Source organism: Eschrichtius robustus, chromosome 13 (assembly GCF_028021215.1).
Source record: "Eschrichtius robustus isolate mEscRob2 chromosome 13, mEscRob2.pri, whole genome shotgun sequence".
Taxonomy (NCBI): Eukaryota; Metazoa; Chordata; class Mammalia; order Artiodactyla; family Eschrichtiidae; genus Eschrichtius; species Eschrichtius robustus.
The window spans coordinates 16,812,298-16,956,476 of NC_090836.1; positions in this window are offsets into that span (position 1 = coordinate 16,812,298).

A 144,179-nucleotide genomic window follows, 5' to 3' on the forward strand; every position below is an offset into this window, starting at 1 on the left:
ACAGACAAGCAAAAGCTAAGAGAATTCAGCACCACCAAACCGGCTCTACAAAAATGCTAAAGGAACTTCTCTAAGTGGGAAACACAAGAGAAGAAAAGGACCTACAAAAACAAACCCAAAACAATTAAGAAAATGGTAATAGGAACGTACATATTGATAATTACCTTAAACGTGAATGGATTAAATGCTCCAACCAAAAGACACAGGCTCGCTGAATGGATACAAAAACAAGGCCCATCTATATGCTGTCTACAAGAGACCCACTTCAGACCTAGGGACACATACAGACTTAAAGTGAGGGGATGGAAAAAGACATTCCATGCAAATGGAAATCAAAAGAAAGCTGGAGTAGCAATACTCATATCAGATAAAATAGACTTTAAAATAAAGAATGTTACAAGAGACAAGGAAGGACACTATGTAATGATCAAGGGATCAATCCAAGAAGAAGATATAACAATTATATATGTACACAACATAGCACCTCAATACATAAGGCAACTGCTAACAGCTATAAAAGAGGAAGTTGACAGTAAAACAGTAATAGTAGGAGACTTTAACACCTCACTTACACCAATGGACCGATCATCCAAACAGAAAATTAATAAGGAAACACAAGCTTTAAGTGAGACAATAGACCAGATAGAGTTAATTGATATTTATAGGACATTCCAGCCCAAAACAGCAGATTACACTTTCTTCTCAAGTGCACACGGAACATTCTCCAAGGATAGATCACATCTTGGGTCACAAATCAAGCCTCAGTAAATTTAAGAAAATTGAAACCATATCAAGCATCTTTTCTGACCACAACGCTATGAGATTAGAAATGAATTACAGGGAAAAAACCTTTAAAAACACAAACACATGGAGGCTGAACAATACACTACTTAATAACCAAGAGATCACTGAAGAAATCAAAGAGGAAATCAAAAAATACCTACAGACAAATTACAACGAAAACACGATGATCCAAAACCTATGGGATGCAACAAAAGCAGTTCTAAGAGGGAAGTTTATAGCAATACAAGCCTACCTCAAGAAACAAGAAAAATCTCAAATAATCTAACCTTACACCTAAAGGAACTAGAGAAAGAAGAACAAACAAAACCCAAAATTAGTAGAAGGAAAGAAATCATAAAGATCAGAGCAGAAATAAGTGAAATAGAAACAAATAAAACAGTAGCAAAGATCAATAAAACTAAAAGTTGGTTCTTAAAAAAATAATAATAATAGTAAGTTTTTAAAAGAATTAATTTGCTCAGGCTGGCGACTATGGATATCTCTAAGCCTATTATAATTATAATCTAATATACTTTTATCTTCTCATATGCAAGGAGCAAATTCACTACAAAATTCACATCGTGAAGGACATTTGGAATTTTAATTTTTTGATACATAATTTAAATGAGATTTAACATTTTTATTTCATACATTTAACTGCTTAAATTTTATCACAGTATTTTGCCCTTTACCCTATCCTGTTTAGTATTTTGGTATTATTTGACTTGGATAATGGAAAAGATGGCTGAGAGCTGGAAAGAATAGCTAATACTTCAAATGGCAAAATAAGGCTAAAAAAAAAGTCTTACTAGGCAGGAATCAACACTTTGTAATGTAACAAGAAAAAATATAAAGTCCAGCAGTTAGTCTAAAACTAACAGGAATATAATGGGGAAATCTTAACCTTATAGCAAAATGTCAAAAATACCTTTGGGTCTTAGTGGACTACAGTTTTAAGAATAGTCAAATGGTGCTAAAAATAAAGTTAAAACTAAGAGGACTGAACTCAGATCAAAGATGGTTTTATAAGAACCTTGGCTTTCTGGTGTTTGGATCATGTCTCCTGGCCTTTGTTAGGACGTGGGTGCCACGGGGCATTATCTGGGGACCATCAGGGTGGGATGGGGTGAGAGGAGGTGGAAGGGCTCCCGGGGTGGTTGACGTGAGCCTGCAGAGGTGAGGGAGGGATTGGTAAGACCTGGCCTCTGCAGGAGAGTTGGGGTCACCCCACATGCTCAGTCTGAAGAAGAGTTGCTTAATGGAGACCCCACTGTGTGCAGAGTTGAAGGCTGTGATTTAGAAGTGAAAATGAATTTATTGGTTGCTGTTCTGGAGAACCTAGAGGTGAAAAGAATAAGAACATTCATATCATTTCAGTAAAAGAAAGTTTCCCCAAATAAGAACCAACCAACATTGGGACTGTCTGCCTCACAGTGAGTGAGTCTCCTGGTCTCTGAAGTATGCAAGCAGGAGCTAAATCTTTAAGGAACAATACATAGTGGGTGCTTGGCTCTTCTGATCTGCCAAGTCCCAAACTTCTTTAGGTTCTCTCTGGGCACTTTGGGAAGCATATTTTGTTATTGTGTTCAATCACACATAACAGCATTCTGAAGTTAATCAGGATTCCATTTGGGAAAGGAGGAACAGAATTGTTATCTACTCAAGGCCAAAAAGTGTCTAACATATGATGGACGTTTCTAACTTGAGATTCCTCTATTTGGTCCTTTGTGCAATGCAGCTTTCTGGTGGTGATTGCTCTTGCTTGCAAATTTATAGTTTACAGAATTGGGTAGAAATTATGAAACGTAGAAAAAGAAAGAAAACCTCAAAATGTCAGGCTCTGCATGAATTTTAATGATTTATTAGCATATGTACAAAGCTTGAACGTTAACTATGGCAAATTGATAGGTTGATTTGAGGCAAATTTCCAAGAGGGGAAAAATACACTTTCTCTTTTTCCTTCAGTTAGATCCCGTTACATAGTGGAGATTCCAGAAAAAAAAAAGTGAGAGGGAGTGAGTCTGCATTGTCTATATGGAGGAAATAAGCTACCTGGGAACCAAGAACAGGAGATGGAGGGATGGCTCTCACATGGGGTTCATGAATGGTTTTGGGTCCTTTTGAGAAGGAGAAAGTAAAGTGAATTCCAGTACTCCTGGTAGTTGGTGGTGGTGGTGGGGTGTCGGAGCTGGGAGAAGAATCACCCTTGGAGCCTAAAAACATGAAGAAGGAGAGAAACAATGAAAACCCTACAACCAAGAGAATGTCAGGGAAAGGATCGTCTGAAGAGGGGTGGGTCAAGGCCTTTGTGGAGCAGATGGGGGCAGCTGAGGAAGTGGCAGTGGATAAAGCTTGCTTGGTAAGACTAGCTGTGGGAAAACCTGTGAGTGGCGGTGTCAGCAGATGGGGACCCTCAGGCCTAGCTGTACATTGTGGTGTTTCTGGTTACCGACATCAGAATTAAAGGAAACTTGTCTTTTTTTTTTTTTAACTGAAGTATATTTGATTTACAGTATTGTGTTAGTTTCGGGTGTACAGCAAAGTGATTCAGTTATATATATTTTTTTCTGATTCTTTTCTACTCTAGGTTATTACAAGATACTGAATATAGTTCCCTGTGCTATACAGTAGGTCCTTGTTGGTTATCTATTTTATATATATATATGGTATATATCTGTTAATCCCCAACTCTTAGTTTATTCCTCCCCCTTCCCCTTTGGTAATCATAAGTTTGTTTTCTATGTCTGTGAATCTGATTCTGTTTTGTAAATAAGTTCATTTGCATTATTTTTTAGATTCTGCGTATAAGTTATATAATATTTGTCTATCACTTAGTATGATAATCTCCAGGTTCATCTGTGTTGCTACAAATGGCAATATTTTATTCTTTTTTATGGCTGAGTAATATTCCATAGTAGATATATACCCCAGCTTCCTTATACACTCTGTCGATGGACATTTGGGTTGTTCCCATGTCTTGGCCATTGTAAATAGTGCTGCTTTGAACATAGGGGATGCGTGTATCTTTTCAAATTAGAGTTTTCATCTTTTCTGGATATATGTGCAGGAGTGAGATTGCTGGATCATATGGTAGCTCTATTTTTAATTTTAAAGTGAACTTCCATACTAGAAAACTTGTAAGTCTTAAGCTTCTTGAGGTTCTGTTGGGAAGCAGGTAACTCTAAGGCGAAAAGGAATAACAGGGGAGTCTCATGATTGGTTTACTAACAGCTTGCAGGTAGCTCCGTGTGTGTGTGTGTGTCTGTGTGGGGCCCTTTAAAACAGTTGCTTAAGGAGACCTGTAAATAAAAGAAAAAAACAAAACAAGCATTATAAAAACAAACATTGGGGAGGGCAAGTGTTCTCCCCCAATCTGTCCTTCAGGAAGTGTCCCCATCACCGATAGCATCTGGGAATCTCTATCAATGTCTCTTCCTTTCTCATGTCCAGTCCTTACCGCAAGCCTCTTTATCAAGCCCTTCTGCCATTCTCTGATTTAGGACAAGTCATCTCTTGACAGGATCATTGCCATACCTTCTAATTGACCCTCTTTAACTTACTCTCCACCCTGCAGCCAAAGTGATCTTTTAGAAAAGCAAAACAGATCATATCGTCCTCATTCTTTTTTTTTAATTGAAGTATAGTTGATTTACAATGTTGTGTTAGTTCCTGGTGTATAGCAAAGTGATTCAGTTACGTGTGTGTGTATATATATGTATATATATTCTTTTTCATATTCTTTTCTATTATGGTTTATTACAAGACATTGAACATAGTTCACTGTGCAATACAGTAGGACCTTGTTGTTATCTATTTTATATATAGTAGTGTGTATCTGCTAATCCCAAACTCCTAACTTATCCCTGCCCCCCTTTCCTCTTTGGTAACCAGAAGTTTGTTTTCTGTGTCTGTGAGTCTGTTTCTGTTTTGTAAATAAGTTCATTTGTACCACATTTCAGATTCCACATATAAGTGATACCATATGTTATTTGTCTTTGTCTGACTTTCTTGGTATGATAATCTCTTGGTCCATCCATGTTTCTGCAAATGGCATTATTTCATTCTTTTTTTGAAGGCTGAGTAATATTCCATTGTATATGTACATATACAATGTATATGTACATGTACATTGTATATGTACGTATGTACATATGTATATGTACCACATCTTTATCCATCTGTCATTGGACATTTAGGTTGCTTCCATGTCTTGGCTATTGTCAGTAGTGCTGCTAATATCTTCCTCTTTCCTTTTTTTTTAATTTTAATTTTTTCTAAGATTTTTTTTTGATGTGGAACATTTATAAAGTCTTTATTGAATTTGTTACAATACTGCTTCTTTTTTTTTGGCTGCATTGCGTCTTTGTTGCTGCGCATGGGCTTTCTCTAGTTGAAGCAAGCGGGGGCTACTCTTCGTTGCAGTGCACGGACTTCTCATTGCAGTGGCTTCTCTTGTTGTGGAGCAGGGGCTCTAGGCGCATGGGCTTCAGTAGTTGCAGTGCGTGGGCTCAGTAATTGTGGCTTGAGGGCTCTAGAGTGCAGGCTCAGTAGTTATGGCGCATGGGCTTAGTTGCTCCATGGCATGTGGGATCTTCCCGGACCAGGGCTCGAACCCATGTCCCCTGCACTGGCAGGCGGATTCTTAACCACTGTGCCACCAGGGAAGCCCCTTGCTTCAGTTTTATATTTTGATTTTTTGGCCGCGAGACAGGTGTGATCTTAGTTCCCCAACCAGGGATCGAACCCACACCCCCTGCATTAGAAGGCAGAGTCTTCATCACTGGACTGCCAGGGAAGTCCCAATATCTTCCTCATTCTTAATGTGCTTCAGTGGCTTCCATCTTGCCCTGAGGGCAGGGACTAAAGTCATGACCATGGCCCACAAGTCCTGATGTGGTCCAGCCTTTGTCTATTCCTTCCACTTCATTAGTGGTCCTCTCTTTTTCATTCTCTACTTCCTGTAATGTGTGGAATAACTGCTAAAGGAACAGCACAGGTGAAACTCAGCTAAAGGACATGGAGAGATTTGGTCAGAGTGAAGACCTTTATTGTACAAGTGTGGAAATACGAGGTGAAAGAGATTGTGAGAGAATCTATCTGGGGTTTAAATTAGAAAGAGAAGGGACCAGTAGTACAACTGCAGCCAAGAAACATGGGATTCTGTCAGGATCGGGCTTTTCAGTAAGGCCTGGTTTCAGGATCAGTTGCTCTAGCACCTAGGCTATAGGTTGAAAATTCTATGAGGTCCTACCTGTCCTCAAGGATCTTGGGATTTCTCTCTGACCTTGGAGATATTCTGCAGAGATAATGGATGACCAGAGGTAATGCCTGAAGTCCTTCATGAATTTCCATCAAAATTGAATATTTAGAAACCAAAGCTCCTCACAGTGACATTCAGGTAAGTGACAGCAGTGCCAGGAATTCAGTATTCTTTTTGGAGAGTTGTGGGTGAATAAGTTTAATTCATCTGAATTTGGAAAGTGTGTGTGTGTGTTGGGGGAGGTGGTGTGGGTTGAGGGTATCTGTCAAAGGGTAATTGGATGGATTTCTGTATTAACCAGAGACTGGGGGTTGAGCAAATGGGGAGATGCTGATCAAGGGCATAAAACCTTTCCATTATAAGATGAACAAGTTCTGGACCTAATGTCCAGCGTGGTGAGTATAGTTAACACTATTGTATTATACACTTGAATGTTGCTATGAGAGTACATCTTAAATGTTCTCACTGTAACAACAAAGACCACGTGGTAATTATGTAAGGTGAAGGATGTGTTAATTAACCTCATTGCAGTAAACGTGTTCACAATACATACGTGTATCAGATCGTCACGTTGTACACCTTAAACTTATGCAATGTTATATGTCAATTATATCTCAATAAAGCTGGCAAAAATAACATAAAAAATAACACTAAAAGTGTAATTTAAAAAAAATCCTTAAATCTCAGTGGTTAATACAATAGGAATATGTTTCTTGCTCACACAAAGTCCATATCAAAAGTTTGGATGGCTTTCTACGCATTGATTCAGCGACTCAGGCTTATTCTTTCCTATGGCTCTGCCATCCTCCTGCAGACCTGGGAGTCCTACAGTATCAGCCAGAAGATGAAGAAAGAGTGATGCAGAAGGCACACTTGCTATTTAACCACTTCGGTCCAGAAGTGATTCACTTTGGCTCACATGCCACTGGTGAGGACCAGTCCTGTGGCCTCATCTAAATACAGAGGGCCCTGGTTGGGTTAATGCTTTCCAGAAACAACTCAACACCATGGACGGAGACCATGCATCTTTGGTAGAGAGCTGGCCCCCTGCTACAGGCAGTGAATGAAAACTCATGTTTCACGTGTTGATTTCTATCCATTATCTTGCATTATTGTTTTTTCCCTCAGCAACTGTCACCAAATTTAATTATTGTTGTATTTGTTGAATGTATCTAAACACAGTTGAACTCTCTCTGGCCAGAGGGGAAAGGCTGGTAGGATTTCCCTTTATGACAGAGTTTGGTCCATATGGTTTTTATCTGCTGGATGGTTGAGCCTTCCATTTTTCTCATTGTGGTAATGATAGGGTGGTAGGAGATTGGTGAAATTCTCATTTGCTTGAGATCTGCCTGGTCCTCCCACTTCAACCCAAGTCCAATGACCTCACAACATCTTACAGTTATCACACGTAGTTCAGGGGCTTGGTGGAAGTATTGTTTACACATATGGGTTTGTGTATCTGAAGATTATAATCGGAAGTCATGCTGTTGAGTGTACAGTCTCGTTTTCTTTATAAATGGAATAAGACAAGTTTATTTCTGGAATCCACTTAAGCTGAGCAGGAACAGTGGTAACTACAATGTTTGAGGTTGAAGTAAGTTAAGAGTACATCAGGGGAAATGATCTATTCGACTGAGTAAAAACTGTCTTCCAATGCAGGAGGCCAGACCAGAGAAAGTGAGTGCAGTATTCCTCCAGGGACAATTAGGAGAGAACACTCCCTTGGTGGGTGCAGAGCCTGCTCGCTTATCCTCTGACATTCCTTGTTTCCTTTCTCCACTACATCCAATGAAGCAGATAAAAGCTATGAGAAAACTGCTTCTTCCTTCACCAGTGCCAAGAAGGACAAAGTCAAAGGGCCATTCGTCTGTCTGTCTTTCTCTGATGTTGCTTCTTCATGTCGAAGCTATTGGAAGGAGAGAGAGGCAATAAATCCTCTTAATAAAAGCAAATGAATTTTCTGTGGCTAAAGTTTGGGGGCAGGGAGCAGAGTATCTGCTATGAAAGAAATTGGAGAAATACTGATTCATCAGTTGAAATTTTTCCCAAATCCTATGTACCTGTCTAAGGTGGCCTTTTAGTGACTGGTGCAGGATACAGTAATGTTTTTTTCTGAGATATTTTCCTCAAATAAGAAATAGGTGGAAAGATCTTATCTGACCGTTAGTATCCACGTTTACATTTAGCCCAATCTCATGGAGGTTTTGATTTGCTATGAAGTATATGGGTGGGCAGAGCAGAAGATTATCCGTGAGATGTAGAAATAGCAAGATTAGGATGATTTTGTGTAAATTCAAAGGTTACATTTCTTCCTTTCAGTACAAGGTCTATCTGCTGAGGGATAGGCCATCAAAGAGTTGGATGAACTCTCTGAGGGTTTTCTTATCCTTCAGAACACAGACCTAGAACCAAGTAATGGAAATTAGTACTAGGCACACTTTTGTGAGTATTAATGACTAAAACCCCAAAACATTGACAGCTGTCTCAGATAGAATTGGCCATCTTGTATTTTGGAGTTTTCCCTTATACTCCACGATGGTCAGGGAACAAATATTTACATTGGGGTTTCAACTAGATGGCTTCTGAAGGGCTGAATATGCAAACTGACAGTGGCCAGACTATATATAAACACTGGACTCTGATCCACAGTCTGCAGCAAGCAGCCCAAGAAACCAATCCATTATCTACAGGGACCAGCCCAGGAAGGTGGCCCTGCTATCTAAAATAGACCACTGTCTCTAGCAATAATAGCTCCTGTAACAAGCGACCCCATACAGCTAGGACTTGATTAATAACTGAGAGCTTCCCTAATTTTTGTCCGCCTTGCAACTTAGGGCCAACCAGAGAAAGCCAACTGTGTACCCCTAACCAATCACATAGGATGCCCTGCTTTGAGTTAGCCCACCTACAACTTCCCCCTGCCAGCAGCCTTCAATCAGGGCATATCTGAAGCTGTGTCTTTTTTTGAAAAATATTATACAGCTTTCCCATTCCTCTGCATGCCTTTGAGTCTTCTGCAAAAAACAGAAGTGCTGGTAGCTGACTCCTCTGCTATAGCAAGCTCTGAATAAGTAGCCTTTGCTTTCTCTCGTTTGGGTGATATTAATTTATTTCCACATTTCTAGTGATTCTCTGATACTTAAGTAACAAGAATCCTAATGACAAATCAGTGCACTACTAGCCCTTCCCAGCTTCTCAGTATCACTGTTACATCACTGTCCTCAGGTTTTCTGGCTCATGGCACTGGGGGCGCTGGTGGTAGTGGAAAGAGCCCAGGCGTGAGTGGAAGGCTTGGGTTTGGCTCCTGGCTCAGACTCTTCCTGTGTGACTTTGACCAGGCCTCCAAAACTCTCTCCTCATCCCTAAAACGGGAGTAGCACTGCCTCACAGTGTTGCTTTTTGGATTGAAAAATATAATGTATGGAAGAGTAAAAGTTAACGTTTAAAGAGCTTTTCAAAACATTGTGTTTGTGGTTTTCAGTTTCACCTCACATATACTTAGATAGCACCGACCATGTGCCAGTCAGTATTCTAAGTGCTTGACAAATAATAACTCAGTCCTCGTAACGTCCCTGTGAAGTTTGTGTTAATATTATCCCCATTCTAAAGAGGAGGGAACTGAAGCTTGGAGATACTAAGAAATCTTCCCAAAGGGATGCTAGTGAGTGTTTTGTGACGAACTAAGGGTACAATTTTCTCTGTGTTCTTCTCAGACCTTGTTCATTCTGAGTTCTCAGATTATTCATGAAACGTATGACTTGCCTCTACCACTTTCTCTTTGCTTAGGCACAACTGTGGCCCAGGTTCTACCAGCCTTTCACTTAACAGTCACCACATTGTACATTGGGCTCCTTATTTATAGTTTCTTCTGTCATATGGCAATAAAAATAAGATCTTTTTTTTTTCCGTTATAGATAACTTATCAGACACTTCCCAACAGTTCCTAATTGCCCTTGTTAAAAAATTCCAAAACCTGTGAGCCCAGACCTTCTAACAATTGCAACTAACATGCATCACATGTTTGTTAAGTGCTAGGCTTTGTGCTAAGCGTATTGTATAGACGACTCATTTAATCCTCACTGAGTAGGTGCTGTTATGAGTCTCATGTTTCCGATGAGGATGCCGAAGCTGAGAGAGACCAGACTGTTGGCCGGTGGATTTAGGGTGAGTCTGTGAAGGCTCAGAGTCCAAGCTCCCCTCTTTTCTTTCCTTTCTCCCTCACTGCCATTTATTTGCTTTGTGTCAATTCTGTGTACAGCTACGTATTTTATTTCCCATTCCACTCTCTTCAGTCTGTTTAGGATGTGTCATGTCTGAGTCTTGAGTTTCTCCTTCTCAATCACTTTCCCTTCTTAATCAAATCCACAACCTCCAAAACACAGCTCTCATCTTAACCGCTTTGTGAAGAAATTCTTCCCAGGTAAATGCTGTGTGTATATGGTCAGTGTTGTTTTGATGCATTTCCCCCAGTCTTTTTATCATTTGATTTACATTGGGTCCTTAAGTTGGCACTCCCTGTCTTTTCTTTGTGTCTCCTCACACTTGTCTGTACTGGATAGAAAATAGTAACATTAGGAATACCTCTGCCAAGCATGGGGATTACAGGAGTTCTAAATTCTACGTTCTAAGTTCATACCCAATCCTGATAGTCAAGAACTAGGAGATCTTTGTATAACAGGTGTCTATGAAAACACTGTCATTAATCTCTGCTAATTCTTTTTCCTATGAGGGAGAAAAGCAGAATTAGTTGGCTTCCCTTTTAACTAGGTTCATCTTTATCTTACTCATTGCCTGCACTAACATTTTGGTAATCCACTAAGAAAAGAATACACCATTATAAGCCCCTTCTTTTTTTTTCAGCCTCTACTTTTTATCCTGCATTTGCCCTCCCATATATTCTAAATCACTATTTATATAAGCTGCAGAGTCCCATTCGTTTACACATGGCCTCTCCCTCACGTAAATATGTCGTCCATTTATGTGTAGTCCTAAGAAACACATAACTGCTTGCACAGATACATGGATACACACAGTCATTGGATGAAGGAGGAAGTGACCAATAAGATGAGAGGATGCAATGTTTAGTAAAGGGAAGAGAGGTAGAGTAGGTCCAAAGGGGCCTACTTCTATCCCTCCTTTTAGAATTGAGTCCACTCTTGGCCCCAATGTTTTGTTGTTTTGAAACATTCATTCTAGTCTATTTTGTATAGAAGTTCTACTTACACCTCTTTCTTTTATGAGAAGGTGATTTCATAGGTCTGTGCTGTCCAGTGTGGTAACCAATAGCCACACGTGGCCGTTGACAGTTGGAATGCGGCTAGTCCAAACTCAATGTACTGTAAGCCTAAAATACACCCCAGATTTTGAAGACTTGATAAGAAAAAAAGAATGGAAAATATATCAATAATTTTTATATTGGACACGTGTGGAAATGATAATTTTTATATACGTAGTTAAAATATAGTATTGAACTTAATTTTACCTTTTTCTTATTATTTTTTTACTATAGCTACCAGAAAAACTAAAAATACACATTTGCTTTCACGCATGGCTCTCCTTATCTTTCTATTGGAGAGTGCTGTCACAGATGGCAGTGATTGTGAAATTTTCCAACTTGCATAAAATTTTGCATGGTACTTTCAGGCAATTGATGGTAAATATTTGTTGCAATTGAGAAATTAGATGGGGAGCTTGGTGAAAGTAAATGAGTGAATGCATGATAAGTATCTCAAAGATTTTGGTTAAATCAGAGAGTTAAAATTTGCTGCCAGACACTCAAGAATCTAGGTATTATTAGAATGGAGGCAGGAGCGTTATTACAAACAAAGGGTTGGGTTGGTAAATGTGTTGGGTTGGTAGGAAAGTGTGACAGTGTTGGCATTCTTAAGATAGTCAACAAGTATTTACTGAGGACCTATTAGATGCCAAATCCTGTGTTATACATCCAAGCTTCAGTGATACAAAAATGACTCCAGCATTTTACTGTATCCACCATCCAGGAGCTAAGGCGAGGGTAGACAGGCATACAGCTGATTATCGTCCCATCAGGTTCCTAGTCGAGTAGGCCAGATTTGCTGCAATGCCATGTAGAGAATACAGGCGAAATTTTAGAAAATCCTTGGGCAGTCAAATGGCAGTTAGATGAAACTTTAATCATGTGAATGGGAGGTAAGAGCCCCACAAAGGTTGTCCTGAAGTTCTTACTGTTTTTTCTTTTTTTTAAATTTAATATTTATTTTTGGCTGCATTGGGTCTACGTTGCTGCGTGCAGGCTTTCTCTAGTTGCGGCGAGCGGGGGCTACTCTTCGTTGCAGTGGGCGGGCTTCTCATTGCGGTGGCTTCTCGTGCAGCATGGGCTCTAGGTGCACGGGCTTCAGTAGTTGTGGCATGTGGGCTCAGTAGTTGTGGCGCATGGGCTTAGTTGCTCCGCGGCATGTGGAATCTTCCCGGACCAGGGCTCGAACCCGTGTCCCCTGCATTGGCAGACAGACTCCCAACCACTGCGCCACCAGGGAAGTCCTTACTGTTTGTTTTTGTTTGGAAAAGTTCCATGGGTAACAGGCTTGAAACAGAAGGGCATTCTGGAACTATTATCTGTGAGAGTTTTTAACTAACTGTTTATCAACCTCACTTATGGCAACAGAAAATGTGTTAAGTGTCGATGACTAAGTGTGCATTTTAAGCATGGGTCGAACTTCTAACTGCCTAACAAGGGAAAACAAGTCCCTGTAGGATACGCCAGGCATTCCCTCTGTGTACTTTGTTCAGTTTTATTTGGTTTTGTTTGAGAGAAGAACCAATTTTCAAGTTAAAGCAGGTGCATCAACATGTTCTGAGTAATTGCTGTGCATGTAGTAATCAAACTTAACTGCGTCCTTGTTCTCTTTTCCAGCAGCAAAGGTGATATCCTCACTTGTGTGCCAGGTAACGCCTGTACCATTATCTTGTTCAGTTTTATGCCCTTCCTAAGTGCAACCTTTCATTTGGTGACATTTCCAAAGCAGTGTGTACGGAACTTGTTCATGTGATATTCATTAAAGTCACACGGCTAACATTTCTGCCCACTTCTTTTGTGAGAACTAGGTAGGAAAAACACTTTACCTTCTTTCAGAAGAGACATAAAACAGAGATCTGGACCACATTTGGGTATTGAAACACCTCTGTGGTCTCATGTAAGGGGTGGTTTATTGTCTACAGTGTCCTGGCAAATCTAACATTGCCTAGATTATGCTCACAGAGTTTTTCTTTGAATTCATAGTTCTGCATCCAGAACCATGATCCCATCTATAGAGTGATGATCTAGGTGAGTGAAATTCTTATTTACCTAACTGATTCACAGAGTTGCTATGACTACATTTCCAATTCAACAGAAACCTTTTTATTGCCTCCTATATACTTTTTCACTTTACTCTTATAATTCTCTGGAAAATTCTATAAAAGAGGGACTATTATTCCCGTTTAACAAATGAAGAAACTGAGACCCAGAGACATGAAATAATGGTCCATTGTTGCCCAGATAAGGTTGTGCATTTCTAATTGGATCTCAGGATTTTGCATACTAAAACGAATGCCTTTCTTTTATGCCATGTAACCACTCACTAACTGCAGGTGAAGGAGGGCTTGTTAGATAAATCTTGACTCACATCAACTTTGACATTTATTTTCTTCGTGACCTGAATATGTCATTTACTTTTCAGATCCATTAAAAGAGAGAAAACAAGTGTTTTTTTCAGTGAAGAATGCAACATTAGAAAATTCTCTATTTTTAAATAGGGAATATAATAACTAACATGTATCTCTGAAGAAATTCAGGAACAATAACAATACGGGATGTGACAGGGCAATATAAATTTTTCTTCAAGAAAACACACACACACACACACACACACACACAAACATGTACGTATCCTGCTCTTTTGAACCTGATAGAATCTTACATATCAGTTATTTTTTTTTAACTAAACAGTTAAGCATACAAAAGTAAATTATTCTGAAATTTCCCTAGAAAGCATGGAAAAGCTACCAAACTTCTACAAAATTCTCATTCACCAGAACAGCCCCAAATAGTTGACTTTTGCCTTTGGCACCTTTCTAGTTTCTATTTTAGTTGCCCTTGTTCTAGTTGGAATTTTTGTCTCAACCAACTGACATCTGTGTGTCTCGATGTTAGTAGACTTTTTTCTCATGCAAAAGTAATATACCACTCAGGTGTCATTAGTTAATAAGGTCTATAAGTAGAGGTTGAAGTTAAGTAAAATAATCACGGGACCAAAAATCTGGTAAAGTAATTGAATAAACACTTATTACATTTGAAAAAACATTTAGGCTCTGTGATGAGGACAGAAATACCATGGATCCTGCCCACAAGTAGGTCAAAGTGTTGTGAGAGGAGAAAGAAATGAAAACAAATACTATATAGTAAACATAAAAGACATAGCTGAGAGGAAGGAGTGATGAATTATAAAGGGAAGGTTGAAAGGGTTCATCAAAGACTTCACAGAAATGTCATCTAAACCACATTTGGAAAGATGATTTCAAGATGAGAATTCCAGAGGGGGGGAAATAATGTGACAGAAGCACTGAGATTGAATATAGCATTTGGGTGTAAATTTCTAATAACTGTTAGGTGACCTGATTCTAGGGAAGGAGCTCTTTTGGGGTAAAGGCTGGGCTTTTGTTTCTCTGCAAAGCCCCTCAGACTGTTTTTGATAACAAATGGGATGGTACAAAATATTTTGCAATATTTGATTGGAATTTTATATTGCTAAACATTATCAATATACATTTACTGAGTTCATGTAATAAATGGCATTCCAAAACAGGAATTAGACTTGATTAGACATTCTTTATGATGTTGCTGTTGATCTCACCAAAATATCTTTAGAAAAATCTCTTCAAGACAAAGTAAATTTATTAGAAATAACTGCAGTTAGAATGAATATCACCTTGAACAAGGCTTAGTAGTGTCTCTGGAAGGGGGAGTCAGAAGAGGAATATTTATAGGGCATTGGGGTCTGGGCTCACATTCTTTAAAGGAGAATCTTTTAAGATAGGGTACTGGTTAGGATTGGGCCAAGTCTGTGATATAAAAGACTATAAAAAAAATGATTACAAGAGAATGTCCAAACTCCCACTAAATCATAAGAAAATATATACTTTACTCAGCAAGTTACATAAAATTTATTTATATAACACAAATACAAGTAACTTGCAATTGTGTTTGGAAAATATCTTCCAATTTCTCATCATCAAGAACTAGTAAAATCTTTGGCCAGCTGGGCTAAGGGAATTATCAATGCTCTGGCCCATTTCAGGTTTTCTTCTTTTGTCATCCAGGTTTTGCTGATTGTATGTACCTTGCTGCTTTGCTTTAAAGTGGTCTGGCAGAGATAGTCACTTCCTTGAATCAGGGCACATATTACTATTTACAGACAATCTCAGGGTGTAATTGCTTAAAAATCAAATTTTCAATGCAGAATCTTAATCATCTATGTATAAGTGTATCCATTACTCAAAAATGGCCAAATTCCCTTCCTGGAGCCAGGGAGTGGGGTGGTGGTGATAGTTATTACCAGTCTGTTCTAGTTGATATCTCTAGTTCTGTTGTTTCTGTTCTGTCGTTGAGGAAATGGGATGAGTTTCATGCTATTGTATTAAAAATATTTAAACATCAACAGTATGGTATCTAATGTGTATTATTTATCCTTTAAAGGTAGTTAAATAGCATTTAAAACACCTGTTCAAGGGTATCCACTGCAATTAGGCTAGATTGGAAGGTTCTAATCCAGTGTTTCTCAACTTTGTCTGTAAGTTGGAATCACCTAGGGAGGTTTGAAAAATACTGTTGACTGGCTCTCATCCCTAGAAACTCTGATTTTATTGGCCTGGAGTGTGGCCTGGGCATTGGGATTTAAAAACTCTCCAGAGATGATTCTAGCATATAGCCATGTTTGAGAACCACTGCTCTAACCAGACTCTAAAACTCACAGGGTTGCTAAGCTACAACTATTTTTACCTGAGGTCAGCTGTAGAGTATTTATAGATTAGCATAAATGAAGTGATATCTTATTTTTCATTGAGGAAATGAGTGATATTCAAGACATGTCGATTGGCTAGAGATATGATATAGCCAACTCATCTGTGCTCAGACAGGACCTAAGAATCTCTACCTTTTGTTCAAACCCAAGTTTGTGTGCCCATCGCACAGTGAGGCCAGACAAACGGAAATGTCGGAGTTAGGAGTGGAGAAAGGTTTATTGCAGGGGCTGAGCAAGAGAATGGGGCAGCTCATGCTGAAAAGGCCCCCAGTGGGTTTCGGGGAAGCATTTTTAAAGGTAACATGAGGGAGGGGAGTTGCAGGGCATGTGATCAGCTCATGGGTAATCCTCTGACTGGTTGATGGTGAGGTAGCAGGGCAGTGTCACAAGGGTTAACTTTACCAATCCGTCTGCTCCAGCCAGTCTGAGGGTTACGTGTTCATGGTCATCATGTAGTTAACTTCCTCCATTTGGCGGGGGCTTTAATATCTGTAAAACAACTCAGGAATGTACACCAGATACTGTTATTTATGTACTTCAGGAAGGAACTAAAGATTCTTTGACTGCCAGATGGCTGATTTACTGTTTAAATTGTTACCAGTTCTCCTGGCCCAGCTGCTACTTTTGTCACTACATGGTCACATCCTTTCAATCATTAATTCTTGAGCAAGGCTTTTGTGACTCCGGGGAGGGCTAGAAGACTACAGCTTTTCCACAAACAAGAGGCAGGCAGGGGACATGGAAGAAGGGGTCCATTCTGGGAAGGCCCCATAGGGTCCTGCTCAGTTACATACCCATCAACCTCATGTCCCAAGATCTTTGGAGGGTTCTGTTACTTGATCCAACTAGAATATTAGCTGACTCCTTCCACTAGAGCATGTGATTCTAATTAAACCTCTGTGCAAAGTGTTTGTTGTCAAAGTGCCGAAGAGGAGAGAGCTGGGAATTTGAACACGTAGAACAGTTTGTATGATTGTGTTCATACTTGCCAGCTAATAAATATTAGTATGTGTTACCAAATTCAGTCTAAAACTTTCATTATAACACACCTCCCAGAGGTGAAATGACTGGGGAAAGACACCCCTAACCCTCATTTACCTCTAACCATTGAGATATGTACCAAAGAAATCCCTAATGGTTACAAACAAATTCATTTAGGGCAGTTTGCAATATGTATACACTTTTTTGATTGGAAGTAGTTTTCAGGTTAACTTCCATCTACAGTAGAATTCGTCATAAACAGTAGTGGGGTCATGATAAAGCTGGAACTTCTCTTGTAATGATATTGAGATCTACTTTGGCTGAGTTTTTATAATATGTCATTTGGACTCTATACTAATGTTACCCAACGACCTGATAATTACTGGGGAAAAAATGTCTTATAAATCTAATATGGAATCCTAGCCCTTCTATTTCTGTCCATATGATAAGTTTATTGAAATATCATCTACATAGAGTGAAATTCACAAATCTTAAATGTATAGTTCCATCAGTATCGAAAAAATGAATACATCTGTGTCACCCACATTTTTATCCAGATATGGACAATTTCCATTACCCTAGATAGTGGACGTGTGCCCCTTCCCATGAAATAACCTCCCCCCCCCCACCCACACACACACCAATCACTAATTAATTAGTTTTACCTAATCTAGTACTTTATTTAAATGTAATCATACAGCATGCACTCTTGTATCTGGCTCCTTTTCTTCAGCATAATGTTTTTGAGATGCATCCATGTTCCTTTTTATTGCTAAGAAGTATACCATAGAATAAATACCACAGTTTACCTGTTTTGCTGCTGATGGACACTGATCTGTTTCCAGTTTGGGGCTATTATGACTAACATTGCAATAAACATTCATATACAAGTCTTTCTGAAGGCATATGTTTTCATTTCTCTTGGATAAATATCTGTGCGTGGAATTGTCGCATCATAGGGTGAATGTGATTGGATCATTTCAACTTCCACCAGCAGTGTAGTAGAATACTACTAGCTAGCTCCACATCCTCATCAATATTTGTATTCAATCTTTTTTATTTTAGTTATTCCAGCGGGTGTGTAGTGGTTTGTCATTTCTCATTGTGGTTTTAATTTGCATTTCTCTGATGACTAATAATAGTGAACACTTTTTTTTTTTTTTTTTTGGTTGCTCTGGGTCTTAGTTGTGGCTCGTGGGCTCCTTAGTTGCAGCACACGGGCTCCTTAGTTGTGGCATGCATGTAGGATCTAGTTCCCTGACCAGGGATCGAACCCAGGCCCCCTGCATTGGGAATGCGGAGTCTTAACCACTGCACCACTAGGGAAGTCCCTTGAACACTTTTTAATGTGCTTATTAGACTTTAAAAAAATCTTTTAGGAATACCTTTTGCCTATTTTTAAATTGGGTTTCCTACCATTTTGTCATTGAATTTTAGAAGTTGTTTATATATTCTGAATTCAAATCTTTTGTCAATTATATGAGTTGTGAATATTATCTCCTAGTCTGTGGTTTGCCTATTTATTTTCTTAATAGAGGTGGGGTTTTTTTTGTTTGATGAAAACAAGTTTTTAATTTTGATAAGTAAGATTTATCAATTTTTCTTTCATCACTAATGCTTTCTCTCTCTTACCTAAGAAATATTTGCCTTTCTCAAGATTGAAAGACATCCTCTTATATTTCTTCTTCAAGTATTTTGAGTTTTTGTATTTGCATCTGTAAGCTATCTTGAAATAATTTTTGCATAGGCGACTTTCCTTTTCCTTTTGAGTTAGTTTAGTACTCTTATTAAAAATCATTTGACGGTATATTTGTGGGCTAGTCCTTATATTTTGATGAACATGAAAATATAGTAGTCATGAAATAAGACAAGAGTGTGCAATTAAGTAATAAATTGTGTGCTGTAGACCCTCAACAATAAGTTTTTTTTCTGTTAACATAGCAGCAGACAAACAGCCTGTCATGCTTTTTCAATTTCTTATTAAATTATCTAGGAAACATGAAAACACGTAAAATAGCAATAAAAGTAGAAAATAAAACAAAAGTAATATACCAAAATCTAAATATTTTATATTTATTGAAGTATCAATCAAAAGTTTGTCTTGTTAATATTTTTCCATTCATTGTATTGGGCACTTGGTGGATGTTTTCATTCTGGAAATCTATGTACATTGGTTATTGAAAAATTTTTTGTAGTATTTCTTTGATGATTTTCTCCCAACCAACATTTCATCTATTCTCTCTCTGGATGATCCCATTAGTTGTATGACATATCTCCTAGATTAATCCTCATTATTCTTATATTTTCTCTTCTATTACCTATCTAATTGGCTTTTTGCTTTACTTTATATTTCCAGGACATTATTACCTAAATCTTCTTTGATTTTTATATTGCAGAAATCCTACTTTAAAATTTCAAGAGGAAATACTTATTGCATCATTATTTATAACAGGCAAGATATGGAAGCAAACTAAGTGTCCATCAGTAGATGAATGGATAAAGAAGTATATACAATGGAATATTACTCAGCCATAAAAAAGAATGAAATCTTGCCATATGTGACAACATGAATGGACCTAGAGGGTATTATGCTAAGTGAAATAAGTCAGACAGAGAAAGACAAATACTGTGTGATTTCATTTACATGTGGAATCTAAAAAACAAAACAAGTGAACCATCATAGTAAAACAGACACAGAGTCATAGGTACAGAGAACAAAAAAGGTGCTTGCCGAAGGGAAGGGGGTTGGGGGATGAGGGAACTAGGTGAGGGAGATTAAGAGGTACAAACTTGCAGTTACAAAATAGATGAGTCATGGGTACAGTATAAGGAATATAGTCAATACTTATGTAATATCTTCGGTGACATCATAATAGACTTATTGTGGTGATCATTTTGTAATATATAGAAATATGGAATCACTATGTTGTGTACCAGGAACTAACATAGTGTTGTAGGTCAATTATTCTTTAAAAACAAAGTCAGAGAAAGAGAGATAAGATTTGTGGTTACCAGAGGTGGGGGGGTGGGGGAGGGGGAATTGGATGAAGGTGGTCCACACGTAGAAACTTCCAGCTCTAAGATAAATAAGTACTAGGGATGTAACGTACAACATGAGAAATATAATTAACACTGCTCTATGTTACATATGAAAATTATGAGAAGAGTAAATCCTGAGTTCTCATCACATGGAAAATTTTTTAATCTATTTCTTTAATTTTCTATATGAGATAAAGGATGTTCACTAAACTTGTTGTGGTAATCATTTTATGATGTATGTAGGTCAAATCATCATGCTGTACACCTTAAACTTATACAGTGCTGTAGGTCAATTATATCTCAATAAAACTGGAAGAATAAAATTTCAAGACCTCTTTCAAAATTTTCCTTTTTGAAAAAATCATGCTTCTTTCCTCTTTCATTGATACAGTAGCCTCTTTTCTTTTACACCTATGTCATGATTATTGTTACCTGCAATGTCTGTGAAATTCATTGTTTCCTACTAACTACTTTATTTTTTGTTTGTTCATTTTTCTTCTTATATTTTTTGTTGAATTCTTAACGATTCAGTAATCTTTGGCTGTCCATTTGTTTTGAGTGAGAAGCTAAAAAGCTGGTTGGAAGATCTTTGGGTAGGGGAAGCCTTGTCCACTAGTGGTCTTCATTCTTGGGTAGTCAAATGGCTGGTTAGCTTTGTCATTAGGAGACCATACATGTTAGTACTTGTAGGTCTTTATCTCTTTATTTTCTCTAGCAAAGTATCTTCAGTCTCCTGCCTGGAGACATCTGCTATTCTGGAGCCAGCTGGAAAGGGTTGGGGAAGTGACTCAGTGGTTCAGTTTTAAGACTTAATCGCTGTTTTTTGTATGGCCTCTCACACTGGCCCTTCTGCATGCTTGGAGCTTGGGGCTACTCTTGCTAAGTTGCCCACAGAGCAAACCTTTGGTCTCTTGCTAATCTTCTAGAAATTTTACATTTTTGGCTACAGATCTAACTGCCTCTTCTATAGATTTTAGAAAAGTGGCCCTGCTTTGTACCATTTGCTTATTCTTACTTCCTATGGAGTTTGATTTTTGAGCCATTCTGCACTGTCACCTATATTGTCATTCTGAGGTTCTGCAGGGACAATCACCTGACTTTTCATTGGTTTCCACCTTTTATGGTCACTTAGGTTTGACTCTTTTCTGAGTTGCTAAACCATTGACTTCATCTATTTCCATATTTATATAAATTGTTTTTCACACGTCTCATTTGCATTGGTGATGGAGTTGGTTTTATGTTTCATGTTCTCCTCACTATTTTGGGGTGATTCTTTGAGAGGTGAAAAATGTGAAAATGTTTTCACTCTCCATTTTGAAGCTACGCATCTAATTGATTTTTAAGAAAGAAAAAAAATCCTCTCAAACTAATATAATAACAAAAGAAAAAACACGTATACTCCATCTCTTTCTCTTTGTCGAAACGACAAAACCACTAAGATATTTGCATCGAATCTTACATGAAGGAAGAAGTCTGTAACCTATAAATGGAGATGAGTATAAATAGGACTTATTTGTTTCTGGTAAAGTCATTGAATGAGTGACACGTGGGGTGACATGAATGTATTAAAAGTCCTAATTCACAGTATAATATATTCTTATTCCTATTTATTTCTTGGGTTAGATATTTTTTATCCCTATTGCATTTTTACACTGTATCTCATATAGAAAAGCATTTATTATCACATTTACTTCTACAAAAATAAGTTAAAACTATTACTTTCTTAGGATATTAGGTGGCAATACATGTTCATTCTATTTGTACAATGCATACTGAGACAACCACTAGAGACAAAACCTAATGACTCACAAGATTAATTTTGTTTTCTAAAATGGATTCCTTGTTAAATCACATAGTAAAGTAATTCTTGAGCTACTTGAAATATGTTTCCAATCTATGGGTGCCTTAATATGTATTATCTTTCAAATATGCTATAAACCAGTTTAAATTTAAAAAGCTTATGCTAGCAACTAGATTTCACAATTTACGAAAGGAAAAGTCATTTCTCTTTTATTTTACTTGAAGAATTTATTTAAATGCTAGTGGGAAACTGGCTTAGGTAACTGCCTATGAGAATGATATGGAGGATAGTTTTATTGAGCCATCAGCCCTTTCCTTCTTATTCCATTGTTCATTAAGAGAGTTATCTGATTTCTTGAGAGCCAAGACCTGGCAATGTCTTCTGCAAATAACAACAGAAGCTGGTGTGGTGGGAGGGTAAGCCGATTGTCATTGGAAGCTTTTTGGAATGATGTTTAAGAGATGTAACAGTACTATTTTAATATTGCTGCAAACTTCTGCTATGCCATCAAGCTCTAATCAATCAAGATGGGAAGATAAGCTTAGCACAGTAGTATTAAAACCTAGCAAGGTCAGCACCCTACACAGCACTAGACTTTTCCCCCTTTTTTCTGACACATCTTAAAAAAATCAGAAGGTAAGAGGGGAGAACACCAGCATTTAAAAGGAGACATTGCAAATATGGCTGTGAAGATCCCATGCTCCAAAAAGCAATTAGGTCAAACCTAATTTTTCTTGCATGATGTAGGTTAAAAAAGAAGACTCCTGCCAAAGAATGATTGAACTCACCTTAACAAACATATGGGATGAATCATTAATACACTGTGCTGTATCTACAGCCATAAGCAAAAAACAAATTAAGAGTTTGGATGATTTAAAATGAAGAAAAGCCACAACTAGAGATAATTGCAATTAAGCTTAGTATGCTGGTAAAATTCACAACACATCATTTTAGACAATTTTTATAATAGATAAGAGTGATAAATTTATTTTAGAAAGTCAAAGGAAAGAAAAATTACTCAGTGATCATCATAGTGCAGTATAAGGACCTACTGAAACTTTCTTTTCGTTTAAGATGTTAGTATACCCAGCAGTTATTCAGCAGATTATGTGAAGTAACTGATTCAGTTTTATAAGATTTTTTTTTAATTTTTAATTTTGTTACTATGTTAAGAGAAATTCAATTAACTTCATGTTTTATAATAAACTTTATGAGGGTTTCATTTTTTTTGTTTTTGCATGTGACAATACTGTAAGAGTATGGAATGATCTGTGTGTGGGAGCCATTGTTGTGCTGATTTCTTAAAGGAATAAAAATATACGTTGACTTGAAATCAAGTTTTAATTAAAATACGGCAAATTCGTTTAATAGTTTCCCAACATAGTTTGCCCAGCCATTGAATTTTGGAGAATGAAAAATACACAGTAGCAAGGAATCAGTATTAGTTTACTATTATTTAACTGTGTTATTTTTCACTCTATGGAAGGCATTTTTAGAGACATAAAACCCAGTACATCTACCGGCATTGTCCATTACAGTATATGAGAAAGAGTAGCCTTCCCATCACCTCTGACACTGGAAACCATCAAGAGCAGTGGCTTAGAAGAGACTTATAGACAAAGACATTTAGAGTTACAAGAAAATTAAGAGACCATCTCTCAGACAATACTACCTAGCTCTTTTCCCTTTGAAATAATATAGTCTTTATTCATTTAAGTGATAAATAAAATACAATTAAATACTTTTTGATGCTAAAATTTACCCTTACCGCATGCATTCTAATAAAGAGATTCTAAGAAAGCATAACATGACTCTTTTAAGGTTATCAATTTTATCCCTAAGGGAGAAATATCCTTCTTCCTTTTAAAGGTTCACCCTTACACCTGTATTATCCTCTTCACCTGTTTCTTGATATTGCCTCCATTAATTAGCCTCTTTTTATCAGACCTACTCACGTTTACTTTCCTCTAATCAACTTTGAATTCTTGTCCTTGTCTTTTTATCTTCTTTCATTGTTAAAATTCTCAGAATGATCTACTGTTTTATTTCCACTCATTGGGAAAATCCTGCATTCTTGATTCTCTCTTCCAATATCCAGCAAAGTCTCCTAAAAGGTCCCATGTTCTATGCACCAAATCCAACTTTCTGCCCTTATCATATTCTGATGTTCTGTAGTACGCTGTGTTCCGCCATGACATTCACATCCCACCCATGGCAATTCCCAGCATGGCATTAACCTTTCATAACCTGCCTTCAAGCTCTTTTCTTGAACTACCCCTGCATCATTTCCAAGTCCTCCATTCTCCTGCGGTCCAGCCACTCACTCCTACACATGTACAGTCATACCTGCTACGTTATACTGTCCTCTATCTGGACTGCATTTTCTTATCTCTATCCCTTATATGACCCTGACATTTTATTCATCTTCTTCATCTTTCAACTCCCAATACCATTTCCTCCAGAAACCTAACCTTCTATCTTTCAATTCGAAATTAATGGGACTTTCTTGTGCACTTTCAGATATTGTATTTCATTGTAGCTCTTCATGCATTCATTTATTCGTTATGGTGGTTCAAAAAGACATATGATATCAAGAGCTCATACTCTAGTGAAAAAAAAAAAAAAAGATGCTCCAAAAATATTTTAAAATGCAGTTAAGTACTCTTGGAAGGGTATAAAGGAGCATAAAGGAGAGGCTGGCAAAATTGTCTGGGGGTCCTGAGTAGGGCTTCCTCAAAGAAGGAAGCATAAGTTGGAGTTTCCCTAGCAGAAACATGGAAGGGTTTTATAAGGATTCATTTCACCTGTTCAAAAAACATTTACCTGACACGTAGTGTGTGTCAGGCATTGTGCTGGACACTGAAGATTAAAAAAAAAAAAAAAAAACCAAAACAACAACAAAAAACAATGATGATAAAAACACGATTGTTCTTGTCTTTTTATTTTTTTATAAAGAAGACACAGAACACCATGAAAAAAATGTTTTTCTTTATCTCAGGACAACCACTGTCTACTGTGTGCCTTTCATGTACTAGAGTTACGTGTATTGGCATGTAGCAGTAGACACTCCAAACTATTCATTGAAAAGTTGAGAAAATGAATGAATACTTTTTACTCATAAACAGCTAACAGTCCAGTGGTGACCATAGCCATATATCTAAACAATAACTATTTTGTGGGGAAAGGAAAAGGGCTGATAATAGCATAAACACAAGTCTTAACCTAAGGACCTAAAAGTCCTAGCACTAAGGATCGGGTAACCCAGCCTTGGTAGAGCCAAAAAAGGCCAAAAGAGGTAGGAGGGGTTGAACAAAGTTCGAAAGAAAAAGTATAAAGGGTTCCTTTAGAAGCAAAGAATCATAAACACCATTCTGGGTTCTGGAAAAGGTTAATACCTCGGTATGGCTGGAGCATAGGGGGAATGTGTATGAAGATTTGCTGAAGACGCATTCTTAGTTGGCATTGCTGTTGCTCCTTTGATCATGGCGCCTGACTTCTGAGCATTTGTCTCTGTCCTCTTGCCTTGGAGCCCCAGATGCCAGTGGGTAAAGGTTTTAAGGATGGTTTGAGATTTGTATTTTTAAAAGATTGGTATGACTGTATTGTGGAGACTAGATTGTAGTCTGGAAAGGGAAAATTCAGGAAAACCAGTTAGGAGACTGTTTTGCACTACCTATGGGAGAGATGTATGTAGTGTAGCCTGGGGTGAAACCAATGCAAATTTATTTAGGCGATAAAATGAACAGGGTTGGTGTTGGGTAAGATGTGGGGGTGAGGGTGAGGGAAATGACAGAGAAGCCTCTTAGTTTTATGGCTTGTGGGCCTGAATGGATGGTACAGCATATAGGGGAAGGAAGAGGTCAGAGAAGACCTGATATTTTGTACTGGGCATGTTGTTTTGAGGTGTTTTCTGTACCCTCAGAAGTTTGTAGGTATCAAACTGCTTGATAATAGTGCATTATGCTCAAAGACTAGCTTATAGCAGGTGCTCATAATACAAGAATTCCCCTGTCAATGCTATTTTTTTGCAATGAGAGAGCACTTCTTAGCACTGGAGCTGAATTATGGTTACTCTACATTGGGACTTAAATATGTCTTATATAATTTAAAATACTTTAGTTTCATTATAAAAGATTGATATATTGAAGCGTCAATATAAAATATACTCTTTGACTTAGCTCTTATTTTCTATTTTTTTGAGTGATAAAAATAAGAAAATTAATTACAAAAACCTGCTATAATTAGGATTAATCCATGATTATGATTTCATGAAGCTTAATTAGTAAGGAAAAGAGAACCTTTTAGAAGTTGGGGTTCACTAATTAGGTATTTAATCTAGAGCTTTTTTTTTTTTTTTTTTTTTACCACTTTGAACCTCTTTCTCTATTCATAACACAAATAAGGGAGAAGCATAAATAATGTTGAATAAACAACAAGATATTGTGCCTTTAAGGCAGTAGACATTTCTCACTGTTATTGATTGCCTTTCTGTCAGGAATGCTAATCTTTTACAGATCCAGAGCCCACAGTTTCTGGTGACGCAGTTTGAAGATACACAAATAAACCCAAACTAAACCTGAGGAAATCAATTGCCCAGAGGTATCTCCTGGCTGGCGAACAGCAAGGACATTCTAATGTTTGTTGCCAGTGGTTAGTCACGGGACTCCTTTTATGGGTTGGTACCTGATGTCATGGCAGGAGTGCATTATTCTTATTCACTATGTGTTAAGGAGCCATAGGACACAGATATTACACAGAACAAATTTCGAGAACTAAGGAAGATGGATGAAGTGCTGGGTAAGAGAACGGTGACAAGGGCAAATTTGTCACATGATTATATCTGAGGAAACACTGTATATAATGACTATGTCGATTTCAGGAGCCACTGTTTAATAATGCCATTTACGTTCATCACATCTTTCATCCACCCTCCTGCAAAATGTTTCCTCATGCTGTGGAACAAGTCTCTCTGGTGCAATTATCTTTGTTCACTCATGTCACTAGGAAATGATTTTCTGCATGCCCTGTGGAGGTACATATATTGCCTTTTCTCGTCTGCTTTCCCTAGTATTCCAGTGCTACAGAACCCTGCTGCTGTTTACAAAAGGGAGAGATAGCTTTGACAAAGACAACCAGGATGATGAATGGAATTTAATTTATGCAACACTCATGTAGGGCGAGTCCTCTGGGTAAATCATCATGGTAGCACTTCCCCCTTCCCAGCCATGATATGTTCTGCTTGGCCGCCTCAGCTCCCTCTGAGAAGCTTGGCACTTAAGGTTATGTAAGCATCATGCTGATGTTCAAATATTCGTCACAAGAATGGCACATGAAAAGCAAAAGAAAACAAAAATGGAAGAAGGAGTCTGGGGTAAATATCTACCCAGATCAGCTAGGAGAAGCTGAAGCATTGAAACGGATTTGGAGACCTAATTTGGAATTAGGGATTTATCCCAGAGGGGATTAATAAAATGGATTTGAGCAATGTGTAGAGTGCTGGAGTGCTATTGATTGTCCTTTAGCCCGAATTGATTTCAGCTCCTCCCTCCTGCTACTCAATAAAGCCAAAGAAATTTATTTTATTTCATCTTAAAAAAATAAGTTTCTTCCCTTTATAAAACGTTAGCTAACTATTGTCACTTGACCTGTATTTTTCTTTCTTACTGACATATCCACTCATTCATATTCTAAATTGCTAACTATCTAGGAAGGTTTTGCCAGTGATAAGAATCAGAGCAGACAGCAAATGCCCAACTGTGAGTATTAAAGAATTATTGAATAATTTGGGCCTGTCTGCAGAGATGATTTAGGATAAAGAATCTGTTTTACTCATTTTCTAATAAGGAAAATATTCTAGCTATGAACTAAGCCCTTTCTAAACTAACAAATAAATAACAAGGGACTTTACACTGAAATGAAAAGTTTTAGTCCGTGTCATACTGTGTACATTCATTTCACTTATAATTCATGTCACCAAAGAATCATCAATTCAGTGAAGGATTAAAAATGCCAAGGTATGCTAATTTTCTTTAACTAACTGCTTGGGAAGTATAGATGAACATTGTCATAATGCAAAAAACTCCTTGGATATATCAACACTGATATTTTCATTGATAGAGAAGAGGGATAATGCTTAATAATTTTTTTTAAACTTTATTGGAGAATAATTGCTTTACAATGGTGTGTGAGTTTCTGCTTTATAACAAAGCAAATCAGCTATACATATACATATATCCCCATATCTTCTCCCTCTTGCGTCTCCCTCCCACTGTCCCTCTCCCACCCCTCTAGGTGGTCACAAAGCACCGAGCTGATCTCCCTGTGCTATGCGGCTGCTTCCCACTAGCTATCTATTTTACATTTGGTAGTATATATAAGTCCATGCCACTCTCTCACTTGGTCCCAGCTTACCCTTCCCCCTCCCCGTGTCCTCAAGTCCATTCTCTTCATCTGCATCTTTTATTCCTGTCCTGCCCCTAGCTTCTTCAGAACCATTTTTTTTTAAGATTCCATATATATGCATTAGCATATGGTATTTGTTTTGCTCTTTCTGACTTCACTCTGTATGACAGACTCTAGGTCCATCCACCTCACTACAAATAACTCAATTTCATTTCTTTTTATGGCTGAGTAATATTCCATTGTATATATGCACCACATCTTCTTTATCCGTCCATCTGTCGATGGACACTTAGGTTGCTTCCATGTCCTGGCTATTGTAAATAGAGCTGCAATGAACCTTGTGGTACATGACTCTTTTTGAATTATGGTTTTCTCAGGGTATATGCCCAGTAGTGGGATTGCTATGTCGTATGGCAGTTCTATTTTTAGTTTTTTAAGGAACCTCAATACTGTTCTCCATAGTGGCTGTATCAATTTACATTCCCACCAACAGTGCAAGAGGGTTCCCTTTTCTCCACACCCTCTCCAGCATTTACTGTTTGTAGATTTTCTGATGATGGCCATTCTGACTGGTGTGAGGTGATAACCTCATTGTAGTTTTGCTTTGCATTTCTCTGATGATTAGTGATGTTGAGCATTCTTTCATGTGTTTGTTGGCAATCTGTATATCTTCTTTGGAGAAATGTCTTTTTAGGTCTTCTGCCCATTTTTGGATTGGGTTGTTTGTTTTTTTTTTGATATTGAGCTGCATGAGCTGCTTGTAAATTTTGGAGATTAATCCTTTGTCAGTTGCTTCATTTGCAAATATTTTCTCCCATTCTGAGGGTTGTCTTTTCATCTTGTTTATGGTTTCCTTTGCTGTGCAAAAGCTTTTAAGTTTCATTAGGTCCCATTTGTTTATTTTTGTTTTTATTTCCATTTCTGTAGGAGGTGGGTCAAAAAGGATCTTGCTGTGATTTATGTCATAGAGTGTTCTGCCTATGTTTTCCTCTAAGAGTTTGATAGTCTCTGGCCTTATATTTAGGTCTTTAATCCATTTTGAGTTTATTTTTGTGTATGGTGTTAGGGAGTGTTCTAATTTCATTCTTTTCCATGTAGCTGTCCAGTTTTCCCAGCACCACTTATTGAAGAAGCTGTCTTTTCTCCATTGCATATTCTTGCCTCCTTTATCAAAGATAAAGTGACCATATGTGCGTGGGTTTATCTCTGGGCTTTCTATCCTGTTCCATTGATCTATATTTCTGTTTTTGTGCCCGAACCATCCTGTCTTGATTACTGTAGCTTTGTAGTATAGTTTGAAGTCTGGGAGCCTGATTCCTCCAGCTCCGTTTTCCTTTCTCAAGATTGCTTTGGCTGTTTGGGGTCTTTTGTGTTTCCATACAAAGTGTGAAATTTTTTGTTCTAGTTCTGTGAAAAATGCCATTGGTAGTTGGTAGGTATTGCATTGAATCTGTAGATTGCTCTGGACAGTGTAGTCATTTTCACAATGTTGATTCTTCCAATCCAAGAACATGGTATATCTCTCCATCTGTTTGTATCATCTTTAATTTCTTTCATCAGTGTCTTATAGTTTTCTGCATACAGGTCTTTTGTGTCCTTGGGTAAGTTTATTCCTAGGTATTTTATTCTTTTTGTTGCAGTGGTAAATGGGAGTGTTTCCTTAATTTCTTTTTCAGATTTTTCATCATTAGTGTATAGGAATGCAAGAGATTTCTGTGCATTAATTTTGTATCCTGCTACTTTACTAAATTCATTGAGTAGCTCTAGTAGTTTTCTGTTAGCATCTTTAGGCTTACTGTATATAGTATTATGTCATCTGCAAACAGTGACAGCTTTACTTCTTTTCTGATTTGGATTCCTTTTATTTCTTTTTCTTCTCTAATTGCTGTGGCTGAAACTTCCAAAACTATGTTGAATAATAGAGGTGAGAGTGGACAACCTTATCTTGTTCCTGATCTTAGTAGAAATTGTTTCTGTTTTTCACCATTGAGAATGATGTTGGCTGTGTGTTTGTCATATATAGCCTTTATTATGTTAAGTTCCCTGTCTGCCTACTTTCTGGAGGGTTATTATCATAAATGGGTGTTGAACTTTGTCAAAAGCTTTTTCTGCATCTATTGAGATGATCCTATGGCTTTTCTCCTTCAGTTTGTTAATATGGTGTATCACACTGATTGATTTGAGTATATTGAAGAATCCTTGCATTCCTGGGATAAACCCCACTTGATCATGATGTATGATCCTTTTAATGTGCTGTTGGATTCTGTTTGCTAGTATTTTATTGAGGATTTTTGCATCTATGTTCATCAGTGATATTCGCCTGTAGTTTTCTTTTTTGTGACGTCTTTGTCTGCTTTTGGTATCAGGGTGATGTTGGCCTTGTAGAATGAGTTTGGGAGTGTTCCTCCCTCTGCTATATTTTGGAAGAGTTTGAGAAGGATAGGTGTTAGCTCTTCTCTAAATGTTTGATAGAATTCGCCTGTGAAGCCATCTGATCCTGGGCTTTTGTTTGTTGGAAGAGGTTTATTCACAGTCTCAATTTCAGTGCTTGTGATTGGTCTGTTTATATTTTCTATTTCTTCCTGGTTCAGTCTCAGAAATTGTGCATTTCTAAGAATTTGTCCATTTCTTCCAGGTTGTCCATTTTATTGGCATAGAGTTGCTTGTAGTAATCTCTCATGATCCTTTGTATTTCTGCAGTGTCAGTTGTTACTTCCCCCCTTTCTTTTCTAATTCTATTGATTTGAGTCTTCTCCCTTTTTTTCTTCATGAGTCTGGCTAATGGTTTACCAATTTTGTTATCTTCTTAAAGAACCAGCTTTTAGTTTTATTGATCTTTGCTATTGTTTCCTTCATTTCTTTTTCATGTATACCTGATCTGATCTTTATGATTTCTTTCCTTCTGCTAACTTTGGGGTTTTTTGTTCTTCTTTCTCTCATTGCTTTATGTGTAAGGTTAGGTTGTTTATTTGAGATGTTTCTTGTTTGTTGAGGTAGGATTGTATTGCTATAAACTTCCTTCTTAGAACTGCTTTGGCTGCATCCCATAGGTTTTGGGTCATCATGTTTTCATTGTCATTTGTTTCTAGGTATTTTTTGATTTCCTCTTTGATTTCTTCAGTGATCTCTTGGTTATTTAGTAGTGTATTGTTTAGCCTCCATGTGTTTGTATTTTTTACAGATGTTTTCCTGTAATTGATATCTAGTCTCATAGTGTTGTAGTCAGAAAAGGTACTTGATACGATCTCAATTTTCTTAAATTTACCAAGGCTTGATTTGTGACCCAAGATATGATTTATCCTGGAGAATATTCCATGAGCATTTGAGAAGAAAGTGTATTCTGTTGTTTTTGGATGGAATGTCCTATAAATATCAATTAAGTGCATCTTGTTTAATGTATTAGTTGAAGCTTTTGTTTCCTTGTTTATTTTCATTTTGAATGATATGTCCATTGGTGAAAATGGGGTGTTAAAGTCCCCTACCATGATTGTGTTACTTTTGATTTTCCTTTTTATGGCTGTTAGCATTTGCCTATGTATTGAGGTGCTCCTATTTTGGGTGTGTAAATATTTACAATTGTTATGTCTTCTTCTTGGATTGATCCCTTGATCATTATGTAGTGTCCTTCCTTATCTCTTGTAATAGTCTTTATTTTAAAGTCTATTTTGTCCGATATGAGAATTGCTACTCCAGCTTTCTTTTGATTTCCATTTGCATGGAATATCTTTTTCCATCCCCTCACTTTCAGTCTGTATGTGTCTGTAGGTCTGAAGTGCATCTCTTGGAGACAGCATATATACGGGTCTTATTTTTGTATCCATTCAGCCAGTCTGTGTCTTTAGGTTGGAGCATTTAATCCATTTACATTTAAGGTAATCATCGATATGTATGTTCCTATTACTATTTTCTTAATCGTTTTGGGTTTGTTATTGTAGGTCTTTTCCTCCTCTCGTTTTTCCTGCCTAGAGAAGTTCCTTTAGCATTTGTTGTAAAGCTGGTTTGGTGGAGCTGAATTCTCTTAGCTTTTGCTTGTCTGTAAAGGTTTTAATTTCTCTGTCGAATCTGAATGAGATCCTTGCTGTGTAGAGTCATCTTTGTTGTAGGTTTTTTCGTTTCATTACTTTAAATATGTCCTGCCACTCCCTTCTGGCTTGAAGAGTTTCTGCTGGAAAATCAGCTGTTAACCTTATGGGGATTTCCTTCTATGTTATTTGTTGTTTTTCCCTTGCTGCTTTTGGTATTTTTTCTTTGTGTTTAATTTTTGAAAGTTTGATTAATATGTGTCTTGGTGTGTTTCTTCTTGGATTTTTCCTGTATGGTACTCTCTGTGCTTCCTGGGCTTGATTAACTCTTTCCTTTCCCTTATTAGGGAAGTTTTCAGCTATAACCTCTTCAAATATTTTCTCAGTCCCTTTCTTTTTCTCTTCTTCTTCTGGGACCCCTATATTTCGAATGTTGGTGTGTTTAATGTTGTCTCAGAGGTCTTTGAGACTGTCCTCAATTCTTTTCATTCTTTTGTCTTTATTGTGCTCTGCAGTAGTTATTTCCACTACTTTATGTTCCATGTCACTTCTCCGTTCTTCTGCCCCAGTTCTTCTGCTATTGATTCCTTCTAGAGAATTTTTAATTTCATTTATTGTGTTGTTCATCATTGTTTGTTTGCTCTTTAGTTCTTTTAGGTCCTTGTTAAATGTTTCTTGTATTTTCTCCATTCTACTTCCAAGATTTTGGATCATCCTTACTATCACTGCTCTGAATTATTTTTCTGGAAGACTGCCTATTTCCTCTTCATTTGTTTGGGCTGGTGGGTTTTTACCTTGCTCCTTCACCTGCTGTGTGTTTCTCTGTCTTTTCATTTTGTTTAACTTACTGTGTTTGGCGTCTCCTCTTGTCAGGGTGCAGGTTCATAGTTCCCATTGCTTTTGGTGTCTGCCCCCAGTGGCTAAGGTTGTTGCAGTGGGTTGTGCAGGCTTCCTGGTGGAGGGGACTGGTGCCTGTGTTCTGGTGGATGAGGCTGGATTTTGTCTTTCTGGTGGCCAAGACTGCATCTGGTGGTGTATTTTGGGATGTCTGTGACCTTATTATGATTTTAGGCAGCCTCTCTGCTAATGGATGGGGTTGTGTTCCTGTCCTGCTAGTTGTTTGGCATGGGGTGTCCAGCACTGTAGCTTGCTGGTCGTTGAGTGGAGCTGGGTCTTAGCGTTGAGATGGAGATCTCTGGGACAGCTTTCACCATTTGATATTATGTTGAGCCGGGACGTCTGTGGTGGACCAGTGTCCTGAACTTGGCTCTTCTACCTCAGAGGCACGGGCTTGACACCCGGCCAGAGCACCAAGACCCTGTTAGCCACACAGCTCAGAAGAAAAGGGAGAAAAAAAGACAGAATGAAAGAAAACAAAGTAAATAAAATAAAATAAAGTTATTAAAATAAAATATAAAAAATAATTTAAAAAATAAGAAAATTAGAAAGTAATACAAAAAAAAGAAAGAAAGAAAGAAGAGAGCAACCAAACCAAAAAACAAATCCACCAATGATAACAAGTGTAAAAACTGTACTAAAAAAACCCCCCAAAAACGGACAGACAGAACCCTAGGACAAATGGTAAAAGCAAAGCTATACAGACAAAATCATACAAAGAAGCATACATATACACACAAAAAGAGATAAAGGAAAAAAAAATATATCTACATATAAAAAAAGGAAGAGAGCAACCAAATCAATAAACAAATATACCAATGATAATAAACTCTAAGTAGTAAACTAAGATAAACAGAAAACCAGAAACAAATTAGAGGCAGAAAGCAAACCCCAAGTCTACAGTTGCTCCCCAAGTCCGCGGCCTCAATTTTGGGATGATTCATTGTCTATTCAGGTATTCCACAGATGCGGGTACATCAAGTTGATTGTGGAGATTTAATCTGCTGCTCCTGAGGCTGCTGGGAGAGATTTCCCTTTCTCTTCTTTGTTGGCACAGCTCCCGGGGTTCAGCTTTGGATTTGGCCCCACCTCGCATGTAGGTTGCCTGAGGACAACCTCAGGTAGGTTCCTGCCAGGACAGGACACGGTTAAAGCAGCAGCTGATTAGGGGGCTCTGGCTCACTCAGGCCGGGGGTGGGAGGGGCACGGAATGCGGGGCGAGCCTGCGGTGGCAGAGGCCGGCGTGACGTTGCAGCAGCCCGAGGCACGCCGTGCGTTCTCCCGGGGAAGTTGTCCCTGGATCTTGGGACCCTGGCAGTGGCGGGCTGCACAGCCTCCCGGGAGGGGCGGTGTGGAGAGTGACCTGTGCTTGCACACAGGCTTCTTGGTGGCGGCAGCAGCGGCCTTAGCGTCTCATGCCCGTCTCTGGGGTCCGCGCTGATAGCCATGGCTCGCGCCCATCTCTGGAGCTCATTCAGGAGGTGCTCTGAATCCCCTCTCCTCACGCACCCGGAAACAATGGTCTCTTGCTTCTGAGGCAGGTCCAGACTTTTTCCCGGACTCCCTCCCGGCTAGCTGTGGCGCACTAACCCCTTCAGGCTGTGTTCACGCCGCCAGCCCCAGTCCTCTCCCTGGGATCCGACCGAAGCCCGAGCCTCAGCTCCCAGCCCCCGCCCGCCCTGGCGGGTGAGCAGAGAAGCCTCTCAGGCTGGTGAGTGCTGGTCGGCACCGATCCTCTGTGCGGAAATCTCTCCGCTTTGCCCTCCACACCCCTGTTGCTGCGCTCTCCTCTGTGGCTCCGAATCTTCCTCTGCCTCACCCCCCGGCCACCCCCTGTCTCCACCAGGGAAGGAGCTTCCTAGTGTGTGGAAACCTTTCCTCCTTCACGGCTCCCTCCCAGAGGTGCAGGTCCTGTCCCTATTCTTTTGTCTCTGTTTTTTCTTTTTTCTTTTGCCCTACCCAGGTACGTGGGGGAGTTTCCTGCCTTTTGGGAAGTCTGAGGTCTTCTGCCAGTGTTCAGTAGGTGTTCTGTAGGAGTTGTTCCACATTTAGATGTATTTCTGATGTATTTGTGGAGAGGAAGGTGATCTCCACGTTTTACTCCTCTGCCTTCTTGAAGGTGTCTTGCTTAGTAAATTTTAAATTTGTTTGGGAACCAACTTCAAGTCTTAGTTTAACTTTTAATTTGGGTCAAGTTTATATTGTTGACTTGGAGTCATTTTGCCTGTTCACATAAAATGATATTTAGTCCACAGGGCAAGAGTGTATAAATATAATATATTTTCTCATGAGCTAAAATGACAATTATTCTCTCACTATACAAAACAATTTGACTGTTTTCAGTTCAGGTGAGATGAATGTTGGGTATCCTTTTATCTTTCTTTTAAGTCCCTCCTTATGAAGATGACAGTTTCAGGAGAAGTAGAAGAAAAGTTCACTGGAACAGATGAAAACAATGTGCAATTATCGTACCAGGCACTTTATGTCTTTATACAGATAAAGAATTGTGAGCAAAAAAGAGGGACAAAACATAAAGCTATTTTGCTGATATAAAGATAGAATTGGGTATACTCAGGGCTGAAATGGGGCAGGATGTCTCTCCATTGCTCCCACCCTAGTTCAGGCCACTCTTATCTCCTGTCTAGACTATATTCATTGATCTCTAATTGTTCTCCTTGCTTCTACTTTTGTCTTCCTCCCATCCGTTGTCTACTAAAAGCCAGTGATTTTTTTTAAAGAGAACTTCAAATATCTGATCTAATGGTGTTATTCTCCGCCTCTCACTCCTTCAGTGACTGCCTAGGGTACTTAGAATCAAATCCAATCCCCTTCCCATCCCTCAAGCCCCCTCATTGTCTAAATGCTTCTCCAGTTTAAACTCTGGCTCCTGTCCTCTTACTGGCCTTCAGCTACACTAATCATCTTTCCCTTTTGGGAACACGCCATGCTCTTTTTCTCCTTAGGGCTTCATGCACATTTTGGTTCATTTGCCTGAACTGTTGTTCCCAAAGTCACCTTGTCTTCAAAATCACCTTCCCCCAAAAGCCTTCCATGACCATCATTTCTGAAGCAAATTCATGCCTTTATATTTTGTCCATCCTTCCACTGCCATTATTTTCTTTCATGGTACCCAGTAAGATTTTATAGCTCTTATTACAATTTTATAACAATTCTATTTATGTATGTTTGTTTCTTTTTCTTCCCACTAAACTGTATGATTTCTGAAACTCTCTTGCATCCTTGATGGTAGATATTGAGAAATGAGGGAAGGAGAAGGATAGGGAGAAGAAAGCGGTAGAGGAGAAGACATCAGAGAAGAGGAATTCAAAAAAACGTTTGTTGAGTAAATAGTTGGCTACACTTTTTGGTGATATGTACAATATACTTAGTTTTAAAAGTTTGATGATAGAATAAATCACAGATTTAAAGCTAGTTTTAAAAGCCACCGGATATATATTTTTGAATATCTTCTTAGAAATGCAAAGATCAAAAATTAAAACAAGTGAAAAAAAGATAATGACCTAAGGCACATTCAAACAAAGTTTGAAAGAATCCAACATTGTGGATGCTTATCTGTTGCAAATCTGCAAACTTCTCAGAGTTCAGTCATTACTCACAATTAGGCTGACAGCAGAGTTCCCAAACACTGACCACCATCTGGATCAACACTTTCAGTCACTCTCTGGAATTTCATTTACTGCTTCCAGGCATTTTGGTTGGTTGCTTACTCATTTCTGCAATTCCCATTTAAAATAAATTGTAGAATGTGATCGGCAGATTCTTTTAACGGAATTTTTTTCACCACAGACTAGGAGAAACTATTGTGCCATTTCTTATTCTTTTTTAAAGCTCATAAGATAAGTGCCCCATTGAATTTAACATTATCATGTAACTATTTTGGCAAACATGTATGCTGCATTCTCAGACTCACCACAAATAACTTTTGGTTTAATGCCAATTCAGTGGATTTTTCATGGTAAGAAAAGGAAAATGAAGCTTGCTGATAAACATGAAAGCAATTACCCCTTTAGTTTTGCCCACTAAAACTATTTATCATTGCAAAGCATCTAAAAAATATACCAGGTAACAATTCTGGGAATGTCTGATTTGGTACTAAGTCAAAGATACTAAGTAACTTGATAGTGTTTGAATTCTCAGATTATGATTCAAAAAACCTCTTATAGTTGATTTTTAGATTTTTCTTTTTTATAATACAAGAATCATGAGTCTTTTAGTCCCTTAAAAAGTTGGAAAAGATGACTTTTATGTATGTGTTGATAGTTGCTATTCTCTTGTCTCAGAAAGGAATGTCTATTCCAAAGAAACTTAGTTCATTATTTGCCCTCAAATGATTATTTTTAAGTTGATTGTGGTTAAATAATTTGCTCTCTAGCTGATTGATTAGGTTCTCAACCTGTGGTTTTTCTGATGCTCCCACTTCCTATATCCGCCCACTGATTTTCATGCTTGCCCCATAGCAATACTGAGTTTGAATATATTTCCCATTTTGGTAATACATTGTATTACACCCTTGTGCTACCAAGTTTCCACCTTCTTCAAACCTAATTGGCTGCTTGTCTTTTTCCATGAGAGTTAATAGTTAAACAACTGACATTCAAGAGCTTTAGTTTTCTTCATTGATTTGCCCTTTAGCTATACCGATCCACAACCCCTCAACTTTAGATCGATATAAGCAATTCCTTCTGCTTTTGTGAGGTGGCTGGCAACATGTGCTGAAAAGTCACACAACTGTGTGAATTGATGCCACTGCAAATTTATGGCTTCCAATCTCAGCTGGCCCTGCAACTCAGGTCGATAATCCTTTTAGCAATCTCTGGTCAGTTCCCATGTCCATTACCTCATCTAGCATTCCAAACTTTAACCACTCTTCTCACACCCTTTCTGGTCCCTTTAGCCATGAAAAATGGCCTTGCTTATTACTACTTAAAAAATATCAGGCCATAAACTTTTAGCTTTAAAATTTTTCTATGCCTCAGTGTAATTTCTATTTTGAGTGCCTGTTCCACTAAGGTGATAAACATTTAAATCTCTCAGCCAAACAGCAAGTCCCACTGCCCCACTTACTTTCTCCCTGGGTTGTGACTATGTTGTGTGTGTATGTTGGGGGTGGAGGGTGGTGATGAAAGGAATACAGGGCTTTATGCTCCTTGATGTCATCTGGTTGCAGAGGCATCTCCTGAGCTGTCTGTCCTCCACCAAGTTCTTGCTCAGTCACTGACACAGACTTTCACGGGAATGTTCGTTTCTTTGGAATCGGGATCATTCCACTACCACTGTGCAACTTTTAGACCCAGTTGGGAATGCTTTCTTTTTCTACCATGCAATAAACAGGAATGTCTGGGGGATTGCCTGAGGCTCCATCTGTTTAGACCTGCAATTCTCAGCCCTGGTTGAATGTAAAGATCACCTGAGGAGCTTTAAAGCTACCAATACCTGGGGCAGGGGTCTCAAAGTGTAGTCTAGAAGCAGCAGTATTCAGCCTTACCTAGAGACTGATTTGAAACTGAAATTCTTGGTACATCCCAGACCTACTGAATCAGGAACTTTGTGGATGGTATCCAGATAGGTAGATTTTTTTTTTTTTAAGATCTCTGAAAGTGATTTTGATACCTGTTAAAGTTTGAGAATCATGCCCTAGATAGGAGTTTGAGTGTTGGTACAGTTCCCAGGTGGTGCCAACATTTCGCCGGGGATGAGAACCACTGGCCTAGACATGCCAGGCAGCCAGTGCTTTTTTGGTTTTTTCCACCTCCATAAGACTCTCCTGGGAAGATGGGATATAAGATCTATCTGATTTTGAACCCACAAACTTATCTGGGGTTTTGCTCCCTCTCTGGACTAGCTCGGGAAAAAAGGGTCCAGGGCCCCTCTCTCTTTCTGGGTCCTACCAATGTCCAACTCTTCTTCTTCTGACTCTCTTCCTTCACCTCCATCTACATATTCCTTTTCCATCTTGGAGAGTGGGATGAGGAGAGGGAGGGAGTATCACCGTTACTCATGATGTTTATTTTTGTTTTGTTTTGCTTTTTTTAAATTTAGTTGTTTATTTTTGGCTGCACTGGGTCTTCATTGCTGCTCACGGGCTTTTTCTAGTTGTGGCGAACGGGGGCTACTCTTTGTGGTGGTGCGTGGGCTTCTCATTGCGGTGGCTTCTATTGTTGCGGAGCACGGGCTCCAGGTGCACGGGCTTCAGTAGCTGTGGCGTACGGGCTTAGTTACTCTGCGGCCTGTGGGATCTTCCCAGACCAGGGCTCGAACCCGTGTCCCCTGCATTGGCAGGCGGATTCTTAACCACTGCGCCACCCGGGAAGTCCCTACTCATGATGTTTTGTCAAATGAGCCACGAGTCTTCCTTTCTGTTCTCTTAAGGATTTAAGATTGTGACATTCAAAAGCCAGGCAGGAACTCCCCCTCCCTCATCCCCCCGCTTTCTGTTGTCACATCACAAACTCAGGAGTGCAGGTAAATTAGTTTTTAAATTTTTTCTATATTTCAGTTAAATATTTAGTTTGTGCTCCATTCCTTAAAGTGGCAGAAAGTTAATCTCGGTCAGTCAGTTCAAGAATCCCCCCCCATACTTTACCCTGGTATAGTTGTATATGAGTCTTTTAGAGGGGGGTGGGCTGGGGGGAGCTTATGTCATGCCAGGTTGTCACTAGGGTAGAGAGAGCAGCAAACCTGAAGGAGCTGTGTGAAAGGAGAATGAGGAATATTTCTTCAGGGATGTGCATGGGATGCTGAGATGGGACCAGATAAAGGCATCAGTGTCTCTGGATACCTGCAAGGCTGGTGAAAATGAAGGCTGTCTTCCCGCACATTTCTCCCCAATGTCCTGGAATTTATTAGAGTCCAGAATTTAGATGTAGGTCCCTGAAAAGGAGTGTATGGGGAGTCACTGAATGGAATATGAATCTTGGCAGTCTCTAGAGCTTGAATTAGAAATTCAGTTAATTATGAGAAAGATGAAGAAAATTACATTACCTGGGTTTGTGGGCTATTTGTTCGTGCTATACCTCTCTGCAATAGTCTTCATCACCTTAACTTTTAAAAAAATCAGCTCAATAATTTTGAAATAATTTCAAACTTATAGAAAAGTTGAAGTGTATTACAAAGACCTCCTATGTATCCCTCACAGAGATCCCCCAACTATTAACATTTAACACATTTGTTCCATCACCCCCTTTTAAAAAAATACCTCCATTACCATTAGTCTTTTTTGGAACTATTTGAAAGCAAATTGCAGACTTGATGCCCTATTACCCCTAAATGCTGCAGTGTGTTATTTCCCCAAACATGGACAACTCCTACATAACCTTTATGAAACTCTCCGGATCAGGAAATTGTTGATAAAATACTACCATCAAATCCACAGATGCCATTCACATTTCTCTAGTTGTTCAACAAAGTGTCTCTTCTGGGCCAGCATCCCATCCAGGAGTGTATGTTACATTAAATTATTATATCTCTTCAGTTTCCTCCAATTATACAGGTGTTCCTCCTTCCCCCATCTTTCCCACCCTTCACAGTTTTATATAATCGAGGCTCTGTGTTCTCTCTGTCACATGACACTCAACCTGGGTCTCCCCAGTGTTTCCTCCTGACCAGACTGAAGCTTTCTTGGTAGGAGTACCATAAAAATGTTGCTATGCTCTTACCAGTGCATCACATCTTGGGGCACACAGGGGTGATGTTTACTTTTCACCTGATCATGTTGGTGCTTGCCAGGTTTCTCCACTGTAAAGTCACCATTTCTCCCTGAGTATATTAATACTAATCGTAGTATTTTGTGGGGAAAATATCCTAAGATTATGCCCATATCCTATTGTCATCAAACCTTTATCTACCACCTTTAAGCCTCAATTGACAACCAGTACTTGTATCAAGCTCAATATCATGGTTGCTAAATGTTGATTTTCCCTTACAATCTACATTTATTTGTTGACATTCCAGCATAGAGAAGAAATTTCTCATTATTTATTTTTGAATTTGATCAGCATAGTTTCATGGATTCCTATTTTATTCATTGGTTTGTCATTTGTTACTATCATTATGAGTTTTGAGATTTGAATTTGCCCCAGATGCGGCCAGTAGGAACCCTATTCAAGGCTCTTGTGTCTTTTTGACGTGTACTCATTATTCTTTGAGTGCTTTCTTACTTTCTGGCCCCAAAATATGTTCCTGCCTTATCTTGTACTTTCCCTGCCCCAATCCTGGAATCAGCTATTTATCCAAGAAGTTCTGGTTCTAAGATCTGGGCTCTCAGTGTGTTCATTACTAGCAGGATGCCATCACTTCTCAGCTCTCTCAACATAGAAAGCTAGAAAATATAAGCATATTTATACTATTTCTATATCTATTTGAATATATATATAATATACATGTACATACATAAATATACATGAGGTCATATGGATACCTCTAATTTCCAGGCAGCATGTCAGAGTAGTACTCTTTATAGACTCTCTTCTTTACTATGTATGTAAGTATCAATACATTTGCCAGTGAGAAACCCAGCTCTCATTATTCTCAACAATTTACTTTGTCCAGTATAACCAGTTTACCATCCAGGCCTGCCACCTCCACCTCTAGGCATCCACTCCCTGTGCCCTGCCTCCTAAGATGTCAGCAGACCCACTGCCTCTGATTGAGATGGATCTGTCTTCTGCTTAGGCCCCACCCTTCTCCCATTTCACCCTTCCTCAGGTGCCTGTGCACTGGATGCCCTGCCACAAGTCTTTGTGTGTTTCCTGCTACCCTACATGATGTTGTCCAGTTGGCTTGTTGTGGAGAAGGGGAGGGAAGGGAAAGTGGTTAGGAAAAGGCTCAAATTCATTTCACTCATTTCCTTAAAAGCTGTTTCCTCCCCTTCCAGACCCGAGATTCTTGAAATGAGGACAGAAATTGGAATTCTGTCAACTTTGTATTCCCTATCCCTTATAAACTGCCTTGCGTGCAGTAGGCATCAGTAAATTGCTGATGAATTAGTAAACTGGTCTTTCCTCTGAATTCATACTCTTGGCTCACTTTGGACATTTCCATCATTTCCTTTCATGATAGTCATCTGGAAGACCTTGCTGATGACTGTCTACTTTCTAACGTTGAGCTGATGAGCATACCTTGGGTTTAGATGCCTGGCGCAGCAGGAGGACCATTATGGCAGAATGGAAGGATGAATGCTTCATGTGGACTCCAGACTCCTTTCATGTTTTCTTTGATGAGAAGTATGTTCACAGTCCTTTTGGGTCTCCTCCGATGTGGCATAAACAGCCAGCTTTAGGGTAAACCCATTCCTGATTCATTGATTTTGTTTATTTCAATGAAGGATTTGGGGTACTTCTACTAAGTCCTTAATTTAAAAAGCAATAGTCTTCTCAAATTTAATAATTTCTGCTATAGCTACAAACTGTACACATTATTGTTTTGTGTATATTAAATTGTTCTATATAATCAGTTAGTTGAATATTTATCTCTTCTACTAAATCATAAGTTTTTGAAGACAGAGACCAGACTGTTATTTATTTATTTTAATTAATTTTTATTGGAGTATAGTTGATTTACAATGTTGTGTTAGTTTCTGCTGTACAGCAAAGTGAACCAGTTATACATATATCCAGACTGTGTTCACTTTAAAGTGTACCACAATAACTGTTTTACCTTTGTGTAATTTTTAGACTAATGCTTGACAATGACTAGATGCCCAATAAATATTTATTGAAATAAATAAAATAAGTTATAGTCGTGTGTTCTAGAGCATGGCTGATTTTCATCTATCTCACTATGAAAACATAGGTGATGTTAAATAAAATTTAAGTCAACATTTAATAAAATAGCTGATTATCCAATTTGGATTACCCATACCCTTAGGACCCATTCTCTACTTTATTCTGATAAATTCTAGATATTTCTGTCCTAGTTAAGTGATAAATGAACTTGTTTGTTTCTTACCTCAAGTAGAGTCATACATTGGGGGAGATACCATGGATTATTGTCACAGTAATAAACTAATCTGCTGGCATGGAAAGTGGTGCTATGGGGAAAAAGCTCTAGCAACTGTGGCAGAGTAGATAGTAAAAAAAAAAAAATCCAGAATATTTAAATTCTCTTAAAATTTTATTTATTTGGCTTTAGTAAGAGAAAAGGAACTGTAGTTTTTATATTTAAACTACAGTTGATTGCAGAAACTCATAGCATAGATAGGATGGTATATTTGATGCATGTTCTTACTGCTTCTCTCCATGGCAGATACTACTAGTCTGTTACAGCATTTTTTTCTTTCTGATATTGGATTCTCTCTCTGAAGTTTTCTCAATATGATGTTCCAGAGAAATACTACCAGTCAATTAGAATTGATACTTGAGTTGAAACTTTTTGGTATGCCAGCCATAGAATTTTAGAGCTACACGTTGTCTCTGCCCCACCAGACTTGTATGTCTTCACCATCAGATCTAGAGTAAGTATCACTAAAAACCCTGTGTCTGGGCTTCCCTAGTGGTGCAGTGGTTAAGAATCTGCCTGCCAATGCAGGGGGCACGGGTTCGAGCCCTGGTCTGGGAAGATCCCACAAGCCGCGGAGCAACTAAGCCCGTGAGCCACGGCTACTGAGCCTGCGCGTCTGGAGCCTGTGCTCCGCAACAAGAGAGGTCGCGATAGTGAGAGGCCCGCGCACCGCGATGAAGAGTGGCCCCTGCTTGCCACAACCAGAGAAAGCCCTCGCACAGAAACGAAGACCCAACACAGCCAAAAATAAATAAATAAATTAAAAAAATTAAAAAAAAAACCCTGTGTCTACCACAGAACATCTCATTTTTTCTTATATTTTTAAGTCTGCACTAATGTTAGCTTCTCTAATTTCTGAAGGTTCCAGGTTTGGAAGTTTATAGATAGCACAGCTTTTGGTGTAAAAAAATTATCATTCTTTTTTAATCTTTCCCCATTCTCTCCTTTAATACCATTTGTGAAAACTTTACCATTCTGATTCAATATAAGGCTTTTCATATTTAATCATCATAAAGTTTGAGCTATGATAGAGCTTGACTAATGATATTCATAGTAAATCTTATTTTTAAATGTTTATCCTGACCATTGAGTTGATTATGCAGGTATAAATAAAAAGATGTCTAAACATGCTACGTGGTTTTGCTTTTTGCCTTGCCTTTTGCTAGCATCTGGGATCAATCAAACCAGCATGCAGCTGGGTAGAGGTAAAGTATGTTATGCATAACATTTCTTTTCTTTTCTTTTCTTTTTTTGCAGTACTGTATGGAAGTGACTCTTTCATTATTTATCATCCACATCCAACAGAAAACCAACTTCTCAGAAGTGATATGACTGACTCTTGGACCGTAATAAAAGTAGGTAATGTCACAAAGGATTTGTCCATTTAGGTCAGGCTGACCAATCGTTAGTTAAAATCAATCAGTTAAGTTGTATTACATGTTTTCTCAGTTGAGCTTTTAGAACTTTTCATATAGTAATGGTTATTCTTTCCCACTGCAGGCCAGTTGTAATCAATAGCCAGGACATTGTTCCACATAAGGGTGATGAAGTAAATATAGTGCCCTTCATCTGCTTTAATCAAGGTTCATGACATGACAGAGGAGACAGTTCCTCACAAGAACATCTGGCAGCCAGAGGGGTAATGTAGGTTGGCTTCAGATGGGAATGTTTGGAATTACTTAGTTGGAACAACACAGTGTGTCAGCATTAGCCCACATATAATCAGAACAGTTCCTGTGATGTGCAGGGAAACTGAATAGCTGAGACCCACATGCTAGTCTCCCTTTATGGCTAGAAGCCCAGAAATGCCAATGGGAACTGCACACGTTGACTGGAGGAGAAGATGTGACCTACCCCTTGTATTGGGGTTCCAAAGCCTCACTTGGTAGATCTGGCACAGTTTTTAAAAAGTTGTGTATTGATGGGAGTTTTTCTCTTTAAATCTAGGATAATGCCGATGTTCATTCATTTCTTGCTTTCATGGAAAAAACAACCAAACAAACAAACAAAAAACTAGTGACTATGGCTCTGATTAGTCCTTTCACCAAAACTAATTTGCCTCAATAAGATATTTTAATAATACTTCCTTTAATAGGTATTTTTTTAGCTAGCAGTGTGAGAGAAAAATGATGGCTTAGGATGACATGGGGGCCCTCTAAATACTCTGGATATTTATTTGCTTGTGCTTTCAGGTAGTAACAGAGGTCATCCTTAAGTTCGAGGCCTAGTTTACTCTTAACCCTACGTCAATCCTAGGAAATCTTTAAAAACAAAAAATGGTGAGGTAGAATAGGAGGAATTACATCATGGGTTTAAACTTTTAAAAAATCAAGAAAAGATGAGATTGATAAAGACAAAGATTGAGGCTTTTGGGACTGTACACCACAATAAAAGGCTTAGTGGGTCTTTTCTGGTTCATTCTCTGTCCTGAGCAAGATTCTCTTCTCTGCTTGTTTACTGTTTAGTTTTTTAGTTTTTTGTTTTTTTAGATTTTTTTTTTTTTTGGTCCATAAATTTTCCTTTGTTGCTGAGTCAGTGTTACTTTTCGCTATACGTAGTTGAAATCTGACTATAGGTCCTTACCAAGTAGAAATTTGCTTTTACATATCAAAATAAATCTGGAGATGGGCAGTTAGGGCTGGTACAATGGCTTGAAGTAACTGCACTCTTGAACCAAACTTGGATCCACTCTCCTGCGTGCAGCAAAGCCGATCTACTGACACTGGTTTCTGGTGAAGGAAAGTACAGTGTTTATTGCAGGGCACCAAGCAAGGAGAACAGGCAGCTCATGCTCAAAAGATTTGAATTCCCTGATGGCTTTTAAGGAAGGGGTTTCAAACAGTGTGAGGGAGGGGGCCGCAGACTGCCCCATCAGCTTGTGCTCAGTTCTTGGATTGGTTGGCATCAAGGTGAAGTTTTGTTTTGTTTTTTTTAAATGTATTTTTGGCCGTGTTAGGTCTTTGTTGCTGCATGTGGGCTTTCTCTAGTTGCGGTGAGCGGGGGCTACTCTTCATTGCAGTGCATGGGCTTCTCATCGCGGTGGCTTCTCTTGTTGTGGAGCATGGGCTCTAGGGCACGCGGGCTTCAGTAGTTGTGGCATGCAGGCTGGGTAGTTGTGGTTCATGGGCTCTAGAACGCAGGCTCAGTAGTTGTGGCGCATGGGCTTAGTTGCTCCACGGCATGTGGGATCTTCCCGGACCAGGACTCGAATCTGTGTCCCCTGCATTGGCAGGCAGATTCTTAACCATGGCACCACCAGGGAAGCCTGAGGTAAAGTTTTGAGCGTCGTCAACCTTCTGGTTTTGATCGGTCTGGGGCCTAAATGCTTGCAGTCAGCAGTTTTCATCTAGTGGGGGTCTGTTTCCTGTAAAAACAACTTAGGAATGTGTGTCAGACCTTTTTCTGTGTCTTTCAGGGAACTGGGAATTCGGTGATTCTGCCATGTGTTGGATTTAGAGTCTAAATTGTTATCAGTTTCCCAGCCCAACATGTATTCTTTGTTTCTACATCTTCACATTTCCTAATCATTAACTCTTGAGACAGCCTTTTGAGATTCAGGGGAGCCCTGGAAGACTAAAGCAACAGCCTTTTACTTCAAAGAACAGAGACACAGGGGCTTGTATATGGATTCAGAATCATTAAGGACCCAGATTTTTTTTTTTCTTCCCATGCTAAAAAGCCCATCCTTTGTGTGTGGCTTTATCCTGAAGTTCACAACACAATGGCTCCATCTCTAGGTATCACATTCATGTTTCAGGCAGAAAGAAGGAGCAAGGTTGAACAGAAAGGCATGTGTTCACTGTATATCACTTTTAAAGTATTTTTTTTTAAACGTTTCTTTAATTAATTAATTTATTTATATTTTTATTTTTGGCTGTGTTGGGTCTTCGTTTCTGTGCGAGGGCTTTCTCCAGTTGCGGCGAGCGGGGGCCACTCTTCATCGCGGTGTGCGGGCCTCTTTCTGTCGCGGCCTCTCTTGTTGCGGAGCACAGGATCCAGACGCGCACGCTCAGTAGTTGTGGCTCACGGGCTTAGTTGCTCCGCGGCATGTGGGATCTTCCCAGACCAGGGCTCGAACCCGTGTCCCCTGCATTGGCAGGCAGATTCCTAACCACTGCGCCACCAGGGAAGCCCGTATATCACTTTTTAATCAGGAAAACAACAGGTTTTACAGAAACTCCTCCCAGTAGATTTCCCCTTACATCTTTTTGGACATAACTGTGGTCCTTTGGCTTTAGCATCAAATCAGATTTTGAGGGAGATGAGCATTTTTAATTTGGCACATTGCCACTCCAAAGAAAATTGTAATTCTGTAGGTAGTGATGAAAAGGAATAGAGATAGTATGCAGGCAACTAGCAGCATCTGTCCCAGTTGTTAACTAAAGTCAGCTTCAGAACATTCTTGCTTTTTTTTCCCATCAGGAAAGTGGCATATATAATACCAAATTGCAGTGATCTCTTAGCTCAACTAAACTGTTCTTGATGCTTCCACAAGTTCTCTTTCTAAACCACAGATCTGGTTGGGTCACTCCCAATGCCTTCAAGGAGCAATCTGGATTCCTTTAACATAACATACATGATCTGGCTCTGCTTCCCTTCCCAACCTCTCTTCCCGCCACTTGCCTACACATGCTCTGTGCACAGGCCTTCTAAACCACATGTAGTACTGAAAAGCCCACATTTTCTTTCATGTCTCCATGTATTTGCATGGGCTGCTTCACTTGCTTGCATTATCTGTCCCCAGAGTGTTGTGAAATAAGTTGTTTTTTTTCCTTTTTTTGCAAGGCTCTGCACCATTGTGGACCTAGTTGGCTACTGCTTCCTCTGTCACCGTACAGTGTTTTGAACATGAATCTAGTATGCTTTCACTCTTTTAATGTTGTTTGTCAGCCCCACTATACTGTGAGTTGAAAAAGGGATCAAATCTTATTTACTCATGTCTTATTCATATGATTAATGCAGTGCCTGGCATAGAGTAAGCCGTTGATAATTGCTTCTTGGATGAGTGAATGAGTCAACTAATCAGCAGGGCACATCACTGTTTTAAGGGTCTCTGCCTGCATGTAAAACCTCACACTCTATAGTAAGACTAGAGTAAACCTGCATAAATGCTCTTCATGAATGTGTTCATGTTCATCTAACTGTTATGATATACCTTTGTGTGAACATATTGTATAAATACCATGTAATGCTTACAAGACCTATTCTTTAATGTTTTCTACAGCACATGTTTAAAGATCTTAGATATACTATTTAGGACCTGCAGTGGTCATGTAACAGGGAGAATGCCATCCAAGGCTGACATCACTAAGGCCTACAGAAATCCAAGGTCCACACATTGCTAGGTCCAAGAACTACATACGCATTTGCTTTTCTTGCACGAATTCTAAAATGAAGTAGCAGAAGTTGCATAGAAATTGTACAATTTACTCATCCACTTAGAGAAAGTCAAATGTTTATTAGGTTTTTATTAAGTAGTTTTTATTTATATACATTTTAAGATATTATTGTCAATTACATTTTGAAGGAACTGTGCCCAGAATTATTCAATCAAGTCTTCCATGTCAGATATTGCTTTGAAATATTTTTACCTTCAGTCTTCTGGTGAACAGCCTCCTGTGTATTTTTCTTTTTTATGTCCATTTTTATAATTTTCTTTAAAAATATTTATCTCTTGTGTGCAGTTGTTTGTGTTTAGTTCATGGAGTCATTTCTGTGCTTTCATTTAGGAAAGTGTATCTCTTGCATAAATTCACACGAGACTAATAATAAGTTCAAAGTCTCAGATTTTACCATAGGGTTCATGTTTGTGAAAACTTTCAGAGGAAAGAAACTACAAGCATTTGTTGTAGGGGAAGAAAATTCTGTACTTTTGATTCTTCTGTTTCCAGTGACAGTGAATGCGTGTGGCTCACAGAGACTTGGAGATATTTTCTCAGGAATAAAGTTTTGGTATGTTGTGTTTATTCAGTACTCAAGTACCTGTGAGTAGGATGATACAGTTGACCCTTGAATAACGTGGGTTTGCACTGCACGGGTCCACTTATACAGGGATATTTTTCAATAGTAAATATTATCGTACTACATGGTCCGTTGGTTGAATGGTTGGTTGAATCTGAGGATACAGAGGGCCAACTATGAGTTATATTCGGATTAACTCTCCACGTTGTTCAAGGGTCAGCTGTACTTCTCTCTTTGGCACTGAGCATAAACTTGACTTCAGAAGAGAATGTGGGATGGAAGACGAAGGCGTTCTCTTTCTTTTTCCACACATGTATATGTAGAACATGATATTGGAAAGAAAGAATTAAGCAAAATATTTTACATTACTGCAACATTGTCAGGTTTCAGAACTTTTTTTTTTTCTTCTTTTCATATTACAATTCAGGTCACTCTAGCCTAATTACCTTTCTCCAAACTTCTGTAGTACTTGGTCTGTATCATAAACCTCATCCTTTCTATGGATTGCTTTATATGGTTTTCTAGTTGTTTCCAATTTTGTCTTCTTGATGTTACTGAATGTCAAAGACAGAACAAGGCTGGTTTCAGAGTGGGCCTCTTATTTCTCGAACACATCCATTTGTGGAGATGAGATAGACATTACATAATGATTTTAATGTGTAACATTTCCATAGTGCTCACCTTCAGAACTTCAAAATGCTCTTTTTTGGGGGGCAGAAATAAAGATCGCAGATTGCATTTTCTTTAATAAACTTTATTATTAACCATATGTTATAGAGGAACAGAGATTGGAGCTATTTGCCTTTGATTGTACAGCTAGTGTTAGAAATGCAAGAAGCTTCACATTTCTTGACTTTCTAAGCTAAACCAAAGTAGTGTGAGCCTTGAGAGTTGCATGAGTCCTCCTGAGCAGGTCTCAGACAAGCTCTGGTGCCAGCTCATTGCCAAGATTGGTAAACATAGACACTCTTGCTGTGGTTGCTGCCAGACACGGTGAGATGAATGTGCTTGGTCAAAGCTTGAGGGTAGCTTGGTAATATTCCATTTGCAAACAGATTGCTGGTGCTTGACTTGACAAACACACACACACACACACACACACACACACACACACGCGAAGAAAAGTAAACAATGGCCAATTCTATTTCGTAAAATAATCCTCAAGTCAACAATCTACAAGGGAAATTTGGAAGGCATTTATTTTTCTGGCCTTCCTCTCATGATAGCCCACAAGAGGGATCCTGGCTTTCTGAAAAGCTCTGTGATTGAGGTTTTTTCCTAGTCATTTACAGAGCATATGGTTGTTGTATTCATGAAAATGCCAGTAATTAGCAACGCTATTCAAACACATTGGCAACTGTTAGCTTAACACATATCATGATTTCAAAGGTAGAAAAAAATAAACAACACTCAAAAATACTGTGCTTAACATTAAGAAATTATCAAACTAATAAGTAGAAAGTCCCACTAAACTGAGTAATCTTAAAATAATCATAAGAGTACAATTACAATGCTTTCTGAACATACACAATATAACCTTATTTATTACTTCTGGACTTTAAATCTCGAAGAGAATTTCCATAAGCATTTGCATTTGTTTTGATCCTTACAAACTTGGAGAAAGGTAGATTAAGTATTAATATCTCTAGGTATGAATGGAGAGAAACAATTTCTCAAGATCAAACAAGGGGGGTGGTTATTGTTTGATTGTTTGTTTCCTCTGAGACTTGCTCTGTTTCACCCATTCTGCCGTTCCTTAATTTTTTTTAAATCTCAGATGGGAGATTCCCCTTCTAGATGAAAATAGGCTTTCTGCCTATTTTTGCTGCCTCATTGTTTATATGTTTATTATTGAATGCCCCTTTTCTCTTTATATCTTAATTTCTTCATCTGCCACATGCAGATAATAATAGCACTTACCTCTTAAGGCTATCAGGTGAGGACGTGAAATAAAATACACTATATACTAGGACGCTCTGATTAATTTCCACATTTGCTTCACACTCGTCCACACCAGGCATGCATGGGACATGCAAGATGTGCACACACGTCTACATTCATACTCCAGTCCGATCAGTTGTGGTGCTGCTGAGGCTGGGTGGAGCCAAGCCTCAGTTTTTCCATGAGAATTGCAGCAATAGCACCTGTAGCAGGGGTTCTCAAACTTTTTGTTTCAGAACCCTTTTACAGTCTCTATTTCTTTTTTGGCCGTGCTGTGCAGCATGTGGGATCTTAGTTCCCCGACCAGGGATTGAACCCAGGACCCCTGCATTGGGAGTGTGGAGTCTTAACCACTGGACCACCAGGGAAGTCCCCCCTTTTACAGTCTTAAAAGTTATTGAAATTCCCCAGAGGTCCCTTGCTTTTTTGTGGGTTATATCTACTAATATTATATATTAAATATTAGAAATTAAAACAGAAAAATTTTGAATATGTATTTACATTTATTTATAAATAACAATAATAGACCTGTTACATGTTAACATAGACAACGTTTTTTCCTTTCTTTCTTGATGGAAGTATAGTTGATTTACAATGTTGTGTTAGTTTCAGGTGTACAACAGAGTGATTCAGTTATACATATTATTTATCTATTCTTTTTCAGATTCTTTTCTTTTATTGGTTATTACAAGATATTGAGTATAGTTCCCTGCGCTATACAGTAGGTCCTTGCTGGTTATCTATTTTATATATAGTAGTGTGTATCTGTTAATCCCAAACCTCTAATTTATCCTCCCCAAGCCCTTCCCCTTTGGTAACCGTAAGTTTGTTTTCTATGTCTGTGAGTCTGTTTCTGTTTTGTAAATAAGTTCACTTGTATCATTTTTTTTAGATTCCACATGTAAGTGGTATCATATGATAATTGTCTTTCTCTTTCTGGCTTACTTCACTTAGCATGATAATCCCTAGACAACTTTTTTTAAAAAGACAGCTATATTTTTTTTGCAACAAAAGAATTTAGTAAGAAAATTTGGCTGAGGCTTTCTGAAATCTGTTCTCTGTCCTCATAGGGAAGGAGCCCGAGAGGCCTTGCCTTGGCTGTGACACATTTAAACATGCATAGACAGACATACCTCTTACAAATCTGTCTCTGTGATTGGGCACAGACTGTACAATTATGCAAATAAAGCAGGTGGAAATTGTAAATGGTATTATACGATCTGTTTATTCACTCTGCTAATAAATCACAGGGAGGCCTTCCTTCCATATATTTGTGCTTTATTTGTGCTTTAATATCCTTTAACTCAATTTTAGATTATAGCGGTGATTCTCAATATAAAATAACTGAGAAATAGTGCTTCCATGAATCAATAACACTAAAAATGTGACAAGAATACAGAAATGGAGAGCATTTTAAGTTAGTTATATTTTATAGAAATATTTATGTATTATTTATATAATATATTTATATATATTTCAGTTATATATATATATATATATATATATATATATATATATATATATATATATATATATAGTATATATAGATACTGGTCTTCTCAATACATAATAATGGTGGCTTATATTTACTTACTGCATGCCAGGCACTGTTTTAAATACTTTCCATGTTCTAATCCATTTTAATCCTCATAATAGCCCAATGAATTAGGCACTATTACTACTGGTTCTATAACCTTGGATAATTTCTTCAATCTTTCTGTGGGTAATAAGAGTTGCCTACTTTGCAGGATAACACATGTAAAGAGTCTAGCAGATGTTCTAGCACAAACTAGATGCTTAAAAAATAGTAATTATTATTCCCTGTCTCTTCCCTATTTTTCAGTACAGAACTGTCCAGGCATTAAACTCTCATGAAAGCAGTGCTTCGATAGACTCACACTGAAAGGGAATAGAAAGGAGAAGAGAAAATAATATACAGGTTTTTTCCAATCTCTTTTTTTCTGCTTAGCTCTTGATTTCTTTTAGGTCTGTGTCCCTAGCCTTGTGCTTATTTTCCCAACTCTTAGTATAAACATAGCTCAACATCTGTGTTGCACAATCACGAGTACTTAAATAAAAAAAAAAAATCCCTGCATTTATTTCATTTATAGAGACCAGTCTTTCCTTTGAGAATATAATTGCTAACGTTTGGAATAATTCTTGAGAATTTCCGCAAAGCTGCTTGTATTTAAAATATTTTTCAAAAACATATGTGCATGTTTGCTTAAGCATATGCTGTATTTTTTTAATCAAAAGCTGTTGATTAATATTTACATAAATATAGCATGCAAAGAGATCAGTCATTTTTCTCTGCGGCAGATATGCCTGGAAAATATCACTTTGTTACCATTTGAGCATGTTAACTATTGGCAGTAGGATAGCAAAATCTATTTGTTTGACCTCTGTGGATTTAGATGCGTCTATTGGTGGGTAGAACTCGCCTCTATAGCTCTTAATTTAGACTGAGTTTATGTTGTCAAAAACAGCAAATCCCCAAAGAGTTTGGTATTTTGAGCTTTCTGAATGTTCAAAAATTGCATGCAATCCTATCATCCGTGCAGAAATTACATAGTAGAAATAGACAGGTAGGTAGGTAGATGGAATTAAATGAGGGATATTTGGGTTGATTTCAAGACCTGGTATCTCATATTTTTCAGGCTCAGAACTCACAGTCAATTTCACTAAGTGTCAAAGCCCTGTCTTTTTCCCTGAGGGCTCTGGCTGCAGTGCTGTTTGGAGCATATCATCACCAGGGGACTCTGTGTTTTAGTTCATTGATCTAATCTCTTATAAAATTGAATATACACAATGCTGCCAAACATGCAATGGCCTCTCAGGTGAGCACTGGTTTAAATTTCCAGCCTTTGTGCTGGCTACTCCCAGGGCTGTAGCCAAACACCGTCACTCATTCTTTCTCATTATATAGTGAGTTTTATGTCTCTGTAGCTTTGCATTTTCTGATTCTCATCAAGATGATACTTTCATAAAGTTCATCTCAAATGAAATATATTCTTTAAAGCTTTTCCTTCCTTATTCCCCTTTAACCTCCTAGATCTCTTTTGGTGGAACACACTCTTATGGCCACTTCTTATCTTTTGCCTTATTGTATACAGACATACCTTGGAGTGGCTTCAGTTCCAGACCATCACAGTAAACCGAATATCACAATTAAGTGAGTCACATGAATTTTCTGGTTTCCTGGTGCTTATGAAAGTTATGTTTACCCTATACTGTAGTCTATTAAGTGTACAATAGCATTATGTCTAAAAACAACAATGTATTTACCTTAATTAAAAAATACTCTATCGGGACTTCCCTGGATCAGGGAACTAAGATCCCGCATGCCACGCGGCACAGCCAAAAAAAGAAACTTTACTGATAAAAAATGCTAACCATCATTTGAGACTTCAGAGAGGCATAGCAGTAACATCAAAAATCACCGATCACAGGTCACCATAACAAATATGAAAAAGTTTAAAATATTGTGAGAATTATCAAAATGTGACACAGAGACACAAAGAACAAATGTTGTAAAAATGTAGTATCTGTGAAGTGCAATAAAATGCAGTCTGCCTGTAATTATTATCTTGTCTGATTTCTCCTACTAAATTTCAAGTCCTTCCAAAATATGAGCTCTGTGTCCTCCCATCTTTATATTAGCTACACGGTTCAATGCAAAGCTATTCATATAATAGAAACAAAAAAGATCTGCCTAATTCAATGTTGCCTAAACTTGTCAAATAATCATCATTCTGGTAAAAAATTCAGATTCTCAGGCACTGAGATTCTCAGATTCTCAGGCACAGGTAATTCTGATTCATTAGATTTAGATGGAGGCCCAAGAATCTACACTTTTAGAAGCTTTCCAAATGATTCTGATGATTAACTAAATTTTAAAAACATGGGATCAGTTGAATAACAATTAATATTTATGTCTCCTGATTACTATTTGAAAAGGAATATTTCTCAGAAAGGCCGGATTTTTAATGTGTTTATTTATTGAGGAAAACGTATTTAAGCAAGGTCTCTAATGGTAAATGGGATGTTATAATTTGTTAACATCTTCACTCTGAAGTCCTTTAAAACAAACATTGTTAGGTTTTATTTGTTTTTCTTGGTCTTTATGAGATGGCGTTTTGCCGTGATGGCATTTGACCAGTTTGTTGTCGGGATCTAAGCTGGGAAGGCAGAAATTAGAGGAAGAATGTTGGTACTTGAGAGAAAAGAGGATCAGCTACAAGGGGAAATGTCTGAAGACTGTTTCTTTAGAACCACACTTGCTCTGTGGAGCAATGTGTACCCTTGAGTGAACTCTGATTTGGCCAAGAGACCCATGGCCCTGCATCTCTCACTGACTTCCACAGGCAGTTTTAAGCCGCTGGCGAGTGCTCTGGAGGGTGAGCCCATGATATCCTGCCCTCGAAGTGATTACTGCCGGCTTTTCTCTTGATGCTGCAGCCAGCACCAAGAGGATGCTGGGAGCCGCACCTGCTGATCCGGTGCTGGCACTGGCTGCCTTGGCTAAAGGCACGAAGAGGAGGAATTTACTTCTTTTATGTACAAATAAAAATGTCCAATAATTTAGGGCAACCATGGGAATTTCCTTTTTAGAAAAATATTGCAAAAGAAAGTTCTAGGATTAATGAGTGTAAATGGTCTCCTGGCAGTAAATTTTCTGAGTATAACTTGTGTAATGTGTTTGGAACCAAATCTTTTGGGGGAAAAGAGATCATCTTAATTTAATTGGCGCTACTGGCAAGGATACTGTTAATGAAGCAGCTGTCTTTCTCTCTGCTTCCCTGAACATGTTAACTGCAAGCACATTTCTTTCCTTTGATCAGAAGTAGGATAGTTAATACATCTCCAGGAATTGGACTCCTCAATTTTCTAACAAAGTTTTAATGGATATTTTTGTCAGCAGACTTTTGTGTGTGTGTGTGTGTGTGTGTAAAAAGGGTCTCACTTGATGTGTGTGCCTTTATGTTCCTCTTCAGACTCCCAAGGAAGGCTAAATGGTTTGGACCCTATGGGGATTATCTCCTGATTTAAGCTTGTATTTGGATATCCACAATAATGCCCCCAGTAGTGATGAACTGGGGCGGGGGTAGGTAGAAAGGGCAGGGGCTTTAGAGCATGATGGAGCTGGGCTCATATCTTGTGTGACTTTGGGAAAGCTACTCCACCTCTCTGGGACAAAAGGAAGAAAATTGGGTCATTTGTAGAGATGTTGATGGACCTAGAGACTGTCATACAGAGTGAAGTAAGTCAGAAAGAGAAAAACAAATATCGTATATTAACGCATATATGTGGAATCTGAAAAAATTGGTATAGACTATCTTATTTACAAAGCAGAAATAGAGACAGATGTAGAGAACAAGCATATGGATACCAAGGGGGAAAGGGGGAGGGTAGGATGAATTGGGAGATTGGGATTGACATATATACACTATTGAGACTATGTATAAAATAGATAACTAATGAGAACCTACTGTATAGCACAGGGAACTCTACTCAGTGCTCTGTTGTGACCTAAATGGGAAGGAAATCCAAAAATGAGGGGATATATATATGTATTGCTGATTCACATTGCTAACACAATATTGTAAAGCAACTATACACCAATAAAAATTAAAAATAAATAAATAAGAAGACAGTACTTAATTCTTTGGGGTATTTTAAAAATTCAACGCTAAACCATTTGCAAAAAAGTCTTACATGTATTTTGTGCCAAATGACAGATAGGCCCTGTGCTCTGGAAGTCACAAACGTGGGGGAAGATCAAGGTGGAAAAATCCAGCCTAAGGTCTAGGGAAGGCACTTATATGCTCAGAGTTGCCAGGAATACCCAGCTCCACTTGATGTGAGCAGAAAGCAATCCTAGAGCACCCAGGGCCCTGCAGAAGGAAGGTATGGATTCACTTTGTTATAAAGCAGAAACTAACACACCATTGTAAAGCAGTTATACCCAATAAAGATGTTAAAAAAAAAAATTGAGAGAAAATAATCATCACTTTCAAATGAAACATTTGCAGTACTTAATTTAAGTCAAAAGTAAAAGTAATAGAGTGAAAATTTTAGAATAACAGAGTATATTATTTACTACATAGAGAATAAAATCATTAATGCTTTAAAGGTGAGTTTTAACTTTTCAACAGCTTTCAAATACTGAACCACTTCTGCCTTTGCCTATAAACAAATTATTTATTGTGCTTATTTTGCAATTTTTTGATGACTTGTATGCTTCTGGGCCACTGTTAGAGTATCTTTGTTTAGTGACACCTCTAAGATTTTATAAGGGTATCATGAATAGAGTTCTACCAATCCAGAAAACTTAGGTCTAAAATAACCACAGTTTGTCAATTAACAATGCAGCAGGCAATCTTTCATTATCTCAGCTATTTTACAATTCTGGAAGTTGTAGAAAACTGATAGCAATGTAAATGACTCGTCCATAGATATGCAAATTATATCCAATGTAATGAAACATTATTTCTCTCTGGGTTTTTTGCCAGTTTTGCATCTATTTCTAAGTTAATTCAGATCCCTGATGACCTATATTTGTGTCTACTCTTTGCATTCTCCTGTAAATGATTAGAACATCTTAGTGGTTTCCTAGTTAATTAATGAGTTAAATAAAATTTTTGACCCAGATTCAAAAACAAACAAAAAACAATGCAGCAGGACCGAGATTAGGGTGTGGAGAATGAGGCCAGGCCATGCACCTGCAGGGTTGGACGTTCTCTGTGGTAAGTAGAATAATGGCCCCCAAGGATGACCAAGACCCAATCAGTGGAACCTGTGAGTATATTACCTTAAGTGGCAAAAGGGACTTTGCAGGTATGATTAAGTAAAGGACCTTGATATGGGGAGACTGTTGGATTGATTGGATTGGATTTGGTGGGGCCGGTGTAATCAGAAGTGTCCTTAAAAGTGGAAGAGGGAGACCAGTCAGAGTGATGCATTGTGAAAAGGACTCAACCTGGCGGGCTTTGAAGGTGGATGAAGGAGATCTTGCTTGAAGGAATTAGGGCAGCCTCAAGAAGCTGGAAAAGGCAAGGAATCGAATTCTCAGCTAGAGCCTTGAGAAGGAACCTGGGCCTGCTGACATCTTTTTTTTTTTTCAGCCCAGTGAGATCCGTGTTAGACTTCTGGTCTACAGAACTGTAAGATAAGGTAATAAATTTGTATTGGGGGGGGTTTTTTTTTTTTTTTTTTTAAAGGCATGGAGTCTTACCACCATGGCATGCACAGGAGATACACCCAGTGGTTACTCATAGTGGTACAAGAGTATAGGTCCTAGAGCCAGGATTCAAATTCTGCCACTTACTGCTGTGTCTCCTTAAGCTAATTTCTTGACCTCTCTGTGCCTCTGTATTTTCATCTTATTTATTTATTTATTTATTTATTTATGGCTGTGTTGGGTCTTTGTTTCTGTGCGAGGGCTTTCTCTAGTTGTGGCAAGTGGGGGCCACTCTTCATCGCGGTGCGCAGGCCTCTCACTGTCGCGGCCTCTCTTGTTGCGGAGCACAGGCTCCAGACGCGCAGGCTCAGCAATTGTGGCTCCCGGGCCTAGTTGCTCCGCGGCATGTGGGATCTTCCCAGACCAGGGCTCGAACCCGTGTCCCCTGCATTGGCAGGCCGATTCTCAACCACTGCGCCACCAGGGAAGCCCCTGTATTGTTTTAAGCAACTAAATTTGAGGCAATATGCTACAGAAGCCACAGAATACATATTCACTGATTTTATTTAAAATTTTGATATTTTGCTTGTCATGGATTTTTTTATTAGTTTTGATTTAAAAGAACAGAACAAAACATTGCACTACAGTATTATTTATCTTGATTACTCAGGTTTCTGCACCCAAGGTGAGTGTCTCACTTGCCTCCCCCTATTCTTACTTCCTTATTTTTTGCCCCCAGGATATATCTTGTTTCAGCACAGTTAATATTGGTGCTGGTCTCTTGTAGAAAAATCATCAGCAAATTTGCCAATTGTCCTTTTTTGTCCAACCTGAAGAATGTCTTATAGTCTTATCTGAAGGTTTAACTTTGACAAACTATCATGAATGAATATTAGCGGTAGCATGGTAAAAGTATATGTGGAAGAACTGTTCTGTGGAATACCTTTATTATTCCTAGAGATCTTAAAACAATAATATGAGTGTGTTTCTGACGTTGAATTTTATAGCTCTATTTTATTACCTGTATGAAGGAACTTTTCAACGTAACTCAGTTTCAATGATTTACTTACTTTGTCCGAGAATAGTATCTTCTACTGCTTGGGCAACCCTAGGTTGAATTAGGGCTAAATTCCAGACTTGTGTCATAAACTGTCATCCTATAACTAGGGAAAGATCCAGCTCGCTTCATTTTCAGTTAGCATGAGAGTATATGATACCACCGTTAGACGCAAAAACTAATTTGCGTGGAGAAAAACAACCACAAAATAACAACAGCAACAGCCATAGCAATACCGTTTATGGAGTTAAGTATTGAATTTTCATGTAATCCTCAAAACAGCTCTGCAAAGTTTGTTCTGTTATCCCCATTTCTCACAAGCGGAAACTGAGGTTCAGAGAGATAATAAGTAAGAATAGCTAACACTAAAGTAGGGCCTGCCATATACACCGAGCACTTTTTTTTTTTTCAATGCAGCATAACTCCCTGTGGTTTTTATTTTTATTTTTAATTTTTAAAATTTATTTTAAATTTTTATTGAAGTATAGTTGATTTACAATGTTGTGTTAGTTTCAGGTGTACACATATCCACTCTTTTTTAGATTATTTTCCCATATAGGCCATGACAGAGTATTGAGTAGAGTTCCCCAAGGGTTTTACATATATTCATTCATTTAACCCACCACCATTCTAAGAGGCATTGTCTCATTTTGCAGACAAGGAAATTGATAAAGTCATGCTGGTGGTAAAGAAATGGAGGAATTGGAATTCAAACTCAGATCTCTCCAATTTAAAAATGCCGTGCTCTTTTTCCTATGCCAGTTCACCCTAGAACCTTAAACCGGATTTGCACTAATCTCACTGATCTCATAACGGCAGTTACCTCTTCCCCTTCTATGTGGAGATCATGTAGTCTGCCTTTTTGACAAATTCTAGGCACAGCTCTGGTCAGTTCCCTGGAAGGGGATTAGAGATTTGCCGTCCCACCTCCCGGGGCTCAGAGCATGGATGCAAACGCCACACCCTGAAGGTCTCCCTTGTTTGCTCCTAATCCTAGCAGTACATGTGGCAAAGGGGTAAATTGCTTTTCTCAGAGAGGATTTACAATCCTGACAGCATGGCTTAGGCAAATCTTTATTGCCCTAGTGCCTTGGGAAAGGTATTATCTGACCAGGGTGTGTAGCTGATAATGCTGTTACATCAGTCGAATCTGTCATTGTGTTAAAGTACAGTCCGTAGGATTTGTTTTACTCTGCTTAGCAACACTTAGGGATATCTTTAAAGGGACACTTCAAAGTGAAGGTCATTTTGAAAATTTAACTCAGAATCTTATGGTTTTCCTATGTGATTTCTTCTACAAGTTGCATTCAAATGTGAAAGGCTTTTTTTTTTTTTTTTAAATCTTAAAAAAGTAACTGATTAAATTTAGGTGCTTTATTTAATGACACTTTTTTTTTTTTTTAAAGAGTGAAATAGAAAGTCTTATTTATTTATTTATTTATTTATTTATGGCTGTGTTGGGTCTTCGTTTCTGTGCGAGGGCTTTCTCTAGTTGCGGCAAGCGGGGGCCACTCTCCATCGCGGTGCTCGGGCCTCTCACTGTCGCGGCCTCTCTTGTTGCGGAGCACAGGCTCCAGACGCGCAGGCTCAGTAATTGTGGCTCACGGGCCTAGTTGCTCCGCGGCATGTGGGATCTTCCCAGACCAGGGCTCGAACCCGTGTCCCCTGCATTGGCAGGCAGATTCTCAACGACTGCGCCACCAGGGAAGCCCCTAATGACACATTTTTAATCTTTCTATTCCTTTTTGATTGTAACCTTAAGTTTATTTTGTAATGTGCATTATAGGAATTAAAAGTCTGGGCAATTTATATTTTAAACTAATATAAAGCTAATAATGACTATAACTTTTTCTCCGAGGTCAAACTCTTTATAACATATATCCTAAGATGCATACTAATTTCATATACATCAAAATATTGATTCACTTGGATGGTTCTACTTTTACACATTTAATATTTATTAATGATGGACAGAGGGTATCAATTTTGTAACATAAAACCGTCGTAATGCAAAGAAGAGTGAAGAAAACAGTTGACCAGGAGTCCAAAGACCTGGTTTTGGTCTCATTCATCACTAGCTTTAAAATTGTACTTTTCTGGGTCTCAATTTACCCTTCTTTAAGATGCAGTTAATAAGATATAGCCTTCCTATTTTACAGGGTAGATTAAAGAATAAAATGAGATAATTTGAAGATGAAATGTAGCATATTCTTTGAGGTTTATTATTCTGGGGACTAAACATACTGATTTCATATTCACATTTGGTCACATCATAATTTGCATCATATATTGTGTTCTTGTATTTTTTAATGTATTGAACAAGTGACAATGAAATGAAGAGCATCTGATGTCAGGAAAAAGTTTGCTATTTTGAGAAGTGTACTGAACTGGCCTTTGGGGCCTTGACTTTGGCTCCATGCTCTATGACATCTAGTGCCTAGATTCTAACTCTGTCTTTGCTAGAGGTCATTTTACCTCTTAAGGCTTCAGTTTTCTCCTAAGTGAAAAAACATGGAGATTATACAAAATAATACCTAAAGTCCATTCTAGATCTATTCACTCTTTTCTGCTGCCTTAGATCTTAAGTTTTAATGTCAGTCTTGGTTATCGAGGAGCATATTAAAGAATGAATACATTATTATCTCTATAATTTTACTTAAAGATATAAAATCCATACTTCTGAATGCACTGTTTTGTAAGACTCATTCACGTAATTTAAATTTGGTATCACAAGCTTCATCAAATTCATGTTTAGTATTACTATTTAAAAATAGCTAACAATTGTTAAGCATTTCTTTAGAGTGAGACACTTTGATGAACACTTTTTGTACATTGAATTAGATAATCCTAAATATAATCCTAAGTAGTAAGTGTGATGATTACCTCTGCTTTAGAAATGAGGAGGTTGAACCTGAGAAGGGTAAATTAAATTGTCAGGGTCACACAACTGTTAAGGGCCATCTGTGGTTTGAATCCGGATCTTTGTTCTACATTATGTCTAAAGGAGAATAAATTCTGCCTTGTGAATTATCTCCTGATAGAGGCTTTCTTAGACTAATCAAATAGAAATTCTCTGTCTTAAGATATGAAGGACTGGACTTTCCTGGTGGTGCAGTGGTTGAGAATCTGCCTGCCAGTGTAGGGGACACGGGTTCGAGCCCTGGTCTGGGAAGATCCCACGTGCTGTGGAGCAATTGGGCCCGTGAGCCACAACTGCTGAGCCTGCACGTCTGGAGCCTGTGCTCCGCAACAAGAGAGGCCGCGATAGTGAGAGGCCCACGCACCGCAATGAAGAGTGGCCCCTGCTTGCCGCAACTAGAGAAAGCCCTCGCACAGAAACGAAGACCCAACACAGCCATAAATAAATAAGTAAATTAAAAAAATATATATATAGCAGATAGGATTTCATTCAGGCATACTCATCAAACAAAATTCTTCCAGAGTCTTTTTTCCTTTTTTATTTCAACAACCAGAAACTCTTATATCCTGCTTTCTCAAGAGTGCTTCTTTTGTATCAGGAACAAATCTATTTCTTTCCTCTTGAAAAGTTATTACTATTTTTATGCTGTGCATTAACTTTTCATTAAGTTTATCTTTTTATTCTGTTCCAGTGTTTCTTGTACATCCTGGTTTTAGCCAATAGTCCAGTATGAAATATATGACTAAGTATATAAGTAAAATCTATTTATCCCTACATTTATTGGCTTGGCCTAAGGATGACTAGAAATTAAGTAACTGGAAGGTTTTAAGTCAGTATCCAGACAAAACAAAACAAAGTCCACAATTTTAGGTGTGAATCCTCTTTGTAAGACTAGTTATCTTTGCCTTATGTGTAGTTTTCAGGTATTTCTTAACTTTCTGTTAAACTGTGTAGTAAATCTTATCTTAAATTATATGTTACTTTGCCAACTTAAAAAATGAATTAGAATTTTAAAAACTCAACAATGCATATTTCAGTTTTAGCAAATTTGTTTTATGATTTATAACAGAAAAAATATTTGGCATATATCTAGATCATCTTGGAAGATAATTTGTAACAATGAAATTGGCGTATGCAAGGGGACTTCTGAGAATGCTTATTAGCATAGCCCTGTTCAAACTTTAACACTTTTTGTTTGTAAATGGTTTATGGTCTTTTCATTATTTACAAATTTCTCCTCTTCCTTATTTCATATGTTTTGAAGTCACATTGTGTCACAAAGCAGGCGATTTTTTTTTTTTTTTTAAGGGAGAAAATCTAGCGGTTTAATAACATGGGAGAGACCCAGAATAACTGAGTAACTCCAGAAACAGTTTTCTTACAGTACTTATTAGTACCATTTAATTAGTGAACGAAGTTCTCAGTGGATATTTCAAGCTGATTTATGGTGCTTTCTTTCTTCCCCCTGCCTTTTCTTTTTTTTTGAGCAATCATGGAACAAAGTCCAGGGAGCTTCCTCTCATCATTCGTAAACATGGGCTTCCTTAAAATGTGTTGGAAAGAGCAAATAACTAGAACTCAAAAGACTTGGGGTCTAGGCTTTATTTCACTGTGCCCAAGTTGTGTGACTCTGCCTCTCCAAGACTCAGCTTCCTTTTCTGTAAAATGAGAACAACAATGCCTGGCCTGCTCTCTTAAGTTAAGCTCAAATGGAGAAGTTCTTTGGTAAAATATTTTATTACCAGAACTTCAAATTAAGGGAAGCATATTTTTCATGCTTGTCTGATCATCAAGGTAAATGTGCACAATAATTTCACATTCCTGATGAAACTTACAATTTGTCCCCCTATATACTTTCAATAATTTCCTATGAGCTGCTGATTTTGAACCAGTGAAGAAGTTTTGCCATCATATCCATCATGGAAGCATCGCAGTGTTATCAGATATGCAAGCAGACATGCCCATTTCAAATCCTGGCTTCACCACTTATTAGGTATAAGACCTTGGGCAAATTTCTTAATCTTGTTAAGCCTCAGTTTCCTTTGGAAAGGGGATAATAATACCTACTTGATAAGGTTGTTGTGAGAATTAAATGAGATATGTTTTTAAAAGTGCCCAGCGCACAGCAGACTTCATTGAATGGTGGCTGTTTGATGATGACGGTGATGAGATGATGATAATGCATAATAAGAGGAAGGTAGCTGATTGCTGACACCTGACTCAGGCCATCCAGTTGTTAAGCTGATATGAACAACTCAATGGGATGGAGTGGAGACAGGTAAGGTCTTAGTAATGGGCAGTTAACTATGTTATGAGTTATTACAAATTTTCCATAATAGCTAGATTTTCCATGCCAAATACATATAAATTAAGACATGTATTCCTTTTTTAGCAAGGACAACTTTCAACATGAGCAGAATTTTTTTCTGACTTCTTTGAAAACGATTTTGAAAATGTTTTACTCCTTTAGATTTTATACTTGATACGACAACGTATAATGCTTGAAACATCTGTTTCATTCACAGGTCAATACACTTGTAATTGTTCCTAAATAAAATTAACCTAGAGTGGAAGGTGTTAATCTTTAAAAATTGCAATAACTGGCTGGTGACATCACGAACAAAGTGTCTCATTCTTACAGTCAAAGGTTATCTTTTTTTCCCTCTGGAGATTGTCATAATGCTCAAACATTTATAAACTAAGCCAATATAATTTTTCTCAAATATGGGCAACATTTGCTCATTTGGGAACTTGCAATCTTCTGGCTCTTGTCTTTGTTTTCTTATTCGCCTGTCTTTGGGGGTATTTTAACAGTCATTAGTGTGACAGTGACAGAGTGGGGAGGAAACATAAAGGATCAAAATTAAAATCAGTCTGACAGTTTCATACATCACCCTTACGACGTGAGTCATCATGAGGTTTTTTTTTTTTAAAGAAATCTAAAAGCCCCAAAACTTTTCTGATAAATTCTGCAACTAGTTCTAGCTATAAACGTGGTATTTTACAGAGTATGTGTTGGGAGAAAAAAATGCATGAGAGGGTGACCTATGAAATTGTGGGTGAGATTTTTCAAATGACATTGTCATTCCCTCCAATGCAGAGAACCTCAGGGCCAGAAAGAAAAACAGAGAAGCAGAGAGAGAAAGAGAGACAGACAGACTGACTTCAGACTTGTTGAGTGTTCCTGGGACGTGATCTTTTTACAGGCATCCTCTCATGAACTCGGTCTTTTCCAGACTAAACCACGGGATTTCGCAAAGTAGAGGAGCAGAGCAACAAGCATAACTGCAGTAAGATGGGGAATGAAAAAGCGCTCTGGAGGAGTAAATAGCGAAAAGCAGGGGAAAATCTCCAGTGTAGCACAACTCACAAAGTCAGCCAACTATGCTCCATAAATTTGTGTTGAAAGTATCAAATGAATGATTTTGCAACTTCAAGGAGACCAGATAGGAGAGAGAGAAAGAGAGAGAGAGACCCCCAGAAGAGGAACTAACGAGTTAGAAGAAAAAGGAACACAAGGGATGGGAGACATACAAACTGTCAGTGTAACATTAAAGGTTTAATAATGCAACGTCATCAGAAAGCAGGGGGAATCCATAAATCTCTGGGAAACCATACACATACCCGTAAGCATGGAAAAAGAAAGAAAAGGCAAGCAGATGGAAATGGAGAGGACTAGGGACAGATTGGGACTCAGATTTAGCTGTCCTGGATCAAAAAGTGATCCTGAGTGTACTGTGGGAGGAGGGGTCAGCGCTCATAATTTAGGTCACAATTGCCAGAAGGCTAGATTTACAGGTGTACAGGTGTTTCAGGTGAACATCAAAGTGGTTCAGATATATATCTAGATACATAGATATAGATATAGATATATATCTCCTTTTCCAGATTCTTTTCCATTATAGATTATTAAAAGATTTTGAATATAGTTCCCTGTGCTATAGAATAGGTTGTTTATTTTATATATAGTAGTGTGTATCTGTTAGTAAGACTTAATTTAAATGTTCAGTAAATTCATGTATTGTTTTTTCCATGATCTGTAGTTAAGTAATAATAAGCAAGTCCTTTTTCTTAATTTGAATTCTAATCTAAGAAAAAAAAGTTAACAGTTATACCAAAAATAGGGAGGCATCCATTTTACTGTTCTTTGCACGTACTTTCTGTTACAGTGTTTTTTGAATGTAAGGTGTTAACGTTTGTTGAATTGAACTAAATGGAGAGACATAGCTGAACTTCTTCTACCTTTTTCCTACCTTTGGCATCTATGTAACTTTTCACTTTGCTCTCACATGCTGACTAGCTCGCTCAGCATTGGGGTCAGCTGGGTCAATGTGGGAAGTTACATAGTTTGGAGCCCTGGAATGCGTTGTTTATGCTAATAGGTACACAGCTATCCTCTCCCACACAGTGAGACTGCCACTCGGCTGTCAATTAGCGCTCTTCCCAGGCCTGCTCTTTCTGCATTTAAAGGCTCAGGATACATCCTGGGCTCTACTTCTGTGGCCTGGCAAGCTCTAAATAGGAGTCAGCTATTTTTTTGTTTCATTTTGTTTTGTTTTAAATCATATTCTACTTATCTAAGGCCAAGCATAACGTTTTCTTTATTCCCTATCTCTTAGATAGAGTTCACCTGCTTGCCAGCAATAAGTCATCAGAGCCCAGGAAACGATATCCCTATTTAGCTTCCTCTCATGAGTTTGTCTGTTTTCTATCAGTCAAAGAGGTGTCACGTTGCAGACAGGTAGACATTGCTGCAGGACCCTTCTACCTTCAATTACTAAGGGTGGGTTGGTAGAGGGAAATTCAGGAGAGTGTGCTTTTAAAATTATTTCCATGTCCTTATAGAAAAAGAGGTCAGAGTCAGGGGTAGGGGTGGGGGAATTGGAGGAAGGTGGTCAAAAGGTGCAAACTTCCAGTTATAAGATAAAGAAGTACTAGGAATGTAATGTATAACCTGATAAAGATAATGAACCCTGCTGTGTGTTACATATGAAAGGTGCTAGGAGAGTAAATCATAAGATTTCTCATCACAAGGAAAAAAATTTTTTTTTCCATTTCTCTAATTTTCTAGATGATGGGTGTTCTCTAAACGTATTGTCATAATCGTTTCATGATGTATATAAGTCAAATCATTATGTTGTACACAAGCTTGCACAGTGTAGTATGTCAATTATATCTCAATAAAACTGGAAGAAAAAATTAATATAGAAAATTGTTTACATGGGTAATTTAAAAGCATCTTACGAATCTGCTAATAAAGGCTATGAGTTGAACTAGTTGACTATTCAAAGTATTTATATATTAGAGGTGGTGGGTCTTTACTACTGTGCTCTTTCTTGTAGAGTAGGATTATTTTTGATATATTCACTCTAGAAACATTAAGTAACCATTCTGCACTAAGTTTTGAGCTAACAAGTAGAGATTAAAAAATGAAAAGAGAAATTCAAAAGATATCACCCATATGCTCCCACAATCAAGTGAAGCAATCTGTCTGCATTTTACATGAATATTCTGCTTCTCTTCCAATTACAATGGATAAATTATATGTGAGTCCAAGGCTCTCTGGATTCAGTTCTCTTTCTGTACCCAGGAACTTTGCTCCTGTTATTACACTCCTCTCTGGCATCAGACATTTCCCTCTTTATTGCATCATATCTATTAGCAAACATGCTGAAATATCTCTCACTTTTATAAGACATTCTAGACTGCTTGTCTTGTTCCACTTTACGCTTGTTAAAAGGTACTTTTCAAAATAAAAAGTAAAAACTTTGTTCTCCTACAGATACAAAGTGAACAAAGTTTTAACTTATTATTAATGAGAGGATCAGTAAGATACCACAAGCAGTCAAAGAAGAATCCAACATCTTTGTACCCATTAGCATGATTGGCTACTATTAAAAAAAAAAACCCAGACAATAACAGGTCTTGGTGAGGAAATTGGAATCATTGTACACTCTTAGTAGGGATGTAAAATGGTACAGCTGCTATGGAAAACAATACGGTTGTTCCTCAAAAAATTAAAAGTAGAATTACTGTATGATCCAGCAATCCCACTTCTGGGTCTATACCCAAAGGAATTGAAAGCGGAGTCTTGAAGAGATATTTGTACACCTATGTTCATAGCAGCATTGTTCATGGGTGGGTGGAAGTAACTCAGATATCCCTTAATGGATGATTAAATAAGCAAAATGTGGTATATACATACAATGGAATATTATTCAGCCTTAAAAAGGAAGGAAATTCTGACACATGCTACAAAGTGGATGAACCTTGAGGATATTATGCTAAGTGAAATAAGCCAGTCACAAAAAGATACTATGTGGTTCCACTTAAATAAAGTATCTAGAGGGGTAAAATTTGTAGACGCAGAAAGTACAGTGGTGGTTACCAGGAGCTTGGGGTCGGGGGAGGAGGGAGGAATAGGGAATTACTATTTAATGGGTACCAAGTTTCAGTTTTGCAAGATGAAAAGAGTTCTGGAGATGGATGGTGGTGATTCACAACAGTGTGGATGTATTTACTACTGAACTAGACACTTAAAAATGCTTAAGATGGCAAATTTTTATGTTCATTTTACTGCAATTAAAAATAAATTTTAAAGTGTTAAGAAAAATAGAAGAATCCAAAGAATAGACATTTATAGAGTAAAAATATTTAATAAATGTGCAAATAGAAGCAAAACTAGCTTCATCCACAGTGGGAGAGATGTCAGAAGAGCCTGTAGGGGACAGAATTCATTTGCATGTCTGTAGACAAAAATCATTTTGCATTGCCATCAGTTATCTACAGTTTACAGAGTTGTAAAATAGCCCCCATAGAACCAGATAATCTGGTATCTGGTATCACCACAATAAATCTAGTTAACATCCATTACCACACACAGTTACAATTTTTTTCTTGTGGTGAACACTTTTAAGATCTATTTTCAAAACTACAATACAGTATTATTAACTATAGTCCCAACGCTGTACATTAATTCCCCATAACTTGTTTATTTTATAACTGGAAGTTTGTACCATTTGACCACCTTTATCAATTTCACCCACCCTCTACCCCCTTACCTCTAGCAACCACCAATCCATTCTCTGTATCAATGAGTTCGTATTTTGTTTGTTTTCAGATCCATAAATAAGTGAGGTCATACAATATTTTCCTTTCTCTGTCTTATTTATTTCATTTAGCATAATGCCCTCAAGGTCCATCCATGGTATCACAAGTGGCATAATTTCTTTTTTATGGCTGAAAAATATTCCAGTGTGTGTGTGTGTGTGTGTGTGTGTGTGTGTGTATATATATATGTGTATATATATATATATATATATATAATGTGATTTCTTTCATCCACTCATCCATTGATGGACACTTAGTTTGCTTCCATGTCTTGGTTACTGTAAATAACACTTCAGTGAACATGGGGTGTATATATCTTTTCAAGTTAGTGTTTTTAGTTCCTTTGAATAAATACCTAGAAGTGGAATTGCTGGATCATGATAGTTCTATTTTCAATCCTTTGAGGAACCTCCATACTGGTTTCCATAGTAGCTGCACCAATTTACATTCTCACCAACAGTGAGCAATGGTAAGGGTATGATTTGCAAATATTTTCTTGCATTCAGTGGATTGCCTTTTCATTTTGTTGGTTTCCTCTGCTGTTCAGAAGCTTTTTAATTTTATGTAGTCCCATCTTTTAATTTTTGTTTTTGTTGCTTTTTTGTTGGTGTCAAATCCAAACAATCATTGTCAAGTCTTAAGTCAAAATGCTTACCCACCTATGTTTTCTTCTAGGAGTTTTATGGTTTCAGGTCTTACCTTCAAGTCTTTAATCCATTTTGAGTTAATTTTTGAGTATAGTGTAACATAGTGGTCCAATTTCATTCTTCTGCATGTAGTTGTCCAGTTTTCCCAATACCATTTATTGAAGAGACTGCCCTTTCCGCATTGTATATTCTTGACTCCATTCTTGTAAATTACTTGAAAATATATGTGTGGGTTTATTTCTGGGATCTCTATTCTGTTCCACTGATTTATGTGTTTTTCTTTTTATGCCAACAACATATTGTTTTGATAACTATAGCTTTGTAGTATAGTTTAGAATCAGAGAGTGTGATGCCACCAGCTTTGGTCTTTCTCAAGATTGCTTTGGCTATTCAGGAACTTTTGTGGTTCCATACAGGTGTTAGGATTGTTTGTTCTATTCACCAGGCTTCTTTTAAATATGCCAAATACATGTTCTTGATTAGTGTGGTTTGTCTTCTTTTCTTGCCTTCCCATTTCTAGGAATGATATTAGAGTTAGAAGAATCCATTTCACTAATATTAGAATCTGTTAGATTTTGGTACTTTCAAAAATGTCTAATAAATTCTGAAAATTGAAGGTAGAAATCAGTTTACTTTTTGCAAATCATGATTACCTCTAAAAAATACATGAATATAAAAATTCTTTAAAGAAGGTTGGTAAATACTAAATCTTTTAATAGGAACAGAATCATATAAAGTATACATATACTTTTAAAGTGCACTGTTATAAATGGAATCTCATTTCCAAAAATTATGAATCCTATTATTTAGTTTGTCCTGGTAATACCTATCTTTTAGCTATGTGAGCTTCTGTAAGCACCACAATGTCTGTAAAAGTAATCTTCCCATGCAAGGACCTGCATCCCTGGAAGCCTCCAGAGGCTTTCCAAGGCAATGCTGTCACTGAGAGTTTTAAGGTATCCTGATTCTCAACTTCCAAATGTAGTCTTTGCTAAAATTAATGAAAAAGCCTGAGTTCTTCTGTGACAGAGTACAAGCTTTCTCTTCCCACCTCCTCCCTATTCACAATCTCCTTTCTCTTACCTTACAAAGGCATAAATATCACACATCCTGAATTAGTGTATGGTCCAGGGTGTAAAATCCAACCGAGGAACAAAAGACTGTTCTACTTATTGGGGTTGATCTTGAGAAAGTAAATGGCTCTGGTGACAGGTAACATACAAATCCTTTTCCAAGATGTGGCAGTTTCCAATTCTTTGTTTTCCAAAAAAATTTTTTTAATAATTAATAAATGGAGATCCTACTCAAATTAACTGATTGAGCTATATGATTTTTAATTGACTTATAATTAACATCTAATGTTACTTAGTTTCAAGTGTCCAGCATAGTGATTTAATACTTTTACGCATTACGAAATGATCACCACAAAGATTTAGTTACCATCTGTCCCCATACAAATTCGTTACAATATTATTGACTCTGTTCCCTATGCTGTACATTACATTCTCATGATTTATTTTATAGCTAGAGGTTGTATCTCTTAATCCCCTTTGCCTATTTAGTTCCTTCCACATACCCCTCCCCTCTGGCAACTACCGGTTTGTTCTCTATGTTGTATCTATGAGTTGTTTCTGTTTTGTTTTATTCAATCATTTGTTTTGTTTTCCATATATAAGTGAAATCATATGGTATTTGTTTTTCTCCGTCTGACCTATTTCACTTAGCATAATACCATCCAGATTCATCCATGTTGCTTTCATTCTTTTTTATAGCTGAGTAATATTTCTGTGTGTGTGTGTGTGTGTGTGTGTGTGTGTGTGTATGCCACGTCATCTTTATTCATTCATCTATCTGTAGACAGTTAGGTTGCTTCCGTATCTTGGCTATTGTAAACTGTGCTGCAATGACTGTAGGGGTACATGTATCTCTTCGAGTTAGTGTTTTTTATTTTCTTTGAATAAATACCCAGAAGTGGAATTGCTGGATCATATGGTAGCTCTATTTTTAGTTTTTTGAAGAACCTTCATACTGTTTTCCATAGTGGCTGTACCAGTTTACATTGTTACCAACAATGTATGAGGGTTCCCTTTTCTCCACATCTTCACCAACACTTATTGTTTCTTATCTTTTTGTTAGTAGCCATTCTCACAGGTGTAAGGTGGTATCTCACTGTGGTTTTGAGTTGCTTATCTCATTGTGGTTTTGAGTTGCTTTTCCCTGATGACTAGTGAATTTGGACATCTTTTCATGTGGCTATTGGCCATTTGTATATCTTCTTTGGAAATATGTGTGTTTAGGTCCTCTGACCATGTTTTAATTGAGTTGTTCATTTTTTTTGATGAGTTTTTTGAGTTTTTATATATTTTGGATATCAATCCCGTTTCAAATATATTATTTGCAAATATCTTCTCCCATTCAACAGGATGCTTTTTTGTTTTGTTGTTGATTTCCTTCTCTATACCGAAGATTTTTAGGTCGATGTCATCCCCTTTGTTTGTTTTTGCTTTTGTTTCCCTTGCCTGAGAAGACATATCCAAAAAAATATTGCTAAGACCAATGTCAAGGAGATCACTACCTATGTTTTCTTCTAGGAGTTTTATGGTTTCATATCTTACATTTAAGTCTTTAATCCATTTTGAGTTTATTTTTGTATATGATGTAAGAAAGTGGTCCAGTTTCATTCCTTTGCATGTGGCTGTCCAGTTTCCCAACACCATTTATTGACGAGGCTGTCTTTTTCCCACTGTATATTCTTTTTTTTTCTTTTTTCTTTTTTTAACATCTTTATTGGAGTATAATTGCTCTACAATGGTGTGTTAGTTTTTGTTGTAGAACAAAGTGAATCAGCTATACATATCCATACATCCCCATATCTCCTCCCTCTTCCACTGTGTATTCTTGCCTCCTTTGTTGTAGATTAATTGACCATATGAGTGTGGGTTTATTTCTGCGCTCTCTATTCTGTTCCATTAATCTGCCAGTACCATACTGTTTTGAATACTAAAGCTTTGTAGTACAATTGCAAGCCTGGGAACATGACACCTCCAGTTTTTTTCTTCTTTCTTAAGATTGCTTTGGCTATTCGGGGTCTTTTGTATCTCCATACAAATTTTAAAATTATTTGTTCTAGTTCTGTGAAACATGCCGTTGGTATTTTGATAGGAATTGCACTGAATCTGTAGATTGCTTTGGGTAGTATGGACACTTTAACAGTTTTAATTCTTCCAGTCCATGGGCACAATATAACTTTCCATTTATTTGTGTCATCTTCAATTTCTTTCACCAGTGTCTCATAGTTTTCAGAGCACAGATCTTTCACCTCCTTGGTTAAATTTATTCCTATGTATTTTTTCTTTTTGATGCAGTTATAAATGGGATTGTTTTCTTCATTTCTCTTTCTGAAAGTTCATTAGTGTATAGGAATGGAACAGATTTCTATATATTAATTTTGTATCCTGCTACATTACTGAGTTAATTTATTCTAGTAGTTTTTTGGTGGAGCCTTTTGGATATATAGGATCATATGTATATATAGTACATATATACTATATATATATAGTATCGTATATATAGTGTGTGTGTGTGTGTGTGTATATATATATATATATATGTATATAGTATCATGTCATCTGCAAATAGTGAGTTTTACTTCTTCCTTTCCAATTTGGATTTATTTTATTTCTTTTTCTTACCTAATTGCTCTAGCTAGGACTTTCAATACTATGTTCCAATATTATGAATAAAAATGGCCAGAGTGAGCATCCTTGTCTTGTTTCTGATCTTAGAGAAAAAGCTTTCAGCTTTTTACCATTGAATATGTGAGCTGTACATTTGTTACGTATGTCTTTTGTTATGTTGGGTATGTTCCCTCCATACCCACTTTGTTGAGAATTTTTATCATAAATATCTAATTTTGTCAAATTTTTTGCATCTATTGAGAAGATGATATGATTTTTCTTTGTTTTGTTGATATGGTGTATCATGTTGATTCATTTGTGGCTGTTAAATCGTCTTTGTATCCCTGAATAAATCCCATTTGATTATGGGGTATGATCCTTTTAATGTATTGTGAATTCAGTTTGCTAATATTTTGTTGAAGATTTTTGCATCTGTGTTGATCAGGGATATTAGCCTGTAATTTTCTTTCTTTCTTTCTTTTTTTTTCTTGTGTCCTTATCTGGTTTTGGTATCAGAGTAATACTGGCCTTGTAAAATGAGTTTGGGGCATTCCTTCCTCTTCATTTTTTGGGAATAATTTTGAGAAGGATATGTATGAATTCTTCTTCAAATGTTTGGTAGAATTCCCCTGTGAAGCCATCTGGACCTGGACTTTTGTTTGTTGGGAGTTTTTCTTTACTGATTCAATTTCATTACTAGTAATAGGTCTATTTAAATTTTCTATTTCTTCATGATTTGGTCTTGGAAGATATGTTTCTAGGAAATTATCCATTTCTTCTAGATCGTCTAATTTATTGGCACATTATTGTTCATAATATTCTCTTATGGTCCTTTGTATTTCTGTGGTATCAGTTGTAATTTCTCCTCTTCTATTTCTTACTTTATTTATTTAGGCTCTGTCTCTTTTTTTCTCAGTGAGTCTTGCTAAAGGTTTATCAACTTTGTTTATCTTTTCAAAGAACCAACTTTTAGTTTCATTGATTTTTTTAAAATTTAGTTATATATATATTATTTTTTTCTCAGATTCTTTTCCATTATAGGTTATTACAAGATACTGAATACAGTTCCCTGTGCTATACAGTAAATTGTTGTTTATCTATTTTATACGTAGTGGTGTGTATCATTTTTAGTTTCCATATGATTTACTTCCACTGTAATTTTTATTATTTTCTTCCTTCTACTAACTTTGAGCTTTGCTTGCCTTCTTTTTCTAGTTCCTTTTGATTGTTTACTTGAGATTTTTCTTGTTTCCTGAGGTAGGTCTTCATCTATATGTTTTTCATCATCTAACTCAGCGTTCAAAGACTTGTTGCTTTCACAAAATTCTCTATTCCCAACTAATTTTTTAAAATTGTAATATATTTAAAGTATACAGTGTGATGATGATTTGATATATTATGCATTGTGGAAGAAGTCCCATCATTCAAGTTAATTAACACATCCACCACCTCACTCACCTCACATAGTTACTTTTTTTTTCAATTATACAATACAATAATATCAAATATGATCACCATGTTATACATTAGATCTTCAGACCTTCCAGCTACTTCTGTGTGAACAAGTTTTTCAGTGCTTACATTTATAAAAATTAAAAATAGGAATAAAATAGGTTCTGAATCCTATATGATTATAGCAATAAGAATTTTTTATTCACAGATACATAAACTACTCTTTTTTAAGAAAAATACCATGTCTCTGGATAAGAGAAACTTTCCAGTAAAATATAATTTTTAGATTTAAGTATTACCTAATTTGTAATACATGTGATTTTGATTGTGTACTATTAAAAACTACAATAACTTAATTCAGAACGATTTTTTGTTAACACTTAGAACATTATGGCCAGAGAATATAAAATATTGTTTCACACATATATATGATAGGGTTATAAATAAAGTAATGTTAAGCTTAAAGTATATTATTAAAAATTCAGTGGGAGATGAACAGAAAGAAGAGTTTAATAAGTAAAAGGAACAATGTAAGACTTCAGTTAAAGCAACATTTTTTCATGCATTTTGTTTGTTTTTTAACAGACTTCATTTTTTAGAGCAGTTTTACTTTCAGAGCAAAATTAAGCAGAACTTAAGCAGAGTTCTCATATACCCCTGCCCCAACACATACATAACCTCCCTCACTATCAACATCCTGCCTTGGAGTGGTGCATTTGTTACGATCCAAGAACCTATGTTGACCCATCGCTATCACCCAAAATCTGTAGTTTACATTAGGGTTCACTGTAGGTATACATTCCATGGGTTTTGACAAATGCATAAGGACATGCATATATCATTACATCATACAGAATAATTTCATTGCCTTAAAAATCATATGATGTCATTTATGTGCAGAATCTAAAAAAAAAAATGGTACTAATGATCTTATTACAAAACAGAAACAGACTCACAGACTTAGAGAATGGACTTATGGTTACCAGGGTGGAAGGGTTGGGGGGAGGGATAGATTGGGAGTTTGGGATTGACATGTATACACCACTATATGTAAAATAGATAACCAACAAGGACCTATCGTATAGCACAGGGAACTCTGCTCAATATTCTGTAATAACCTAAATGGGAAAAGAATTTGAAAAAGAATAGATACGTGTATATGTATAACTGAATCTCTTTGCTGTACACCTGAAACTAACACAACATTGTTAATCAACTATACTCCAATATAAAATAAAAATTTTAAGAAAAGGAAAGATAATTTTATTGGCTCTCAAAATCATGAATTTATTACAACTTTGCATCATTATTTTGTCTCTATAGTCACAAAATTTGAAACATTTCAGCATAGTAATATCAGTATTTTGAAGACAAGTTTACACCTCTGTCTTATGGTTTTGGTTTGTCTGGCTTGCTTCATGATAACTACTAAACTAATTTAGTTATAGAAGTCTCATCATTCCATAGTGCTGAGGTCCTTCTATTAAATAAATACCGAGAAGTTTGATGTATTACCACTCTGTCCATATTATGTCCTACAAGATTTCACAATAAAAAAAAATTGTATTTATCATGGAAAAAGAATGCTCTATGCTCTGCCTCTTCACCCCTCGCTACTGCCTAACCCCTGGCAACCGCTGATCTCTTTACTGTCTCCATAGTCTTGCCTTTTCCAGAATGTTGTGTGTTTGCAATCCTACAATATGTAGCCTTTCAGATTGGCTTCTTTCACGTAGTAACATACATTTAATATCCCTCTATGTCTTTTCATGGCTTGATAGCTCATTTCTTGTTAGTGCTAAATAATATTCCATTCTATGGATGTGCTACAGTTTATTTATCCATTCACCTACTGAAGGGCATCCTGGTTGTCTCCAACTTTTGGCAATTTTTCATATGTGTATTTTTAAAAAGGATAATGGATACCAAATTGCCATGGAATAATTCAGGGCATTGGAAAGAATCAATTGTGCAGAAACAACAAATGCTTTAGGCTTTCAATAAAACTTTGAGATTTTCTTGGGACAGGGGCTGCATTTTACTCACCTTTTATCCTAGTACAAGTTGTAAAAAGCATAATAAAAACTTCTTTCCACCAGCATCGTCTCTTTCCTTCTGCTCACATCTGATCTGCCTGCCACGCTGGATGACAGTGTCAGAGAATACTGTGTCATCCCTGAGCTTATTCTGCTTTCTTCCAGCTGCAGCTCTGGAACATTAATCTTGCATGGACCATATCACTGATTTTCTGTTTCTTTGATTTTTCTCCAGTAGAATGATTTGCAGTGTTATGCAAAAACAAAAACAAAACCCCTTGCTTTAAATGCTTGCTGAATAAGCAAAAATGAATAAATAAAAATGAATAAGTGAAAGAATAAATGAACCTTCAAAGGAATTTATTAGAAAATTACATTTTCATTTACTCAGCATTAAGCTGGTTACATAAGCCACCTCAAGCAGGTTCATTAGGAGCCTTCAGTTCTATGTCACATGGGTTCCATAATGTCTCACTGTCTGTTGTAGAGACTGCATTTTAGGAAAGGCTAGATCATACAATTATGATTTCGTTTTACAAAATTAATACAACCTGAGGGAGAGAGAAGGGATGCTGAGTTTACTAAGTTAACTGAAATCTTTTTCTTTTTTTTATTAGGAAAAGATGGGAAGATCTTTTTCAAACAACAAAATCTCATATGGGATGGGACAGCAAAAAAGTTTTCATTAGTTTATATTTTATCATACCATGGCTGAAATGATGTTCTGTCGAAATTTGTATCCTCTGGCTAAAAGAACTAGGCACATAATTATAATAAGTAAATGCTTAACTTGCTACCAAAATATCAATATTGATTTGGAAAACAATTGGCTTTAAAAAATTCTTTATGGTAATGCCATATTCATAAACATGAGATTAAGAGAAATCAGTCGCCCCTGTAGCGATCAGGGAAATAAAGACTAATTTAATCATGTGGGACTATTTTGTTTCCGAAATTTGATGACAAAGGAAGAAGGACAGTTGATAGGACAATTAAAATTGGCCCATTTTCTTTGTGATAACATTTGTATACAGAACGATGCAAAGAAAATTGATAGCTAATTAAAAATTAAGTAACTGAGAATTTTTGAAGTTTGTAAATGAAAAGCTACTCCTTATGAGATGATTATAATAAAATTTGTGATCTTTTGGAAATCTGAAGGACAGGGCCTCAATCTTTTGGTACAAGAGAAGAGGAAATGTTGGCCATTAGTACTCCATATGAATTGAATGCAAATCTATTAGCTTTCATCAGTGGAGATTCTATCTCACTATATCTCACTGGGATCAAAGGCATTTGCAACCTTTGGTTATTTATGTCAAAGATGGTGCATGAGGTTATTTTCAGTGGAATGGAGGTGGTTGCCAAACTTGACGGTTTTGGAAAAATTGTAAGTGGGTGATATCTGTTTTCAACATTCTCAAAATGCTTTTCTGAAATGTCTCTCCTCAGGCTAAGTAGGACAATTACCTCGCACGCCTCAACTTGCGTTTTCCTCTATCCAGTTGATACTGGGTTAAATGTTGAGGTAAGCAATCTGAGTATTTCATCAGGCTGTCTTAACTTAATCCTCCAAGGAAAGGTGATTTAGGCTGCGGACTAAATAGGGATGCCTTTATAGCTACTTTATTTATGTATTTATGTATTTATTTATTTTTTGGCTGTGTTGGGTCTTCGTTTCGTGCGAGGGCTTTCTCTAGTTGCGGCAAGCGGGGGCCACTCTTCATTGCGGTGCGGGGGCCGCTCTTCATCGCGGTGCCCGGGCCTCTCACTATCGCGGCCTCTCTTGTTGCGGAGCACAGGCCAGACGCGCAGGCTCAGTAGCTGTGGCTCACGGGCCCGGTTGCTCCGCGGCATGTGGGATCTTCCCAGACCAGGGCCCGAACCCGTGTCCCCTGCATTGGCAGGCAGATTCCCAACCACTGCGCCACCAGGGAAGCCCAGGGATGCCTTTAGTGAGTCTACAAAACTTCTTCATGGGCTTTCTATTAATTTTGTCAGATCAGGTGAATAGCTTTCATTAAATATCATGATACAAAATATTTTAAGGGCCACTGATCTAAATTGTTATATTTGTATTTTTCTTCTTTTTAATCAGCTTTATTAAGCTATCACATGTAATAAAATTCACTCATTTTAAGGATATAGTTCAATGGGTTTTGACACGTATATGCAGCCATATAACTACCACCAAAATAAGGTATAGAACATTTACTCACCCCAAAAAGATCCTTCAAGAGTATTGGCAGTCAGTCTCATGTCTCACCACCAATGATCTGCTTTCTGGCATTATGGTTTTGCCTTCTTTAGATTGTTATATAAATGGAATCATGTCAACTGTAGTCTTTTATGCCTGTTTTTTTTTTTTTTCCACTAAACATAATGCTTTAGAGATTTATCTGTGTTGTTGCGTATATTAGTAGTTTGTTTCTTTTTTTTGTTTTTGTTGAGTACAATTTTATTGCATGGACATGTTCTGTTGATGGACTTTTGGATTGCTTCCAGTTTATAGCAGAATAAAGCTGCTGTGAACATTCATATACAGGTCTTTGCTTGGACACATCTCCATTTTTCTTAAATGAAATTGGTAGGTTGCATACTAAGTGTATGTTTAACTTTATAAGAAATTTTCAAATAGCTTTTCTGTGTGTCTGTATTTTATATATGTGTGTGTGTGTGTATATATATATATATATATACACACACACACACATATATATTTAAGTAGTAGTTTCGTAGACTGAGAATCTTTTTAACGAAACAATGCGATAGAGAAATTGTTGAGGAGGGGATTTTTTTTTTTTTTTTTTTTTGGCTTATAAACAGCAGCAGTTTATTTCTCACAGCTTGGAAGGCTGCGAAGTCCAAGATCAAGAGTTTGCAGATGTGATGCCTGGTGAGAGCCCACTTCTGGTTCATAAATGGCCATCTTTCTGCGGTGTCCTCACGTAGCAGAATGGGTGAGGGAGCTCTCTGAGATCTCTTCTTAATCAGGGCACTAATCCCATTCATGAGGTCCCCACCCTCATGATGTAATCACCTCCCAAAGGCCCCGTCTTCAGATACAGGGATTAGGGATTAGGGATTAGGTTTCAGCATATGAATTTTGTGGGGACATGTACATTCAGTCTGTGACAGGGGGCTTGCAGATTTAGATCCAAAACAAAACAAACCAACGTCTCCCCAGGCAGTAACTGTGAGTTAAAGATAACAAAATTGCAGAATAGAAAGCAAGACTTTTTTTTTTTAATCAATGGAGAGAAGACTTAGATCTTTTTTTTTTTGACACCTTTATTGAAGTATAATTGCTTTACAATGGTGCGTTAGTTTCTGCTTTATAACAAAGTGAATCAGCTATACATACACATATATCCCCATATCTCCTCCCTCTTGCATCTCCCTCCCACCCTCCCTATCCCACCCCTCTAGGTGGTCGCAAAGCACCAAGCTGATCTCCCTGTGCTATGCGGCTGCTTCCCACTAGCTATCTATTTTACATTTGGTAGTGTATATATGCCCTTGCCACTCTCTCACTTTGTCCCAGCTTACCCTTCCCCCTCCCCATGTCCTCGAGTCCACTCTCTATATCTGCGTCTTTATTCCTGTCCTGCCCCTAGGTTCATCAGAACCATTTTTTTTTTAGAGTCCATATATATGTGTCATCATACAGTATTTGTTTTTCTCTTTCTGACTTACTTCACTCTATATGACAGACTCTAGGCCCATCCACCTCACTACAAATAGCTCAACTACGTTTCTTTTTATGGCTGAGTAATATTCCATTGTATATACGTGCCACATCTTCTTTATCCATTCATCTGTCGATGGACACTTAGGTTGCTTCCATGTCTTGGCTATTGTAAATAGTGCAGCAATGAAACATTGTGGTACATGACTCGCTTTGAATTATGGTTTTCTAGGGTATATGCCCAGTAGTGGGATTGCTGGGTCATATGGTATTTCTATTTTTAGTTTTTTAAGGAACCTCCATACTGTTCTCCATAATGGCTGTATCAATTTACATTCCCAACACAGTGCAAGAGGGTTCCCTTTACTCCACACCCTCTCCAGCATTTATTGTTTGTAGATTTTTTGATGATGGCCATTCTGACCACTGTGAGGTGATACCTCATTGTAGTTTTGATTTGCGTTTCTCTAATGATTAGTGATGTTGAGCATCCTTTCATGTGTTTCTTGGCAATCTGTATATCTTCTTTGGAGAAATGTCTATTTATATCTTCTGCCCATTTTTGGATTGGATTGTTTGTTTTTTGATATTGAGCTGCATGAGCTGCTTGTAAATTTTGCAGATTAATCCTTTGTCAGTTGCTTCATTTGCAAATATTTTCTCCCATTCTGAGGGTTGCCTTTTTGTCTTGTTTATGTTTTCCTTTGCTGTGCAAAAGCTTTTAAGTTTCATTAGGTTCCATGTGTTTATTTTTGTTTTTATTTCCATTTCTCTAGGAGGTGGGTCAAAAAGGATCTTTCTGTGATTTATGTCATAGAGTGTTCTGCCTATGTTTTCCTCTAAGAGTTTTACTGTGTCTGGCCTTACATTTAGGTCTTTAATCCATTTTGAGTTTATTTTTGTGTATGGTGTTAGGGAGTGTTCTAGTTTCATTCTTTTACATGTAGCCATCCAGTTTTCGCAGCACCACTTATTGAAGAGGCTGTCTTTTCTCCATTGTATATTCTTGCCTCCTTTATCAAAAATAAGGTGACCATACGTGCGTGGGTTTATCTCCAGGCTTTCTATCCTGTTCCATTGATCTATATTTCTGTTTTTGTGCCAGTACCATACTGTCTTGATTACTGTAGCTTTGTAGTATAGTCTGAAGACCAGAAGTCTGATTCCTCCAGCTCCGTTTTTCTTTCTCAAGATTGCTTTAGGTATTCGGAGTCTTTTGTCTTTCCATACAAATTGTGATATATTTTGTTCTTGTTCTGTGAAAAATGCCATTGGTAGTTTGATAGGGATTGCTTTGAATCTGTCGATTGCTTCGGGTGGTGTAGTCATTTTCACAATGTTGATTCTTCGAGCCCAAGAACATGGTATATCTCTCCATTTGTTTGTATCATCTTTAATTTCTTTCATCAGTGTCTTATAGTTTTCTGCATACAGGTCTTTTGTCTCCTTGGGTAGGTTTACTCCTAGGTATTTTATTCTTTTTGTTGCAGTGGTAAATGGGAGTGTTTCCTTAATTTCTCTTTCAGATTTTTCATCATTAGCATATACGAATGCAAGAGATCTCTGTGATTAATTTTGCATCCTGCTACTTTACCAAATTCATTGATTAGCTCTAGTAGTTTTCTGGTAGCGTCTTTAGGATTCTCTATGTGTAGTATTATGTCATCTGCAAACAGTGACAGCTTTACTTCTTCTTTTCCTGTTTGGATGCCTTTAATTTATTTTTCTTCTGTGATTGCTGTGGTTAAAACTTCCAAAACTATGTTGACTAATAGTGGTGAGAGTGGGCAACCTTGTCTTGATCCTGATCTTAGGGGAAATGGTTTCAGTTTTTCACCATTGAGAATGATGTTGGCTGTGGGTTTGTCATATATGGCCTTTATTATGTTAAGGTAAGTTCCCTCTATGCCTACTTTCTGGAAGGTGTTTATCATAAATGGGTGTTGAATTTTGTCAAAAGCCTTTTCTGCATCTATTGAGATGATCATATGGTTTTTCTCCTTCCATTTGTTAATATGGTTTATCACACTGATTGATTTGTGTATATTGAAGAATCCTTGCATTCCTGGGATAAACCCCACTTGATCATGGTGTATGAGACTTTTAATGTGCTGTTGGATTCTGTTTGCAAGTATTTTGTTGAGGATTTTTGCATCTATCTTCATCAGTGATATTGGCCTGTAGTTTTCTTTCTTTGTGACATCTTTGTCTGGTTTTGGTATCAAGGTGATGTTGGCCTCGTAGAATGAGTTTGGGAGTGTTCCTCCCTCTGCTATATTTTGGAAGAGCTTGAGAAGGATAGGTGTTAGCTCTTCTCTAAATGTTTAATAGAATTCGCCTGTGAAGCCATCTGGTCCTGGGCTTTGGTTTGTTGGAAGGTGTTTAATCACCGTCTCAATTTCAGTGCTTGTGATCGGTCTGTTTATATTTTCTATTTCTTCCTGGTTCAGTCTCGGAAGGTTGTGCTTTTCTAAGAATTTGTCCATTTTTTCCAGGTTGTCCATTTTATTGGCATAGAGTTGCTTGTAGTAATCTCTCATGATCCTTTGTATTTCTGCAGTGTCAGTTGTTACTTCTCCTTTTTCATTTCTAATTCTATTGATTTGAGTCTTCTCCCTTTTTTTCTTGATGAGTCTGGCTAATGGTTTATCAATTTTGTTTATCTTCTGAAAGAACTGGCTTTTAGTTTTATTGATTTTTGCTATTGTTTACTTCATTTCTTTTTCATTTATTTCTGATGTGATGTTTTTGATTTCTTTCCTTCTGCTAACTTTGGGGTTTTTAAATTCTTCCTTCTCTAATTGCTTTAGGTGTAAGGTTACATTGTTTATTTGAGATATTTCTTGTTTCCTGAGGTAGGATTGTATTGCTATAAACTTCCTGCTTAGAACTACTTTTGCTGCATCCCATAGGTTTTGGGTCGTCATGTTTTTTCATTGTCATTTGTTCTAGGTATTTTTTGATTTCCTCTTTGATTTCTTCAGTGATGTCTTGGTTATTTAGTAGTGTATTGTTTAGCCTCCATGTGTTTGTATGTTTTACAGATTTTTTCCTGTAATTAACATGTAGTCTCATAGCGTTGTGGTCGGAAGAGATACTTGACACGATTTCAGTTTTCTTAAATTTACCAAGGCTTGATTTGTGACCCAAGATATGATCTATCCTGGAGAATGTTCCATGAACACTTCAGAAGAAAGTGTATTCTGCTCTTTTTGGATGGAATGTCCTATAAATGTCAATTAAGTCCATCTTGTTTAATGTATCATTTAAAGCTTGTGTTTCCTTATGTATTTTCATTTTGGATGATCTGTCCATTGGTGAAAGTGAGGTGTTAAAGTCCCCTACTTTGTTTGTGTTACTCTCGATTTCCCCTTTTATGGCTGTTAGCGTTTGCCTTATGTATTGAGGTGCTCCTATGTTGGGTGCATAAATATTTACAGTTGTTATATCTTCTTCTTGGATTGAGTCCTTGATCACTATGTAGTGCCCTTCTTTGTCTCTTGTAATAATCTTTATTTTAAAGTCGATTTTTTCTGATATGAGAATTGCTACTCCGGCTTTCTTTTGATTTCCATTTGCATGGAATATCTTTTTCCATCCCCTCACTTTCAGTCTGATTGTGTCCCTAGGTCTGAAGTGGGTCTCTTGTAGACAGCATATGTACGGGTCTTGTTTTTGTATCCATTCAGCCAGTCTGTGTCTTTTGGTTGGAGCATTTATTCCATTTACATTTAAGGTAATTATCAATATGTATGTTCCTATTACCATTTTCTTAATTGTTTTGGGTTTGTTATTGTAGGTCTTTTCCTTCTCCTGTGTTTCCTGCCTAGAGAAGTTCCTTTAGCATTTGTTGTAAGGCTGGTTGGGTGGTGCTGAATTCTCTTAGCTTTTCCTTGTCTGTAAAGGTTTTAATTTCTCTGTCGAATCTGAATGAGATCCTTGCTGGGTAGAGTCATCTTTGTTGTAGGTTTTTCCCTTTCATCACTTTAAATATGTCCTGCCACTCCCTTCTGGCTTTCAGAGTTTCTGCTGAAAGATCAGCTGTTAACCTTTTGGGGATTCCCTTGTATGTTCTTTTTTGTTTTTCCCTTGCTGCTTTTAATGTATTTAATTTTTGATATTTAGATTTATATGTGTCTTGGCATGTTTCTCCTTGGATTTATCCTATATGGGACTCTCTGCCCTTCCTGGACTTGATTGACTCTTTCTTTTCCCATATTAGGGAAGTTTTCAACTATAATCTCTTCAAATATTTTCTCAGTCCCTTTCTTTTACTCTTCTTCTTCTGGGACCCCTATTATTCGAATGTTGGTGTGTTTAATGTTGTCCCAGAGGTGTCTGAGACTGTCCTCAATTCTTTTCATTCTTTTTTCTTTATTCTGGTCTGTGGTAGTTATTACCACTCTTTTGTCTTAGGGCACTTCTCCGTTCCTCTGCCTCAGTTATTCTGCTATTGATTTCTTCTAGAGAATATTTAATTTCACTTATTATGCTGTTCATCATTGTTTGTTTGCTCTTTAGTTCTTCTAGGCCCTTGTTAAACGTTTCTTGTATTTTCTCCATTCTATTTCCAAGTTTTTGTATCGTCTTTACTATCATTACTCTGAATTCTTTTTCAGGTAGACTGCCTGTTTCCTCTTCATTTGTTTGGTGTGTTGGGTTTTTACCTCGCTCCTTCATGTGTTGTGTGTTTCTCTGTCTTCTCATTTTACTTAACTTACTGTGTTTGGGGTCTCCTTTTCGCAGAGTGCAGGTTCGTAGTTCTCATTGCTTTTGGTGTCTGCCCCCAGTGGCTCAGGTTGGTTCAGTGGGTTGTGTAGGCTTCCTGGTGGAGGGGACTGGTGCCTGTGTTCTGGTGGATGAGGCTGGATCCTGTCTTTCTGGTGTGCAGGAGCGTGTCCAGTGGTGTGTTTTGGGGTGTCTGTGACCTTATTATGATTTTAGGCACCCTCTCTGCTAATGGGTGGGGTTGTGTTTCTGTCTTTCTAGTTTTTTGGCATGGGGCGCCCAGCACTGGAGCTTGCTGGCCGTTGGGTGGAGCTGGGTCTTAACGTTGAGATGGAGATCTGGGAGAGCTTTCGCCATTTGATATTACGTAGAGCCGGGAGGTCTTTGGTGGACCAGTGTCCTGAACTCGGCTCTCCCACGTCAGAGACACAGGCCTGACACCCAGCCGGAGCACCAAGACCCTGTCAGCCACCAGGTCAGAAGAAAAGGGAGCAAAAAATGAAAGAAAAAATAAAATGAAATGTAAAATTTATTAAAATTTAAAAAAATTATTAAAAATAAAAAAAATTTTCAAGTAATAAAAAAAAAAATTGGACAGACAGAACCCTAGGAGAAATGGTAAAAGCAAAGCTCTACAGACAAAATCACACAAAGAAGCATACATATACAGAGTTACAAAAAGAGAAAATGGAAAAAATATATATATATTAAAAAAAAAAGGGGGAGAGAGCAACCAAATCAATGATCTACCAATGATAATAAGCTCTAAATACTAAATTAAGATAAACATAAAACCAGAAACAAATTAGATGCAGAAAGCAAACCCCAAGTCTACAGTTGCTCCCAAAGTTCACCGCCTGAATTTTGGGATGATTCGTTTTCTATTCAGGTATTCCACAGTTGCAGGGTACATCAAGTTGACTGTGGAGATTTAATCCGCTGCTCCTGAGGCTGCTGGGAGAGATTTCCCTTTCTCTTCTTTGTTGGCCCAGCTCCTGGGGTTCAGCTTTGGATTTGTTCCCGCCTCTGTGTGTAGGTCGCCTGGGGGCGTCTGTTCCTTTTGGGAAGCCTGAGGTCTTCTGCCAGCGTTCAGTAGTTGTTCTGTGGGAGTTGTTTCACATGTAGATGTATTTCTGATGTATTTGTGGGGAGGGAGGTGATCTCCCCATCTTACTCCTCTGCCATCTTGAAGGTTTCCCTGAGGAGGGGATCTTTACCTCATCATTTTAAACTTCCTCTAGAAGCTCAGATCTAAATAAACATATGTAAATGTGAACAATAGGGAAAGAATCTGGTGCCTTACCAAGACTGGCTGCTAATAAAATTTTGAAGAGTCGCCAACATGCCTCTATGGAAATAAAATTAATGAGAATCTATGGTTGAAAAATAACCATCTTAAGGTTAGCTAGAAAACAATGTAAGGAAAAAGTTATATAAAAGTTATATAAAACTTGGTTAGTTATATAAAACTTGGTTAGTTTTCTTCTTAATGCTCTTCGTTACCAGACCATTAGGAAGAAATGTGAATTTTATCATTCAAGGAAATATAATTTTATTGTAAAATGTAATCTTTGTTTTTACAGCCAAATTGAAATATTCGTGCCTTAATCCAAAATTTGGCAAGAGGACTGAACAAAATAGCATAGGAAGTTTTAGCAAATCATTCACTCATTGGGTAAAAGATATTCGTGATGAAATAGTTATCCACTTAGCTGGTTTCTAAAATATTTCTAGTGCCTACTAGATGTTGTAGGAGACTTCTGTTATGAAGTGTATTCTCTGAGGAGCTGCTGTTTTTATTTTCATATTTGTTTGCAGTGGCTCTTCTTACCATAAACTATCTTTAATCACCTTGTTCAGTATTTTTAAAAGTGATTATGAAAGAAACATATATATATAGTGGGATTTTCTTCTGGATCCTTGAAATAGCAAAGAGCAGTAGAACTCTTCAATCCATACAGTAATTATTTCTCTGTATGATGACTCTTCTACTTTCCCCTGAATTATCCTTACCACTAAGCAGTAGTAATGAGAGGCTAGCAGGCTATGGAAAAAAACAGTTGTGATCTACTTAGGTACATTCATGGGGTTTTCTCCAGGTGAGTTTGCCTCTGATTTTATTTTATTTTTTTAAACCCCCAAGTATCTTTATTTATTTATTTATTTTTTTCTTTGACGATCGGTGTTTATGATGCATAGGGTAGAAGAGCATCCAGCTCATTGCACCACAGCTATATTGACTCTTTTTTTTTTAAATTAATTAATTAATTTATTTATTTATTTATTTTTGGCTGTGTTGGGTCTTCGTTTCTGTGCGAGGGCTTTTCTCTAGTTGCGGCAAGCAGGGGCCACTCTTCATTGCAGTGCACAGGCCTCTCACTGTCGCGGCCTCTCTTGTTGCGGAGCACAGGCTCCAGACGCGCAGCCTCAGTAGTTGTGGCTCACGGGCCCAGCTGCTCCGCGGCATGTGGGATCTTCCCAGACCAGGGCTCGAACCCGTGTCCCCCGCACTGGCAGGCAGATTCTCAAACACTGCGCCACCAGGGAAGCCCAAGTATCTTTATTTTATGCCTCATAAATATGATGGAAGCTGGCAGGTGGAAATTGCCAACAGGAAAATGGAAGTTCTTTGGCCTTAGCCAACCACTGCTACATCCCACTTCCATGCAGGTCCCCTTCCTGTAGACTCATGGAGGCCTGTTTAAAGTCCCTCTTCTTTGAATCTATCCTGGCACCCTCAGATTGAGTTAGTACTGTGGATTACAGTTTTGTGTATTAGAGTGATATGTTATGCCCCTAAGGATCTTCACCTCCTTCATCTAGTTAACACTTACTCTTTAAGTAAAATCATGGAAAAAAAATTTTTGGAAGATGTACATATACATACACATGCACATATACATACACATATATTAAAAGAGTTCCAAGAGACTCTGCTTCTGAGGATCTCAGGCTACCATAGGAGAAGGAGTGGTTGTAATGCGAATGTCAATAGAGTTATTGTAGCATCAGCTACGTTCCCATGTTCCTCACTAACATAGGAACAATATCCAAAATTGGTAACTGTGTGGCTTTTAGAAATATGAATATGGCTTTTGGAAAAAAGTCTACAAAAGGTGTATTTCAAGGCCACTATTCTAGGCCTTGTATTGTTTCCCTGCACAAATTTGCTGCTACACAAAAGCTAAAACTTTTGGCTCTTTTAAGTTTAAAGCCAAGGTCAAGTAACCTGGTTGGTTCTACTCCTCCTCCCATGTCTTGAGTGAAAAGGATGTTGTTAAATAAGATGGTGTTCAGTGAAATGGTGCCATGAATTCAGGATGAAATGTCTGGGCAAGTGTTATTCAAGTTGTTACATATTCAGCATATCTCCCTTCTTTTTTAGCCCTCCCTCATCCTCCATCCCCATCAACCAGGGTTTCATAAGGTTTTACTTTCTGTAGTTTGTACTACAAAAACAAGAGTTGCCTTCCTTTTCCCCCAACTACAATATTGTCTTACAATAAATACACTTTTCCTGAGTATACATGCTTCCCTGGAAATTTTGATCTGTCACTTTTTCTCTCCTCCATTCTCCTTGAGCATTGCTGGCCTAATGTAAGATTAGGTGGCAAAGCCATCATTCTGGAAAAAGTTTATCCTTACAGGCATGGAAGAAATAAGCCAATGGGCATAAGCATAATTAGTGCAAGTACCAATAGTTACGTCTTCTAAACAGGTTTGCTGAGTGATGTCACATTTCACTTCATCAAACTAGCTAACAACAAAATGGAAGCTCTGTTGATGTTTGTTAAGAGATTTCCCTTGTTCACTGTAGAACTAAGATTTTTTTAAGTAAAGGAGGTCACAGAGGGACAGTGGGTCATAAACCATGTGCATTTCTTGGACCACATAATGTTTTATTGATTGAATTATATATAGGGATTTATTGGAACTTTGGTTTAACACTCCTTTTAAAGTCTTTTATCACTGAACCATCAATGGAACAAATGGGCTAAAACACTTTAGAGTTTAATCATTTACCTAGGTAATGGGGTGGGGTAAATGGGAAAGGTGGGGAGGGCTAGAGCATTAATGAATGGTACTCCATGTAGAAAGGAGAATTGATTAGTAATATCCTTACTATTTTGATTAGCAGGCTGTCATACATAGTTGTGCAAGTTTTGCATTGTACAGTTCTAAGGGTACCATTCATATTTGCAGTTATTATGGATTTCTATATTTATAATGGTAATTTTTTAGCAGATGTTAAAACATTGTCTTAAGAAAATGTCAGATTCTTCAAAGTTTTGCAAAGAGGCTTTTGAATTAGTTGAAGAGTTGCCTGATTTTTATTAGAAAATCTTGCTATCACTACAGACTTGCTTTGGGTAACTTGGACAAAATACAGTATTCCTGAACCTCAGATTCCTCATTTGTAGTGTGGTTTAAAAAATACACCTAAGCGTAAGAATTGTTATTGGTATATGAGAATCTGTACAGAAAGTGCTCAGCACAGCAGTTGTAAATGAAAGGTATTATTATTACAATGACTGTTGTAACATTCTGATGATTTGTTTTAAGCTACTGAACTGATGTTTTCTTTATGCTGCCTTTACAAGGAGTTTTAAAAAACATACCCAAATTCGTGATTTGCATACAACTACTAATTGAAATTTAATAAAAAAAACACTCACTGTTGGTAGTTTATAAAAGAATTTTTCCAATATGAAGTTTTGTTTTCATTGTGAGATATTGAATTTCAAAATATAATTACTAAATTCATGCCTGAGTTTCAAATGTGTCCTTCTATATTTGGCTAATTAAAAATGTTATGAGTTAAATGTTATGTTTGCCGTATTAGGAAAGATACTTTCATATTAATATTATTACGATCACCGTTTATCTAGTATCTTCAGTAAACAGGGCATTTATATAATCTTTAGAAGTTAATTTTCAAACTCAGCAAGTATTATTACTGATACCTATTGCCTATGAAAGATTACTTGCTTGAGCAAGTCCCAACCCCTGGCCACACTTGATTGGGCCAAGGTGTAATGTGACCCAGCTGAGCGAATCAGATTCACTGTCTTAGTAATTTAAACTTGGAGCCCCAGAGACTGAATTAGACAGCAATGGACATTCTGCCTGTAAGTTAAAGAGAGTTGGAAACAGGAAAGCAAACTTACCTGAAAGCTGCTGTTATGGAGAAACAAAAAATAACTGCATTGCAGAAGATGATCTAAAAGTGAAGTAGAGAAGGTGTCTGAAAGGTAGAAAAACTGCCTTAAGGATTTTTCATTTTTTATCGAAACCTAAATGTGTTTTCTGTGTTTGGCTACTCCAAGATAACTTTGAATCTCTCTTTTAAATTCCTCTTTCACTTGAGCTGGTTTGAGTGGATTTCTATTACTTTCAACTGAAAGATCCTTAAGATGCTTGCCTTATTCCAAGAAGGATTCAGGGTAGTTTAATGTGCCTTTTGTGAGCCACTGTCCTTCCAGTGAAACACACACACACACACACACACACACAATCTTTCCAGATCAATTTTAAGAAAATCATCAGGAGCAAGGACTGCTCTCTCCTTTCTTTTTTGCTCATTAATGACACCGATTACTTTTTCTAGGAGACGAAGGTTCAGTTAAAATCTTTCTAGTGGTTTCTAGATCTCAACCATGTGAAACTCAGAAGACCATTATGAACAATTTTTAGTCATTTTAAGTGCTTAGTTGTGATTCACACTGGATAAGGGACTGGAGGATAGGGTGGTGGTGCCTTTGGCTGAAATCACTGTGTAAAAAGGTACTGGAATAGGTCTTGTGTGGCAATCTTTATAAGGGCCATGATAAAGTTGCATAACTTTTCAGAGTAAGCAAACTAGAATAAAGAATGTCTTTTTTATCACTTAAGAACTGAAAAATTTAGAACTAACAATTCTCCTCTGGCTTACATTATATTTTGTGGAATTCAGTATAGGTTTTTTTTCCCTTTACTAATTAATGAAGCAATTGGTCAGATCTTGTAGTATGACACAGAACATTCTATCCCCATATGGAACTTCTATTGCTATCCTTGTGGGAAGTTTTCTAAGGTTAAAAATTTGATTATGGGAATAATAAAATGAGGGGGCCTCTTTTTATAACGAAATCTTAGACAATGGAAGTTAGACTATAACTTGAAAATAGAACAGATCTGGCCACTTCTTAGAATTCAAATCGAAAACCACTGGCTACCATGATAAATAGTGTAAGATGATGCTTTTATTGTGTACTATCTTTGATGAAAACCATATACTATAAAGGCCATACACTGGGTGATCATTTGATTATTTTGTATCTGTTGAGTCTCTTTTGTTCCCTGCGTAAGGAATTAGGAATTGTGCATGTGGCAGTCATTCAACCCATCGCTAAAGGCACCTACTTCTGGGTAAAAGAGAACAGCTGTTGGACATTTGCACCCAAACTTACTGAAGCAGGAAGCAAGATCTTGGATTATCCCATTGTAATAACCAACCAGGCTGTTCTTGTGGTTTGGGTTCTAGTATACTCTGCCTTTATCTCCACGGAACAGTTTCGTGTTGTTGGGCTCCTTTTCCAATTCTTTTCTAGCTAGCCGCACGGTAATGCGATTTTATAGACTTCCAAGACACCAATCAAAATTTGTAAATTATATTTGAAGATTTTGAATTTTTTTGCCTTCACAAAAAAAAGCAAAGTTTTCCCATTAGAAATATTATTGAAAGATGAATAAATGTATTGGCCTCGGGGAAGTGAAAAATAATTGATTCAACAATATTATAAAGTGGGAAAATATTGAAGACAGAAACAAGCATGGGACAGTTAAATGGAGAAGGACTCTGTGTACTTCATTAAAACAACAGTGAAAATAGAATTTGGTGTTTGAAAACAAAAAATGCTTTTAAACCCATGGTCACATAACATCATTGGATTACGTAAAAACAATTCAGTAACCCAGCCTTGTTAATTTACTTTGCAGACAATTACTAATTTAGCTACTTGAGGGTTACATATTGGGATTATAGAGGAATTTTAATGAAAGGCCGTGTTATGTCTTCTAAATGCAGAGTAACTCACACTGCTGTAACTAGGGCCCCTGACAACTAGAAACCTGGCAGACCTTCGGTAAAGACCAGGACAAGATTAGCAATGGTGAGCACAGTACTTATTTATATGCAAATAGTGCTTCTTCAAGTGCTTGATCTCAGTTTGTCTATTTAAGGAGTTTAATCAATACCCTAAAATCCTGCAGTTGTTCAAAACTGTAATTGGAGTAGTGCAACATTGTACAGAGTACAAAGTGAAGCGTACGTTTGTACCATATAAAGTTTCAATTAGTGGAGGTAAATTATTCAGGCACTACTCCAATTCAGTAGTCTAAGTCAACAGGCAGAAAAAATAATAATTGTCAGGGTGAAAGAACAAAGAAAACGTGTTGATTTATTCAAGTTCATTGAGTAGGTTGGCAGGTAAGGTTATTTATTCCTTTATCGCTGCCCTTGCTTCTCTAAGAGTTCTCTTCTGATCAACTATCACCGTAAATCCACCTTACAAGGACCTCACCCTAAGTTGAGCAATCCTTTTGCTCTTCGTAATTGAAGGACATTGATTATAATTTGCTACTAGATGTATTAAGAGTTCAATTTTATTTCTGGTTTTCTATATATACTTGTGTAGTTAAATACAACAGAAGTGCATTCCTCCTGGTGATTACCGGAGTGGAAAATATATTGAGTTAGAATAATAAAGATTTAGATTTATAGAAGTTGGGGGGGTAAGTATAATGGGAAGAGAATATACTCTGATTTTTTTTTAATAGAAAAGAAATAAGGAAAGAAAAATAGAGAAAGCAAGTGAGTACGCAAATAAGCAAGCACAAAGTCATGCCAAAGAGTAAAAACAAGTTTACCTTGCTGGCTAAAAATTAACGAGGATCATAAACCCAGTGACAATTTTCTTTGATAATGTATCAACTCAAGCCTAGTAAATTAGTTATTAGTTGGCCATGTCATGCTTCTGCTTTTTTTTTTTCCTTTTTACCCTTTTATGTAATGCCATTCTTTCCTTGTGATGGTGTTACCTGTAGGTGAAAAAATTTATGGCTAAATAAACTAATGTTAACAACCATTTTGTCATGTGAAGGTGGAGGACTGTAAATAAACATCAAAAGTGGCAATTGTTCTTTAGATGACATGTGTTTATAATAGGAGTTAAGAATTACGCAATGCATTTCAAATAGAAAACGTTTTATTACCATCATTCCATGTTAACTGAGTTACATATGTATGTGAGCAGTGTAAAATTAGTTATTTGGGGAGAAATAGTTCACACTGGGTCTTAGAGGATATGCATTCCAAGCCACCACTTTGAATAAAAGAAAAACATAATTGTTAACCTGTTTCTAAAGACATTGATCTATGTTTGACAGCAGTAGTTGAAAAAGCCAACACAATGGCAGGTATAACCTGGAATCAGAACAAAACTGAAAATATTATATATATATATTTGTAATCAAGGAATTATATAGAAAAATTCCTATGGTCACTTCTAACTTGAGTATTCTATGACATTGCTAAAATTTTTAATGACATATTTATTTTTTGATTATTAGTCTTGACAGATATAATATTTAATTTTTATTTTGAATATGTATCATTAAAATTTTCTTAAAATTTTGTTAAGAAACAGATATAAATATAAACAAAATATATACATTTGTATATATACAAATATAAACAGTGACTAAGAGGCAATTCAGGTTTGCAGTAGAAAAGGAGACTATTTTAGAAACTAATTTTTTTTTTTTAAAGAATTATAGTAACAAACAGAAGGTAGCCACTATATTTAAAACTATTCATTTCATTGGTGACTATGACATTAAATCTACCCCCCCAACTCAATCATAAACTCATAAATTTCTTTTCTTTCTTGTTTAGTATATATTTTATGTACTAACTCTTCTTAGTCATTTAAAAACTTTTTTCTAATACAATTAGAAAATACAATAATACAATACAATACAATAATACAGTAATACAATTATAGCAATACATTTATTATCAATTAATTACTGAAGTCCTATCCCCTGGTACCTCAGAATGTGACTACATTTAGAAATAGAATCTTTAAAGTGATAACTAAGTTAAAATAAGGTCATTAGGGTGGCTTAGTCCAATATGACTAGTGTCCTTATAAGAAGGAAATTTGGACACAGACATCAACAGAGGGGAGATGAGGTGAAGATGCAGGGAGAAGGCAGCCATTTACAAGCTGAGGAGAGTGACCTCAGAGGAAACTAACCATGCTGACACCTTGATCTCAGACTTCTAGTCTCCAGAACTGTGAGAAAATTAATTTCTGTTGTTTAAATCACCCAGTCTGTGGTATTTTGTCATGGCATCCCTAGCAAACGAATACATGGCAATACCACAGTATCCTATGGGAGAACAAAATTTGCCAACAGAACACTGCCTTTATTACTCTTATATTTGCTTTTGGTCTTCTGCCTTCTCAATAACGCTCAAGGTATCAGCTGGGACCTATTACAAAAATGTGCTTGAATATTATTCATTTGAGGCAAATGATTAAAACTCTGAAAACCATTGTGGTGGTTTAATTTCTTCATTTCAAGTTGTCTTTTGAGGTTTCTCTCAGGGAAAGATCATTTCAACGGGAGTCAGAGAACTGGGGTTCTATTTTGTCTCTTTCCTGTACCAATCTTAGGACTTTGTCAAATATTACTTGCCCTCTGTCAAAGGACAGTGGAGATAATACTTTATCAGGTAGCTGTGAGATTTAAATGAAACACTGTCATATATGAAAAACGTACTTTGTAAATGCACCAGTGTTATACAAACAGTAGTTCTTGTAACCAGAAGCCTGACCGCTGGGCAAGTATTTATTGGCAAGTAGAGATTCGTTGTGGCAGCTAATTTATCATTGGTCAGTAATAAGTTATTTAAAATACTGATAGCTCCATGTTAAATCAAGACTGTAGTGTATGAAGTCATTTTGGAGAAGATATCATTTGACAAATAGAAGTTCTAAATTCATGCTATGAAAAGAACTGCCTGTAGTTTCTTATAGAGTTTATTTAAAGAGTAAAGAGATAAGATTTTTCCTTTCTTCCTTTAATAATTTCAAGTTATATTTTACAGTGGTTGCTATAGTCACAAACCCATGGGTTCAAGCACAGTTTTTATTGTTGACAGTGGTTAGTTTAGATTGTATTTATCTTCTTGGGTTACAAGTATTAGGTATGACTCACTGTGAGTCCATCACATAGCGTATCTATTTTCCCTCTTACCAGTTATACTTTATGAAGCAATTTGAAAAAAATTAAATTATCTCCAATTATGTGACCAGTTAGACCCAGCTCTAAATGCAATTATTTTTGAATATGCTGGTGTGTTCGACACCTAACGGCTGTTAGCTGCACAGTGGCAGTACCGGATGGTGATTAGGGCACCTGGATTATTGGCCAGGTTTGTCCCAGGAACTTCATTCGCTGTCTATTTGTAAGATCCAATCTGGTGCTCTGAAACTGAGTCCAATCTTTACTTTTTTTAATTTTTTATTTATTTTTTTAAACATCTTCATTGGAGTATAATTGCTTTACAATGGTGTGTTAGTTTCTGCTTTATAACAAAGTGAATCAGCTATACATATACATATATCCCCATATCTCCTCCCTCTTGCGTCTCTCTCCCACCCTCCCTATCCCACCCCTCTAGGTGGTCACAAAGCACCGAGCTGATCTCCCTGTGCTATGTGGCTCCTTCCCACTAGGTATCTATTTTACATTTGGTAGTGTATATATGTCCATGCCACTCTCGCACTTCGTCCTAGCTTACCCTTCTCCCTTCCCGTGTCCTCAGGTCCATTCTCTACGTCTGCGTCTTTATTCCTGTCCTGCCCCTAGGTTCTTCAGAACCATTTTTTTTTCTTTTTGGATTCCATATATATGTTAGCATACGGTATTTGTTTTTCTCTTTCTGACTTACTTCACTCTGTATGACAGACTCTAGGTCCATCCACCTCACTACAAATAGCTCAGTTTCGTTTCTTTTTATGGCTGAGTAATATTCCATTGTATATATGTGCCACATCTTCTTTATCCGTCCATCTGTTGATGGACACTTAGGTTGCTTCCATGTCCTGGCTATTGTAAATAGAGCTGCAATGAACATTGTGGTACATGACTCTTTTTGAATTATGGTTTTCTAAGGGTATATGCCCAGTAGTGGGATTGCTGGGTCGTATGGTACTTCTATTTTTAGTTTTTTAAGGAACCTCCATACTGTTCTCCATAGTGGCTGTATCAATTTACATTCCCACCAACAGTGCAAGAGGGTTCCCTTTTCTCCACACCCTCTCCAGCATTTTTTGTTTGTAGATTTTTTGATGATGGCCATTCTGACTGGTGTGAGGTGATACCTCGTTGTAGTTTTGATTTGCATTTCCCTAATTAGTGACGTTGAGCATCCTTTCATGTGTTTGTTGGCAATCTGTATATCTTCTTTGGAGAAATGTCTATTTAGGTCTTCTGCGCATTTTTGGATTGGGTTGCAATCTTTTAAATCAGTTTTTATTCTCGAAGCTTTTCTCCTCAACATCCCTCTTTTTCCATTTTAGTTTCATGTACATGCCACACCTAATTTTAGATCTTCACATATCTATGTACACTTCAAGTGCTCTCAATGAACATTGACTTAATAGGATGAGACACTGGCCCTTTTAAAAGGCCAAAAACTTTAATATTAGCCTATAGAGAAACAAAAGTTCTCTTTGCTTGTTAGTAAAAGTTGAGGGGTTGATTTCACAGCAAAAGAATCACCTAAGTTGGATTTACTTTGGTGATGTTCAGATTTGGGGTTTTTGATGCCTGTTTTGGAATCTGAAATACGAGAAGGAATAAGTATCTTTAAAAAAAAAAAAATCCGTCTTACCATTTCTTTGTGGTAAAATCTGCATAACAGAAAATTTGCCATTTTAACCATATCCTTCTGACTATTACGTGCTGTGTTTATTCTCAAATTTCCTGTACTATGAAGGAAACCACCTTTGTCTAAACGACAAACATAATCTCTATTCTAATCCAGTTAAGTCCCAGGTGAGTGCTCCCGTAAAGGCCAGTTTTCCTTTCCTTGTGCTCGGATGAGACCTGCAGAATCAGACAGAGGATCTCAGCAGCAATCCCTGTGTTCAGAACTCAGCCAGTAAATTGCTCCATGCTCCAAACAGGTGTTTCCCTTTTAGGTTAATGCACCGATTGTGGACCATTTTTTTCCTTCCCGAGAGGAAATATCAACACGGTCATAAACTAGAAAGCTTCTTCTGAGCCTCCAAGAAACACCCATGAGTGGCAACAGAAGTGGCAAGGAGTGAATGTGGAGAAGTAGAGATAAATCTCTTCGTGACATGCTCTCCTCATTTTTGTTTTCCCTTTTTTTTTCCCCTGCCACTTTCTATTTGAGAAATCACTTGAGATATTAGAAAAGTGTCTATTATTATTTTTATTCTTAAAAATGCTTGTTGGCTTTTTTTTTTTTTTTAATATTTCTAAACATGTTTTAGTACAACAAAGATTGAGACCAGGGCCAGGAGACTCTCCAAAGTGACATCTGTAGGACCGCACAACATCCTCAGAAAGGGTTCCCTCTAAACTGTGCTGGAAGACGGCATTTCAGATTCTCAACATGAGAGAAATAGCAACATCCATCTTAACGACTTAGTAAGACTTTTCCTGACAGAGAAAGGGACACTTATTAAGAAAGTATTATTCTCTGAAAAAAGAAGGAGAAAAAAATGACCTGCTACTTCACTGAAAGTGAATTGCCAGAAAAAATATCTCATTTCCTTGTTGTGCTTTGCTTTCCATGAAGGATTAAGCTATTTCTTCTTTATGTAGAAAATAAGTGACAACCTTATATAAACGCGAGTTCCTGTGTTTGGATGGTGGCACTATTTTTCTGACATGGGCAAATAGTTCAGAGGTGCATTTTTTCCCCTCCCACAGTGATATTTTCATCCACGTGCCTCAAAAATTACTGACTCTACCTCTACTCCGGTGACTGGAATGCAAACTTTATATGCTGGTATGAATGGGGGAGGGTGGAAGGAGAAATGTGAAGACTTTTTATGGTTTACCAAAATATGACGACAAGTTCACCATTTTTTAAAAACATCATTTAGGGACTTCCCTGGTGGTCCAACAGTTAAGACTCAGTGCTCCCAATGCAGGGGGCCTGGGTTCAATCCCTGCTCAGGGAACTAGATCCCGCATGCTGCAACTAAGAGCCTTCATGCTGCAACTAAAAGATACCTCATGCCGCAACTAAAGATCCCGCACGTGGCAACGAAGATCCTGCATGCCAGCAACTAAGAACTGGAGCAGCCAAAAAAAAAAAGCATTATTTATATCTCCTTTAGGAAACTTTCCCCAGACTGAAAAATCAGAGAGTTTTATACGAAGAGAATTTTAATGATTGCTGTGGTAAAAATGTAATGTTTTGAACTTTTTCCTTGGTGATCAAAGTCCTTTATTTACTCTTGTTTTCTGGTCAATTGAAGAAGTTTGCAAACTTTTCATTTAATATGTGTTAAATATCTGCAATGCCACGTGAATTCAAGACTCTAGATTTATTTTCAGACATTTAATATACCTGGTGACTGAAAACTCAGTTTAAATTGTTAGTGAACAAAAACAAATGGAATGTTAAATTTGAAGATTGAGATAAACATATACACACTACTATATATAAAATACATAACTAACAGGGACCTACTGTAGAGCACAGGGAACTCTACTCAATATTCTGTAATAACACATATGGGAAAAGAATCTGAAAAAGAATGGAGATATATATATATATATATATATATATATATATATATATATATACTGATTCACTTTGCTGTATACCTGAAGCTCACACAACATTGTAAGTCAACTATACTCCAATAAAAATTTTTAAAAATGGAATTCAGGAATTCGATAATTCAGAATTGTTTCCTTTTCATTTGTAAAATTTCTTTTTTCATTTTTTTTTTTACAAAAAAGTCTAAATCTACATAGAGCAGAAGAGTCTGCACAATCATTGTTTTAGATCTAAATTGGCAGGAGGAAAGAGTGAGGTTTCTAAAGCTGTAATCTTTCTGCTCGAGCAGCAGTATGAAAAGGATAATTCCGTGATTAAATTCATACAATTCTGTATATATTCTACTTGCCTTAATTTTACTTTTTCTGAAATGCTACCACCTCTTCTAACATCTACTAATGGATACGTGCTAGATAGAAAATTTATTCAAACTTGAAATCATAGACTAGGGATAAAGCAGAGAAAAGAGAGATGGATCATTGGAATCAGATGGTTGGTTAAGAATTCTTTCCATTAGGACTTCCCTGGTGACACAGTGGTTAAGAATCCGCCTGCCAATGCAGGGGACATGGGTTCAAGCCCTGGTCCGGGGAGATCCCACATGCCGCGGAGCAACTAAGCCCGTGCGCCACAACTGCTGAGCCTGCGCTCTAGAGCCCGTGAGCCACAACTACTGAGCCCGTTTGCCACAGTTACTGCAGCCCACGTACCTAGAGCCCGTGCCCCGCAGCAAGAGAAGCCACCGCAGTGAGAAGCCTGCGCACCGCAACGAAGAGTAGCCCTAGCTCGCCGCAACTAGAGAAAGCCTCCGTGCAGCAACGAAGACCCAACGCAGCTGAAAGTAAATAAATTAAAAAAATAATAAATTTATAAGAAAAAAAGAATTCTTTCCATTAACCAGTCAGTTCATCAATCAATTATTGAGTCAATTAATACATACACTGAGAAAATAATTATGTTGCCTCCTGTGGTCAGGTATGATGCTGGGTATACAAGGTGAGAAAGTATTGTTCCTTTTGACTAGTATGTGCAAGGCCCCGCACTAAACCATGTACAAATATTCTCGCCTCTAAGCTTTGTAACCGTGTTGTGAAGGGAAGTTGTTGTGCCGTTTCACAAACTAGGAGCCCGAGGTTTGTCCAGGGTAGGTCAGCTAATAGTCAGCTAAGCTACGGTTATACAATAATCTACCTGACTCTGAATCCATGTGAAAATTTCTGAACCAGAGTAGGCCTTAAAAATCACCTTCTTAGCTTCAAAACTAAGTTTTCACCTACATCTCCTTGCCTCATTGTCTAAATAAGTGAATTACTACTAAGGCTTCTTGATAGGTGTCATTAGAGAGGCAGCATAATGTAAAGGTTAACACAACAGGCTTCAGACTTGGCTTTATTGGTTCAAATTCCTGCTCCTGCAAATCAAACCATGAGATATCACCTCACCCCTGTTAGAATGGCTGTTACAAAAAGACAAGAAATAACAAGTGTTGGTGAGGATGTGGAGAAAAGGGAACCCTCTTGCACTGTTGGTTGGAATCTAAATTGGTGCAGCCACTGTGGAAAACAGTATGGAGGTTTCTCAAAAAATTAAAACTGGAACTACCATATGATGCAACAGTTCTACTTCTGGGTTTTTATCTGAAGGAAACAGCAAGACTAACTTGAAAAGATATATGCATCTCCATGTTCATTGCCAAGACAGTAGCCAAGACATGGAAGCAACCTAAGTGTCCATTGATGGATGCATGGATAAAGAAAATGTGGTGTATCCACACAATGTAATATTATTCAGCCCTAAAAAAGAAATCTTGCCATTTGCGACAATATGGAGGGACCTTGAAGGCATTATGCTAAGTGAAATAAGTCAGACAGAGAAAGACAAATACTGCATGGTATCACTTATAAAACAAAACAAAACTGAACCCATAGATACAGAAAACAGATTGGTGGTTGCTAGAGACAAGGGGTTGGGGGAAAAGGTGAAATGGATGAAGATAAGGAACACATAGTGTCCAGTTTTATTTCATCCCACAGCCCCTAAGATAGCGCTTTGTATGTAGTATGTGTTCCATAAGTATATGGTGAATGAATTAATAAATGAATGAAACTTCTCCACCTAGAAGGCTTCCATAGCACCCTAAGATTGCCTTTCAATGCCCCGAATAGTATTGTTCCCATCTACCTAGGATTTCAGGTATAATCCTGTTCTACTCTATGTAGTTGATTAGTTATTTTTCTTACCTGAACATACCTTGATCTTTGATATCTCTGTCTTTGCCCATTTTGTTTCTATGCACTAACTCTCCAAACCATATACATGCCTTTAGGCTCAGCTCAATTTTAACTTTAGAGCTAAATCCACCACTGACCTCAGTAGCTGCCTGTGAACTCCTCTACTATTTGATAATTTTACTGGTCCTGTGGGATTAGATATATTCAAAACCCTTGTCTTTCATTTATCAGTTGAAGAAATTAAAACTCAGATTGGCTAAAATGATTTATTTGCTTAAGGTCTCTAGCTGACTCACCTTAACTCTGTTTTCCCTTTGCCACACAGCTTCTTGGTTAGTGCTTTGTATTTGTGCCTTGTTTTCCTGACTTAACTATTCCTTGCCTACTTAGATGGCCTCTTATACATCTTTGCCCTATCCATAAAAGGCCAATTTCAGGCATATGGAATATACATCAGTATTTTCTGCCTGGCTGATTAGTTAATTAAAGGTTTCAAGAACAAATACTGATGAAAAGTGTGAATTACCTTGAAAGTTTATAAAAATGTCTTTAAGTTCAATGGCTTATGTGACAGTGGGCACCCTACCCACTCACCCCCAGTTCATTGGGATTGGTTTTAAGATTGTTCATTGGTCAAGATGTGTTATCCACTAATGTAGGGTCTTCAGATGAAGACAGAAACACTTCAGATGCAGGACTAACAAATATTGTTTCTGGGAGAAGTTGGTATAGGTAATGATTTTCTGCAGGTAGCCAAATCAGGAAGACAAACAGAGGGTAGCTAAGTTCTCTTGACAGATTTGGATGGTGTCTTTCCCTTACTTTGGTGATTTCCAATTAAATGTACCTAGATCCCTAAGTAGTTCATACCTTTAATATTCCCCCCAAAGCTAATGAATTGCATATGTTTACCAAAGATAAGCTGCATGGCCTAACTTAAATATCAAATTTATGTTAACTCAGTGTGGTATTAATTATGAACATTAATCTTTGGCTTTTAAAATGGTGAGATAAGTGAGTACGTAAAGCATCTAGTCTGTAGCAGTGGTTAAAAAAAACGGTGTGAGAGAGATCCTTCGTTGTTGGAAAGTTTGGGAAGCACTGCTATGTTGTGAAGTTTGTAGAATATTTAAACCAAAGAGGACCTTAGAATAATTTGATCCCATTCCTTTATCAGACAAACTGTGGGAGGGAGTGAGGCTGATCATCTTGTCTGGATTTATTCAGAGGTAACGTTAGGATTTGTGCCTAGGTCTCTAATTTTAGTCACATCCTTTTTGTTACTCCACTCTACTCTAGAAGTTGTTTTAACGTTAAGTGTTGGTGTCTAAAATGTCAAGGCTCAGGAAGAACTGTGTTGTATGAATAAGCTAGGCAGTAAAACTTGGATCTCTGCCAGCTTGATATGGTGTCATATTAGCACTCCGTGGTTGGTAAGACCAGTATTTCTAGGTTCTTTCCGTTTGACACACAGTGTAGGTAAATTCTTATAACGACGTAGAGAGGGAAGCAAATACCTTTGAGCGGGCCGTGGTCCCATAGACAGTTTAATTATGCTTATCTGTTCAGAGAGACAACACCCACTGTCCATAAGTTGTTACTGGTTTTTAAAACTACGAGAGTCCTTCTTATTCCCTAGTGAATTTCTATCTAATACTATAATTATAATCATTACCAGTGCAGCTTACGTTTTTTCTGTTTAAATTTCCATTAAATTTTAATAATATATAGTACTGTAACTTGTATCAAGTTGTTATAACAACAACAAAATTCTGTTCTGTCAATGGATATTTGAGCATCTAAGTTTAATTTTAAATACTTGGGAACTTCCATAATTTCATATACAAGAAAAAATTTGAAGTAAACAGTGGCCTATATTTGCTAATGAATGCGGTTGGGAAATTGCTAGAAAAGTTTAGGAAAAAGGAGTCCTTTATCATGTTACGTAATTCAAGGTCAAAAGAAACACAGTGTTCCTCCTGAGATGGAAACCTCCTGTTAGTTTTCATCACATGTACCTGATTGCAGCTAAAATGTAATACACATTGAATAAGACCAGAACCTATTTTTCTTCTTCTTTTAGATTTATGCTTATATTTGTAGCTTTCATATTAGGAGAAAAAAACAGGAAATAAAAGTAACTTGAGTCCTAAACAGCCTAAAAGGAAATGGCAAAGCTACACAATTCCATATTTCATTGTTTAGACAAAAGAAAACATTTGGTTTTTTAATAATATCTTCTTAAGAATATTTACACAGTCGATTTAACCTCATATCAGTTTATGCCCTTTGTATGTTTTAGATAACATTGTTGAATTTCCTTTGACTGAACACGAGGTGGACTTCCCTACGTGCTGAGCCTGTGCAGGCAGGCTCTCCCTCCTCCATCCCAACAAAAGCCGTTTTTTAAGCAGCTGTTACTAGTTTACAAAAGATTTTCCAACACTGTGTGCTTTGATTTCACCTCTCAGTTAGTTTTGAGGAAAACCGCATCCCTTAGATTCTCTTGTCTTAACTCTCATGATACCAACTGAGTATGTTTAGACAATGTTGTTTTTGAAATATTAGACAAAACCACAATATAAACACAAGTTGCAATATTCCTGGCTACCTACAAGGCATATTTTGATATTGGATACAGCAAAAGGCGCTTTGTGCACCTCTTTGAAAATTTCCAAAAAGTAGAACCCCAAACAACTTTTGTGACCTGAATCTAAATCTGCTGGGTTTCCCATTCAAACGGAGTAAATGGCCACCTTTTCAACAAGCAGATATTGTTTGCGTCAGACCAGACTACCGTCAAGAAGCAATGTTCCACCTGTGAACACATGCCAGAAGGTGTCTGTTCCCAGAACCCAGACAGTCATGAATCAAATCCATTTGTATCTTGCTTTTTTGGGTGCCCAATACTCCCAGCAAAGAATGAAAATAGTTTTTAATGAGTCAAGGCAAGCTGGGTAAAACAAATGAGCATGTACACAATATCCTATATCCTATTTTGTTAATCGGAGATCATATGGCCCAAGTTAGTCTTATTCAAAATATTTTGATGTTAGTTACAGTCGGATAGGAAAGATTCACTCAAGTTCCCTCTGGCAGTAAAATAAAATACATATCGTAGAATGTCTATGGTGCGTGTATAGTTTAGAAGCAGGTATGTACAACATATACTCATCAGGATCATATGACCTAGGAGAGAGTATGAAAAAAAGTTTAAACTATTATCATAAAATCTTTCTATTTATACCTTTTACAGACATACCTCATTCTATTGTGGTTTGCTTTATTGCACTTGCATGTGTTGTGTTTTTTACAAATTGAAGGTTTGTGACAACCCTACATTGAGCAAGTCTGTCGGCGCCATTTTTCCAACAGCGTTTGCTCACTTTGTGTCTCTGTGTCACACTGTGGTAATTCTCTCAATATTTCAAACTTTATTATTATTATTGTATTTATGGTGATCTGTGATCAGTGATCTTTGAATCAATGCTGTGAGTTGCTGAAGGCTCAGATGATGGTTAGCGTTTTTTAGCAATAAAGTATTTTTTAATTAAGGTATGTACATTGTTGTTTTACACATAAAGCTATTGCACACTTAATAGACCACAGTATAGTATAAACATAGCATTTATATAAACTGGGAAACCAAAACAATTCATGTCACTCGCTTTATTGTGATATTCACTTTATTGTGGTGATCTGGAGCCAAACACGCAACATCTCTGAGCTATGCCTGTATTTTCATGCTTTTTAGTTCACAGAACATAGGGCAGAACATGAAGTAGTTATAGGAGAACCAAACCAAACCAAATACTGAGCCAATACCACCAAGGAGGGCAATTAATACAATTAATTGTAATACAAAGAGTATCATGTAGTTTTTGACTTGATCTATTGGAGGTCTCCTTTCTACCCCAATATGCTTCCCTCCCCCCTCCCCCCGAATTAGGAGGTTTCTCACTGAAGGGAATAGAATAGAATAACACATCATCCTTGGAGCAGGGATGGTCAGCAGGATGAGTGCATGGAAAATCCAAAGAAAACTTGAATATTGATTGCAGGAAACAAAGGACACCTATGTTATGGAGCACGGCTGTGCCATTGAGCTGACTAAAGAAAAGTCACTTCAAGATAATAGGTAAGGGACTTCCCTGGTGGCACAATGGTTAAGAATCTGCCTGCCAATACCAGGGACACGGGTTCGAGCCCTGGTCCGGGAAGATCCCACATGCTGCGGAGCAGCTAAGCCCGTACGCCACAACTACTGAGCCTGCGTTCTAGAGCCCGCGAGCCACAGCTACTGCAGCCCACGTGCCTAGAGCCCACGCTCCGCAACAAGAGGAGCCACCAAAATGAGAAGCCCACGCACCACAAAGAGGAGCCCCCGCTTGCCGCAACTGGAGAAAGCCCGCGCGCAGCAACAAAGACCCAATGCAGCCAAAAATAAACAGATAAATAAATGAAGTAAAAAAAAAAATATATATATATATATATAATAAGTAATAACATAAGAAAAGACAGACATTTTGCAGATCATTTAAGAGGTAAACAAAGCATCCTATGTAGTTGATTCACAGTAATTTGCATATTAAATAAACTTTAAGTAAGCATATGAATAGAGCAGGAGTTCCTATCACAGTAACAAGGGTCCTGAAAGAAGGAAATCTTATTCCACTAGAGTCCAATGAGGGACAAAAATTGCACAGGACACACAGAAGAGGATCACGGGACAAGACGAGCAGAAGAAAGGCCTCTAAACTTTACCCAGAGAACAATTCCCTGAATCACTCTGGCTGAAGGTTTCTCTAGTGCTGTTTAAGAGGATGACTGGGAAGTGCATGCCAGAGCTCCCTTGGAGGTCACAGCATGTATTTGTGTTGAAGTTAATGAATTCTGGGCTTTCCAAATCATTCTCACTAATCTTTTCTTCATAAATCTCAGAAATGCAGACGCCTAATGAGATTGATATCTGAACTAGGCTGCCTCTATGTGTATGGCTAGGATTTTGAAACCCAGAGTAGGAAAAGCCAGGTGCGTGCAACTCAAATAGAATTTCGCTCTAATCAAACTTATTTCTGGCAGTGTATAGTACATGGTACATTTGTTTGCCACCTTCAGGGCTGTGTTATTGACAGTTTCTTATTACTGTGATAACCATATCCCTTTGTGGACTTAACATTAACTTGGCTTTTTATTGTAAATCTGAAATTGTGATTATTTCCCCCCTTTTCTACCTGAGTTTCCATAGCTGCTATTGCCCAAATAGTTTAGCTATATTCTCGACTTTTCTTGATTTATCTGGACATTATAGGGAAGAAGACTATTTAGGTCTGAGTCTTATAAGGTTGCTGACTCCACAGCTAGATGCCTCCAGGTACTGTCAACTGTATCAATTAAAGAAGTATGAAGTGGTAGAGATCTTGGAAAAACTAGTCCAGTTTCTCACCAAATGAAGAAATCCTTCTTTAGGACCTGAACTTGATCATCTAGCTTCTGTGTGTTCGTTTAGGGTGCTTTCTTTACTTTCATGCAGTGGTCCTTGTCTGATGTCTTGGAAACTCAGAATAAACTCTGCATGGGATAGGCCTTCAAATATTTGTAGATAAATAGCATGATTATTCTTTTCTCCTTTAGACTAAACACCCATGAATGCATAAATTTTGGGTCTCCAGACATTCATTAGTCCATTTGGCCTCTTTGGAATAAAGTTCAGTTTGTCAGTGTTCCTCTTCAAATGGATATATCAAGACTGTTCCCCACAGATAATCTGACTTTAGAAATTATAGTGGGATGATCCTTACCCAACTCTACCAACACCTGGGTTTAGGCTCTGTAGTATCATTCCCTGTAACCTAACAGTACATTTTTGGGTTCTCGACATCCTTATCACACATTGTGGTCAACTCGACCATCTGATCTTTTCAGAGCAGATATTTTCAAGACTAGACTGCCATAGCCTGGAATATGTAATTCAAAAATTAAAAGCATTGTTTTGTATTATACGTGATAAATTGCATCTCTTTGGTTTTATCACAGCATTCCATTAATTGGAGAGTCTACTGAATCCAGACGCAATGTATTTGCTATCCCTCCCAGTGTGGTGTCATTTACAAACTTGATGAACCTGGCTCCACGTCTTCCTTCCGGTCACTGGTGAATAGCCCATGGTTTGGCTTCTCTAAGATTATTAGTCTATCAGTGTTACCCATTGGCTTAGTTACTGCAAAAAAAATGTATATGCTATCATCGGCATTTCTTCATTTCAAAACAGATATACAGAGAGTTTCTATCAAATACCTTCTTTAATTCAAATTACAATATATCCGTGACGTTCCCCTGTTCCCTGTCCAACAGTCTTGTTTAAAAAGTTAATAGGTTAGTTTAATTGTGACTTTCCTTTGGAATATATACTGGTATCAGAATTTAGGTTTAAGATCTAAAATTGCAGACATCTATCAAACTTACTGAACTGTAGTTGGTGGAATCCATCCCTTTTCTCTTAGATGACCAGGAAAAAAAGACTTCTGGCACTCCTCCCATTCTTGAATTTTCAAAGATTCCAGACACCGTTTCTATAGTTGCATCTGTGATTCTTTCAGTTCCCTGGGAAGCAATTCCAGTGGGACTAGAGAAAGGAATTTATTTAAATTAGATATGCTTTGACTATCATTTCACCTTTATCATGTTTTATTTCATTTTAAAGCATTTGTTGGCCACTTTCTGATTTAACAGTGCTACCTTTATATAGAAGGTGGTAACAAAAGAGAAGGTGAGTAGTGACTTTTGTCACTTATTAACATAACATCTTTATAAGCATTATCTTTTTATACATTTATAATTACCCATATTTTATCCTTTTAAAAATTATTTTAGTTTTTCTGCATCTTTATAATCTTCCAGAAACAATTCTGGTAGGTCTGTGACGTGCTTTTATATATATATATATATATATATATATATTTATTTATTTATGTATTTATTTATTTATTTATGTATTTATTTATTTATTTATGGCTGTGTTGGGTCTTCGTTTCTGTGCAACGGCTTTCTCTAGTTGCGGCGAGCAGGGGCCACTCTTCATCGCGGTGCACGGGCCTCTCACTATCGTGGCCTCTCTTGTTGTGGAGCGCAGGCTCAGTAGTTGTGGCTCACGGGCCTCGCCGCTCCACGGCATGTGGGATCTTCCCGGACTGGGGCACGAACCCGTGTCCCCTGCATTAGGCAGGCGGATTCCTAACCACTGCGCCACCAGGGAAGCCCTGTGACGTGCTTTTGAGTTCATCCTTGTTTCCATGTCCTCCTCTATATCTTACATTTTTTAAGCATCTCACTAGATAATTTTCTTTCTCATTTTAAATATTCAAAATTATGTTGATAGATCATGCTATACATTCATTTTTAAGTTTCTGGCAACTGAATCACAATTATTTTTCTATCATTTACTTTTTGTCATCAGCTTTATTAGAGCCTGGCATATGTGTAATCCTGTGCACAATATTTTGTTTCTTTTCCCTTTTACTTTTATTGGTAGTATTTTTCAATTTCAAGGTGACACAAGCACGGATGCCTAAGGATTCTATAATTTTCCCAGAAATAACTCTTTTTTCATAGAGGTCAGCTCCCTTTGCTCCTGAGGCATCAGCACCACTTGAGCAGCACCCGTGCAGAGTAGCCTAGATCCCAGCTCTGTGCTACCCTCTCTTCAGGTGTTTAAGGTACCACACCCATCAAACAGCAGCCACTCTTCAGGGGTCTGGGTCCCAGCTCTGCAGGGCCCCTTCTCCTCCAAGCTTTCAAGTTTTAATAACCTCTTCCCTTTGTTTTCTCAGGTTTAGGGAGTGGTAGCTGTCTCCTGCAGTTTCTACTTCAATATACCTCATAATCCTTTATATTAAATTCTCTCTGTTAAAATAACTGGAGAACTTCTATTTCCTGATTTGTATCCCTGAACAACAAAGCACCAATGACAGAATCACCAATTCATTTTCTGTTTCTTCCTTCCTTATCCTAAGTCATAACATTCAAACGAAAGTAGAAATGAACGCACGTCTATTTCCCCTAGGTGATCAGCTTTGCACCTAGAATGTTTTCCTTGAATGTTTTCCTTGACTCTTAGATTCATTCTCAAGTACATCAACAACAGTGAAAAGCATCACTGGAATCAAGTTTCACAACATTTGTTACCATCCATTGATGCAGTCTCTGCTTTTTCTCTTATCTCAATCTTGCAGTCACTGAACTCACTACATTGGCTTTTACTCTATGATCCCTTTGAATTCGTTTTCTTCCGAATTTTTTCCCCTGAATTATTTATTTATTTATATCGAGGACAATTTATTTTTAAGATGCTGCAAGAAAAGGTATATGCCCTTGATTTTGCAACATACTGTCAAACAGGGAGAGTAGTATGCACTTTTACTGAATAGGGTTGGACATCAGCTCAAGAAGAAGCCCATATGCTACAATCTGCAGGTTACTGGAACTATTCACAGGGTATGTACATCTTCTAAGTCTCTGAATGATCTAAACTCCATAATGTTTCTCTGACTACTTGCCCTTACAAAATTACCTTTAAGTGTGCCAAAATCAGTGTTTGTTCACAGGATGACGTGAAAATGATAACCCTAGCCTAGGACAATTGTTCTCAAATATTTTTGTTTTGGAACACTTTATACTACTAAAAATTATTGAGGACCTCAAAAACTTTTGCTTATGTGGATTATATCTATCAATATTTACTGAGTTAGAAGTTATAACTGAGAATTTTCAAATATTTTAGTTCATTTAAAAATAATAAAAATAACATATGTAAAGCATTTTAATGAAAATAATCATGTGTTATACTTTTTGTAAATCTAATGTCTGGATTAATAGAAGACAGCTGCTTCTCTCATATCTGCTCTGCATTCAATCTTTTGTAACGTTGCTTTGGTTGAAGTATATGAAGACTTCAACCTCACACGGATACCTAGTTTGAAAAGAGAAGAGTATCTTAATAACATATTCAAATAATTGTGTGTACTCTTCTTTGATATTATACCAAAACGTGGCAAGTGCTGGCTTCTTAAAGTTCAGTTGCAGTATGGGATATGAAAACATGTTAATTAACTTTATGTATCTATACATTACAATCCATGGGTCTCTCTTGCACTTTTACACATGCTTGATTTTATAAAATGATATATTAGTCATTCGGAAACTCTTGATTCACTGATTGTTGACATATTTCATTCTATAATAGAAAAATTACTTTCATTAAAATAACCACTGAGCTCATTTGAAAGCTCCTTAAGTATTGAGGAGTTATCAAACTCATGGTGGCAAATATAACTTTGCAAAATTCTAATATTTTACTCAAAAACTTGAATTTTGTTATTGACAATGAGCCTGTCAATTGTTTTCCTTGAAATCAGCTCATTTCCTTGAAATCAGCTCATTTCTTTGATTTTGAAGAAATTATCAGCCAGATGCCTAATTCTGCACAATCATAGCTTGTCTGCCAGTTATTATTTCAGGCAGGGGTGGTGTTTCATGCAAAAAAGCAGCTAGTTCGTTTGCAACTCAAAAAATAGCACATGTGCTATTACTTGAGAAAATCATTGTGCTTCATTTTGTGGCAGAACTGCTTGACGTGCATTACCCCTTACATCACATAGAATATCAAAAAGAAGTAGACTAAAGCATGAAGATTTTTAAAAAACTAATAACTTTTAAATGTTTCATCAAGGAAGTTCTTAATTGAAACTATTTTTTTAAAAATTGAAAATGTGCAGAGATGATTCTGGGTGCAGTGGCCTTTCTTAGTTCTCAGGCACTAGCAGGTTTGCCCATCTTTGCCTTTGCACCATTAGTGCAAATGTAACACAGTGGAAGAGGCAAATAACACCTTAGTATAATGATAAAAATATCAATAGTTTTGACCTCATGAACCCCTGGAAAATCTTCAGGGACCCCCAGGAGTCTGCGGAACACACTTTAAAAAGCAATATGTTGATTCCAGCCACTATTTAGAAACTCTCCCTTACGATAAAAAATGAATTCATATCATTGGTTTAAAAACACATAACACGCTTTATTCTATTCCCAATAATTAGTTTAATCAATTTGAAATTGTTTGTTTTTAATAAGTGACACTTAATATCATATTTCATGGCTAAAATGGCAGTAAATGATCAAAAACAGCATAGGAGAAAATAGCATATGAATTTATGTGGTCTTGTCATAAGAAAAAAATAATGCTGGAAAGTTTATCTTTTCCTATGTCACATGTTGTATCTGTGTACTTTGCACTGGAAATTAGAAAGCTTTTTCTTTTTCCTTTACATACATTTATTCTCATCATGTTTTCCTCTTAATCATTTAGCTACTCCACTTGTAATGTTTTGTCATTACTAAAATTTTTCTAATCTCATTAAAATCATGAGCTCATGTCATTAAATGGTGGTGCTTTTGAGTCTAAACAAAAAAGAATAAATTTCACTTCATTGTACAGGTGGGAGACTCAAGAAATGTTTTCCCATTCTGACAAGTACCATCAGAATTTATGGTCTTTTCTCAAAGAGAGAAATAATCCTCTTTACAAGACGTAGTAGAAACTGAGCTGCTATTCTGAATTTGCAAATCATCCTTTCTTGACACAGATAAGAACCGCTATCTTAAGTCTTATGCTTCTCAAGGAAAGTGTGCCAGCTCACTCTCCTTCCTTTCTTTTTTCTCATCCTTACACATATAAATCCAATCTGCTCATACTTTCCAGAAGTTTCTACACATTTTTCAGAATAATAGTGATGAACAATGAACTAGACTACTGAAAAGATGGGGAAGGCTGGAATAGTAGCTCTAATTTCTACAGTGCTGAGCTGTAGCATGACATAGGAGAATTCAATCTTCGCAGAATCAGTTTTATTTTGGATGAGAACAGTCTTAGTAAATCTGATAAGTTAACAAAAATAAAACCCTGTGGTTACTTCAGATAAAATGGAAGGAAAACAAACTCTTTCAATTTCCTCTTATTTCAAGGAAAGGTCACAGGGGAATCATTTGACTTTGCAACTTTATATGCTTAAATCATTTTCAGAAATTTACAGATTGTCATCCTAAAATTTTAAATCACTGTTAAGGAGTTAGAGTGACTGTACACAGCACACATGAAGAAAAAGCTGCTTAGAAGAATGTAACACTAATAGTTGATACAATATTTGTATCTTAGAAAGTCTTTAGTTATTTGAAAATCTTGTTAGAAACCCTATGCTGGGATATAAAACTCTTTTGGCAGATTTTATCAAATAGATCTGATTGCGCTTTGTTTCTTTGGCTGATGCCATCAATATGCAGCGTTGCCTAAAGCTGCCAATGCACAACCAAGCTGTGGGCTGACGGAAAACATCATCGGCCAAGAGATTCACCTAGAATCCGGCTAACAGAGCTTGGGGTTCCCCTTTGGCACAAAGGCATCAGGAGCACATCAGTTCTAGGGGCAAAACTGCAAACTCTGGAACGCCATATAGAGAATGATTATGGTTGACAAGACCCTGGGCAGTGTTTATCTTTCCAAAGTGACGTGAGGACTCTTCATTCATCTTTGTCTTTTTGGAAATGCCCAGAAAAGTCATTTTTGAAATCATTATCAATAGCATGATAATATATGCCAGTAATCCGGTGTTGGATTTTGAATAGCAGAGGTTAGTTAAACAGCATCACCAAGGACAGTCTCTTCTCAATAGTCACTTTCCTAAACATTTCACTTTACATTAGTCTCTATTGTTTTCACTACATTACATAATCGTGTTTGCATCCCGTGTTTCCCCACATACGGCTTTTCTTTCCTTGTTTCAAGGGCAAAATGAAAATGTTTCCTTGCAAAATTCTTTTGCTCTCTTGCTTCTTCTGTGTCGAGACAGCAGTCAACACAGCTGTCAGCAGAGGCTGCTTGGTGCTTTAGAAATGTGTATCAGCAGAAGACGTTCTGTCCTTGGGTGCCAGGGCAAATTAAAGAGAGGAGGGGCCAGCTGGGTGGTTACTGGTTTTGGTAAGGAGAGAGGAGCCCTACCTTTTCTACCCCTGCCCCGTTCCTTCCTGCCTGTCTCCTTTTATCAATTCTCCTTTCACCTAATCAATGACCATATTAATTGTGAGGTTAGCTAATCAGTTACCATATTACTTGTGAGGTTCCAGTGCAACTCCTAATCTGCAAGGAAGAATTAGAACCCACTTCTTCTGATCCCTAGAGCAGTGATTTTCAAACTTTGGTGTGGTGTGTAAACTCATCTGAGACTTTGTAGGTCCCAGGTGAGGCAAGGGATCTTCATTTTTAATAAATATAAGGTAATTTTGACTGAAGTGATCCCAGGACTAACTTCGAGAAACATTTAGAAACTGTATTTCCGCCGCCTTTCCAGGGCGTCATCTAACCTTGGGGGTGGGCTAAGGAAGAGTTGGAAAAGCTTCCTAGGTGAATCTGGTTCAACACCCCTCCTACTTGACCACCCTTTCTGTAGACCAGGAGTTCTCAGTCTTGGCTGTACTGTAGCATCTCCTGGGAAGAGTTTTTTTAAAAAAATGCAGTTGCCCAGACCCACCTGCAAAGATTCTGATTTAAAAGGCATTGGTATTTTTTGAAAAAACTTCCCAGCGACTTTATTATATAGATTTAAAGCAGAGGTTCTCAAAGTGTGGTCTCTAGATCACCGTCACCTGAGAACATGTTCGAAACGCAGATGTTTGGCCCTACCCCAGACCTACTGAATCAGGAATTCTGGGGATTGGAACCAGCGTTAAAGGAGACCTCCCAGTGATTCTAATACGTGCTAAAATGTGAGAGCCATTGTTCTAGACCAAGTTTCAAACTTAAAGCAATGGATCTTTAGATAAGACTCTTCTGGTGATTGATAAATCAGCTATGTTTTCCTTCTCCTCTATACTAGTATTTTTTTTTTTTTTTTGCACACACACCTGAACAAAGAATACACTGTTATTCCTAACATAAAAGCTTGCCATAAGAACATTTAATAAATTACAGTGAGACAAAAGAATTGATAACCTCTGAGAGATGTAGAGACCATTAACCTTGCTGCTCATTATTCTATCACTTTGAGGGTCGGTAGTCTTTTAAAATAGATGTCAAAGATGAGAAAAATGCTGGAAGACAAAAGATGAGCCCAGATTTAGAGTATTTCTCTCTTTTCTCCCCTATATGACATGGAAAGAGTAGAATAAGCAGAATTAGATATATTAAGCAACCTTCTAAAAGTAGTGGCTTCCTTTCAAATTCAAGTTTTAGGGTTTAATAAATAAAGTAGTGACGTTTGTTTGGCAGTTATGTAGTGAGACATTTTTATGTACCAGGCAAGATTCTCAGAGCTTTTCAAGTATCAAATTATTTAATCTTTACAGTGACATTTGAGGTTAGGTACAGCTATATTATGAGTGAGGAAAATAAGATGGCGAGAGGTGAAGTATGATTTGCCTAAGATGACACAGCTATAAAGTGACTGAGCCTGTGATCTTAATTACTACATTATTTAGGGAAAAAAATCACAGCTGCTGATTAATTCTTTAATGTCTTGAAATTTTATTTTGTTCAAAACCACTTTTTTGCAACCTCAATTTTTCTTCCAGTGTCCCCTCATGTGTCTTTTTGCATTTGTTTATAATTTTTTTTTGTGAGGGGGAACATTTTATATCACTTCTTTTTATTACTTGCAGTATAAATTTTCTGTTTTAAATCAGTTAGGGGAAAGTAACTGAAAAAAATCTGCCTTTTCAATCACAGGATGTTTTGAGTCCATTGCTTGAACTAAGTTGAGATATTTGGATAAGTAAAGAGAAGTGAACATATTTCACTTTCCAATTTTCCAAGGCAACATTAGCAGCTTCCTTTGCTTCTTTTGAGAAAGATGAATTTGGCTATTTGAAGGAAGTCTCCACCAAAATTAATCCCTTTCCCAGGATTTGTTTTTCATATTATTTATCACCTTGATAGGTTTCTACGTATTGTGGGTTTGGCAAAGTCATATAGAACAGCCAGAAAACTAATCTCTTGATACTTCTGTTTCAAAAAAGACAGAGAAATCCAAGCTGTCAGGTGTCAGAAAAAGTCGACACCTTATAAATTCTTGGCCCAGATTTGTAACCTAGTGCTTTTGAATAAACCTTCAATTTTCTCATTTATGATTAACAATATGGTGGTTTCTTGTACCACAGCCTACATTTTTTCAGAAAAAAAAAAAAAAAAAGAATTAGAACAAAGGAGAGTGAGAGAAGAATTTTCTTTAAAAATCCTGGACTGAGTACATAATAATTATGTGATATACTGAAAGAGTAAAATGGACTGGATAATATCAATTAGATAATAGGACTGATTTCTGCTTCTTTCATACAAGATTGAGAATGGAGGAATTTATTTGGAGCTCTGATTGCAGTTAGTAAGAGAGTTGATTGATCTAAGTACCTCTATATTCAACCTCTTTTACTTTTTATCCTGTTAAGTTTTACTTTCTTTTTACCTCTGGGCACATAGCTACAGGGCTAATGTTGGGGACTAAGCTGGTTGGAGGGCACACCTTTTAGACAGGTCCTCAGGTAGTCACTACTCTCTCTCCTGAGTTCAATCCCCTGGTGCTTGTGACAAGTCAGTAACTTATCTGGGTATCGAAAGACCATGAGTTCCGGAAGGTATATTGGCTTGAGTGTAAATCCGGATTCTGAGAGATAGTGCTTCTAGGACTTCAGAAAAATGACTTCTCAAACATTCATTTTCTTCATTTGTAAAAATAAAACACAGGTATCTACTTTATAAGGTTGTTACTATGACTAGTCTTTGATTAATTACAGCGGTAGTAGCAATAACAACATAGCAGAGCATCACAATCACCAAACCCTCTTCTGAAATGCTGTGCACAAGATTCCCTCAACTCAGGTGAACTGGCTTTCCTCTTCAACGTCCTAAACTACTGGCAGAAGAAGAGTGGAGATGTTTGGCCATGAGAAAGTTTTCTGAACAAGCAGCTGTTAAAGAACAATCGCTGAGCTGCATTAGGTTAACATTTCCCCCCAAATATGTATTTTTGCAACCCCTATTAATTTCGAAAGGGAATTATGCAAATATCTTAAAGGACCAAATCTGGCCTTCAATCAGGAAAATCTGGGGTCTGTACTCCTTTGAGTGTGTTTTAGTATGACACTGCTGTGCTTTGATCCATGCTGCTCAAGGCAGTGTGTGACTGCACACCTAATCCCAACGGATGCAAATGGCCACAGGCCCTGCATATTATTAGGAATTCTAATTGAATTTTATTCATAAAGCATTTTGTGGTTCTATCAACATTTCATCAGAAGTGAACAATCTGTTTGTTTTTTCTTAAACATCTTTATTGGAGTATAATTGCTTTACAATGGTGTGTTAGTTTCTGCTTTATAACAAAGTGAATCAGCTATACATATACATATATCCCCATATCTCCTCCCTCCTGCGTCTCCCTGCCTCCCACCCTCCCATTCCCACCCCTCTAGGTGGTCACAAAGCACCAAGCTGATCTCCTTGTGCTATGCGGCTGCTTCCCACTAGCTATCTATTTTACATTTGGTAGTGTATATAAGTCCATGCCACTCTCTCATTTCGTCCCAGCTTAACCTTCCCCCTTCCCGTGTCCTCAAGTCCATTCTCTATGTCTGCGTCTTTACTCCTGTCCTGCCCCTAGGTTCTTCAGGACCATTTTTTTTTAGATTCCATATATATGTGTTAGCATACGGTATTTGTTTTTCTCTTTCTGACTTCACTCTGTATGACAGATTCAGGGTCCATCCACCTCACTACAAATAGCTCAATTTTGTTTCTTTTTATGGCTGAGTAATATTCCATTGTATATATGTGCCACATCTTCTTTATCCACTCATCTGTTGATGGGCACGTAGGTTGCTTCCATGTCCTGGCTATTGTAAATAGAGCTGCAGTGAACACTGTGGTACATGACTCTTTGAATTATGGTTTTCTCAGGGTATATGCCCAGTAGTGGGATTGCTGGGTCGTATGGTACTTCTATTTTTAGTTTTTTAAGGAACCTCCATACTATTCTCCATAGTGGCTGTATCAATTTACATTCCCACCAACAGTGCAAGAGGGTTCCCTTTTCTCCACACCCTCTCCGGCATTTATTGTTTGTAGATTTTTTGATGATGGCCATTCTGACTGGTGTGAGGTGATACCTCATTGTAGTTTTGATTTGCATTTCTCTAATGATTAGTGATGTTGGACATTCTTTCCTGTGTTTGTTGGCAATCTGTATATCTTCTTTGGAGAAATGTCTGTTTAGGTCTTCTGCCCATTTTTTGGATTGGGTTGTTTGTTTTTCCGATATTGAGTTACATGAGCTGCTTGTAAATTTTGGAGGTTAATCCTCTGTCAGTTATTTCATTTGCATATATTTTCTCCCATTCTGAGGGTTGTGTTTTCATCTTCTTTATGGTTTCCTTTGCTGTGCAAAAGCTTTTAAATTTCATTAGGTCCATTAAGTTCATTTGTTTATTTTTGTTTTTATTTCCATTTCTCTAGGTGGTGGGTCAAAAAGGATCTTGCTGTGATTTATGTCATAGAGTATTCTGCCTATGTTTTCCTCTAAGAGTCTTATAGTGTCTGGCCTTACATTTAGGTTTTCAATCCATTTTGTGTTTATTTTTGTGTATGGTATTAGGGAGTGTTCTAATATCATTCTTTTACCTGTAGCTGTCCAGTTTTCCCAGCACCACTTATTGAAGAGGCTGTCTTTTCTCCACTGTATATTCTTGCCTCCTTTATCAAAAATAAGGTGACCATATGTGCATGGGTTTGTCTCTGGGCTTTCTATCCTGTTCCATTGATCTATATTTCTGTTGTTGTGCCAGTACCATACTGTCTTAATTACTGTAGATTTGTAGTATAGTCCGAAGTCCGAGAGCCTGATTCCTCCAGCTCTGTTTTTCTTTCTCAAGATTGCTTTGGCTATTCGGGGTTTTTGTGTTTCCATACAAATTGTGAAATTTTTTGTTCTAGTTCTGTGAAAAATGCCGTTTGTAGTTTGATAGGGATTGCACTGAATCTGTAGATTACTTTGGATAGTATAGTCATTTTCACAATGTGATTCTTCCAATCCAAGAACATGGTATATGTCTCCATCTGTTTGTATCATCTTTAATTTCTTTCATTAGTGTGTTATACTTTTCTGCATACAGGTCTTGTGTCTCCTTGGGTAGGTTTATTCCTAGGTATTTTATTCTTTTTGTTGCAATGGTAAATGGGAGTGTTTCCTTAATTTCTCCTTCAGATTTTTCATCATTAGCGTATAGGAATGCAAGAGATTTCTGTGCATTAATATTGCATCCTGCTACTTTACCAAGTTCATTGATTGGCTCTAGTAGTTTTCTGGTAACATCTTTAGGCTTCTCTATGTATAGTATCATGTCATCTGCAAACAGTGACATTTTTACTTCTTCTTTTCCGATTTGGATTCCTTTTATTTCTTCTTCTTCTCTGATCGCTGTGGTTAAAACTTCCAAAACTATGTTGAATAATAGTGGTGAGAGTGGACAGCATTGTCTTGTTCCTGATCTTAGAGGAAATGGTTTCAGTTTTTCACCATTGAGAACGATGTTGGCTGTGGGTTTGTCATATATGGCCTATATTATGTTGAGGTAAGTTCCCTCTATGCCTACCTTCTGGAGAGTTTTTATCATAAATGGGTGCTGAATTTTGGCAAAAGATTTTTCTGAATCTATTGAGATGATCATGTGGTTTTTCTCCTTCAATTTGTTAATATGGTTTAGCACATTGATTGATTTGCTTATATTGAAGATTCCTTGCATTCCTGGGATGAACCCCACTTGATCATGGTGTATGATCCTTTTAATGTGCTGTTGGATTCTGTTTGCTAGTATTTTGTTGAGGATTTTTGCATCTGTGTTCATCAGTGATATTGGCCTGTAGTTTTCTTTCTTTGTGACATCTTTGTCTGGTTTTGGTATCAGGGTGATGGTGGCATCATAGAATGAGTTTGGGAGTATTCCTCCCTCTGCTGTATTTTGGAAGATTTTGAGAAGGATAGGTGTTTGCTCTTCTCTAAATGTTTGATAGAATTCGCCTGTGAAGCCATCTGGTCCTGGGCTTTGGTTTGTTGGAAGGTTTTTAATCACAGTCTCAATTTCAGTGCTTGTGATCAGGCTTTTCATATTTTCTGTTTCTTCCTGGTTCATTCTCAGAAGGTTGTGCTTTTCTAAGAATTTGTCCATTTCTTCCGGTTTGTACATTTTATTGGCATACAGTTGCTTGTAGTAATCTCTCATGATCCTTTGTATTTCTGCAGTGTCAGTTGTTACTTCTCCTTTTTCATTTCTAAATCTGTTGATTTGAGTCTTCTCCCTTTTTTTCCTTGATGAGTCTGGCTAATGGTTTATCAATTCTGTTTATCTTCTCAAAGAACCAGCTTTTCATTTTATTGATCTTTGCTATCGTTTCCTTCATTTCTTTTTCATTTATTTCTGATCTGATCTTTATAATTTCTTTCCTTCTGCTAACTTTGGGGTTTTTTGTTCTTCTTTCTCTAATTGCTTTAGGTGTAAGGTTAGGTTGTTTATTTGAGATGTTTCTTGTTTCTCGACGTAGGATTGTATTGCTATAAAGTTCCCTCTTAGAACTGCTTTTGCTGCATCCCATAGGTTTTGGGTCTTCGTGTTTTCATTGTCATTTGTTTGTAGGTGTTTTTGGATTTCCTCTTTGATTTCTTCAGTGATCTCTTGGTTATTTAGTAGTGTATTGTTTAGCCTCCATGTGTTTGTATGTTTTACAGATTTTTTCCAGTAATTGATATCTAGTCTCATAGCGTTGTGGTCAGAAAAGATACTTGATACGATTTCAATTTTCTTAAATTTACCAAGGCTTGATTTGTGACCCAAGATATGATCTATCCTGGAGAATGTTCCATGAGCACTTGAAAAGATGAACTTAAGTCCATCTTATTCAATGTATCATTTAAAGCTTGTGTTTCCTTATTTTTTTTCATTTTGGATGATCTGTCTATTGGTGAAAGTGGGGTGTTAAAGTCCCCTACTATGATTGTGTTTGTGTCGATTTTCCCTTTTATGGCTGTTAGCATTTGCCTTATGTATTGAGGTGCTCCTATTTTGTGTGCATAAATATTTACAATTGTTATATCTTCTTCTTGGATTGATCCCTTGATCATTATGTAGTGGCCTTCTTTGTCTCTTGTAATAGTCTTTGTTTTAAAGCCTATTTTGTCTGATATGAGAATTGCTACTCCAGCTTTCTTTTGATTTCCATTTGCATGGAATATCTTTTCCCATCCCCTCACTTTCAGTCAGTATGTGTCCATAGGTCTGAAGTGGCCCTCTTGTAGACAGCATATATATGGGTCTGGTTTTTGTATCCATTCAGCCAGTCTATGTCTTTTGGTTGGAGCATTTAATCCATTTACGTTTAAGGTAATTATCAGTATGTATGTACCTATTACCATTTTCTTAATTGTTTTGGGTTTGTTATTGTAGGTCTTTTCCTTCTCTTGTCTTTCCTGCCTATGGAAGTTCCTTTAGCATTTGCTGTAAAGCTGGTTTGGTGGTGATGAATTCTCTTAGCTTTTGCTTGTCTGTAAGTGTTTTAATTTCTCCGTCAAATCTGAATGAGATCCTTGCTGGGTAGAGTCATCTTTGTTGTAGGTTTTTCCCTTTCATCACTTTAAATATGTCCTGCTACTCTCTTCTGGCTTACAGAGTGTCTGCTGAATGATCAGCTGTTAACCTTATGGGGATTCCCTTGTGTGTTATTTGTTTTTTTTTCCCTTGCTGCTTTTAATATTTTTTCTTTGTATTTAATTTTTGATAGTTTGATTAATATGTGTCTTGGTGTGTTTCTCCTTGGATTTATCCTGTATGGGACTCTCTACACTTCCTGGACTTGACTGACTATTTCCTTTCCCATATTAGGGAAGTTTTCAACTATAATCTCTTCAAATATTTTCTCAGTCCCTTTCTTTTTCTCTTGTTCTTCTGGGACCCCTATAATTCGAATGTTGGTGTGTTTAATGTTGTCCCAGAGGTCTCTGAGACTGTCCTCAATTCTTTTCATTCTTTTTTCTTTATTCTGCTCTGCAGTAGTTATTTTCACTGTTTTATCCTCCAGGTCACTTGTCCGTTCTTCTGCCTTAGTTATTCTGCTATTGATTCCTTCTAGAGAATTTTTAATTTTATTTATTGTGTTGTTAATCATTATTTGTTTGCTCTTTAGTTCTTCTAGGTCCTTGTTAAACGTTTCTTGTATTTTCTCCATTCTATTTCCAAGATTTTGGATCATCCTTACTATCATTACTCTGAATTCTTTTTCAGGTAGACTGCTTATTTCCTCCTCATTTGTTTGGTCTGGTGGGTTTTTACCTTGCTCCTTCATCTGCTGTGTGTTTCTCTGTCTTCTCATCTTACTTAACTTACTGTGTTTAGGGTCTCCTTTTCGCAGTGTGAAGTTTTGTAGTTCCCGTTGTTTTTGGTGTCTGCTGCTAGTGGCTAAGGTTGGTTCAGTGGTTTGTGTAGGCTTCCTGGTGGAGGTGACTGGTGCCCATGTTCTGGTGGATGAGGCTGGATTTTGTCTTTCTAGTGGGCAGGACCATGGTGGTGTGTTTTGGGGTGTCTGTGACCTTATTATGATTTTAGGCAGCCTCTCTGGTAATGGGTGGGGTTGTGTTCCTGTCTTGCTAGTTGTTTGGCATAGGGTGTCCAGCACTGGAGCTTGCTGGTCATTGAGTTAAGCTGGGTCTTTGCATTGAGATGGAGATCTTTGCGAGAGCTTTTGCTGTTTGATGTTACTTGGATCCGGGAGGTCTCTGGTGGACCAGTATCCTGAACTCTGCTCTCCCACCTCAGAGGCAGAGGCCTGACACCCGGCCGGAGCACCAAGACCCTGTCAGCCACTCGGCTCAGAAGAAAAGGGAGAAAAAAAGAAAGAAATAGAGAAAGAAAGATAAGTAAATAAATTAATTAAATAAAGTAACTAATATAAAAAATTAAAAATAATTATTAAAAATGTAAAAAATTAAAACGTAATTAAAAAAAAGAAAGAAAGAAGAGAGGAACCAAACCAAAAAAGAAATCCACCAATTATAACAAGTGCTAAAAACTGTACTAAAAAACAAAAAAACAAAAACAGAAACGGACAGGCAGAACCCTGGGACAAATGGTAAAAGCAAAGCTATACAGACACCATCAGAAAAAGAAGGATACACATACACACTCACAAAAAGAGAAAAAGGAGAAAATATATATATATATATATAAAAAGGAGGAAGAGAGCAACCAAATCAATAAACAAATCTACCAGTGATATTAAACTCTAAATACTAAACTAAGATAAGCATAAAACCAGGAATAAATTAGATGCAGAAAGCAAACCCCAAGTCTACAGTTGCTCCCCAAGTGCACCGCCTGAATTTTGGGATGATTTGTTGTCTATTCAGTTATTCCAGAGATGCAGAATACATCAAGTTGACTGTGGAGATTTAATCCCCTGCTCCTGAGGCTGTTGGGAGAGATTTCCCTCTCTCTTCTTTGTTCGCACAGCTCCTGGGCTTCAGCTTTCGATTTGGCCCTGGCTCTGTGTGTAGGTCGCCTGAGGGCGTGTTCTTTGCTCAGACAGGACTGGGTTAAAGGAGTAGCTGTTTAGGGGGCTCTGGCTACTCTGGCTGTGGTGAGGGAGGGGTATGGAATGTGGGGCTAGCCTGCAGCGGCGGCAGAGGCCAGTGTGATGTTGCAACAGCCTGAGGCGCGCCGTGCGTTCTCCTGGGGAAGTTGTCCCTGGATCACGAGACCCTGGCAGTAGCGGGCTGCACAGGTTCCTGGGTGGGAAGGTGTGGATAGTGACCTGTGCTTGCACACAGGTTTCTTGGTGGCTGCAGCAGCAGCCTTAACGTTTCATGCCCGTCTCTGGTGTTGCTTGCGCCCATCTCTGGAGCTCATTTAGGCGGTGCTCTGAATCCCCTCTCCTCGCGCACGCCGAAACAATGGTCTCTTGCCTTTTAGGCAGGTCCAGACTTTTTCCCGGACTCCCCCCCGGCTAGCTGTGGCGCACTAGCCCCCTTCACGCTGTGTTCACGCAGCCAACCCCAGTCCTCTCCCTGCGATCTGACCTCCGAAGCCTGAGCCTCAGCTCCCAGCCCCCATCAGCCCTGGGGGTGAGCAGACAAACCCCTCGGGCTGGTGAGTGCTGGTCAGCACTGATCCTCTATGCGTGAATCTCTCCCCTTTGCCCTCTGCATCCCTGTTGCTGCGCTCTCCTCCGTGGCTGCAAAGCTTCCCCGCCGCCAACCCCCATCTCCACCAGTGAAGGGGCTTCCTAGGGTGTGGAAACCTTTCCTCCTTCACAGCTCCCTCCCAGAGGTGCAGGTCCCGTCCCTATTCTTTTGTCTTTGTTTCTTCTTTTTTCTTTTTCCCTACGCAGGTACGTGGGGAGTTTCTTGCCTTTTGGGAGGTCTGAGGTCTTCTGCCAGCATTCAGTAGGTGTTCTGTAGGCGTTGTTCCACATGTAGTTGTATTTCTGATGTATTTGTGGGAAGGAAGGTGATCTCCACTTCTTACTCCTCCACCATCTTGAAGGTCTGACTCGAACAATCTGGTTTTTATCAATTCAGATACACAGGTTATCTGCAGACAGCCAGAAAATGAGCGGAATGTCTCCAGGAAAAAAAATTATACTTTCAGATTAATTCTCTCTTGGAAAACAAAAATAACAAGAGTTAGTAACTCATGGATGAGAAATGCAAACACTAGAGAATCAGCCTTATTGGGGAGAAGTAGAATAATATTCGATTTATTGCTTTCCTAACTTATTGCAAAATGACACTGGGTACAGTGGTATCTGGGACTGACTTTTACCGGACATGCTTTCACTCGAAGTGATGAAAAAAAGGGTGAACTTTTTTTCCTCTCCTTTTCACTGGTTATTCTCCTATTGTTTTGAAGTGTTAAATGTTAGCTAATACCACACATCTGCAAGTGCGGAGTATAGAAGGTTTTCTTACTTAGATGAGCCAAAAAGTCGGCACTGCACCCTGATGACCCACATCTGTTCTCTTTTTTGAGCCAATTCCACATAATGTGAATGAGTCAGAGAAAAACACGCTGGTTCAGTCAACAGCAGCTCTTTTTCTTCATGTTAGTAATGACTGGGACTTGGAGTTGGAACTGGCTTAAAAATATGTATCTGGTCCTTTCCCCGCCTGAAGGCAAGCATATGGTAGACAGTATTTTCATCATGAACCATCCCCCAGAAAAAAGATTTTACAACTTCCTTGAACACATTCTAGTGTCTATAATCTACAAGTTGTAATCTGTCCATTTTCTCTTTTGCCACTTTATCTAAATTCCTGTTGCTTCAACTTGCACTTATTTGACTTTGCTGTCAGCTGAAAGGGATTGCCTCTCTCCCTTCCATGTAATTTAATACAGTCACTGGCTAGGGAGTCTCAGATAGCATGGCATTTAAAAAAATCTTGCACTGTTGGTGGAAATGTAAACGGTGCAGCCACTGTGGAGAACAGTATGGAGGTTCCTTAAAAAACTGAAAATAGAGCTACCATATGACCCAGCAATCCCACTTCTGGGCGTATATCCAGAGAAAACCATAATTTGAAAAGATACATGCATCCCAATGTTTATAGCAGCACTACTTACAATAGCCAAGACATGGAAACAACCTAAATGTCCATCAACAGAGGAATGCATAAAGAGGATGTGGTATGTGTGTGTGTGTGTGTGTGTGTATGTATATATATATGTATATATATGTGTGTGTGTGTGTGTATATATATGTATATATATGTGTGTGTGTATATATATATATATATATATATATATATATAAAATGGAATACTACTCAGCCATAAAATAGAATAAAATAATGCTATTTGCAGCAACATGGAGGGACCTAGAGATGATCATATTAAGTGAAATAAGCCAGACAAATACAAATATCTTATGATATTGCTTATATGTGGAATCCAAAATAAATGATACAAATGAACCTATATACAAAGTAGAAATAGACACACAGACATAGAAAACAAACTTATACTTACCAAAGGGGAAAGGAATGGAGTGAGGGATAAATTAGGAGTTTGGGATTAACATATACACACTACTCTATGTAAAATAGATAACCAATAAGGACCTACTGTATAGCACAGGAACCTATACACAATATTTTGTAATAACCTATAAGGGAAAATAATCTGAAAAAGAATATATATAATTGAATCACTTTGTTATACACCTGAAGCCAACACAACATTGTAAATCAACTATACTTCAATAACAATAAATAAATAAAAAATAATGATTGAATGAACAACAAAAAATCATGGCAGTATATTTGTGGTAAAAAGGATATGACTCGTATTGACAGTTATTTATCTCTTTACAAAAACGTGTAGTGTCCACTTATGTGGCCTCCTGATGTGTCCTTGGAAGCTCCTTTATACCTATGAGTGTACGGACAATAGAGATTTTGCTTTGCATTACAATGGAGGTTCTTGGTAGCCTGGGGAAAGGAATACCTGACACACTTTTCCAAAGGGTAGATATATCAATACAACCCTGTAGTCATTTGGTTGGTTTCCTGCCCAAGACTCTCTTGTTTTAGAAGGCTTCAAATTGTTTAGTGGAAGAGAAGAAAAAAAAAAGATGCTCAAATGTAGATAGAATAAGAGTATATGGAGAAAAGGAGAGAGTTTTCCATTTCTAAGCACAGTGCCTAAATTTGAAAATAAACTTGCATCAACCCATACACTTAACAAGTGTGAAGATAATGGTAGCTGTGTGAGGAGAGAAGACATGGTCTCAATCATTTTTTCCTGTGTCTTCTGCTTCTTGTGCCCAGCATCTTCCTCACACACCTTGAATAAATTATGGGAAGGACTAATGGGAAGTAAAGAATAGATTGAAAATGAGGCCAGTGTACTGAGAAAAGTGTTCACTCAACTCAGGTTTCAGTCTCACGAGCAATTGCCCTGAAGGCTTCATTTCTTTACCAGTAGGCCTTAAAACACGTTATGTCACAAAAGTAAAGTAACTCACATAGGTCTAATAAAAGCTTCCATTTTATTCGTTGTAAGTTCTAGATATAATTCTTGGAAAGCTATCTAAGTGAATTAGGGCTTTTGTGGTTTTCAAAGGACAGAATTTAAATTCAATCTTGAGCTAAACTTGGATATTTTGGCCCCTGCGACCAAAAACTCCAGGAGGTGGATATGACTTTAGGTATGGCTGATCAAGACATATAGCCACGAACAGCATCCCTTTTCTCTCTGTCTTGGCTTTGCTTTTTTCTGCATGATTTACTCTCAGGAAGGATCTTTCCACAAGTTAGAAAAAGAGGAGCTCACCACCCCCCCGTCCTTGCAGCGTCACAATACCCAAGGAAAGAGAATTTTTCTTTGCTGACATTCCCAGAAATAGTCCAGTGATTGTGGCTCTTTTGTCCTGACTTGAGTCGCATACCCATCCCTGAGTATTTCAGTGGTTCTGGGATATATCTGAATGAGCCTGGCTTCTCTTGTCCTGATCAGTTCAAGGTGGTGATGACGGTTGGTAGCTCACATGGAATGAGAAATCTGCCAGGTGAGGGGACCCCTGGACAAAGAGACTTCCAGTACTCTTATCTTTCCACCTGTGAGAAGTGTTGTAACAGGGCTCAGAAAACACTTCCACTAGAGTGTAAGGCAAAGAAACCTCTTCAGCGAACCATTACCACTGGCCTAATGTGTGGTTCTGGGTTCTGAAATTCTTTTTGCAGAATGGTTAGACCACCTCTCTTTTTTTTGGTGCCTGTTCCAAGGCTACAGAACCTCTGTTTATCAGTAGCTACATTGCAGGACCTATGAATTTTCCACTTCGTCTGTGGAGGGGCTTTCCACACACAGGCTGGCCTACCTCTGGCCTAGCGTATGAGGTCAACCTGAAACACGTAATTACTTACCCACAGAAAAGTCAAGTACTCTTACCAGAAGAAAGAAAACTAGGAAGAAAAGGAGAGATATCTTTGTCAGTATATATTAAAAATACTATTTGATACTATTATCAAAGGCAATGTAATTTGATAATTGATCATATTTTGTGATGCCTGGCAAAAGTGAATATTTTCTGTGAATAAAGACATTTGTGATTAGGGAATTTTTATTATAATGTATATAATTCATTACATAAATACTTCTGTAGCTCAAGGTTATTCTTTTTTAGGTTTGAAACTACTTTTGCCCATTTGACTTATGTTTATTGTTTCTGTTGTGTATTAGGCAGAGTTTTCCAGAGAAATGTAACCAAAGGATGTGTATACATGTAGAAAGAGATTTAATTTAAGGAACTGGCTCACACAGTCATGGAGGCTGGCAAGTCCCCAAACCTGGGGCAGCAGGCTGGGGACCCAGGGAAGAGCTGATGGCTCAGTTCAAGTCCAAAGGCTGTCTGCTGTAGAATTTTTTCTTGTCCCTGGGAGAGGTCGGTCTTTTGTTCTATTCAGGCCTTCAGCTGATTGGATGAGGCCCACCCTATAAAGGGCAATCTGCTTTGCTCAAAGTTTACCAATGTAAATATTAATCTCATTCAAAAACAGCCTCACAGAAACATCCAGAATAGTGTTTGACCAAATATCTGGGAACTGTGGCCCAGCCAAGGTGACACATAAAATTAGCCATCACATACTGTAAAGTACTGTGCTGTGGCAAATTGGATTTTATGAATTTGTGGTTATTTTCATGATCCAAGGAGTTGCATACTTTGGGGAACTTTATGTCAGATTTTATCACTATGAAATTAGTATTGTTATAAAAATTTGTCGAAAATATTTTTAGGTGACCTTGAGATTTTTAAGAGAGAACCTGTGATCTTATAAAACTAAGGTTTAGAATGTGTTTTAAAGCAGAAATTTTTCAGTTTAATAATTTTTTCATAAAGCAGAAAATACTAAATACATTGAAAATGAGCAGGAAAAAAATTTTGTTTTCTAAGGATTATCAGATTGTAAGAAAGGGAGAAGGTAAGCTTTATGGTTCCCATGATGGTTTGATAATGGCCAACTAAGCCTATTCATTCATCAAGTACAGGACATAATGCCCCTTTACACACTCATTCACATCACTCCCACTTCCTGCATATTTTCAGCAGGGAAATTTGCTATCTGAGTCAATAGTTGATGTTCTCAATATATTTCCTTCCAGAATTCCAGAACCAAAACAACTTGGCCATTTACAAGTTGGAATCAGTCCCAGGTCTTAGATTTATGTATGTATGTATGTATGTATGTATGTATGTGTGTGTGTATGTATGTATTAATGATTGTTTTCTTTAAAAGTAGCTAGTCAGTTTGTGAACTCTCATTAAAGAGAAGTGGAATATGTAAAACATTCAGACACAAATAAGCCTGGTTATGGTGAAATAAGCTGGTTAGTGTGCATTTGCTCTTGCCCACTCTGGGTACAAGAATTTTGACTACAAAATATGCTAGTTCAGGTAGATTTTTCCAAGAATACTTGGAGAAGTCTTTCAATTCCCACTTTAGGAAGACAATGAAAATGTTAGGTGAAAGTGAACACATACAATGGATTGGAGGTGACATTTATTTCACTGTGGTGTTAAGCATAATGATGCACAACAGGGGAGGGTTCTGTTATTGATTTCCCATTCTGTCTTCATTTTAAAATGGGTGAAACTTCCTTAATATGTGTGGCTAAGAGAAATATCTTTGTTCTCATCCAGATGCAGTCTGTACCTCCCATACCCATATACACCTCATTCTTACATTGCCATTTCTCAGTAGGAACACATCCTGTTCTGAGTTATGATGATGGAGTCAAGTTCTGCTTCTCAGTCTATCTTATGCCTCTCACAAAATTTACCTCAAGAGTCACCGTCACTGTTTTTATTAAGAAAGTTCATTTCCCCATTACTTTTGGAAATTTTTCCATAGTTAATTGCATATGATCCTGGGATGTCTTTTCTTCTTTGCCAGGCTCCATACATCACTGTCTCTCATTTCTGTGCTTTATGCATGTTTTTTGAACAACTACCTCCTGACTAACTGCAGTACTGCATTCTGAGACCAGTTCTGTGATACCATCTGGGTGTCCGACACCCAGTGGAATTAAATTAGAATTCAATTCCAGTGCTAACTACCTAGAGTTAGTACTGACCCAGGTTAAAGGTAAAGCTCCTTCACAAGACTGCCCCTACTTCAGACACCAGCCACAAGTTTGGCTGTTTCCAAGCCACCCTCACTTCTGCCTGGTTGGTAAAAAAAATCTTAAGGCTTCCCACAACTTCCTCAGATTGGATAATTTGTTAGAATTCACAGAACTCACTGAAGGTGCTCTACTTATGATTATAGTATCATTATAAAGGTTATAATGGCAAAACGAAGAGAGACATTGGGGCAGGTCAGGTGTTGGGGGCAAATGGAGAGCTTCTACGCTCTCTTCGCCTGGAATCTGGGCACATCACTCTCCTAGTGCATCAATGCTTTCACCAAGCAAGAAACTCCACTGAGCCTCAGTGTCCAGAGTTTGTATTGGGGTGTCATTACATAGGCATGATTGAGTAAATCATTGGCCATATGATTGAACTCAATTTCCAGCCCATCTCCCATGCCCAGAAATTGAGTTGGTCCAAAGTTGCAATCCTCTAATCACAGAATTGGTCTTCAAGATGACTAGTCTCCATCTTGGAGCTATTCAGGGACCAACCATGAGTCACCTCATTAGCATAACAAAGACACTCCTTATCACTCAGGAAATTCCAAGGAGTTTTGAAGCCCTGTCCCAGGAAACAGGGACATAGATTATACGTATGTATTATCATACCACAAATACATTCTTCCCATTTCTGCTCTCTGTGTATGACATGGTTAGGGAAAGTTAAATTGGCCTTGTTTTGGTGAGAAAAATCCTGCCTCCTGGGCTCCAGGCTACAAATGATTGTCCCATTAGGTAGAAACATAGATGACATGACATTTCTGCTGAAGTAACTGTCTTCTTCCTTAACAGGTCAGGGGCTTACTGTTTAACCCTTTCATGGTCTACTCTCATGTGAGATATAGAAGTACTTTTTAAAATTAAGTATTTATGTTCTCCTTTAGGATTTTCATGTTTTCAGTAACTCACAAGAGGTAAAACCTTAACTGGTATTTAAATATTAGTTGATCCCTATCAGGGGATAAATTATCATGTACAAGGCATTTTGGATGCACATTAAAATGAAAAAAGACTAAGTTCCTTTTCTCCCTAGCTCTTAAATATGAGTTTAAGAGCTGAGTAATAGTATATGTCAGTGGTTTTCAAAGTTTATACTCTTCTAAGCAGAGCTACTTTTGTTGAAGAGTACCAAAACCCTTCACAGAATCTCAGGATTTGGAGGAACATGGCACACACAAAAAATCACCAATACAGGATACATTGCAAAGGATTTTACAAGGCAAGACACAACTGAATAAAATAAATAGAATAGATGAAGTACTCTGAGATTAGAGAAATGCAAGGTCACAGGGAGAAGCTGAAGTCCCCTGTGACAGCTACACTGGATAAGGAAAAGTGAGTAAAAGAATAGTAAGCCTTCTTGGTGGGGAGAAATAACAAAAGCAAAAAAAGTAGGAAAGTGGAATATATCCTTTGAGGGGCCATAGCTTATTCTCTATTTTAGCTGGAGTGTAAGATACATATATAGATGAGCAATAATTCATGGAGATGTATTCTATCTGTTTGGCAAAGTAGAGGGAGGATGGAAGGTTTTTAAGAGGAAGACTTGTGGGATAGAATGAAACTATAGGCTGGATAACAATTTCAAAAGGTTTTGAAAATGTTTAAGAAGATGATAAAGATTCCAACTAGGAGTGATGTTCAGAATGGAGAGAAAGATACAGGAACACAGTTAACTTTGAAAAAGGACACAGCTAGGACTTGACAAATGGAAATGAAGAAATTAGGTGGAAATAGCAGAAGCTTAAGAAAAATACAAAATCACAATTAGCTGAGATCAGATAATACTTCAGGCAAAAGAGGAGTCTATTAAAACATGGGAAGCTCTTCTTTTATAATGAAATTTTCAGGTTTACACACTCCTTGGAGAAAATCACAGGAATTGGATAATTGTTCACCTGTGCATTTAAATTTAAGAACCTACAATAACTTGAGAATGTGTCTTAACAGGAATCTCTCTGATAATGTACATTAATATTAAAATACTTAATATCAGCGTTTCACACACGGAAATAAAGACATAACATTTGCAGTACCAAAGGAGCTTGTCTTTTATGTCGAGTACTTTGTGAAGTGCTTAGAGCATTAAAGCAACATCTGGACAATACTTGCTTTATAAAACCAATTAGGTAAGCAAACATTGACTGTAATGACATTCTAACAGCCGAAAAGCATATTTCAAAATTAAACAGGAAGGCAATTCTTGTTTTAAGGTAAACATTTTCAAGATGAACACTTACTTCAAACATTTCACCGAAACTAGCGGATAGTTCAGCCAGCTGAAATCTTCCGCAAAGTGCTCCATAGCTGGCTACTGTATCACACCCCTATATAGAGGCTGTCTACAGGAAGCCATTGACTCAAACACTTTGGTCAAACTCTTTTCTCAAGGCCCTAGCCAAACAGCTTTTTTTTTTTTTTCAAAAGCAAAAATGTTTTGTGGGGAGCCCCATTGATGTACTAAACAAACTGTAGTCTGTGGCTTCTTTTTCCTGAAATCTGAAAATATTGAACAGACTGGTCTATTTATGATTAATTACTAGAGGCTTGAGGTTAATTACTGTGTTTTCATTCCATTAATTCCCTTCACAAAGAGCTTTGCTGGTTGGTTTACCACATCCACCAATCAGGTCCCACCAGCAGTCAGCATGCCAACTAGCACAGGACCAAGTATGGGAGACACAATCAGCTCCTTTGACTCTGGTGATTATTTTCATTCCCAGAGATATTTTTAAGGGTGATAGAAACTAATTTTCCTCCTCCTGTTTCCTTCTAGAAGAGTTTGAGATTGTCACACCCAGTCTTTGTGTGCCTGATGACTAAAGAATATTTTTCTGAGTTTTTGATTTTTTTTAAACTTCTGATTGAGGGTTGAAAGTTTGACTGTACAAACTAGTTTGATAATTCTGAGTGACTTGACTAATGAAATTAAACACAAAGGCAATTAGTTTCTCTCTGAATGCTTCCTCATTGGCTTTTCATGAGAACGTTCCTGCCAGACTTCCAAAACTCCTCTCTTTATTTGTGAATCCAAAAGTTACTTTTATGAATCTCTACTCGTATCACTGGAAATAGTGTGTAGAATAAGAGACTAAATTTTTGTGAGGGTTTTATGGTAAAGCAGAGAAGTAGTACATTTTAAGAAATATAAAACTGTATATAATATTTTACATTTATACTTTTATATTATATTTAGGAAATATAAAACTCCAGGGAGTTATGTGTATATATAAAATGCAAAATTATTGGCTACCATGCTCTGATAAAATTGGAACAATGTTGGCAATAGATTGGGAGTCATGAGACCCCAAGGCCTGGCTCCACATCTGTGTAATTTTAACTGCATATACCTCTAATTTGGCTCTTGATTTCTTTTAAATAGATAAGCTAATCTTTGATCATTGTCACCAAAGCTCATGTGTTATTTTAAATGACATGTATTTGAACTCAAGATAAAGACTGAGAGTTAAACCCTTTTCCATAGTGGTCTGTTTAAAACCGTCCTATACATTTAGTACAAATAACTCTGGCAAACAAAATTGCTAGCCGGTGGTTTCTTTTCTTTTAATGGGCTTCTTCTAATGAAGCCCATAGAAGTTTTAGGACTGAGGGAAGTCCTTGGAAGTCCTCAAACAGGATTATTATTATTTTGTTTGAATCAAAAAATAACTTTTGCAATCACAGCTACCTTGAGCACTGGTATACCATGAAAATTCAACAAAAAGAGTAGTAATCAGTAAGATAAATAAGAAAAGCAGAAATAAAGGAGAAGATGGAACAAAAGAAAGAGAAGATCCATGTTCTTGGAATATTAGGTACTGGGGATGAATTGCTACTCTTGTTCACAGGATCCAGTTGCTGTGGCATTACACTTTTTTTTTTTTTTGACAGTCTAATAATGAAACTGATAACGATAAAAATGACAAATGCTCTGTTGCAAGTTTTGATTTTTTAAAAAACTACGCCAGGTGCATCCCAGTTAACTTGTGTAATTAGGGAAAACTTTCAAATGACCGTATATTAAATCATGTTCAAATGCAGGTTTTAGCTTTCTTTCTCTATACTTGGAAAAACCCCAACTCTGAATACATTTCAAGATTTAAAATATGGAGTTCTGTATCATTCTGTCACTTATATTTAATATATAAAACTAGCTCAAAGCAGTTTTTCTTATATAAAATGGATATTTAGTACTGTGTAATTTTTAGACAATTTAATTTCATTAATTACAATCATAGGCTAATCTAATTCATTTGCTCAGTTATAGAACTATGTATGTGCATGTAAAATGATGTCAATTTATTTTAACTTGCGTCGTTCATTATTCTGTACAATTATATGGAAACTTGTGGGCCCTAAGACCAAGTTTTAAGATACAGTTTTTATTTACAATTTTAGTTTACAGTATTCTTTAGTATATTAGACAAAGCTTTTCTAAAGTAGAAGAGTCAGGCAACCTTTATCTTTTCTGAATTTCTGTTCCTTGATATCCCAATGCATGAAATTTACAGACGTTTGGAAAAAAGGGAGGAATTGGAAGTGTACTTACAATTTATGGCTTTTGCTTGGCAGAATAATTATTGTTCTGTTCTCTGTCATGGAATATATGTGAGAACACTGATAACACTAAACTATACTTTTCCAATAAGACTTTTTTTTTATATTACTAAATGACTGCTTATTGAAGAAAGGGGAAAACAGAAAAAATAACCTTCTAATATTTGTTTCTTTCTGGTATATTATTGTCAGTCTTGGTCAGCTTAACCTTGAGGAAAAAAAATGTAATTCTTCATGACCATTCTGTCCTATTTTCTTAAAGTATAGAGTGTGGGAAGGGAGAGTCTATCTAGATGTTATCCATGTGCACAGAAAATACAAAAATGTAAAACATTTTAATCACTGTATCTAATTGTAATAGAAAATAAATCACTGAAAGCAACGTGAGAAGTATTTCAAACCCAATCTAAAATAAAGAATGGTAACAAGAAAACAGGAAACTGCCTGGAACAGGATTTAGTAATAATTCAAGATGTGATTTAGGACTCATAGGTCCCAGCTCTGGAATGACTGCCTTTCTCTGCATGTGATTCCAGACCATTTAGTAAGGATTTCTGTGCATTAGTTTTTTATCTTCAAAATGTTCATAGTATAGACTCATTTAATTTCTTTGAGCCCAGGAGAGGTCCAGGGCCCTCCTCAGAACTAATCAATAAGTTGTACATATTACTGGAGACAAGTTGATCCTATTTGTCTTACTTACTCACTTGGCTTGGACACAGTGCAATCAGATCTCACGTTATGTTTGACCATATCGGAAAAATGGAACCTTTAGATTTGTAAAGGCCCCTTCATAGTTTCATGCTCTGAGAGATTTTCTTTACATCCTTAAAACTGAAAATTTTAATTGAATAAGTTCTCCCTTCAGAGTGTTTCTTTCCATGGATTCATTATTCCAATAAATATGATATTTAAATTTGCTTGGATATTATTAGCCATAGTTACTCTGATAGTAATCATGACAGAAGCTGCTACAATGTAGAGATTCTGGATCATTAAGAACCAACTATCTGGAAAGATGGGAATTAGCCATCAAAACAGCATAGTTTGCAAGATAATACCCAATTTTCTCTTTCATATTGGCTTTCCAAATCAGTTCTTACTTTATTTTGGCATGTAAAAATAAAGAAAATTTTAAAATTCTATGACAATGCAAAATAAGAGTCCTTAATAAAGACCCTAGCCACATATCCACTGTGAATTGAACCATCACATTTGCCTAGTATTTTTTATAGAGTTATCTCCAAGGTATGTAGACTATAAGATTAGTATCCACATGTTTTAGTTACAAGATCCTACCAGATAGGATAATAAGATAACTTGAATTCTCTTTAATGTACCTGGTAATTACAATTCTTTATTGGGCACTTACTATAGTTCTTACCATACGGTCTTGAACTAGTATTTTCTTCCCTTAGTAAGTTCAGAACACTTTTGGAGAGATACAAAATTAAGTAACATTGCAAAAGTAAAAAAAAAAAAAAAGAAAGTTCACTAGATTTCTTCTATTTTCCCTTATTTATTAAGAAGGTTTTTTTCATCTTAGATCCACATCCCTGATAATAGAACAGACTTCCCTGGACATATTTTTAAGTGTATGTTTCTTGATTATTGTTATAATAACTGATATTGTTTTGCCTTTCTTTGAAATATAAGATATATTCCCATAAAAGTCATATCAAGTATTTGAGCTCAATTCTATTTTGGATCCCAACTCACAGAATAACAAGATTTAGAGAGTATGATGTGTCAGATTTCCCTACGAAGATTTGAAGTCAAATTTACAGGAACCCATGTAATAGAACAAATAACATCATCCACATTCTGTTTAGCAGCGGCTTATTATTTAAAAAAGAACATATGTTATGATACTGTTCTTGGGAAACTTAATAAGCTGTCTTTTCCTTAGGTGATTCATACACAAATTGTGGATGAAAAATTTGAAACCTCTTTAATCTTCCATTTACTAGCTAGAATAGATTCTTCTAGAATCTAAATATTTTATAGGTATTACATGTAACTTCTCTCATCGTTATGTAGATTTTAAAGTTGTGCCCTTTGTGTGAACTACCTCAGGGAATAAAGACAATGAAAATCACTTTCACCAATAACACCTGATACTCTCTACACTGTAAAATCATCAATAGTGTCTTTTAATCTCCTGATATCAGACTGGCTTTTCCACTTGAGGCAGATAAGTTTTGCTATGGTCCTTTGAAACCAGCAAACTGGTAACCAGAACTGGCATGTTTTTCCCAGTCTGAGAGCTACCATCAGAAGTGAGCTCAAATATCTCTATTGACTTCAAGTCTTCAAAAGTTTAAAAGGTTTTGCTCATCTTTACATACTTATCTGAGAATATTCCCCCCCCCCAAATTATGGAGGAAGTCCCAATTTGGATTAATTCTCAAAAAAAATTTAGATAATTTATCCATATTTCCAATTCATAAAAAAACAAGAACAGCCTTCCCTTATTTCCAGATTTCTGTGTCAAGGTTTATCATAGTCAGTTGACCTCATGTGAAGCCATTTAGTTATGCAAGCTTTTCTTTCAGTGTGAATAAATTCTATTTAGAAGTCATTCCATAATATTTGTGTTGAGAATATTATTTTTAAGAAGTGGAGATCAACAAAGGTATCATACAGTTTCTAGGAACAAAGTGGAGTCTGAGAAGTATAGGTACTTTTTAAAAAAAACTACAATAAGCTCAAATTGCGAAGATATCCCCTTGATGGTAGTGTCCTTCTGCTTTCACAGTAACACTGTTAAGTTCTCTGTGATTGTGTGATGGTGATATAAGCCCATAAAAAAAAGTAATTTCTTTTTCAAGGTACCTCTCTTTTTATGGCGACTAATAAGGATGGTACAATTAAACATGTTAACCGGAGTTCTGAGAAGGATTGTAGTAAAATGTCTGGTAGTTTTGTGCTTTACTCATCTTGATGACCTTTAATTTCCCGTATGACAAATCATGAGGAAATTCAGAGAAGACAGGAGTCTGTGAGAAAATCTCAAAATGGAATCCTACACTTATTTCCCAGCAGCATCAATGGCAACAAGGCTTAACATGTGTCACACATTCTTTGTAAATCAGATGTTACTTACACAAGTAGTTCGGGGAAAAAAAATGTGAGAGAAAATGAGACTTCCTTTCTAGTTAGTGTTAAAGGCAGAGTACCAAATCTAAACAAATCAAAGTGAAAAATTTTAAGTAATGTTCAGGACCTATTACGTGTCACTGACAGTTTTGCTTCGATCTTCAGAGTCCATCCATCCTTTCCTTTCCTCCCTCCCTCCCTCCCTTCTTTCCTCCTTCCTTCCTTCTTCCCTCCCATTCCTCTTTCTTCCTTTTCTTCCCTTTCTTTCATCAAACATTCTTCAGGTATCTACCAAATGCCAGATACCAGTATATACAGACAGCAGGACCCAGTTCCTGCCCTCATGAAGCTTACAGTCTAATGTTGGAAATGAACTGGAAATAGATGAAATGACAATACACAATGATAAGAGCTTGTGTGAGGTTGGAGAGATGGAGGGTTCAGGGAGGATGGGGCAGGAGAGGGTGGGACTGTATTCTAGATGGTGGGAATACATTTACGCTTAATTTTTAAGCAGGTGAGTTTTCAGAAAGACCTTTCCTAAACCGTTTTGCTTACTTTTGAAAAGAAAATGTTAGTTTACCCAAAAGGGTTTTAGCTACGCTAAAAATCATATTAAATTCTGTGTTTTCAAGATCTGACTAAGCTGCTTGGTTGTAGTTGTTTTATATTCTTCTGTTCAAAATGGCAAGAGTCACTTCTTCCCATCCCAGCTGCCATTTCACAAGACCGCAAGCTCCTTTTCCAGGGACAAACTATCTTGGGTGGGAAAACTTAAGGTTGTTGATTCTGTTCTCTGGGTGAATTAGTGTCCTGTCTCTTTTATGTAACTTGAGAAATGGATTGAATTTCAGCTGCATAAAACTATAATTACATCGTCACTACTTTCATGTTCTGTTATCTCAAATAATTAGGGCTTGGGGGAAAAAAACCTGGGTCCATTCAGTGTGTTCTAAAGAAAATGCCTGCTTAACATCAGTGTGACTACAGAATATGTAAGTTTCTGGAAATGACTGGTTAAAGTTAAATTGCATTTTCTTTTTCTTTTATTTTTTAGTTTCCTTTAAAAATCTTTTATTGGAGTATAGTTGATTTACACTGTTGTGTTAGTTTCTGCTGTACTCAACTTTCTGTACTTTGATTAAACACAGTGAAAGGTGACAAATTTACTAAAAATTTTAACTCTATGAACATGGACACAGTGATGTGAAAAAAATTGAAATTGTTATGTGAGTCATTAAAAAGACCCACAAATGTATGTTGTCCCTAGGATTTAAAAAGTTGCTGGAACTTGTTGTATAATCATCTAAATTCTTGATTTTATAGCCTCCTCCCTCAAGTTCATTCTGGGGGTGGTGGTTGAGGGACTGGAGACTGGAAAGGGAGATTGAGAGGAAAAGGAAAAGTTTCTCTACTGAATTGTTGTTTTACTCTCCAGTTAATTATTTAAGATGCCTAAGCCTTGCTCTGATATCTTCTTTCATTTGCAGAGGATTTTTTTTTTTTCCAGCAACTAATATGTTCTTTCTGGATCATGTTGTTTATGATTAATGCCTGAAAACCACACATCACACAATGCCTATTTACACATCTGGGTAGTCTGAGCAGACACTAAGCTGTGCTCTTCCAACGCTGTAGTTCCCCTTTGATCACATTTATGTGACTCCGTGGTCATTATTCTTTCCTGCTCAGGTGAGGTGCCATATGTCTTTTCTTGCTCACTCAGGCGTCCCAGAGCCTAAAAGAACACTTGACAATAATACATTTCTGTTTAATGAATGAATAACTGAAGGAGTGATTGATTGAAGATGTAATGCATAGTCAAAAAAGTGCTCAGGATATATACATGTTCTCAATGCTTGTTCATTCATTGTCGTGTTATTGGAGACATTGTTTTTGCTTTTTTGTGTATTTGTATGTTTTTTATTTTTTAATTTTTAAAAAAAATTTATTGGAGTATAGTTGATCTAAAATGTTGTGTGAGTTTCTGCTGTACAGCAAAGTGAATCAGTTATACCTGTACATATATCCACTCTTTTTTAGATTCTTTTCCCATATAGGTCATTACAGAGTATTAAGAGTTCCCTGTGCTATACAGTAGGTCCTTATTTGTTACCTATTTTATATATAGTGGTGTGTATATGAGACATTGTTTTATATTGTTTTTGCTGCAGTCTAGTGACTTATCCACAGAATCTCAGGTTTTCTATTTTACAAAATTCACTTTGAATAGATTATACTTTTTCTTCAGGGGGATGTTGTTGCTAAAGAGTACGGCAGATTTTCTTCCCTAATATATCCTATTCCCTATGTTTTTCTTACAATCTGACATTGTCATTCCTCCAGTGAGAGTTCTGTATTCCCACCAGTGAATACCAGCTAGACTTAGTGAATTGTTTCTAAGGGATAGCAGTGCTGGAAGTGACCAGGTGACCTCTGGGAGGCTAGGTCATAAAAGGTGGAACAGCTCCCACCTGACTCTCTTCTCCTTCTGTTGAGACACTTGTCCTTGGAACCTAACCACCCTGCTGTGAGAAAGCCCAGGCCATGTGCGCAGGCCATAAGAAAGTGTTCTAGTCAACACTCCTAACTAAGGCCCAGCCCACAGCCAACCATCCACTATCAGACATATGAGTAAAGGTGTCTAGAGATGATTTTAGCTCTTTCAAGCCTTCCAACTGAGGCTCCAGACATCATAGAGCAGAGAAAGGCCATCTTGCTCTAGTCTGTTTGAATTCCATGCCTATATTAAATGGTCATTTTTTGGCCACCACATTTTGGTGCATAATTTTTTTTTTTTTTTAAATGCAGCCATAGTAACTAGAAGATTTAGCTTTTATTTTTGTTTTATTTATTGAAATTATTTATTGAGATATAATTCACATATCATAAAATGTACATTTCAGTGGTTTTAGTATATTCACAAGGTTGTACAGCCATCACTATGGTCTAGTTCCAAAACATTTTCATCACCCTAGAAAGAAACCCCATACCTGTTAACAGTCTCTCCCCTTCCTCCTAGACTGTGGCAATCATTAGTCTACTTTCTGCCTCTATGGATTTACCTATTCTGAACATTTCATTTAAATAGAATCATACAATATGTGACCTTTTGTGTCTGGTTTCTTTCACTGAGCATAATGTTTCAAAGTTCACCCATGCTGTAGCATGTATCAGTACTTCATTCCTTTGGATAATATTCTGTTGTATGAATACACCATGTTTTGTTTATATATTCATCAGTTGATTGACATTTGGCTTGTTCCCACTTTTTGGCTATTGGGAATAATGCTGTTATAAATATTCATGTGCAAGAAGTTTTTGCGAGAAAGTATGTTTTAAATTTTCTTGGGTATACAGTAGGAATGGTAGCTTTATGTTTAAGTATTTAAGAAGCTGTCAAATTTTTTTCCAAAATGATTGTACTAATTTACATTCTCATCAGCAATGTATGAATTTCTTCACATCTTCACCAATACTTATTTTCTATTATTATTATTATTATTATTGCCATCCGAGTATTAAGTGGTGTCTCGTATTTTCTAATCACTTAATGATGCATTTCTCTAATCACTTAATGATGTTCAGCATCTTTTCATGTGCTTATTAGCCATTTGTATGTCTTCTTAAAAGAAATAACTATTTAAATCTTTTGCTCATTTTAAAATTGGGGTATTTGTCTTTTTATTTTGAGTTGTATGTGTATTTATGTGTTCTGGGTATTAGACCCTTATTAAGATTTGCTGTAATTTCTCCCATTCTATAGGTTGTCTTTTCACTTTCTCAATAGTGTTTTGTTGCATAAAATTTTAAATTTTTGTGAAGTCTGATTTATCTATGTTTTCTTTGTGCTTTAGGTGTCATATCTGAGAAATCACTGCCTAATTCAATATCATAAAGTGTTTCTGCTATGCTTTCTTCTGAACGTTTTATCTCTCACATTTAAGTTTTTGATCCATTCTGAGTTAATTTTTGTATATAGTGTGAGGGAGGAGGTCCAAATTCATTTATTTATTTACTTTTTGCCTGTGGTTTTCCACTGTCTCAGCACCATTTGTTAAAAAAACTATACTTTCTCCATTGAATTGTATTGGCACCCTTATTGAAAATCTGTTGACCAGAGATGTTAAGGTTTATTTCTGGACTCTCTGTTCCATCGATCTATATATCTATCCTTATGCCAGTACCACACTGTCTTGATTACTGTGGCTTTGTGGTAAGTTTTGCGTTTTAAAGTGTAAATTCTCCAACTTTGTTCTTCTTTCTCAAGATTATTTTGGGGAATTCCCTGGCGGTCTAGTGGTTGGGACTCCGCCCTTCCACTGCAGGGGGCCCGGGGTTCGATCCCTGGTTGGGGAAGTAAGATCCCACAAGCCGTGCAGTGTGGCCAAAAAAAAAAAAAAAAAAAGATTATTATGGCTATTCTGGGACCCTTGCATTTCCTTACAAATTTTGGGATCAGTTTGACAATTTCTGCAAAAAAAGCAGAATTTTGATAAGGACTGCATTGAATCTATATATAAATTTGGAAAGTATTGCCATCTTAACAATATTGTCTTCCAATGCATACACAGGAATGTCTTTCTTTTCATTCAGGATTTCTATAATTTTTTTCAACAATGTTTTGTAGTTTTTAATGCATAAGTCTTGTACTTCATTAGTTAAATTTCTTCCTGGGTATTTTATTATTTTTGAGACTATTGTAAGTGGAATTGTTTTATTAATTTCATTTTTGGATAATTCATAGCAGTATATAGAAATGCAAGTATTTTTTTTAAATTGAAGTATAGTTGATTTACAATGTTGTGTTAGTTTCAGGTGTACAGCAAAATGATTCAGTTATATATATGTGTGTATATATATATTCTTTTTCAGATTCTTTTCAATTATAGGTTATTAGAAGGTATTGAATACAGTAATTTTTATATATTGATCTATAACCTGCAAACTCAGTGAACCTGTTTCATTATCACTAACATTTTTGTGTGTGTGGAGTCCTTAGGATTTATTGATACAAGTGGATGTCATTTGTAAATAGAGATACTTTCACTTCTTTTATTCCAATTTGTATGTCATCAATTTCATTGCCCTGGCTAGAACCTCTAGCACAATGTTGAATAGAAATGGTGAAAGAAGACATCCCTTCTTGATCTTAGGGTGGAAAGGTTTCAGGTTTTCATCATACATATAATGTTAGATGTAGGTTTTTCATAGACTCCCTTTATCAGGTTGAGGAAGTTCCTTTGTATTCCTAGTTTGTGGACTGCTTATATCATATTGTATTATATATTATATCATACTATATTATATCAAGGGTGTGGGATTTTGTCCAGTGTTTTTTTGTGTTTATTGAGACAATCAGGTTTTTTTTTTTTCTTTTATTCTATTGATATGATGTATTACAGTGATTGATTTTCGTATGTTGAAACAATCTTGTATTCCTGGGATAAATACCACTGGGTCATGTTTTATAATCCTTTTTATATGCTGCTGGATTTGGTTTCCTAGTTTTTGTTGAGGATTTTTGTATGTGACATTGGTCTGTAGTTTTCTTTTCTTATAATGTCTTTGTGTGGTTTTGGTATTGGGATGATACTGGCCTCATAGCATGAGTTGGGAATTGTTTCATCCTATTTTTGGAAAAGTTTGAGAAGGATTGGAAAATAACATTTAACTCTAGGTGCTTCAAAGGGTTGCTACAAAAAACAAAACCAAAATGAGACATAAACTGTGTATGTTAGTTTCCTGTGGCCACTGTAACAAATTACTGCCAACTGGGTGGTTTAAAAGAACAAAAATTTATTCTCTTACAATTCTGCAGATGGGAAGTCTTAAATCAAGCTGGCAGCAGGGCTGCATGCCCTTTGGAGGGCTCTAGGGGAGCATCCATTCTTCGCCTGTTGTAGCTTCTGATGGCTGTCGGTATTCCTTGATTTGTGGTTGCCTCGCTCCAATCTTTGCCTCTGTGGTCACATTGCCTCTTCTTTTCGTCTCAGATCTCTCTCTACCTTTCTCCTATAAGGACATTTGTCATTGGATTTAGCAACCGTCTGGATTTTACAGGATGATATCCTCATCTAAAGATCCTTAATTTAATTATACCTGCAAAGAATCTTCCTCCACATAAGATAACATTCACAGGTTCCAGGAATTAGGACATGGACATATCATTTGGGGGGCCATCATTCAACCCACTATGCTATGTAAGAGCATTTTGTGAACTGTAAAATGATATAAAGATATATATGATATTGTTATAGTATTGGGTTACTCAAAAGATTCGTTCTTTTTTTTTGGTTAAGATGTTATGGAAAAACCGAACGAACCTTTTGGCCAACCCAATTTTATAAATGTGAATATGCAAATGTGTGGGTTTTCTGTTAAAGGAAGAGTCCAAAATAATTAGTATGGATAATACTATAAATGTTTCTAAAATTATTCTATTTCTTTTGTGGTTTTTTGTGGGAATTCAATCCAGTGTTTAACTCCTTATTTTCATCTTAGTCAAATAA